Source organism: Peromyscus californicus, unplaced genomic scaffold, assembly GCF_007827085.1.
Source record: "Peromyscus californicus insignis strain IS unplaced genomic scaffold, ASM782708v3 Scaffold_6__1_contigs__length_162567912, whole genome shotgun sequence".
NCBI classification, from domain to species: Eukaryota; Metazoa; Chordata; class Mammalia; order Rodentia; family Cricetidae; genus Peromyscus; species Peromyscus californicus.
This window is the reverse complement of record NW_026294584.1, coordinates 150,205,464-150,349,642: the sequence shown is the minus strand read 5'-3', so window position 1 is coordinate 150,349,642 and position 144,179 is coordinate 150,205,464. Positions and strand designations below refer to the sequence as shown.

Sequence of the window (144,179 nt, the reverse complement as noted above, 5' to 3'; positions counted from 1 at the left end):
TTAAAAAAAAGCCCTCTATATGAACAGTACACACTTGACAATGGTAATATACCTGTAATGTTTTATAATGTCAAGGATTTAATTTAAACTCAGGAAGCAGAAAGTGTCTTTCCAGGGTGAACTCACCCTCTTCAGCTCTGCTGCAACAGTTCTCAGAACACAGGGCGCCTCTGAAACTATTTAAAGATATAAATAAATCTGCCTTATTTAACCCATTGGATACTAGGAGCCCATCTTGCAAATTACTCTAGCCATTAGCACAAAATTTAGAAATGAGAGCAACCGGGGGCAGTTGGTGAGACTTCTTTGGGGTGTTTACTAATATCAGGATGGAGACATGGTTTTCATTATGCCACATCAACATGGCCAGAGCACATGGAGTAAGAGGCAGGTTGCAGAAGAGAGCCTTCCACTTAGAGGTTCTAGTTCCCGGTCCCATCCCCACATTTGGAATGACCAGATAGCCCCTTTTTCTACTTGCCTCAAGCCAGCCTCCTTGCTACAATTATTTCTGGCTCCCACAGAAGGCAGCAGAAAACAATCAATACTGCTGTGAGTTATAAAACACAAAATATTTTCAAATTTGGCTCTGGTAGCTCTCAGTTTCCTCCAGAGGTGTCAGCACCTGGATTCCTCTTCCTTCTGGCAGTGACCCAATGGCAAGCTGACCGACTATACTCCTAACACTACTTAAGAGCCTTCCCTGCAAAGTGCAGTTTTCTACAATTACTTTTGTTTCCATTGACTAAGTGTAGATAATCTTTTCCCGGGGCAATGTGGAGATGCTTCCACACAGTTACATTACAGGGGAGATGGCAGTTGATGAGAGACGCATCAGCAAGACTCAGAGAGGAGCAGCAGTGGGAAAGACACTGGCACATTCCCAGGGGGTCATTTTCCCATGGCTGCCCCTGACTCCTGCAGCCTAGACCTGCCTTCCCACTACATATCATTACGTGGCTCTCTCACCTAATCTTCTCCCATTATCTCTAGAGTTTGTTTGGCTTCTCCCACACAGATTGAAGAACAGGTTAGAGACATGACATGAGTCCTCATCTGTAGGCTAATACTTGTCCCATGCAATAAAAGCAGCCAGCACCAGTGTACATATTTAAGAAGTTCCATCTCCATTTAACTCTATGAGTTTGTCACCATGACACTTGACCCGTGTACCAATTTCCCCCAAGGCTTGGTTCCTAGTCCTAACTCTCCTTTATTACCTAGGATCACACAGTATGCCATGCACTGTTCGTTTCTCACCATAATTCATATGTTCAAACTTTATCCTCAATGTGATTGCATTTGGGGTGGACATAATTAGGTAAAGATGGAATTTGTGCCCACATAAGAAGAGATATAAGACACAATTTCTCAACACACTGTAAAGATCTAGCAAGAAAATACCTGTGAGTGCATGAAGGAGAGGTGCCTAGCCATGAACCCAATCAGCTTGCACCTTCCCCTTGGACTTCCCAACCTCTAAAACTGTGAGAAATAAAGGTCCATTGCCCACATTCCCAAGTCTACATTGGCTATAGTAACCCATACTTGTATCACACCCACACCTAGTTTCTTGACATCAATTTCTGACCACATGACTATACGCCTCTTTAGCTCTCTGGATGTAACATTTATCTTTAACCTTGGGCTACATACTACCTCTTCTCCCCTTTGAATAATCTTCTGATTTCAGATTCCTTTCTATATGCATTCCCTGTTCTCCCAGTGCTGAAGCTGGATTAACGCTCTGTTTATGATGACTTTTCTATATGAATACCTTTGTTCTCCCAGTGCTGAAACTAGATTAATTCTATCTTAGAAGTTCTGAGGGTATCCTGGTCTACTTTTCTGTGTGCCCAAATATAAGATGAATATTTAAAAGAAAATTGAAAAGGTGACTTTACTTTCCTAGGAGTTGTTTAGGGGGCTCAGACTTTTACTGTTCCTCTTCATCACCCATCAGAACTAGATAATGAGCCCTTATTGCTGAAGATACCACACATTAAGATATGGAGAAACCAAGCATGAACTGAATTGGAAGCTTCCTTCCTGCTGGTGGCCTTTTCTAGTGCCAAAATGTACTGTGCAGGCCACTGGAGGAGAAAAAGCATCAACAATTTTACAAAGTTCTATGCCCTATGAACTCAGTGCCAACCTGCTGAGCAAGATGTGACCACTGGTGCAACCATGGCACAATTGTTGTGGAAATAACCAACTGCTCTTCCAGTGAATTTGAGGCTTGCCCCATAGGAAGGAATTCATGCCTTTCAAAACCCATGTCTGGAGAAATCACAGGTCCTGAAAAAAACTTGTTACTGTTTATTTACTTATTTTTAATTATGCACATCTATGTGTGTGAATATGTACACATATGTACACAGAGAAAGGTGCCCTTGGAGGCCAGAGGCATTGAACTCCCCTGGACCTGGAGCTATAGGCAGTTGTGAGCTGCTTGGCATAGTTGCTGGGAGTTGAACTCGGGTCCTCTGCAGCATCAGGAAGTACTCTTAATCGATGAGCCATCTCTCCCGCCCCCCAAGAAGACATTTATACCATCTCTCTAAGGCTTTGGGAACATTGGAGAAAAGATGGCAGAAAGAAGAATGTAAGAGCTGGAAGAAGTAGGGAAGGTTTGAGAAATGTTATCGTTTCAGGGCATGATACAATTATTGCAAATATGATCTTACAGAAGCTGTGATTGGCTGGATTTGGCCTGCACAAGAATGGATTTACCACAGTCAATCATGGATTGGGGAGGAGTTCATCCCCTCCCTGATGAACAACTATTGGCTAATGATGGATTCTGGGGGGAGTGATGGTCATGGTCTTCAGTTGTGTAGATAATGTTGAGCCCACCAGACTCCAATAGAAGATTCCAAACCAGTGGTCCCACAGACAGTCCTGGATAAAATTAGTGGGTCACAAAGCAAAACAAAGACATCTATGTGGGGAAATGTCTTGGCGGGAGGGAGATGAGAAAGTGATAAGAATGCATTTTATACATTATGAACTTGTCAACAAACAAAGTTCAAAAGAATGTTTCAAAACAAAAAGATGAGGTCTGAGGTGTAGCTCTGTGACACAGCACTCACCTGCCATTTCTGCGGTATGGCCTTGGGTTTTATCCCCAGCAATAAAACAAAACATTAAATAATAATAATAATAATAATAAAGTCTACTTTACTATTGTTGAATAACCATCAGGTGTTAGGCACTGTGTTTTCAGTCATTATTCAAATGCTGGGAAGAGAGAAATTATTTTATTTAGCATGGGCTGATAGTAAGTCAATGCACAAAATATCTGAGTTGTGCAAACACTATCACACTTATTCGTTGCTTGGGGAGCCACCACTGATCCAACATTCCAAATGCCCTTCTTCTCACCCCCAGGGTTCAAAGGCTGTCTTCTTGCCCCCACCCTCTTCCTCCCCATGACAAAGGGAATCAAAGCTTGATGCTGGCAGTATGCGGCCAGTATTGATTCTGATTGGTTCCTGGTGTACCACATGGCCTGCCAATTATTCTTCAATGCAAGCCTCAGCCTGTCAGTGTTGTCTCTCATGTACAATCAGATAACTGAAGCTCTGGTGCTGTGGGATGGTCTGTATGTCAAATGTGTTGCTGATTGGTCAATGAATAAATCACTGATTGGCAGTGGCCAGGCAGGAAGTATAGGCGGGACTAACAGAGAGGAGAATTGAGAGAACAGGAAGCTGGGTGGGGGAGACACTGCCAGCCGCCGTTTGGACAAGGAAGATGTAAAGTACCGGTAAGCCACAAGCCACGTGGCAAGGTATAGATTTATAGAAATGGATTAATTTAAGCTGTAAGAACAGTTAGCAAGAAGCCTGCCACGGCCATACAGTTTGAAACCAATATAAGTGTCTGTGTTTACTTGATCGGGTTTGAGCAGCTTGGGACTGGCGGGTGAGAGAGATTTGTCCTGACTGTGGGCCAGGCAGGAAAACTCTAGCTACACTCTGGGATATTTCCTTTTGCAAAGTCACAGTCACATAATCAGTAGATGACAGAGAATCAAAGCCATTTCTCTCTGCCTTCATAGACCATTGTTTGTCCTCACATAGACAAGCCATTAGGAACAGAGGTATTTCCAAACCTTGTCCAATAAGAAAAGAAAGAGTTTGGTCAAAATTACCCATTCCTGTGTCCCTGCCCCTAGAGACTCTGATTCAAGTCCACCTAGTTCATGGCTACAATCACTTCCTTCAAGAAGGTAGGTCCCATGGTTAGACAAGCTTTGGTAACACTACACTGGGATTCCTCTTTTCCAACAACAGTAATTTGAAACACACTAGCAAAGAAACATCTCCATGTTTTAAAAGGACAAGTAAAGACTGTCACAATACTGGGATTAGAGGAAGCATTTTTGAGCAGAAGAGAATATGTGTTTCAGAAGGTAGGCTCCTTGTACCTATTTCAGGGCTACAGGTGCCATCAAAAGTAGAATGGTTCTCTGGTTGGTCTCAAAGCATCATTCATGGCAGAAACCACCAGAATGAAGCATCAGCTTCGGTCATTCACAAAGGGAGAGGACAGACTGGAAGCTAAACTAAGAATAATTCTGTGAAATGGAGGAAGGGGATTCTGCATTGATGGTGGAAAGTCTTCAGACTCTAAAAACTGTGAGTTGACCCAAGTAAGGCTTTAAGGTATGCTTTGCAGGACAATAACCCATAAGAAAAGAACCTAAAAGGAGTTAAGTGTGCAGTATCACCTGGGAGAGGGAACCCCTCCCTGAGCTGCCTACTCCTCCAGTCGCGCTGATCTGTAATGTTCTTTTCTACCCAGGTTTGGCAATTTGGCCTGTCACATGGGTTCTCCCAGCGGCAGCTTCTCCCTCCTGACCTTTCTCTCCCACTTCTGATGTCAGCAAGAGCTAATCATGGAACATTAAAAAATGTGTCCAGGAAAAGGCAAGCATCACTTATTAATTGCACACAGCAGGTTTATGAAGCAATTCTCTTCCACATGAAAGACCTTGGGGAGAAACTAGAGAGGGGAAGTATAAGAAGAAAATAGAAAAGTGATTGTCTTCAGTCTGGTCTTTTAATGGGAACTGATTCATTAAATATTTCTGAGACCATCAGAGTCATCTGACTCAATAGAACCTTCTAGATGTTCCTCCTGACTTGTAAATCATCAATGAGCAGGAGAAAGCTACAGGGAGGGCACTGAGATTTACTACCACAGGACATGGCCCAAGCTGGGTTGATCCTCTTCCAAGTGACAAGCCCTGCCAAAGGCTTAAACACCTGCTACATCTCTCTGCACATGTATTCCCTTAGACAACTGAGAAATGTCTCGCTGGATAAACCAGTAAGTAAAATAAACTGCCAAACACAGCTTCAGCAGAGGCTGATAAAATAAAACATTTAAATGGATTTAGCCGAATACCTCCAAACGGTACATCTGACGATGTAGGAAAGGCATGGCGGCAGGAGCCTTAGAGAGATGAACAATAGAAGGTTCCCCCCGACCCCTCTTATTCCGAGGCCAGAGCCTTCTCCAGTGGCATCCTCACTACCCACGAACAGATGACTTCTTACCCCGAGGTGAAGGAAAATAAAGCAAAATAATAAATAATAACAGCGAAGATAAGCCTTAAAGTCACCTAGAACAACGGACTCAGAATGTGAATTCATTTTTGTGAATGCTGAAGCTTTTCTCCAATTGTTCGCCTGTTTATTTTCGTTTCCTTGCAGTGCTTAACACCTGTATGAAAGTCCCTGACTGAAGAGGTCGGGCTCAGTTAATGAGGTGTGTCAACACAATTGGAAGCCCATTTCTAAATGAAAATTGCCCGACAAGGAGAGCACAATTGAGTCAGACTAAAGAGAGCATTTGGAAGGCAGCAGGGGTGGGAACCAGTGATTTTTCTTTAAGAAGGGGCCTGGAAGGTTAGTGCTGGCTAAGGGAGCAAGGGGCTGGCCTGGAGCTATGGGCTAACATGGTAATTCCCCTCCAAATTAGTCATCTTTCTCCAGGTTACCTTGGTAGATAGCGAGTAACGGCTGATATAATCCCTTTCCTAATTGTAAACCAGCACCAGCCTAATTATATTCCCATTTACCCCAGATACTCTAAAATCATAGGCTTTCTATTTGCTAATTCCTCTTATTCATGGTTTTATGACTCCAGAGGAGGCTTTGGGGAGTATGAATTGAAAACCAGTGCAGTGAGTTCGTTCCGTGTAGGCATTAACTGTGAAAAGGCAATGGCATGGGGGAGGGAGGGGATGGGAAGAAAAGGCTGCCTGTTTATTCTAGGCTGATTTCAGTCTGGACTGGAGGAGTATTAGAAGCCTTGCCTAGCAAGCTCAGGGGTCAAAGTCTGAGTTACAAGTTTACACAGCAGGGGGACAACCACTGGGCCTCTCTTTCCTCTCTAATACTTGGAACTACTCTGCATCAAATCTCTGCCCTTTGTTTTAGGATGTATCTTATCTTTTCCATCATTGATATGTAAGATCTATGCAATCTTTGAGAACTTATACGTCATTTCTCTTTAACGGGGTCTCACTACATAACCCTGTCCTGCCTGGAACTCACTGCATAGCCCAAGTTCGCCTTGAACTCATGACCCTCCTACCTCAGCCTCCTAAGTATTGGAATTACAGGCATGTGCCACCATACCTAGATGATTCTATATCATCTTAAAACTAACACAAGGAGATACCATACACCAAAGCTTATTAGGTAATGCTAAAGGATCTCTGGCATTAAGAGCTAATAAGTAAGCCAAATAATTCAGGTAGAAACAAGTTCATTTAAGTTTTTTTAATCATATTAACTTCGTATTTCTTCCACCCATCCTCACTCCAGACAATGTAAATGACTCTAGTCTGTGACAGGAGAAAGAAAACTTAGAAAAGTAAGGAGTGGTGTATAGAAGAAGGAAGTGTGTGTGTGTGTGTGTGTGTGTGTGTGTGTGTGTGTGTGTGAGAGAGAGAGAGAGAGAGAGAGAGAGAGAGAGAGAGAGAGAGAGAGAGAGACCAGAGTTTGGTTCCCAGCACCTATGTAGGCAGTTCACAACCACCTGGAAGTCCAATTCTAGGAGATTTGATGGCCTCTTCTGGCTTACATGGGTGTCTTTACACATGCTGCATATACACACACTGAGATAGGTAGATGATAGATAGATAGATAGATAGATAGATAGATAGATAGATAGATGATAGATAGATAGATAGATAGATAGATAGATGATAGATAGATAGATAGATAGATAGATAGACAGATAGATAGATAGATGATAGATAGATAGATAGATGACAGATAGATAGATGATAGATAGATAGATAGATAGATAGGTAGATAGATAGATAGATAGATAGATAGATAGATAGATAGATAGAGATACAATTTTTATTACTAAATTCTAGAGGTCAACATTAGGTGACTTTATCATAGGTCAGGCATTCTCAGTCCTTCGGAGACTCACCAAGGTCAGTGCTATCTCACTGGACAGAGAGGTGGGAACCAAGACGAAGGATGCCAAGGAGCGGTGCTCTCCGAGAGTCCATCTCTTCCTGGTGGTCTGCAGAGGACTGGCAAGCGATCGATGGTCAGCTCTTGCTGGTGAGATTTGTGCTCGACCAGAACAAAACTGTTTACCTCAGAACGTTGGACGCAACTGAGAATAGCCGCGTTATTTCACTCACTCTTTTGTGCTACCCTCAGAGCCAGGAAGGGCTCCTGCCCAGCACGGATCCCCATTCGGCATTACTTAAGTCAGCAAAGAAAACAAATTTAACGGTTTCCTATGAAAATGATTGCTTTAAAGCAGTCAGGTTATCTGTATTTTTGTGAGTTTTTTGTTCTGTTTTGTTTTTCCTGATTCCTTATCCAGGTCAGGGAACATTGAGAAATTGAATTTAAATTTGAAGGCTGCTTGGTAAATATGGAATCAGAGAAATGGAAATTGCGTGGCCTCAAGAGAGGCTCCTCTCATGCAGCTGCAAAGCTTGGTGAGTCATTCCTCTTCAGTGAAGGGTTATGTTTGCCAATTTAATCATATATTTGTACTCCCTTGTCAAATGACCCTCTTGCTTTTGAATGCCACTCCTTCTCTGTAAACACATTCATTCATACCCTACTTTTTATTTTTATGGATTAAAAATACTACTTCTCTAATTTATCAGCGAACTCCATATTTGCATTTAATTTCCATGATTATTTCCCTTGCTAATCTCTAGACTATCCTCTCAGCTAACTAGCTGATTTTACTGCTTAGCCTAGAACCTTCCTTTCATCAACTGCCTTGTTCAGATTCTCAGTATCATACTTTAGTATCATACAACTTGGTACACAGTGGTCATAAGGCAAGTGGGTACAGACATGTAAAACATATGGTCAGTACCAAATGAGATCACATACAGAGTGAAAAAAAATTTTGAATGAAAAATATTGTTCTTATTTTCCTCATTGATGAATAAGGCTAATCTGGAGTAGGGTGGAGGGCAGTCACATGCACAGACTCTGAGACAAGACCCTGGGGCTCCTACTCACCCAGAAATTTGCAAGCCATGTGGTCCTAAGCAACAACTTGCTCATCTCCTTGGTGATGAATTCCTCCTGTATGAATTGTGATGTTAGTAATTGCTTCTATTTTGTAGTGTTGTGCTAAGAATCAGATGAACTGATATATTGAAATAATCTTGGGCAACATTGTTTCCACTGTTATTATACACTGCTTATTCAGTTGGTGGGATACATTGGAGCTGGGGATGTAGCTCATTTAGCATCACAAAGTCCTGAGTTCAAGCCCCAGCGCTGTATAAACGAAGTCTGGTGACACATATCTGCAATCCCAGCACTCAGAAGGTGGGAGCAAGAGGATCAGGAGCTGAGGATCATCCTCGGCTACATAGAGAACTTGAGACTAGCCTGAAATACAGGAGACCCAGCCACAAACAAAACAAAATAAAACACCTTTAAAATAAACATATGGGGCTCGAAGAATGTCTCAGTGGTTAAGAGACCTTGCTGATCTATCATGAGGACCAGAGATCAGATTCTAGCACCCATGTCAGGCAACCCTCTGAAACTCCATTTCCAAGGGATCTAATGCCCTCATCTGGCCTCTATAGGTATCTGCTCACACCCTTACATATACATTCACACAGATACACATACATATAAATACTTTTATTGAAAAAGAAAAGTAAATAAACCAACAAGAAGTAGTTTAGATTGACTTTATTCCATTTCCTGGAAGTACGCACAACTTGCATATAGTCCTTATACAGATGATCTTAGTCACCTTACCCTCTGACTATTAATCATGGATAAGTAGATGTACAGTTGTCATTGACTATAATATGCATGCTTATTTATTTATTCCTATTCATTCACTCACTCAATAAACAAATACTCACTGAGTGCCTCCTCTGTGATGGTTCTTTACTACTTGGAATATAAATATAGTAAGATAGAAATATAGTATTTGACATCATGAAGCTTGCAGAAGAGGTAACATACAAATACAACAACAAAATGGTAATTAAAATTATGCTGCCACAAGTAAAGTATCTTTCATTCATTTTCTCATTTCTTCCACACAGCCAATCTGGAGGCATCTGCTGTGTTCCTGCTAGATTTCATATATGTAATAAGATAGAATATTAATGAACTAGATTTTCAAAGACAGTGAAGGCGAACCAGGGAGCACATGGCAGGTCACAAATCAAGTTCAATGGTGAACACAGAACCTGAACGGCAACCACTGCTCAGAAGCTCAGAATATTCTCTCTCTCTCTCTCTCTCTCTCTCTCTCTCTCTCTCTCTCTCTCTCTCTCTCTCTCTTCCCACTCTTCTTTCATCTTTCTCCCTTCTTCTTCCTTCTCTCTCCTTTTTCTCCCTTCTCCTCTCTTTTCCCTGCTTCTGTCTGTGCCCCCCTCCCTTTTCCCACTGTCTGTCACTTCTTGCTTCCCTCTCGGTCCTTTCTCTCTTCTCTCTCCTCTTCCTTTCTCTGCCTTTCACTCCCTCTTTCTCATCCATCACTTTTTTTACTCTGTATCTAGCTTCACTTCTCCCTCTCGTGTTAATGATCCACAGAATTCCGGAGGCACGCATCTTCTACTCAACAACAGAAATGCTCGTTTTGAACACTGAGCTTAGACAAGGCAGTATGGACCATTCAGGACCCAGGGCTGCTGCACTGTTGCTTCTGATGGCATATCACAGCCATGCCTGTGAATAAATGTGGCCTCAGCCAGGAGAGGATAAATGATAGATGATTTGGAAGAAATAAATGACAGGGTTGTTAAAATGTTTTAGGGCAAGGAACATTCAAATAAATGCTACCAGGTGATTTATTCTCTAAAAGGTGTTCTGTTCACTGTTGAAACACACCTATGCGTCTGCCAGAAACATAGCTGTAAACAAGCTGTGTATAAAAAATTTACACAGCAGCAAGCTGACCTAAGCCTTTCATTTACTAATGCCACCACCTCAGCTGCAAGGGCAACTTTGCACATCCTTTCAGTAGTTCAGTGCCTAGACAGCCAGAACTACCCGAATTAGGAAGTACTCAGTGTCTGCAGCCTTCCCTCTGCTGCCCAGTTTGGTCAATCAAATCTCCACTGGCCATCATCTCAGCAGGTGTAGGGATACCCTATGATTGCCTGTCTTATCTTTACTTAGCTCTCTTATTCTGATCCTCCTCAAAATCAAATATGAAAATCTTCTCCCAGAGAATATCATATACCTACCAATCACTTTTTCCTGTCTACATGAGGACTCCCATAGTCAACCTTCAACAAGACTCAACTAGAGTTTAATGTAAAGTGTAAGTTCTAACACCTTGTCGAGAAGAGTGAGTGGGAATAAAATGGAGACAGGGAGGGAAGAATGAAGTATAAGAACATCTGTTACTGAACTGGTCCCAGCTTTGCAAGGAAGCCCAGGTAATGACTCTTATCCACAAGACAAAGTGGACATTCTGCTGGGAAAAAGACAAGAGAAGACTCAGCTCTGATGAAAGTGTCCATTGTCTGTCACTAGTATTGTAAAGCCCACATGTCCATCCTGGTTTCCTCTCCCTGCTCAGTTGCCAATAGAGAAGATGGAGGCTTTACCTACCCACTCAAACCTGCCATCAGCACCAAGCTTCTGTGGCTTCCTATGGAATTCCAGCTCTGAGGTAAAAACTATTCTGATGCCCAGAACTATACTCCTGGGGAAAGCTTAAACAACTAGGAGTGTGAGGAGACAGATGACATGTAGAGGTCAGCATGCAGGAAGCCCTTGCTTGATGCAGGTGGACATGAAAAGTAAGACAAACAGGTGAGCATCGTATGTGGAGGCAGGAGAGACAGGATGGTGTGGGACAACGCATGCACTGAGTCCAATACAGTTTACTCAGTGCCATTCAGATATGTTCATGCCCCCCAATAATAAAAGACATTTTTATATGATTAAGATACCCACACATCTTGCACAGAGGAGAGCTACTTGTCCAGTCTCCCCAACTTAATGAAAAAGGAAGAGAAAACAAGAACTCAGCCCTCTCTGCTTAGTGACAGTAGATGCCATAAGAGCAACTTCCTGATGCTCAGGCTGCATTCCCTCCCCACATAATAAACTGTACCCCTCAACCTGGAGGCTAAAAGGAATCACTCTTGAGTTGCTTTTGTCGGGTATCTTGAAACATCAGCAAGAAAAAGCAGCTAATAAAGTACCAATCACCGTGATGCCTTTTGGGATGCAACATTCCTGCTGACTCACTCTATTATCCAAATGATATGGGTAGATACACACATTTCCACTGAGTCTTTCCTGTCCTAATAGACTTTACCCCACAGGTCATAGAACCAGCAACCGGCCTTTACCAACATTGAAACCTATCTCTATATCTCAGATATGCTTCAGGAGACTTGACAGGTAATCACGGGTTGGCTCCATGAACCCACATGACACTCCGTGAGTCAGCATTTGCCCAGGAAGACTCTTTCTTCCACCTGTCTTCTGTACACCTTCCCTCTGACCTGAATGATTTGCCTTTAACTTCACATACGCTCAGACTTCATATGGGTCGGCAGCCTTTAGTAGTTCCCTTTCACTGTGCTCTGGAGAAGAAGTATATACCCTATATTGGGTTTTTAAAGTGATATTCACTGTGCATCATTGTGGTGAGTTCTTAGTGTCATTCATTGACTTTCTGCCTAATGCAGCTGTAAGAAATGAGAGTCTACTGTTTAGAATCCTCCTGCCTCCGCTGTTTTGTTATAGCAAACTGAGTGGATGAGGACATCTGTTGAATTGAGAGTACTCTTCTTTGACAAAGAAAGAATGGGGCTCTTCTGCCAACTAGGAAAACCAGAAGAACATTGGGACTTTAGATTCTCCAACCTATGTGCTCCAGTGCATGGGGTCCTGCTTTAAACCTATGAGTCATCTAACTGGTGGAGGACACCTGACCCAGCTGAGCAGCTAGTCTTCTCTGCTGGGTTACTCTGTAATGAGATCTTGGCCTGACTTCCGGGACAGTCTTCATGTGACTGAAGGAGATGAGAATCTCCCTTTCCAAACAGCTTGAAAACCAGAGATTTCCCACATATGGTTGGTTCTCACTATGTAGATGTCGGAAAGTTGGGTCCCTGCTCCTGACAAGACTAATCCTACTAGAAGCACTGTTAGACCAGAGGACTGGCTGTGGGAGAAGTTTATGACCAGCTAGGATACTGCTGAGTTTTCTCTGGCCAGGAAGAAAGACAAATAGGTGATAATGGGGTTGGCACAGAACAACTGAAGCAGGCATGGGTTGATACATAACCCTGGCTATTAGAATAACCATCACCACGGAAGCTGTCCTATAGCTTCAAGCCTATTCAGTTGTCAGAGGGTTGGTTGGTTGTTGCCATTTTTCTCTTTAAACCCTTCTTTGTGGTTGAGCAGGAGATAGCTTGATAGATAGATAGATAGATAGATAGATAGATAGATAGATAGATAGATAGATAGACAGACAGAAGATAGATAGATAGATAGATAGATAGATAGATAGATAGATAGATAGATATAGATAGAAAGGTAGGCAGGCAGACAGACAGACAGACACATAGACAGAGACAGAGAGACAGTTATACAGACAAATAGGCAGACAGACAGACAGATAGATAGACAGGCAGGCAGACAGACACACAGAGACAGAAAGACAGGCAGATAGACGGATAGACAAAGACATACAGACAGACAGATAGATTGATAGATACATAGATGCCATGACTTAGGCAGCATGTAATGGGATCTTCATATGGAAGGAATTGGACAGATAAAAGATAATGGGGAAAATAACGTAACTAGATTACATTTTAATTCCATTTTTAATCAAAAAAATCATAGAATACAACAAAGATCTCTTAATCAAAATAACCAAGAGAGACTTAGAACTCAATCAGAACCAGTGGAAAATGTTATGATGGATGGAAAGCACACAGAACCTTGTCCACAACCTCTCTGTAGCCTACATGAAGGAAAGCAACCTGAATGGCATGCAGAATATTTGGTAGAAAGAGAGTGATTGACTGCGGCAAAACCTAAAGATGATGGCAACTTTCAGGCATGGCTTGCTAATCTGTGCCAGTTCAGCATGAACCTGAATAGTGAAATTGGGCTCCTGTAGCTGTGTGAAGATGGAGGAGGAGTAGCAGTCATCATTACTGTTTGGAAATACACAGCAATGGCTGAGTTTAATCTGAAACAAAGCATCATTCACCAGGAGTGAACCTGGAGTCTCTGGAGCAGTTTCTGCCCCTCCACAGAGCCAGAGCTTAAGCAGCTGGTTCTGTCTGCTGGGCTCAAGAGATGTGCTGTGTTCTGCTGCCAAGTACACAGCGTGTTTCATGACCACATATGAACCAGAATCAGAGCTGTGTGAAATGGTCCTAATCAAGGGTCCACAGAATGCATGTATCATGTAACACTGGAAATATCCCTTGCCAGAAAATACATCCCTGCCAGTAGAGCAATCACAGATGGATGATAATAACTCAGAGCTCAAGGCCTTCTGGGCTCTGGCTGGATGACACAGGAGTACCACTGCCCCACTGCAGGAAGAGGTCCTTGGTTTTGCTACAAATGGAGAAAATAGGTAAAGGACTTACTGAACTTCTACAGATGTTGTCTGTAAGGTATCTCTCTGCAGAAGGTAGAACCATCTTCCATCCTTCCTTCCTTCTTTCTTCCTTGTCTCCTTTCTTCTGAGGCTTTTTTTTTCCTGGAAAAGGACTCAAGAATCCCAAGCAGGCCTCAGTCTCACTGTGTATAGGAAAATAACCTTGAATTTCTGATCCCAATCTCAACTTCCAGTTTACTGTGTTTATAGGTCACTGGAACAAGTTATTCTGAGTCTTATATATCATACTCCATGCTATGCAGTTTTGTTCATGCCCCCAACAATAAAAGGCATTTTATATAATTAAGATATCTGCACATCATCCCCAGAAGAGAGCTACTTGTCCAGTCTCCCAAATCCTGCCTGTTTCTTCTTCTGGAACATAGAAAGTGTTTTTATCACTTAGCTGTGGTACCTGGACACCTGAGAAGACAGTCTAAGAGAGGAAAGATACATTTTTAGCTCATAATTTCACAGGGTTCAGATCCAGCTTACCTGGCCTAGAAGCTTCAGCAGAACACCATGACAACAGAAGCATGTAGTGACAGAGGTTCGCACCTTAGAGCAGCCAGAAGGACAGAGCAAGCAAGGATTGGGTGGACACCACTCTGGTGGCCCCTCTCATCCCAGTGGTCCCCACCTCCTAAAGTTTTCATCACCATCATAGTGCCACCAGTTGGGACCAAACAGTGCATGCCCGTGTGTGTGTGTGTGTGTGTGTGTGTGTGTGTGTGTGTGTGTGTGTGTGTGTGTGTGTGTGTATGTGTGTGTGTGTGTGTGCCTTTGGTAGGAATTCCAGGTTCAAAATATTTCAGAGATCCATCTGCGTTAACTGACCCTGTGATCATACTGAAATTTGTATCTCTTTCTTCACTCTCCCATTCTAATTTCCCTGGGCCAAAACCCAACTGAATGGTGTTTTTGCCCTCATGGGATACCTCAGACCAAAGTGGTGGCTAAGGTTGCTTATTTAAGTTGCCACAGCACACCAACGACCAAAGAGTAGACAAAGAATCTCCTTCTTTCAGGACATGCTTCTTTTCCTATTCAGGAACCCGAGTTCCTGAGAGTCTTCTGAGTAACATCCCGCCCCTGCTGCCACATCCTTTAGAGTAACTCCTTCTTGCCTGATGACCTGCTGGTGTAGTAATCCAGTTCTGAATGGCAGCCACAAAGGTTCTTGTAGCCTCTACAGAAGCAGATGCTTCCTTGTGACCTCACACACAAGAAACAAAGGTGTGTTCACTTTGTACCACTCTCAAGCATCTGTCCCAGATGGCCTTTCCTCATTTTTCTACTATTATGCCCTGGTTCCCAGCTTCTGGTGTAGTGTACAAACCCAATGGCTGCTGGCTTGGAGATAGTCTGCATAAGTCACATACATGGGCACTGGGACTTTGAATGTGCAGTGATCCTGTGAGGTCATCTGTCTGCAGAGGGTGGATGGGCAAGCTGAACAGGGCAAGAATGGAAAGCAGTAACCCTATTACCTTTAAGTCTTTATTAAGTTTAATGTGTGTTGTGATTTAAAAAAAATTGTCCACACAAGCTCATAGAGACTGTCACCTGAGAGGCAGAAGGATTTCTGCATTCAAGGCCAGCCTGCTCTATAGAACAAGTTCCAAGATGATCAGGGCTACACAGAGAAACGCATCTGAGTGTCTGGGTCACAATCATCACGGCTGCTTAATTGCTTCTCAGGAACTCAAAGGGAGTTCAAACTGATTTGAAACCACAAACCCACCTCCTGGGTCTGTATAAGTGTCCAGTAACCAACATTTGGATGCTGAAGACCAAAACGTCATCTACAGAATATGCTACCTCAGGGCTTTCAAAGCATGGATATTGTGAAGTGTCACAGAGACCATTCCCAAGGCTGACATCAATTCCTGCTTTCTGTCACTTGTAAGTACCTTTCCCCATGCCTCATCCCACCTTTTTTCTTTATGCCACAAACACCATTAAACCCCATCCTCAGGAAGGTAGAGTGGAGACTTGCCCTCTCATCTGCACATGACTAAGTTCTTTCTCCTCTGCGTGTCTCACTGTTCTGTGATTGGCTTTCTTGGGCAAAACAGACCTGGTGCTGTAACAGCAATCACCCCTGGAAATACTGCATTTCCCTAGACTAATCATGAGATGCCTACTATGTACACCAAGGGACCCAAATGCTTTGGATAGGATGAGGGGTGTGTCAGAATCCAAAAGAAGTGGCTACTGCATTTGCTCATTTGCGTACCCAAATAAAACATTAAAATTGACCTGATGAGGTGATCTTAAATGTCTCTTTAGGCTCATCATTTTCCAAGGCTTGTTATATAATTTCACTTTAGTCTCCAGCTCTTTCAATCAAAAAGTAATAGGCCAAAAACAAACTAAGAATATAAGCAATATTTAGATCACTGTAGAGAGACTTGTCTCCCCTCCCAGTTAATCGACTGAGCCAGGAAACCTAATTAATGCTCCAATCACTTCACACTTAAAAGCGTCCACTGTACATTAGGACAACCTCATGGTAACTAACACTGTGCATTAAACCTACATCTTGTTCACTAGCAAGGAAATCATTTTTAATGGAAAGAATTCCATTTTAATGTTCTGTAAATGAGCCATTTATTGGTATACAAGAGGGTCAGAAGAACTAATTAGGGACTCCTTAATCACGTGTAAGTGATGTGGTTTTCCCAGGTCGGCAATTGTGATCCCTAATCCCCAAGCAGAAAACTAAGATGCAGATGAATACCAGAAACCTGAAAGCCTGTGGGATTATCCAAGTGTCCCTGAGCTCAACTTAAATGCCAGGCTGTGAAAACTGCCTCCAGCAAAGCAAGTGTAGGTCATATTTGTCCTTTTGAGTTTTATGGGATCCCAGCAGCTGAAAGCCTGCTTAGTTTTTCTTAAAAATAAGCTCCCCAGTAGTCTTTATTTACTTTATGAACTTCTATATAAATACCAAAAAGCAGCCAGGCGATGGTGTCACTTGGCTTTAATCCCAGCATTCAGCAGGCAGAGGCAGGTAGATCTCTGTGAGTTCAAGGCCAGCCTGGTCTACAGAGAGAGAGAGTTCCAGGACAGGCTCCAAAGCTACACAAAGAAACCCTGTCTCAAAATACAAAAAACAAAAAAATTCTATATATATATACACCACAAAGCAAAATCTTTCCTCTTTAAAAAACAAACAAGCCAAACTTTATCCAGTCTTCATGGATACTAATTACCCAGAGTGATCAATTGCTGCTTTCTTCTTGTTTATATGTAGCACACTTTATCAAACGTTCCTCAACACAAGACCATCCTAACCATTTATTTTATTCCCTGTCCCCAGTGCTGTGAGAAAAGGGAATAATTCTGGAACCTGAAGATATGAAAGCTAGCTCAACATCACTGTACGATTGCTTCAGGCAAGTAAGATTTACCCCAGCTATGAACATCTGGCATACAACTTTATTTACATAATGAACTCATCCTCAGTATTGACCTCAAGATCCCCCTTCTCTCTCCCTCAGGGAGGTTCCGGAGTGTAGGTGAGCCATGGAAAGCCAATACGAGCCAGATGGTAACCCTTCAACCTTCTGTCACTCTTGGTGCAAATGCTCCTCGAATCAATCTACCATGACTGTCACTTCCATTGTTTCGATCTCAGGTTACTTCTTTCCCACAACGTATAGAGTGTAAACACATATTCTTTAAGGACTATGGTCATGTTCATCACAGACACACCCCCGCTTCTGGCATCATCCTCTGTTTCCCGCTCTGTTGCTGTGATCCGACCCTTGGACCAGAAGCAGCTTAGATGAGAGGAGGGTTTATTCCGCCTTACACTTTCATGTCACAGTCCCTCATCGAGGGAGGTCAAGGCAGGACTCAAGAAAGAACCAAAAGGCAGAAATCATGGAGGAACACGACTGGATGGCTGACTCTCTGGCTCATGCTCAGCTAGCGTTCTTACATAGCCCAGGTCTACCTGTGTAAGAACAGTGCTTCCCACCATGGCCAGGGCCCCTCCCACATCGATTATCAACCAGTACAATTTCTCACAGACTTGTCATCTGGACAGCAGCTTCACTGAGGCTCTCTCTTCCCAGGTGACTCTGGCTTGTGTCAGGTTGACAATCACTAACCAGCACCATGAGCCGAGGTGCTGGTGGAGGTGGAGGAAGAGCTGATGTTCTGCTTTGCTTTAAAAAGAACAGGGCTGAGAACACAGCTCACTTGCCTGGCAGACACCAGGGCCAGGACTGTGGCAAGCGTGAAGCAGGAGCTGGCCTGAGCCTATCGGATGCATTTCATGATCTGTGGATAACAAGACTAGAGAGATGGGCCTGCTCAAGCCCTCTGGAGCTCAGAAAATCAAGAGTGAGTTCGAGATAGTGAACATGAATCTACATAATGTGAATTTACATTGCTTAAGTCTGATTGTTTTCATGCCCTGGTTCTTCTTTTGGAATATGAAAGTATATGTCTTTTTTTTAATTTTATTTTATAGGAGCCCCCAGTTAAGAGACTTCAGAGTTTTTAAAAAGACCTTTGGCTTTTAAAGTGTTATGAATAAAGACTGTGAGACTTTTAAAAGTTGGACTGTATTTTATATGGTAGTATTTACATGAGATCTTAGGACAAGAAAGAAAAGGTTGCAGTTTAATGAGGATGTGTTTATATTTGTCAAGTTGAAAAGAATTGGATAGTGTGGTTAGCTATTGTCAGCCTGACACAACCTAGAGGTGCCTGAGAGAGGAAACCTCAGTTGAGTAATTGTCCAGATCATATTGGATGACCCCCAAGGTCATCTTCTTCTTCAACATGCATACAGATACCCATGGACACACTTGCACCCATACCCACACGAGCCCTACATACACACACACACACACACACACACACACACACACACACACACACACACTCATACACACACTTGTGCACATGCATGCATGTGCACAATGTTGTAAAGAGACTGTGTTATTGGCATTACATAGGAAGAATAATGGACAAAATTTGAACTCTAAAATAATCTCATATAAATAATTTGAAGCAGAAATTAGAGATCAGTGGAAGGGTCATGACAATTCAACCTTGGTCTCCCTGCTCCCTACCCTTCTACTCTGAAGAATATAATTGGGTTATCTACAAGACAATAAATAGGTTTAATACTTAACCCTTATCATATACAAAAAATCAGTTACTGCTTTTAGATTTAAGACAAAAATGAAAGGTCAAATTATCAAAACTGTAGGATAAGATACAGAATGCCTTTAAACCTCAAAGTACAGAAAATTTCCTTAACAATAAAACCCCATAATATGAAGGTGTGTTATCATATTAAATTAAAAACTGACTTTGGCTTCCAGACACAGCAGACTTGATGTACATATGAACTCACAGAGACTGTCAGCACACACAAGACCTGCATAGGTTCAAACCAGATGAAACACCAGCACTAAAAGTGGAAATGGATACAAAATCCCACTCACACTCACATGCTCAAACACATACAACTTTGAAAAGGGGGAAAATATGGACATTTCATAGAGAAGGTGCCACAAGTGACCTAGTTTATGTGAAAAGCTGTCTATCCTTACGGTGATCAGAAAAAGGGATACAAAACACAAATTAAAACCACAGTGAGAAATTAGTTTATAAAAACTTAAATGACAGTACTACAATTCCAGCAAAGCCAAGGTGTTGACCCTTACACCCTGCTGGTAATGGTCTAAAGACATCCAGCCTCCTGATGAGAAGTTAGCTTAATGTTTGTTAGGAAGCAAGACTGTACAGAGATTGGTCCCATGATGCCACAGCTCTGTCCATGACCACCTCCTAAATACCCAAGAGAAAGTCTAGTCTACAAGGGAAATGATCTTATACAAGGTTGCTCCTCACAGCCTTAAAACAAAAAATGACCTCACTGGCCCTTAGCAGAGCAATAAATAAACTGCAATATATGTGTGCTAGCTAGTTTTTTTTTTCATTAAGAGATTTTCTTTTCGTTTTACATACCACCCACAGATTCCCCTGTCCTCCCTCCTACTGCCCCTGAATCTTTCCCCCGAGCCCACCTCCCATTCCCACCTCCTCCAAGGCAAGGTCTCCCATGGGGAGTCAGCAGAGCCTGGTACATTCAGTCGAAGTCCTTCCTCCCTGCACCAAGGATGCGCAAAGAGTCTCACCATAAGCTAGTTTTATGTCAACTTGGCACAAGCCAGGGTCATCTGAGAAGAGCAAATCTCAGTTGAGAAAAGGCCTCCATAATAATGGCCTGTAAGCAACTCTGTGGCATATTTTCTTGATTGATGATTGATGTGGGAGGGTCCAGCCTACTTTGGATGGTGTCGTCCTGGGCTGGTCATCCTGAGTTGTGGAAGAAAGAAGACCGAACAAGCTATGAGGAGCATGTGGAGGCCCATAGAGGCTCCCTAGTAAGACTTTACTCAAGGTCAGAGAATCTGAGCTCACTTTACCCAGCAGGGCTGCAAAATGGGAAGATTTGGCCATGGACGTGGTTAACAGGTGTTCTGAAGGGTCTACACTTGGCTGTACATTGTGCTTTGATATTGAAAGGGGGAGGTCTTTTGCCTCGCCCCTTGGCATTGTATAAAAAGCCCTTTAGAATAAACCTTGAAGCAACTGGGTATCGACCCAGGGCCCTCCCAAACTGTCCTGTGTCTCTTTGTCTTTCTTACAATCTCCTCCTATATTTCTATATAACACTTCCTCATTCCTTTCTCCTCCCCACAAGAACCCTTCAAAAGGTGGGATCTGGTCTCCAACAGGAGCAAGCCAGAAAGCAGCACTCTTCCATGGCTTTAGCTCCTGCCTCCAAGTTCCTGCCTTGGTTATTGCACTGACTTCTTTCAGTGATAGAGTGCTATCAAGACAGGTAAGCTGAAACAAACCCCTTATCCTGTAGGTTGCTTTTGGTCATGGTGTTTATCACAGCAATACAAACCCTAAGACAATGTTCATCTGATTAAAATAAAACATAAGAGTGAAAATTAATTGGTTGCTACTACATAAATCAATACATGCACCTAATGGTATAGATGACTGGGGTGGTACATGAGAGATGCAAGCTAAGTCTTCCATCTGATAAAGATGAGTCTCTCATAACTTGTCACTTCCTACTCTTCCATGGGCTCAGTACTGTTCATTTTTCTTATTCTTCTTTATTCAGATGAGTTTTACTCATTTTGTGTGTTATGTAGTTCTTAATAATCAAATACCTTCTTAAAGAATAAGACCAAACTTTAAAACTCTTGAAAAAAAATCCCAAAAGTCCTCCTCAAAAACCTCGGTCTGAATTGTTTTAATTGGGGTGAACCACTGGAAATCAGTGCCCCTCGGCAGTGTTCTTTCAACCAAAGGTAAGTACAGAATAAAAATAGAAACTGGGCTGGGGAAAGGCTCAGTGGTTAAGTCCTGCCAAGTGTGAGGACAGTAGTTGGAATTCCCAGAATGCATATAAATACCAACTGGGTGAGGCAGCTAGCCTGTAATTCCACCCTCTCAAGGTGAAACTCTGAGACGAGAAATCCCAAGAGGAAGCAGGCTAGTGAAATTAGCTGCATCAGTGAGCCCTGGGTTTGTCTGAGAGATCTTGCCTTCTGTTTGAATATTGTAGGAGGGCAACGGAGAATGATTCTGGCATCAACCTCAGGCCTCCACATATATGTGCACCCACATGCATTCATACCCACACACTGTGTTCCTACACACATGCAAACACACATGCATACCCACCCCACACACATGCATACACACAAACACAAAACACACACACACACACACACACACACACACACACACACACACACACACACACACACATACATGCTGGGAAGGGACACAGAGGCTGCTCATTGGCAAGTTCAGATGCAGGCATTTTAGGAGCAAATGCATGTTCCATCAAGACCACTGCCACATCAGCTTGCTTAACACCATGTCCCTAATTCTTCATGTAGGTTACAGCACATAGTACGTGTAGTCGGAAGATTTCCTGTGTCCCAGCCTGCTGGTGGACGGGACAAATCTCTCCCATTTGCATCCCCCAATTAAACACACAGAGGCTTATATTAATTATAACTACATGGCCATGGCTCAAGCCTTTTGCTAGCAAGCTCTTATATCTTAAATTAGCCCGTAACTATTAATCTATGTATCGCCACATGTTCCGTGGCTTTACCTGGGTCCCATTGCAAGTTGTTCCTTGGGTGGCTAGCTGGCATCTTTTCTCTCCTTCTTCCTGTCTCTCTCTTTGAATTTCTCACCTACCTCTAAACTGCCTTGCCATAGGCCAAATGGCTTTATTTATCAAACAATCAGAACAACACATATTTGCAGCATACAGAATGTACAGCATACATTCCCCCATCCAGTACATATTCAATAAATATTTGCTGAGTGAACTGATGAGAGAGACAAACCATGGGACTATAGACGAAACTCTTAAATTCCATTTAGATAACCTTTGTGGGCTGAGAGTTGGGACTGGACTACCAGCCCTTCATCCATATTCTAGCACATGGGAGAAGGGATAGAGAACTAAAAATAATTTCCTCTAAAAAAAAATAGAGCATTTTAATCACATTACCTTTGCAAAGATTTAGTCATGTGACCATGCATAGCTGCAAGGGAAGCTAGAAAAAAATTACATCTTTAGGTAGCCATGAGTCCTTCTAAATTTCTGTGAAATTTTCTGTTTCTAACAGAGAAAAGCAGTAATATAAAACTGCAAACAAAAATGTCCCCTCTTCCACCCAGTTGCAATCTCCTTACTATCTCCCTAAAGATACTCTATAACACGAATTTGCTATTTAAGGCTTTTCATGAAAAAGTATTAGCTTTAGGTTTTAATCATTCAGTGCATGACATCATTTCGGATTCTGCATCAGTTTAAAGGATTTTTTTCCCATTAAACGTTTCTGAACTTTCTTTTCTCTTGTTAATACACCCATCTACTTCACTTTATTTAACTGCTACTGGACAGTGCTCATCATGTGGGTGTCATGCAAGCTGCTTATTAATTGCTTCCAAGTTTTTTCTGAAATTCTGAGCTCAGAAAACAGAGAAGTCTAGGACAGAGGGAGCCTTTCTCTGAGCTGAGATTTGTAAAGAAACAGCAGATTTGTGAGAAGGGAAACTTACTTTTAAACTCCTTTATAGACATTTCTTCCTATTAAATTTCATTTTCCACCAAAGTGTTTTCCTCCTTGTTTTGCATTTCCTCTCTATGTATTATCATTACTCCAGAGGATGAATGTGTGTGACCAGCCATGGTAGTAGCAATCTGCAATTCAAACCCCTATTTCCCTCACTGCTCACAGTTCCTGTTCCCCCTTCTTCCTTCCACTTTTATTCTTTTTGGTGGCTCTCTTCTCTTACACAACAAACCCCACCAACCACCATTGACTATTCCTATTCCTTGCCTCCACATTGAATTATGAATCTTGTTTTTTAAGATTGGGACATATCTGAAAATATGGCTATAATTTTGAAAAAAAAATTCTCTGGAAGTGTGACTGAGCTCTGTACTTCAAGCCTCTGTGGTTTGCTGCTATCTGTAACAGGGTGCTTTTTGCATGGGGAGTAAGGGTGGGTTTGGGGAGGGATAAACCCAGGAATGGCTGTGTTTCATGTTTGAAATATAAAGAAGTCTATAGCTGACATTCTCCTTTGTGTATGAGGTTCTGAAACTTCCCTGATGCATCTCCTCTAAGCACGGATAAGCACTGATTGACTCACATACTTCATGTTTCAGCCACTTTCATACTTTCCATCTCAAGCTTGAATATAGTTGACAGAGGGAGCACTAATTAGTTAATGATGTTTAATTTTGCATATCTGGAGAAGGGCTTCGTGGATATTGATGCAAATATATGTAAATGTATGTAAAAGTAACCAAATTAATACTGCTGTTGTACTTCTTTCAAAGGGATCAGAGCCTGTTCTGGATAGAAACAAGTTAAAATACCCACCTGCCTGCAGAAACAACCTCCCTCCACCCCAGTTAACTTTGCTCTGTCTTACTGGGCTGGGGCACTCTTGTGATCCTAGCATGTGGGAGACTGAGGCAGTAAGATTGCCATGAGTTTGATGGTACCCTAGGTTACATGGTGACATCCCTGAAAATAATAATAGTTAGTTTTTGATCTTTTATATAGAGCTGTTAAAAGAATTCCATATATGTATAACAATAAGCAAAGAAAAAGAAGCTATAACTTGAGAGTGGGGGTATGGGAGAGGTTAGACAGAGGAGAGGAAAGGAAGAAAGTGATGTAATTCTATTAAATTCAATTAAAACATGTTTTAAAAAAGAGAGTCAGGATATGTTAGAATATGACGCACAATGAAGACACCAAGCCAACAGTATTTTTTATAGAACAGATTAGTGAAGAGGGCAAGTTCCTTACTCAGAATCACAACATGGCTTGGGGCACATCGAGGAGTGAGCTGCAGGACCTCTGTGAAGAAAGCACTTCCTGCCCTGGGTTTCCACAGGGACTTGATCGGTCTGACTTTTTGCAGACCTGAAATACACCAGGTTTTGTGCACTAGACCTTCCTGCCCACACCATATACCCTGTCTAAATCCTAAATCCTCAGACTCTGTTGCCTTTGATGAGTTTCACAACAAAGAGAGATATAAAGCAGTATAAACCAAATAATGAAGCTTCAGAGTTCTCAAAATGCAGCTTGGATAATTTATGATTTGTATGGTAATTTATTTAAACATATCCTTCTTGCTAGACAAATAAATTGTTTTCAGAATGGTTTCTATTACAAAAATAATACAGTGTGCTTATGTAAGCATGTATGTTTATCTAAAAAATATTTTTTTTAAACTGGGAGAAAATATCCTGGGGAATAATGGAAGTTTGAGGAACTGGATGCAGGCAGATGGCATTACACTTTTACAGACTTTTGCTCAGCACTTAACATCCCTTCCACACGCATGCACTTTGCTTGCTCTGAAAACTTAATTAATGTTGTTGATCAATTAATTGCAAGCAGGAGGGGAGGTGAAAGCCTCAAGAAGACCTGTAATATGGCTCTAGTATGCCACATTTACATATTATTCACCCAGCGGGCACAGTTGAGGTGCCTCAAGTAATGTTCAAGAATATAGTTTTGTATATTAGAGGGAAAAAGTTTAAAGGACTTTATAGGTCAAGAGGAGGCTGTTGAAAGGATTTAACAGATTAATAAGCAACAGTATTAGTAGTAGCAGATGTATATTGAACTTATATGGAACTTCTTATTTAATGTCATTTATAGTAATTTATTGAAAATTAAATAAATACAACGTGTACTTTGGCTTCTTATCTCCATGAAAGGCATATTAAATTTGTCTTAGGTGTTCACATACGTTTGCCAGTCTGTCTACATCTACTTGGACAATACAGTAGTCTTCTTGGTAAAAAGAAAAAAGAAATATAAATTGTTTTGGTAGTGCAGTGCACCAAGACATACCACATATTACATTAATTAATCCCCCTGCAACAACCATGTGAGTATCACATTACTGTTTCCCATAAATAAATGAGAAACTGAAGATTTGGAAATGTCAAACATCTTTGATATTTCACAAGTGGAAAGCTGGAGATTGGGTTTTTGAATTATAGTCCAATTGGCTTCAACTTCCAGAAGTCTTCTTTCCTTGCTGCTAAAAATCATCCCCGTTGCATGGTGAATGAACTATGAGAAGGTAAAGTGAGGCAAACAGTTCCTTAGGTTAGGCCTCCAGTACAACTCTGAGGGTTATCTTAATGGAGAATACCAACATCAACCCAGATAGCAATAGCAATCCCTCTAAGTAGCCAGGTAACAACACCCTTTGCTTCCTCCTATGAAATCACTCCCAGGCAAAGCCTTTCACTGGAATGATGCAGATTGCAAATGACTGCCGAATCCAAACAAATATTTTAAGTGTGTTTAATAGATCAACATAGTATACCGTAATTCGCTCCCAGACCCCAGAAATCATTTGTTTGAATCTGATGTCTATATAGTCAGATTGATGTGTACACATGAACTTGGGCAGGAAATCTCTCTCTCTCTCTCTCTCTCTCTCTCTCTCTCTCTCTCTCTCTCTCTCTCTCTCTCTCTCACACACACACACACACACACACACACACACACACACACACACACACGCACACACACACACACACGCACACACACAAAACAACTTGCATTAAAGATGTTAAACCAACTTCGATTGTGTGAGGAAAGGAACAACTCATTCTCCAATCACTATTCCTAACTGGGTTGTTATAAAGGCTACATCTTAAAGGATCTCACAGAGGAAAATAACAATAACCCTTCCCTCCACAGAATACACCCAGTATGTGTAGGCACTTCAGGATTCAGCTAAGCAGGGACTATGAGGAAAACCTAATATAAACTGAAGGAAGACTTTTCCTCTTCTTTTTTTTTCTAAAAATCACTTCTATTTGACAACAAAAGAGTCTCCCAAAGGAAATAGCAGAGAACCTGTTGGTTCTTCATTTAAAGTCAGTGGAGGAAATACCCAAAGGGAACAATTTTGCCCCAGCTCCCAAGAGGAACAGACTCAATGTGAAACCAATAATTATTTTCCATCCCTAACTTTGATGGCACAAAAACCAGAGTTATATACTTATTTGATCCAATGTTGAATAGGATTCTACAGCAACATTTCATACCAACTGAAGTCTGCTAATTATATGTGCTGGGGCAGCAGCCAAGAGTCCATTACTGTGGTCCAAAGGGAATTTTAAAAAAAAAGGAGGTTTTAGCTTGGATCCTCAGGAGCATGGCCTTGGCACTATATGGAAATTTTCATTATACCTGAGGAGTGTGTTGAAGTTCTGAAGTACAAGATTTTCCACTTGAGAAGAGGAAAAAAGAAGGAAGGTGGGTGCGTCTGCTGATGTAATGCTGATCACAGTGAAGCCCTGCCGTCATTCAAGTTCCTGTAATCAACCATTCAAACAAAAGTCCCTTCTTTCATGCTGTCTATCCAGAGAGAAGTAAGGCTAAGGTTGTGTATAAAAAACAGAAGGAAGAGAAAGACACACAAGTAGATCATAACGAAGCACCAAAGACCTCCACCACAGTGTTACCGAAGGACAATCGAGGCACACTTCACCTGCCTCTGACTGGGGCATCCAGACACCTTTTCTGGGAGACAAGACACTGGAAATAAAGAAGTTTTACATTCCAAGATATACAGTAAGCTGGAGAGGGCAGTATTCATGAAGTAGTAGATGGAATAAGGAAAGGAAGGAAACACTGGTGCTCCCACACAGACTCTAAGTTCATATTGCTAGAGCTCAGGACACTGAGAAATAGGGAGAAGACAAATGAGGAGGGCAAGGTGGGTCTTCTCCAGGAGCACAGACTTTGTTATGGAGAGTGGCGTAGTACACAAGAGGCCATGCAACTGACTAGAGAAGGGACCATGACAAGAAAAGGTGGAGCAGATGAGCAGATTTATAACTACAGAAAGATATCAAGTATGGATGAGGCGAGAAGGGTAGAAAAGAGGCCATGGTCTAAAAAATATTTAAGAATAAAATGGATAGGACCTGATGATTGGTTGAGTGTAGAAGATGGTGTGGGAGAGATATCTGAAAATTAAATTAGAAAGACAGAAGGGAATTATAAAAGGTAACCCTTGGCCTTAGAGCTGGGACCTGACTTAAAGGAAACTGGAGCTAAGACAATGACTTAGACTATCAGGTGCTTGCCTTGCTGTGTAAGCATGGGGACTTTAGTTAACTCCCAACACACAAGTGAAATTGCCAGGCATGGTGACACATGCCTGTGATTTCATTACCAGGGCAGTGGGGCAGGAAGATCTCTGAGGCTTATTGCCCAGCCAGCCAGGCAGAATTGCTGAGTTCCAGCTTCAGTGAGGGACCCTGTCTCAGAAAAATATGGTGATGAGTGATTGAGGAAGATACAGGACACACATGCACAACACACACATACACACACACACATGCACACACACACCACAAACACACATGCATACATCATACACACACACCACATACACACGCATACCACAGATGCAACACACACACACCACACCAACACACATACCATACACTAACACACACACACAAACACATACAAAACAACACACACATAGCACATATACACACTCAGACACACACACCATATACACACACACACACAGACACATATACCATACCCACACACACATACACACACATACATACACACATACACCACACACAAACACACAACACAACACACACATACACACCACACACAAACACACTGTACATACCATACACACACACACACCACATATACACACATACCAAAGATGCAACGCACACACAACATGCACATATACAAACACACACACATACAAACACATGCACAACACATATACACACATACACACTACACACACACACACACACATACACACACACACACACACACACACACACACACACACACACACACACACCATACCTACACACACACTTAAAAAATAACCAACAATAAGAAGAATGGACAACATGAAAACACAACTATGATCATGACACACGAGCATGACAAGCGCTATATGATGATTCCAGGTAAATCGCTCAATTTGATGCCATCCAGTAACCTCTCCAGTCTGTTGTATTGCTTCTCTGCTGCTGGCTTTTCCACTAGATAGCTCATACCCGTGTGCTCTAAGGAGAAATGTCTGAGCACAGTTTGGCCAACTGCGTTTCAGTCTCCATCCACAGGTGCTTCCTGGGCTGTGCCTTCTTTAAAGCCAGATGTTACATCAGTCCCATCACACTTTCAGGCCCATCATTTCCTGTTCTTATGTTTCTATCAGTGTCCCCAACAGCTGCAGCAGAACGGAAAGAGCCCGTCCAATCTGATCATCCTGCAGGACACTTCTGATACAAATCAGCATTTTCATTACCTAAATCTCAATTTTCAGTTCAAAGTGCTTGTGTATAAGACATCGCATTTGCTGCCGTTCAGAATCTCCGACTCATGCAGGTTTCCTGTGAGTGTAAGTTGTGAAGATGATAAGGATCAAGACATAATTTTGGTAGCTATTTGGACAGACGGGCAATGTCAACATGGCCTTTCTATTCTCATTTTTACTAATCTGCCCTGACATATAGACTTTTTTTTTTCATTCATTTAACAAATACTCGTTGAGATTTATTTGGGGGCCCTAGGAATGCTGCTATGGGGATAGGGGAATACAGAAGAAAAAAAAGTCTACTGTTGTGGGAAGTAATTCAGTTCAATTAAAGGGGGTGGGCAGATGAGTGGGCGGGTGATAGATAGATAGATAGATAGATAGATAGATAGATAGATAGATGACAGAGTATGAGTGCATATATGGATAGATGGGTAGATAGGTGAATGGATTGATGATAGGTAGAATTGGGACCACTGTGAGACTGTATCCAATGCCATTCATGGGGTGTGGAATTTTCAATATCAAAATAAGAAGAGTCCCAGCAAGTTAGGGCAAATTGGTCACTGTTGAGTAGGAAGTAGGAAAGTGGTCCACTATTTTAAAGAAATTCAGTGTAAAGCCAATTGAGAAAGTGGTCTCTCAATAAAAGCTTGATGGAAACTAAAATGGTAGGCATGTGGATATTTGGGAGCGAAGCATTCTGGAGAGGGAAATTGAAAGGAAAAGACCACAACAGACATGCTGGGCTTGTAGATTCAAGGTGAAGCCATGTACTACAGGTGGACTCTACCTGTAAGGCACAAGGTACAGAGTGATATACGTGCAACCTGCAGAACCATGGTTAGTTAACACAGTTGCCGTTCAACTGTTCATCCAAATCAGTGCCCCTCTGCTTCCCAACTGTCTTTTATGGGGCCTCTACAAACCCCCCATGGACATAGAGACATATGATGAGGAAAAAATTAAAATAAGAGGCTCAAAACAAGAACCAAAGGAGATTAAATAAATTATATTTGTGGTGAAAATCTAGAAAAACAACAGTAAAAGATCACATCAGAACTCAGACTGAAAATTTATTGTGGTTTTCCTTCCATATCCTTTGAGCCATTTCAGCATTGGTAATAATCACAAACCCAACATGAAACCAACCAGCATGGTTTCCCTCATACATAGTTCTGGCACTTACAGGCTTAAAGAAGACTAGAACATTCAATGAAAGCTTGGTATGACCTGAGTAAGTCCTGATTTAATCTGTATCAAGATTAAGTCAGCATTTCTCATGAAAAATAAAAATGAGCGTTTTTCTCATTATTTTCAAACTTGTTGACAGCTATCTGGATAATTCACACCAATGAAAATCTTTAGTCCAAAAAGAAAGGCTCTGTATGAATTAATAGAATTGTTGTTTTAATAAGCTATGCAATCATACCAAATTTCATATTCATTTTACACAATGAAAATAAAATCTACATATTTGGTTGGTGTGAATTCTTTAACTAAAGCTGGACAGGGTCAGGTCTTCTTTTTCTTGGTCATTTTTCTACTCAAGGATACAGTGTGGCCTAACATGCACCAAGTTTCAACAAAAGTCCCTTTTCTCTCTTTCTTTTCTTTTTAAATCCTATCCTAAGCAATTCCTCCAAGGACTTCTTCAGAGTTATCTGTAGATGGGAAAGGCAATTCACAATGCAATAAAATTTATAGCTCATAAAATTATGAATAAGCCGAACGTAAAAAAAGAAAAGTTAAACTAGGTTTAAAATGATTTTTATAATATCAACCACATGAATTGACACAGAAAATGAATCGCAAATGTGAGGAATGCAACAGCCAAATGCTATGTGCTGTCTGCGTGTTAAATGGGGACAGTCAGCACAGCACGGAGAGATGCTTGGGAAATACTCACTGATTTCTCTCAGCAGAAATGGCCAAAGTGAGGTCGGGCTAGTTTGGCTTTTTGTTGTTTTGTTTCTTAATCATATTAACTAGATATGCCTGCAAATATACAAGCAAGCATTCTTTTTAAAAAAGAGGTATCTGTAAACTGGGAGGTGAGATTATATGAGTCAGCCCAATTACTGCTGGCTTCATATCAGAAAAATAACAATACAAGAAATAAAGAATTAGGCATCATATAGGCTGGAGAGATGGGATGTGGTTAAAAGTCCTTGTGATTCTTCTAGAGAACAGAGTTCAATTCCAAACACTCAGGCTTTGGAACCCACAACCTCCTATAACTTGAGCACCAATGGCCCAATACCTTCTTTCCACCTCTGTGGGAGCTCACACAGCATGTGATACTCACACAGATGCATACATACAAGCATACACACACACACACACACACACACACACACACACACACTAAAAACAAACCTTAAAGGGAATTAAACCAAATAATTGAACCTCACTGGCAGGGAATTCACCTAATAGGCTAAGCAGAATGACCAGAAAGCCCTTGTGTCTGCTTGGATTTCAAACTCATGCCACCATACCTGACTTTTCCTTACATGGGTTCTAGGGTCAACTCAGATTCTCTAGCTTATAAGGCAAGCACTTAACCCACGGAGTTATGGCCCTAACCTCATAATGTTCTTTCTTAAAAGAAGTTCTAGTGCTTAGCTATATAGAAGAGCTTCTGGGTTTCCATTTTACTTATGTACTCACACTATGTCTGAATTAGTTAGCTTTCCATCACCATATGACTATATTTTTTAGAAAAACAACCTAAAGAATGGTAATTGTTATTCTTCTGTCCTTATGAAAAAAATACCCCGACAAAAATTAACGTAGAGGAGAAAGGATTTATTAAGCTTACAGTTCCAGAAGGCTAGAGCCTATCACAGTGGGAAGGACATGGCAACAGCCAGAGGACACATGGCAACAGGCACAGGAAGTCACATTTTCATACACACAGAAAGCAGGGATATAAAAGAGGATGTTGGGTGAAGTTATGAGACCATAAAGACCCCCACTGATGTATTTTTTCCAATATGGCTCCACTTCTTAAAGCTTCTATAACCTCTACAAATGCTGCCACCTACTGAGGACAAAGTGGTTAAACACATGTGCCTGTGGGGGACATTTCTCATTCAAACCCACACAACAAGGAAAAGTTTATTTTGTCTCATGATTCAGGTTTCCATCGACAGCTGGTTCCACTGCTTTTGACTAAAATGAAAGAAAACACTGTGGGACTAAGAACATGTGGCATAAGAGGCTGCCAACCTCAGGGCAGGCAAGAGATCCAATAAGAAAGAGGAAAGGGCTAGAGACAAGCTGTACCCTTGAGAGATATGCTTCCTGTGACCCACTTCCTCTAACTAAGCTCCAGCTCCTAAAAATATCTTCCCCTGTGAACATCAGTGGAGTTTGGGAGGTTGGCAGCTATGATCCAATCACATCTCGACACTACCAGCTAGGGGGAAACTCTTCAACACATGACCTTGTGGGGATACTTCATATCCAAACAAAAGAACCATGGAACGGTTAGCCACAGCTCCCTCAGAATATAGAAGGGGGTCTTCGTCAGTGTTCTAGTGCTCTGAAGAGACACTATAACCTCAGCAATTCTTCTAAAGGAAAGCATTTAATTGAGGCTTGCTTACAGTTTCTGAGGATTAGTCCACATTCATTACAGCATGAAGCATGGTGGTGCACAGGCAGACATAAAGCTGGAGAAGTAGCTGAGAATTCTACATCCACAAGCTGCAGGCAAAGAGAGCCACTAGGCCTGGCTTGGGCCTTTGAAAACCTCAAAGCCCACCCCCAGTATACACTTCCTCCAACAAGGCTGTACCTACTCAAACAAGGCCATGCCTCCCACTCCTTTCAAATAGTGCCACTCCCAGGTAACAAAGCATTCAAATATAAGAGCCTAAGGGGCCATTCTTATTCAAACCACCACAAAGGGTAAGGAATATAGATATCCTAGCCAGAACTTTTGATCTCCATGGGGTTTTGTCCTGGGTAACATTCTTGTCTGATTGACTACACATACTTTTTCAAGACGACCTCAATTGTTCCATTGGCTTTAATGATCATCTGTATATTAATGATTCCAAAATGAAGATCATTATCATTCATATTCTTGTGCCCCAGGCCAATATATTTATCATTATCTCATTTTCCCTCTGGAAACTTTGAATAGAACATCCAAATTCAAAGTAAATATTCATCCATAACCTGCTTTTTCTTCTAGATTCTCCAGACCTGTTAAATATCCCTCATACAAATCTATAAGGGCTGAGGGTCAGGCAGCAGGAAAATGAAGTCAACATCTGTAAATCATCTGTTCCCATGCCAATGAACTGACAGATTTAGACACCAGCGCCTATAATATGTCTACTGAGCTTCTGTCATTCTGATTTTAGTATTTCTGGGTCTCAAGTCTGTTGCTGTCATTTCCTCCATTTTCTTCTCTTTGTTTGAACTGTGAACCCTGTTTATGAAGCCCCTTGAAGAAGAAATCAATGGTTAAAGGGACTTCTGGAACCCATTCATTTCTTCTTCACTCTGATCAACAAATACACAGGGAGGAAATCCACAACCTGGAGAAACAGAGGGACTCTATAGTCATTCCCAGTCACAGAGAAAGCCTAGCATCCTATGCTTATTAACTTCTCGGTTTAGTTCTTGATGTCTCTCTGAGTGGGATTCATGGTGTAACCTTTCCCACATGACAGACACTTTCTTTAGGCCCCAAACTGTGTCCTCAGTCTCAGAAGATATCCTTTCCCATTTCTGAGCACTTTGAAAACACCTTCAGCACAGGATTGAATGTCAGGGAAACATTCCCTCATTAAAGATATCAGAACCATGGTTAGGACCAAGTCAAGTCACTACACTTAAGTCTTACCAACTTGAGATATTGACTACTTAGTCCTTTCAAGAAATCCCATCCACAACACTTTCATTTCTCCCACACTCTGAAAGCAACTCTGTTTTCTGTCTTAAACATCAAAATCCTTCAATTTGCCCTTTCTCACACCCCACTGAGTGGCCTCAACCATTCTTAAAGTTCCTTGTACTCTGCATAACAGTAACTGGCTCTGCTTCCCTGGCCCAGCTGCACCTCCTCATCAGAAGTGAGTCGTCAAGGTGTCTCTTTTTGCCCCACTGTTACTCTAAGGCTAGCAGCACAATGCCTCTTCTAAGCCTCTTACATACATTTCCAGAGTGACGGATTACATGAATGTGTCACCACACCTGGTTTATGTGACACTTTGTACATACTAGGTAAGCACTCTACCAAGTGAGCTGCATCCCCCACCCTGAGGTAATCTTATCACGACTATTTGTGCATATATGGCATATCTAAAATATCTGATCCACTTACTGTAGTAAGGGGAAGGTTGGCTTCTTACTATCTGGCAGAGTGCCTGGCAGAGAGCAGATGCTCTGTGTGTGTTGAATTTTGATTGGTTCTAAATGGTCTAAATTGAATGATTTGTTACCTAAGTTTATGGTGTATACATGCCAGCCTTATGCTGTCTTGTCTTATACCAAATTATTGTGTAAGTCACAATCTATTTTATGGAAAACAACTATGAAATGCTTAAATTCTGCATTTTGACCAGTTGTGGATCTCTGTAATAGTCTCTAAGACAGACATAAGCTTACAACTAAGGGTCAGGGCAAACCATGGAAGAGGGATCAGGAAGACTGTAAAAGCCAGAGGCTCAGGAAACTTGTTGCTAGGTAGTGTCTACTTGACAGGGAAGATGCATGATGAAACCTCAACAGCATGGCTGTCTGAACAAGACCAGCATAACAACAATATCAGTTGATATGCTAACATGGACAGAGGAAATTCCACATGTTCCCTCCCCTAGAAGAGGAGCAGCAGGTGGTCAGTGGCAGCTGAGAGGGGGAGAATCAGTTTTCTCCAGGGATGGGTTTCCACACAGGCTGTCCAACCTAGAGTGGTCAGCCCTGCAAACATGTATACACCAACAATGCTAAGTAGACACAGTGGACTGCATATACATGCATTATGGAAGGAGAGGACTCAAAATTCTTTTAGAATTGTATGATCTAAATATACACATAAATGTCTATGCAAACTTGCTATGAGACCCATCATATGGACCAGACAAACAAGAACTTACCAGTCCAATGAAACAGTTCACTATTCCTCTCATGATCCCCCAGTTGCAGAGAAGGCATTGTGCCTATTTGTACATTTTGCTTTCCAGTACAAAAGTCTTTTTCTGAAATCTGTGTCAGGAGCTAGGAAACGAGTTAGCAAGAGACGCCTCACTCTCTGAGATAACTTGTTCTAATTTTCTCATTAGTGAAGACGACATCATCATAAAGAATATCTGCCAACAATCTGATATAAAAATGTACATGTGTCGTGAAAAATAATTGCTCTTCAATTACCACTGAATTATAAAGCCGCTACACAGGTGCAATAATACATGGGCCCTGCAAGTATGAAAAACTGCGAAGCTTAGGTAATTATGTGTATTTCAATGAAGACCCTAGAATAAAATTTTCAGTTTAAAGAAAGAACAAAGCCAGAACCAAAGAGCTATTTATAACCATATATTTTTAAGTTTTCTATTCTTTCTTCTCTCTATATTTTGAAAAGCCAGGGATAATTTTTTTTAACTCTGACCTCCAGAAAGATAGGGAAATAATATCTCGTCCTCTGCTTCCAACTGTACCCACAGGGACAGTATTGAAAAGATAGAAATTTAGACAGAACTATGATAATTGCATTTTTAAAAAATAGGTAAATCTTACTTATGCCCTGTGCTTAGTTTATGAATATGAAGAGTAGAATTTATAGGCAGATGGCTCTATCACGACTGTGGGAAAAGATATATTTCTTATAAATGACTAGTCTTTAGCAAGGGAAATTAGACTCAGACAGCAACAGTCTTAAATACCATCCAGTGCACAGTCTTTACTGCAGGGAAGAGAATACAGCCGTATAAAATGAGCTTCACCACTCTGACTGTAGTTACTGCAGAGCAGTCTACGGCCCTGCAAAATGAGCTTCACCACGCTGTCTGTAGTTACTGCAGAACAGTCTACGGCCCTACAAAATGAGCTTCGCCACTCTGACTGTAGTTACTGCAGAGCAGTTTACAGCTGGATTCCTACAACACTGCAGATTTGAGTAGTTTATGCATGTGGATGTTTAACTATATCTTTTACTTTCTAAGTCAAATGGCAAAGTTCTGTGATGGACTTTTACTCGGTTACTGATGAAATAAAGGCTGTTGAAATAAAATTGGACTCACAGCGAAGGGGCATGTATTTTGTTGTTTTTAAGAAAAGTTATTAATTAGTTCAATTTGTTTAGAGCCACCACTGATGACTGTACCAGTTTTAGTTCTTTCACTGTGACTCAAACCTTTTATCAACAGCAGCTCAGGGAAGGGAAGATTTCTTTTGCTTATACTTCCTGGTTAGTCCATCCTTGAGGGAAATCAGGCTAGGAACTTCCAGCAGAAACTTGATTTTACTTTTTATTTTGAGACAGAGTCTCACTATGTTGCCCATGTTGGCATTCAACTCATTCTGGAGATGGGGCAGAACATATAAACCTCCTGCCTCAGCCTCCTAAGTAGATTAGATTACAGGTTGCAACACCAGGCATAGCAGTATGCTCAATTTTCAAGTGCCTGGTATGTCCCATGAGGCCACCACTGTAAGGCACTGGGCATAGACTAGTAAGACCCGGGCACTATCCAAAGCAGAGGACAAGCAAAGGTAAGTATGAAACTGTCCCAAGAACTCATGGTTAGCAAAAAGAAAAAAAAGGCATGCAGACTAATATACAATAATATACCATTATTGAAACAGAGCTGTGCACAATACCTTAAGAATATGGAAAGGGTCCCCAGTGCCATTAGGACAGGGCAGGTGAAGGACACCCCGCTTGGGGCCACTTGCCCTGGACAGGTAGAAGAAACCATGGGCCTGCCCAGAGCCATTATGGTGAGCAAATATATGGTGGGTATGGGAGACAGAGAGAGGCAGAATGGTTCATGTTCTATGGAAAGAGGCAGAGCTGAAGAGGCCAAGGTGGTGAGGAACTGGCTGATGTGGGTGGCCTACTTGCTACCTGGGACTTTGGTGATGTCCAGGCCTGGGCCATGGGCCATGCCTCCGTGGACCTGCTGCAACCACAATCTGTGTTGATGTCTTTGGTTCCTATTACCACCAAAGGCCATTAGAATAGGGCTGCACAGAGTTGGCTCTGCCCCTCACTGGCTGCAGCCCTCAGGAGAGCAGGCCCTGCACCTCGCCTGGGCAGCACAGCAGAGCTGACCCTGTCAGAGGGTGTTTGAGCTGGCTGTGAGGGCAGGAGAATGGGAGAGACGGCCCCACCCCCTTTCTTTGCATGTGGTGGCATGGCCAAGGGAAAGATATCCTCCCCAGCCCCTCACCACCTATAGTAGGCAGGAGAACTGGCTTCAGGGGCATGAGAGCAGGAGAGCAGGACCTGCCCTCAACAGCTGCAGCACTCTGGAGAACAGGCCTTGCACCTCACCTGGGTAACACAGTAGCATTGACCCTGGTGGTATGGGTATGGGTGAGCTAGCCCTGGTGGTGAGGATAAGAGAGAACTGGCAGGCTCACCAACCCAGCTATCACCCAGGCCCAGAACCAGGGCTATGAGTTGACCCACCCCAATATCCACTCCATCTATGAACTACGAGAGCACATGAAGGGATGGGTCTTGTAGGCACAAAGCTACAGGATCTCCATGACACAGGGCAACAACAGGATATCCAAGAGGAGCCCCAGTGAGAGCCCAGTATTGATAGTGGAGCAGAAGCCAGAGGCCTCGAACCAGACCAATGTCTCATTGCAATGAATGAAAACTTGCAAGTAAAGATGTATGGACTAAAGGGTATGTTGTGTGACTCACTGTGTCACATTCCAGCTTCCATGATGAGATTTTTCTTTTTCTTTTCTTTTAGATTTTATTTTATTTTTTGGTGGGGGGAGTTGCAAGGGTAGAGGGCAGACACAAAGGGATGGAGAGATGAATGGGATTGGGATGCATGATGGGAAATCCACAAGGAATCAATAAAAACTTAAAAAAAAAAAAAGACAAAGGAACATGGAAAGGATAGATTCTTCCTCCTCCAGAAGCTATCAGTTGTCAACAGTTCCTCGGCTAGGGGTGGGACATCGTCGCCCCTCTGCTCTCTTTGCTGGGATCTTGCCTTGCTTTAGTTCATGCCAGTCTTGTGCACGCCGTCACAACTCCCATGAATTCGTATGTACAATTGTCCTGTTGTGTCCAGAAAACACTGCTTCCTTGCAGTCATCCAATACCTCTGGCTCTTAAAATCTTTCTGTGCCCTCTTCTTCAATGATCACTGAGCCTTGGAAAGGAGAGGGTGTGATACAGAGGTCCCATTTAGGGCTGAGCACTCACTCTACAGTATGTGGATCCTGGTGGGTCAACTATGCTACAGTTGGCGGCCACACACCCAAACAGAACTGTACTTGTTGGTGATTTTTGTTTCTGCCCTTAGGAAAAGAAAGAAGGGCAGGGAGAGGGGACACAAGGTTGGGAGGAAAGCAAAGAGAGGTGGAGCTAGAAGATTTGGGAAAGTGGGGGTGAATATGATCAAAACACATTGTCTGAAATTCTCAATAATAAAATAAGTAAAAATTAAAAACATGGATAGGATCTTATGAAAACTCATAGGAACACTGTGATTGTGCACACAGCTGTGAGTATTAATGAAACTATAAAAGACGAACAGTGATTTCATAGCCTTCTTAAAATCTACAAATCCCCACTCTACTTGTTTATTTTTGTGTATATGTGGATGATGGTGTGTGCGGGTGCCCATGCCATGCCACGGATATGGAGGTCAGAGGACAACCTCGGGCATTAGACCTTGCTCTCCACCTTGTGGCTCCTACACAGGCTTCAAAAACCAACACTCAGGTCCCAGGCTTGTGTGGTAAGGGACCTTACACACGGAGCCATGTCTCCAATGTTCAGGAACAGTTTTATTAATAAAAAGGATGACATTGAAAATTTCCTGCTAAGGTCACTCTCAAGAGCACCTGACACTTGCCATTGAGTGTGCTCTGTATTTGTCACTGGGACTTGGTAGAAAGGGCTAGAGAGACAGTTCAGTGGTTAAGAGCACTTTCTGCTCCTGCAGAAGACCCAGGTTTTGTTCCCAGTATCCATAGTGAAACGTCAACCATCTTGAATTCCAGTCCTGGGGGACCTAATGCTCTCTTCTGGACTCCATGGACAATAGAAATGCACGTGGTGCAAATATATGTAGGAAAAATACTCATACACATAAAATAAGCAAACTAATTAATTAATTAATTAGCAGGGTGGTAGGAAAGGAAAAATAAGGTGTTTTCCATTGCTTCATATATATATATGTATATATATATAAAATGTATATGTATAATCCAGCCTTCTGACTTCTCTCTTCTGCACAAACAGGACCTGGAAGATGGCTCTATATTTCCCAAAGATTCACTGCTTCGAGTAGCTGAGAAATACAAATATAAAGGGACAAGCAATAACAGGCATTTTTGTGTGAGATCTGTGACATTTCCTCAGTCGTCTCCACTAAGCTTCCTCTGTGACTTTCTGATACAGGCTTTGTACACAGTTGGTGTACCAGACTCACAGTCGAAGGGAAAGAGCAGGGCTACCACTTGATTCTTCTCCCAATTCAGTGAAATGTCCTTTTACTAATTACCTTGTCCTTATCACAATACTATCGGACTTTCCCTCTGCACCAGAAACTCCAGGAAGCCTCGCTTCACAATAAGTGGTCCTCTCTGCCCTCTTGAGGGTTGCTGAAGCAGGCAACCCCCATAGTTCTCACAGATGAAAATTTTCCAAAGCACAAGTTCCCATGGAAGAATTTAAGCATGCTCAGCAGAGGCCCGTGCCAGGAGCAGGACTACTTTGCTTGAGAAAGGACACCACTGAAAAACCTTCTTGGGAGGCAGATTATATCCACAGTGAATGGCTTCTCACGTGTGGGGCAAACACAAGAGACAAAAGCTCTTGGCTGGTAGTAAAGTTAACTTTCTGTGGTTTTTGTGGTTTATAAAAACCACAGTGGTTTTTTAACTTAATCAAACTAAAGATTGGAAGACCTGAGTCTTTTACAAAAGGCGGAGAACCAGGAGGGACTACGTTTTCACCAGGGCCTCATCGAAGGCCTCTTCTCTGTCCTGTCATCTGGGTGATTCAGATTCCATATGTCATTCTTGGGTCATTCCACCCATGAATTTTAAAACTTTGATGATGATGATGATGATGATGATGATGATGATGATGATGATGATGATTGTGAGTGTGTCTCTGTCTCTCTCTGTCTCTGTCTCTGTCTCTCTCTGTCTCTCTCTGTCTCTCTCTGTCTCTCTGTCTCTCTCTCTCTCTCTCTCTCTCTCTCTCTCTCTCTCTCTCTCTCTCTGTGTGTGTATGTGTGTGTAATGTGAAGCATATGTGTAGTCATTCATGCCAAGGTACACATGTGGAGGTCAGAGGACAACTTTTTGTGAAATCAGCTACTTCCTCCCACTTTTATGTCAGTTCTAGGAATTGAACTCAGGCCCCTAGGCCTGCAAAGCGTCTTCATACTCACTGAGCCATCTCACCAACTGATGGTGTGGGAAACCAGAGAAGTTCACATCATGGAGGCCAGGAAGCATAGAAAGTTAAATACAGGAAGGGACCTGTTTCTTTGGTTTCATACCCCAACATGAAAATAAGTCTTGTTTGTTAAAGTTTTACAAGTTACCCAGTAGTTCCAGCCACTTATCTCCCTGCATCCCAGTAGCTTAATCCCAAAATGGTGAGAAGTTCTCATCCACTGCCGCTTTTGTTAGCCTGATTGGTGCTCTCTTGCTTTCCAAAGTAGAATGCTTGCCTACATTCGCTCGATGGAAGGGTTAGGATACTAGATTCAATATTCCCCGAAGCATGTGTAGGCTGGTTGCTGACTGCTGATTAATAACCAGTGAGCCAAATGGCACCTTTTGATTCTGATTTCCTCGGAGAGACTGTTCTACAAGCAAGGGGTCAACCTAAAGGAAGTGGAGTTTATTTAATATTTTCCCCTTTCATTAGTGAGCTTAAATGACTTCCTTGTAAACTCTGCTCGTTACCTAAATGTACTAGCACTTTTGTTTCCTAATTAACTTTCTTATCAGAATCCCAAGCAAAAATAACAAGAAATGTAATCATGATAAGGTACCCTGCCTCCTCAAAACAGATTTCCTTTTGCACTTTATCTCTTGGCACTGTTCTGGCTTGTTTAATTAAAATATCAGAAATTATTAGACTCAAATTATTTCTTGATCTGGTGCTCAAATTCCCCTGAAAAACTGTTTCTCTTGCCTCCATATTTAAACCTTTATCTGTGTGAGGCAGATGAGCTTCCATATGTATGCAACTGGATTCACGTAATTCAATATAATTTTGGAAGAAGCATCTAATTTAGTCTCTAAGTAATTAAACAAACAAATCAGATTTGGCTATGCTGAGCCTTGGGTGTTTAAATGTTCTGATCTTCTTTCTTGGGCTTGTAGATTGCCAAGAAGAATAGCATTAATGTGCAAAAAACCTGAAGAAATTTTAGCATGGAGCTGTGAAATTCAAGGAAGCCATCTTATTTTTTTTTTTTTTCATTAGAGGAATGGGGTAAAAAAAAAAAAAAAAGCCACCAAGGCCAAGCAATTCACATAAGTAGGGTTCAAGGGAAAGTAGTCATGCCCGTTACAGACTTCATCATCGCTAATGAAGAACTAGCCTTACACGGTGGCCCTGAGCAGCAGAAGACAGTGAGACCTTTTGGGTGTTTCCAAGATGGAGTTTGCTTGCTTCTGGTGGAGCTGTGTGAGAAGTTTGCCTTCTTTGAAGTCGTCTGCAACATGATCCCCTTTTGCACAGTGAAACTTGGCTACTACAACCACCAGGCAGTCATTCTCAACTTGTGCTTTATCGGAGCCTCAGTCCTTACCCCCTTGTTTGTGGGGTGGCTTGCTGATAACTACTTCGGGAGGAACAAAACTGGTGTACATATCCTTATTGCTACATTTTCTAGGTGAGTGTCCCCTGCTAACTGGATTTATTTTTTTAAATCACAGAGCTTAATGTTTTTGTTAGAACTTTTAGGTTGTTTTATTCCCACCCTGCTCTTAGTATAAAATATAATAAATGAAGTATGTTGTTTCAATTTATTTCACTCTGTATATTATTTAGGCTTAGTAGATGTCTGTATGTTGTGTTTTCCAGGATTTTGAATACCTAGAGCATTCTGATTACTACATTTTTGCTAATTATATCTTTGCACGTCAATCTGCTGTACACCTTTGAATGCCCTTGCTTCCCTCTTTGTGCTCCAACTGAAATTTGTGACAGATCCTATATGAAATATGAAATTCATTTGCTTCACAACTAGATGAAATATGCTAAAAAGGTCATGGAAGTTCATGTAGAATAACTAAGAAGTGTTTGGATTTTATAATTAATCATATAGTAATTAGATTTCATATAAATGTATTCAGCTACAGTAATATGATTTAAAGATAAGTGAATTCATTCAGGGCATTATGATTGTTTACATAAAGAAAAATAAACATACTCCAGAAGGTTGGGAATATTTAATAAGGCATAAAGAGCAAGCTGGTGATAGTCTACAAGTGTGGGAGGTGTGGGGGGTCAGAGGACAACTTTTGGGAGTAGGTTTTTACTTTCCATCCTGTTTGAGGCAGAGTCTCCTTGTGTCTGCTGGAGAGACATGTCTGCCAGAGTAGCTGGCCTGTGAGCTTCCAGTCAGTTCTCCCACCTCTGTCCCCTAGCTTGACACAGGAGCACAGAGATTAAAGATGTGTGCTGTCGCATCCAGCATTTCCCATGGGTTCAGGGATGCGAGGTTGCGTGGCTAGCCCTTTTACCCCCTGGCCCGTCTTCCTGGCCCTGGCTCACAACCCTGCATTGAATCATTCAGTGATTCTTCCTGGAAAAGCAGGAGGAGGCGAGGATGGACACAGCAGCTGTGAAATGGTTTCCTTCCACAAACAGCACACACAGCCACACACAGGAGGCTGATTAAATGGAGACTCAGAAAGTCTCAGCATGGTGGTCTAAGCAAGAGTGAGGCACAAGACATGAGACCCTGGCGGCCATTCCCCAAACGGCATGAATGTGGTGATGAAGGACCTGAGACAGTCTCCCAGGTTCTGAGCTGAAGACTTGGCAGGTGGTATACCACTGATGGGGAGTGAGGAGGGCAGTCAAAGTGGACAGTGGCTGGCAGCTGGTGAGGAAACATGGTAGACGGCAGGTGCTAGAAGCCCTGGATTTCGAGCAGGAGTAAACAGTCATTCAGGAGACTGATGACAGTGTGGCTTGGACTTGTGTTCATCACTACTCAAGTTATGTGAAATAAAGACTGATCTAGGTGACAAGTATTCCTCCAAGCTTCAAGAAACGTCTCTTGCTACCTCCTCTGTGGCCATGTGTTGTTCTGAGGTCTGGGAAGCAAGCAAATGGGAAACAATGAATTCCTTCTGACCTTGACTTTCAAGTGAGGAAAGAGAGAGAATCTCCTGGTGAAGAGGTTCTCTGTCAGTGTGAGAAGAGTAGAAGACCTGGGTGAGGGGACAGTGGCGGGCCTGCTATTGTGTATCAGGGAATGCTTTCTGTTAGGTAGGTAAGCCAAGGTGGGAAAGACGAATTCTTGACTGAACAGCACACCACACCACAAGCGTTCAGTCACTTTCTTGTCTAATGTTATTTTGATCAGTCTGGACTCCTGTGTAAGTCTCCACACTAGGACAGCAAAGGGAGATCTTAACTTTGGAATTTTCCAAGCAAAAAGAACTAGATTAACTCCCTATGTGCTATTGCTGTTGTTTGGTTATTTTTCCTCTCTCTCTCTCTCTCTCTCTCTCTCTCTCTCTCTCTCTCTCTCTCTCTCTCTCTCTCTCTCCCTCTCTCTCTCTCTCTCCCTCCCTCCTTCTCCCATATTGGGTATGGAAGCCAGGATTCACACATGCTCAGCAAGCGCTCCACCAATGAGCTACATCCCCATCCCTTTTTACCTTTTTATTTTGAGACAGGGTCTCTCTAAGTTGCCCGGATAGTCTTAGAAAACACTGTGCAGCTCTATCGGGTCTTGGAACTAGTCCTCCTGCCTTAGCCTCCCAGGAAGATGGATTACGAGCCTGTGGTGCTGAGCTTGGCTTTGCTTTCTTCTATAAGTTATGTCCCAAAGTTTTCCACTCACAGCTGCCAGGACATGATAACCTGTTACTAAATAGTAAGGATTCTAACCAAAGTATGGCCTCTTTCTGAAGTGATATCAATTTAGATAAAAAATGCAGCCTTCTCCTTGACCATAGACTATCTACTGAGCTACCAGTAATCTGTCCAATTCCAACTCACATATCATTTTATCAATATGACTTCCTGAAAAAGAATGAATTCATATAGTTTCTATTGTCTAAAAAATAAACTCAAAATTTAGTTTATCAGACCTTTATAATTTATATGAAATTTAATCCCCTGCAACGATCTATGCTAGCTTCCAATGACATTGAGATCCTTGCTACATCCCCACTTTTCTCTCTTCCATTCATTTTCCTCTCTGTCTGAAAGAGTTAACTTCCTCAAGTTTTCATTCTGTACCTGAAATTTTGAAAACTCTTGCTCTTTTGTCAAGACCCATGTTTATTGTTGCCCTCTCCATGTTTAACTATGCTGTTATCAAATATAGAGGATTGCATGGGTTGGAGAGACTGATAGCTCAGTTAGTAAGAGCTTACCTGCAAGCGTGGAGACCCCAGTTTGTCCTAGAACCAAAGTCCAAATGCATGATGTGGTGGTTCCCACATCACAATCAAAGTAATAATTACATCAAAATTCAATTCGGTGAACTAGTGCGTCTTTATTTGTGGTTACTAATAGGATTATAGGTGCAAGGTGATTAATAGGAGCAGGAATGACTCAAACGTAGGGGCACCATCAGCATACAGCCCACTCCAACCTGTGTGATGACATGAAATACACATCCCTAGGGCTCTTTACATGACTTAGACAGTTCCTGGGTCAGGGACTCTCCTCTCTGCATCTCATCCTGCTCCCCAAGCACTTGTTCGCTGCCTCTATGTCTCTGGAGAGGGGACTTGGTGAATCTTGCAAATTTCATCTTTCCCTGGACATGTGAATTTAGTTTACCTCCTGGGTCTCCTGACCTCCCCTTTCTCTCTCTCTCCTAGAAAGAATGTTTCAATTCAGAGGAAACCATTACACACCACTAGCCTACTTGGCAAGCACTGAGATGCCCCCATCTCCAAAAGCAAAGCAGGTGGTTCCTGAAGGATAACACCCCCCACAAATCCCCTGGCTTCCACAAACATTTACACACATGTGCCAAGGCACATCCATGCACAATCTATATGACTTCACTCATACTTCTGCCATGCACCTGTTCTCTGCATATCTGCTTTTTCTGATGTACCCACTCACTCCTGAATTGCTCCCCACCACCTCACATAAAATATGACAGCACTTTTCACAGGGCTTACAGATATAGGCAGATGACTTATGCAGGACACAATGGCACACATCAAAGAGAGAAATTCTTATCAAACATATCACAGATTTATATTTTTATCACATCAGTTTTACTGAAGATGAAAATGAAGTCTTGATCTAATGAAATCAGAGTGTTGTGACATCTTCTCAAAGGACAGAAATAGAGCATTTTTTGGCTTACACAGAAGTATCATATGGTCTAGAAGTAGATTGTCCTTAAATAGGTGGTCACTGCATGGACCAGCTGAACTGAACATGCTGCTGGATAGCCCTTGGTACTGCCAAACTTCACATCACACTTCTGGAGAAGAAGATTAAGTAGTAGAGAAACATGTTGCTTCACATCTGGCTGACCTTGAAAGAAAACACTACTTCAAACTTTGAGGGTCCACTCTTAAGGTAAATTAGCCCATTGGCTCAATGACAATCAAATGCATGTATTCTCCACATGGTAAAGACACGTAGAAAAGATGTTAAATGCTGTTCCCAACTTATATTTCTTTATAAACTTCAGAACCACTTTATAAAAATTCATACTAAAAATGGTAATGTCAAAATAGTTGAACAGAAAACAAAAAGTAATCAAATGGACAAAGTAACATCAACAGTGCTCGGAATGTAGCCCAGCAACAGAGTGAATGCCTAACGTGTGTGAGAGTTTGGAGTCCAGCCCTGGTACCACAGGAAAGGAAGAAGGAAGGAGGGAGAGAGGGAGGAAGGGAGGGAAGAAGGGATAGAGGGAGGAGGGAAGGGAAGAAGGGAGAGGGAGGAGGGAAGACGGGGATGAGAAGGGGTCAGTACAGGAAGGGAGCTCTAACAACTGACATCTCATGTTGGGTTCAAGAGTAAACAACCTAGCATCCGAAAATGCTTGACAGGGAAGGGACAGGTTAGCAAACGGTGGGCTACACAGTGACTTCCATTTGATGAGTAGAATCATCAAGTGAGGGCCCACAAGGTGAAAGTGGCAAGGATGCTCAAGCTTCTCTTATCACTCTGTCTCCTACCTCCTCCTGACTGGTCTACATGGTCCAGGACACATTCCTGTACCCCTGCTCCAGCTTCTCACCTCTCTGTGTATGCCAGGAAGGCTCCATGAAGCTGTGTAAGAAATGAGAGAAACAAGGACATACATGGCCAAAGGATGACCTTAAACTCCTGACCTTTCCACCTCCACCTCCTGAGAACTAGGACCACAAGAATATTCTGCCAGACACAGCAAATGTCTTGTTTCCCATGATATAGTTCTGAGTCATTTTAGTGTTGTCAAAAATTATCATCATTTGTTCATACATTCATAGAGAAAAGATGGTTTAAGCTAGAAGAGAAAAAAATAGAACCTTGGATTAGTTAAAACACACAAAGAGAACTTTCTTTTTTATATAATTTCTTTATATGTATCAACTATAAGTGAATGAAAATTTTATGTTATTTTGTTATTTTTAATTATGTGTGTGAGAGAGTGGAGGATGTGCATGTAAGTGCATCCCACGAAGGACAGAGGGGCGTCTGATACCTAAACCGCATAGAACTGAACTCGGTCCTCAGCAAGAGCAGTACAAGCTCTTAACCACTGAGCCATCTCTCCAGCCACAGAATCTTCACACTCAGGAAATCCAAGCCATCCCTGAAATTGCAATGATCAGCGTACATATGCGAGTAAGGCACTCACACAAGCATGAACCTTTCAGAGGAAAACGCTTACTTAGGACGTGCTCCGGTGAGTCTGCAGGTCTGTGCCATTCACACCCTCCTTCCCTCTCTGCCAACAGGCACCACTTTGTTATCCGTGCTGGCTTTTCCCTTGGAAGATTTCTACGGAGGCTCTTACCCTGTGGTTCACAACGTGCCCGTGGAGGAGCGGGCTGGGCTGTTTCACACAGCACTGCTGACCCTCTGCCTGGGCACAGGAGGAGTAAGAGCTATCATTCGTCCACTGGATGCTTATAGCCTTCAGGAACATGAATCGAAGAAGCCGATGTCTTTTTTTAACTGGTAAGTGACACTGATTAGGAGAAAAAACAGAATTATAGTATTCTCTCCTTGTTTGGGTTTTCTCATCGTGTGGCCTTTCTCATTAGTGGGGCTGGGTAAGTGAAAGTGTGGTGACATCTGTGACAATGGTTCGGTCAACAGTCATGGTCAAGGCTGGACATGTGGCTCAACAGCTAAGAACACTGAATGCTCTTCCACAGGACACCTGTTTGGTTCCCAGCACCCAAGTCGAGTGATTCACAGATGCCTATAACTCCAGCTCCAGGGAATCCAGTGCGGTCTTCTGGCCTCTGCAGGCACACACACACACACACACACACACACACACACACACACACACACACACACATAGGCATACCGACACATACACAAATACATAAATAGAGAGTAAAATAAATCCGAAAAAATAATAATGATCAGATATAAAATAAATCAGAACCAGCAACTTCTCAAGAAAAACTGATTAATTTATCCTCCACTTAAAAAGACATACATACAGTGGTTTGTCACAATGAACAAAATGTAGCCGCTGAGCCACAGGCCAAGTGCAAGTCTCACCTCTACTTACCACAAGCAACTGCCCATTTCTCTCTGGCATATTCACATCTGAAGACAGCACTAGAACTTTCTCAGACGTAACTGCTGCAGACAGAGAACTTGGTGCGTGGTTGCAGATACCCCCCCATAAAAACCAGGAGGGGTCGCGGTAGTAGTTACGTCGACTTGCAGCTGAGGAGACTGTCAAGGCTGGTAAGTCCACAGGTCAGGGTGAAGAGGGGATACAGTGAAAAGGAGTATTTCAGAACACGTTGAACATCTGCCAGTATCCTTGTTTCTCATCAACATCACCCCAACACCTGGAGGACCTGATGTGTTATGACAACCCAACTATCATTCTCTGATTCTTTGCACCTGGCCTGGGGAATACGAGGGTATGTGCCCACAAGTATGTGTGTGTGCAGGTGTGCACATGCACATGTGTCCCTACGGGGACCAGAAGTTAGGCTCTGGTGTCATTCCTCAGAAGCTGTCAAGTTTTTTGGAGAAAGGGTCTCTCAATGGCCCTCTGGAGCTTTCCAATCAGGCTAAGATGGAGGGCCAGTAAGTTCCAGGGACCCGCCTGTCTTCACATCCTTAGAGCTGTGATTATAAGTGTGCATCGCCACACCTGGTTTTTTACATGGGTGCTGGGAACTGAACTCAGGTCCTCATGATCACACAGTAGGCACCTTACCTCCTGAACCACACTGCCCCAGGCTCCGTATGTTTTTAAAGGAACCAGTGTATATATTGTGAAATAGAAATTCTAGAAAACAATTGAGATTTTGAAGTTAATGAAGTGTTGTTGGTTGTTTTTGCTCTTTTGGCGGGGGGGGGGGGGGGGGGGGGGGCATCCAGCTCCCAAATAAATCACACACAGAGGTTTATTCTTAATTATGAATGCCCAGCCTTAGCTTGGCTTAGTTTCTAACCAGCTTTCCTTAACTTATCCCATCTACTTCTTGCCTCTGGGCTTTTCCCGTTCTCTTACTCCGTCAATCTCACTCTTACTCCCTCCTGGCTTGCTGAGTGGCTGGGTGACTGGCCCCTGGAGTCCTTCTCCTTCTCTAGCCGATTGATCTTTCCTCCCAGATTTCTCCTTCTATATAGTCTCTCTGCCTGCCAGCCCCGCCTATCCTTTGTCCTGCCATGCTATTGGCCAGTTCTTTATTAGACCATCAAGTGTTTTACACAGGCACAGTAACACAGCTTCACAGAGTTAAACAGATGCAACATAAACAAAAGTAACACACCTTAAAATAATATTCCCCAACAATGAAGAGTGACAGTCCCTAGCTTAGTGTGGTATTTCTTTTAGGTGCTCTCTACTCATTAGTGGGTATCAAGCAGGTATGAGCCACTGTTAAAGTCTACATGACATTCGTTTCACACTTTATAGATTAGTTACTGTTTCAGGGAAGTTCTATTTAGATCCAAAATGTCTCCCCAAAGGCCCATGTGCTGAAGGGTTAGTCCCTGGCCTATGGTACCACCGAGAGGTTGTAGGACCTCTGCATAGTGCAGTCTCATAAAAACACAAGTTAGGGTTTTGAAGGAGATGCTGGAATTCTGGTCCTTTCCTCTTGTTCTGCTTGCTTCTTGGTTCTTCACAACGAGGTGAGCATCTGATCATTTGGCTCGAGCCACAGCCACAAGGTACTGCATTGTCACAGACTCCCCAGCAATGTGCAGCCCACCAAGGACTCAGTGAAATCTCAGGAACTGTGACATCACATTTTCCTGCTTTTAGGCTGATTGCTGCGTCCATGTTTGTCATAACGGCTGAAAGCTTAACCGGGAAGCATCGCTTCCACACTGGCTTTGGTTGTCTGTTGGGGTTTTTGTTTTGTTGTTGCTTTATTTGGGGTTTTTCTTTGGTTTGGTTTGGTTTGGTTTGGTTTGGTTTGGTTTGGCTTGTTCTTTTGGTGTGTCTGGGTGTTCCTGTGTGTGTGTGTGTGTGTGTGTGTGTGTGTGTGTGTGTGTGTGTGTGTGGTGTGTAAAATAGGTTCCCAACATTGTCTAGAATAGCTATATCTCAACCACTGTTATCTCTGGATAAATCCAGGCAGACAGCACCAGACAAAAATGTTGAAAAAAATTGATCTTGAAAACATTAAATGAGAGCTGGAGAGATGCTCAGTAGTTAAAAGTACCTGCTGCTCCTCAGAGGACCCAGGTTCAGTTGTTACTAACACCTACCTGTGACCAAAAGCCACCAATAACTCCAGTTCCAGGGCATCTGACACCCTCTTCTGTCCAAGGAAGAAACAGGCAGGCACCTGGTTTGCATACACATGTGGAGGCAAAGCATTCCCACCCACTTAAAAATTTTAAAAATGCATTAAGTGAAAAATGTTTAGAGTCAATGTTATCTATTATATGCAGCAAATCCTCCTCTTCCTCATTCTTCTTTCCTCGCCCCTCTGTCTCATATTAATATTACAAAACACTCAAGCCTATTTTGGATTAAGTCCTAATGTAAGGGAAGGATGCTGTCTATCAAAGGGAAAAGGGATGTTGACTTCCTCGTGGCAAATTCTGCCTCCGTGGCCTGCCCAAAGGAGAAGGAGATCCTTCTTTTTCATTCTAGGCGGAGGTTCTAATCCTTAATTAGCAACATCATTTTGATTAAATAAGACTCTGGAGGATTCCGGCTGGAGAACCATCAGTTGTTCTGAAAGATAGCTCCAGGGACTTTATTGGACTGTGGGTTTAGTCATTCAGAGTTGTGTTTAATCAAAGTGACATTTCTCGGTGTTGATTACAAAAGGGACGTTGTATGAATGAACTTTTTCCTTTGGGAAACAGAAAGGACTCTCCGTGGGTTTGTACTTTAGGGATTTGGGTAGGATGATGGGAAGTGGAGCACAATGAATTGGAGGAGCTGGGAGAAGCCAGGCCAAATTCTGGAGGAACACAGTTAGCAAATACTTTTTATTATTGTCTAATTTCATAATTTTAAAATCTCTGCTGAGAATAATCATGTGGTGTCTTTGAAACCTGACAATATAAGTGTCTAGAAAAGTAGACGAAGAACCACAGCATTATTCTTTTTGGTTTGCTTGATTTCTTGGTTTCAACACTAACCTACAGAACAAATTTTATCAGCATCTACTTACTAAAGTTGGTAGAAATAAATGACATGAATGAAATACCTGTTCTAGAACATTCTGAATGGGTTGGCAGCAAGATTGACAGAGGCTCCACTGCCAGTCAGGTAACCAGCTGGCAGAATCTTGTATTGGTCACTGGAGAGGGCTATGACTTCCAGCAAGGTCGGTAGCTTGCAAAAATCTTGGTTTACCAGTCACAATGGGGGAATTCCTCAGACGGATGTATTGCTGCTTATTCAGAGTATCCTACCATACCACAGGCATTTGAATTTTAATAGCTGTTATTATTATTGAACAATGAGCAAGTCATAGCTAAAAATCTTTATCTTATTGCAGGGAAAGAGAAAACCCGTTTAATAGGCAGCCATCTTTAAAATTGGCTGTCCGTTAACACAATTGTTTTCTCAAAGTCCAAAAACCCCCTAATGGGCTGAGGTTATAGTTCAGTGGTAGAATGGTTGCCTCGCGTTCATGAGGCCCCAGGTTCAATTACCAGTGCCACAAAAGAAAAATAAAATCCTAAAAGTTGCAAGCGCGGAAAATGTAATTGATTTCAGCAGTACCTCTCAAATGACAGCACACCACTTAAATCAACTGAAGTCTGCGTTTAGCCCTGCTTTCGGCGCAGATGTCGGATGTGCGTAGCTGCGAGACCTTTAATGAGATGTGTCGTTGCCTCTATTCCACCCAAAGCTTTCCAGCGATCCTGTTGAGCAGTGTAGACTGGAAGTTTTAGGAATTGAAAACATCGATTCTGAGTAAGGTTGCCAAATGGAGAAGAGACAGCCACTGCTAGCCAACAGTGCCATCTGGAACGGAGTCTCCGCTGCTGTGGACCTCATGGGAAGCGTAAAGTTAAAGCTCTCTGAAAAGGAGCTCTCTGCCAACAGCCTGGTTGGTGTACATACCCAGATCTGAACCCCGCTCTTTCAGGGATTTCCAGGTTCTTGGGCGTGCAGTTATGAGCCACCACACTGGAGATAATGGAAGTAAGCACACCTGAGCAGGTTCTTTCCTGGAAGCCAAAGGATGGTGGAAAATTAAATCTGTCCATGGCCATGATTTTAAAGCCTACCACCGTCAGTTTCAAATTGCTCTTTGCATTTTTTTCTACTTACTTTACCTGATAATTTACATTCTATCTCTATTTCACAGTGTGCTGCATTAGGCAGAATCGAAGTCCCAAGTAAAATATTGACTAGATTCTTGAAAGAGGCAGAAGATGAATTTATTCCATCCCCCGCATTTCAGATATGTGTACCTAAATTGATCCTGTGCTATGTCTGTCACATACAAAAATGCTCTCTGTTGAATACTGTGGAGGTTTGAAAGAAAATGACCCCCAAAGGGAGTAGCACTATTAGGAGGTGTGGTCTTGTTGGAGTAGGTGTGGTCTTTATAGCAATGGAAACCCTAACTAAGACAAATATGTACTCAAATGTAGAGTATTTTAGGGAAACACTGGCATGAAAAAGTGACTGTTCCACCAGTTTTCCTGGAAGCTGAACCCAGAGGACAATGAGTTTCAACTCCAGATGCACACTAAAGCTATCAAAGCAGCCTCTACAAATAGACCAATTCCTGGACCCCAAGAGTCTTGGTTACTTTGGTTTGACATAGGACACAGGGAAGAGAAATTGTTTTCTGCATTTTTTGAGCTGACAGAATAAGTTAAAAACCACTGTTCTCAAATAGTGTTACTCGACTTTAATATTCTACAAAGCAAGTAGGGTGCTTGTGAGATAGATATCCAGGAGTCCAAGGCACTCCTCAGCTACATGACAAGTTTGAGGCCAGCTTGGGCATATAGAGATCTTGTCTCAAAGAAAGCAATAAATAAATAAGTAAAACTCAAGTTTTATCTGTATTGTTTGGGGGAACTATGTACATTTTATGGTAGAGAAAAATGATGATTTACAAATGAATTAAATATACACATATGCATATATAATATAATAATATAAATATAATATACATATACAATATAATATACATATATTGAAGAAGAGGCAGAAGGGCCAGGAGTTCAAGGACTGCCTTGGCTATGTACCAAGTGTGAGGTGATTCTGGGCTACACCTACAACCTTGCTGTGGTCTCCTACTACCCCTTAAAAACATTAATTCTCAAATATGACCCCAAACATCATTCATTAGAAATTACTGAAAGGAGTCCTTAGTATTGGGAAAAGAAGGTAGAAAGAGTGGGAAACTGGCTGTGAGAAAATAGAGAGTAGCATCAGTATCTGGGGAAGGAGGGGGAAGCAGCTGTTGGTCAATTAAAACTACAACTCCTCCTTGGCCCCTGATGTCGACTCATGAAGATTAGCAATCATTCGTCAGCATCTTGGCTGGGAAAAACAATTTCAGAAACAAGGAAGAACTATAGCATTTCTGTTTGCTCCTTGCCTCTCCAAATGCACCCTTGCCAGAATATTCTTTCAAATATTTCAGTAGACTCATGGTCATACTAGGAGAATGGTGGCGCCTACCATGAAATCAGTGTTCCTGTTTCAGTGGCCCTTCTAAATGTCTCTGTTCTACTCAACAGTCACAAATCTGCTAAATATCGTTGCATCTTTCAGGGCAGAATAAAATATTCTCTCCTGAGGGTCCCTAAGTTGTCCACTCACATTAGCAAGACTAGAAACTTCCAGAATTTGCCTTCCCTTGGGCATATCTTCTCAGGTTAGTCAAGAACTCCTCTAGTTATTTCTGTTAAAAAAAAAAATCACTTAAAATAAATCTGGTCATCTAGGAAATAACAAAGTAATGATGTGACTTTCAAGTTATCACTAAATAAATTAAGCAAATATTTAAAACAAAGTCAAAATGACGGCTGAGATTGGTGAGAAATCCCGGGGATCATACAATTTTTAAAATTGCCTTCACGGGTCCAGTTGTTTGCAGTTTCATGCCCACACTTAAAAGAAGACTAAATTGTGTTCCTACGGCTGCTTTCAATTTCCCTTAATCACTGGTATTTGTTTTGCTTTAGTGCTTTGCTCTCTGACTTTCTGTGTGAGAGGTGTTTTATACGTACAATTTACTGGTGAACTCTGAGATGAAAGGAGTCTTAATGGTAAGCTCTAAGACTGTGGGTTTTTCTTTTCTTTATTTATTTTTTTGCAGATAATACATCCATAATTTCACCCTTAATTATCTGTGGCTTGTCCTGCCCATAGAACAGCAAAGACGAATGTAGAGTGTGTCTGTGCTAAGTAATTCTTTCAGAAAATTACACAATGAAATAGGTGGGATGGCATTTGTTAAACTACATTTAGTGCTTTATGTGAAATTCGCGCCTGCACATAGATAATTCAGCACTGCAGTTCTTTGGGTTTCAAACTAGCTTTCCCAAGATTTAAATGGTGGAGTATTTTTCATTTTCCTTGACCTTCTTTGGAGCAAGTTCGGGGTGTATCACCTTGTGGTACACTGAAGAGTCACAGAGGGTCTTCTTGTATTTTCTCGATACTGCTTGCTTATCATCGAGAGAGGAGAAGGAATTCTACAGAGTGAAAGTAATGCAATATTGCTTTTGGTTCCCACCTCTCAGTTGCTACAGCCATGGTTCAAGAGGACAGTTTGCCATAGCATGAAAGGTTAAGCCCAGGCTGAGCCTCAGAACTCTACCTGGTTATGCTAGAAAATTCTAATGGGGTACCCCACCTGTACAAATAAATTCTTTTTCATGGGTTATAACAAATCAATTTGTTTATCATGATCTTATTTGGCTTTCTGTTAGCCCCCACCCCAGCCCCATGTTAATAATTAAGAACCTTTAATGGCCTATGTGTTTCTTATAATATGTCATATCCTTAATCATTTTGTCATATACTGTCCATTCACTGTGGCTCTAGTTCTGTGCTAGGTCCATGAGGATAGAGAAGTAGAGATGCAGAGTAAGATGATGCTGGTGAGAAGTTTGACCATCTACACACAAGAAGTTCACCTGACAAAGATGAACTCACTGTTTCCTTTAAAAGTTCAGTGTGAGAATGACAGAATATTTCAGAGTACTGAAGAAGAGACCTGATGTGAACTTTGAAAGCGAGACATGGCAAGCCGAGGGAGATAAAAAGTCACAGAGACAAAAATGAGTGGGTATGTTTCAGAGACAGTGCCATCCAGTGGCATACCCCTTTCCACACATACCTCTCACACATGTCACTTTACCCCTTTCTTATGGCACCCCTGGCCAGCTCTCTCTCACCCTTGATCCAGACCATCACAGTGGTTATGACTCCATGCCAGGCTTTGCCTATAATCACAGAGCTACTATGATCACTTCATTCTTTTTCACTTGAAGTCAGATTTGATCAGTCCCATGTTCTCTTTCCTTCCACAGACCCCTCAGTTATCTAAGATTAAAACCCCATCCCTTTACCTTGGCCAACCAAGCCCCGCATGATGCGCACACCAAACATATGTTTGATCTCCAAACACTGCACCCCTTTTCCTCAGCTTCATGTCACGGTTCTTGGTTCCTAAGTCAGGATTGGAGGGAAAAATGCAACAGAGACATTTGCTTAGCACCACACAGCTAACATCTAGTTTTCTTTGTCTGGAAGGTATGATCTCTATTTTAAAAATTACACTGAATTCCAGAGAATGGCAGGTCAGGGAGGGCATGGATGATTGTAAGAGTTTAGCTCCAATTCATGTCTTCTGACCACCAATTCAAAGAGGAAGGACAATATTTATAGTTAATGATAGATGAAACACGTTGATCAAATGTCAAAGCCCGGATGAATAAGGAAATAATGGTGTCATAAAACTGATAACTGCAGAGTCCAGGAAAGAGGCACAAAAAAGATCGCCGAGCCTTCGGCTCTGCTTGTAGGCTGTGTGGTGACAAATGGCTCTGGCTTATGGGCCTGCAGCACAGCTAGATCAAACCAGATGAGTCACCTCAATTCTCCAAGTCTCAGATTCTTTTCCTGAAGAAAAAGTGGGAGGAAAGTTCTATGAGCTTGTGTTTGGCAAAGAATTCTTAGAAACCGCACTGAAAGCCTACAAAAAGAAAATAAACCTGGTAAGTGGATGCCATCAATACCTCGTTAAGATAATTAAAATACAAGTCCCAGGCTGAAAGGGAAGACCTGTAAAACTACGTAATTGATAATGCACTCATTTATAGACATATAAAGATTTTTAAATTAAATATTAAGGAAACAAGCAACATTTTAATGTGTGTGTGTGTTGTGTGTGTGTGTGCAGGTGCACACACTCATGCACACACACATGTGGAAATGAGGGGTCAATGTTGGCTGTCTTCCTCTATCATTCTCCACATTACTCTTATTGAACATGGCATCTAACAATCGGCTAGATGAGCTAGCCGGTCAACTCCTTGGATCCTCCCGTCATGGCCTCCCAGTACTGGAATTACAGGGATTGCTGTGCCTGGCTTTTTCTGTGGGTGCTGTGACTCAGTCCTCAGGTCTGCAGGGCAAGCGCTTCACCTGCTGAATATCTTCCCAGCACTAACTTTCTTTTAAAGTGGGAGACATATTTACCTGAAAGCTTTCTCAAAGAAGATAGAGAAAACCCAAACTCATTAGAGGAAGCTGGATATAATTAGTACTCAGGGAAATGCAAAAGCCAACAACAATGAGACATTGATACAAATCTACCATCCGCAGTGCTGACCATGGTAAATGGTTTAGAGCATTCACAGACGTGCAATCACAATGCAAAATGTCACAAAATGTTAAGGTCTCAAAAAACATTTGTAAATTTCGTATAATATTAGATGTATGCATATCATAAACCCAAGCCATTTCACTTCTAGACTTTTACCTATAGAAAGTGAATGCCCATATCTGTACAAATACTTGAACACTAATGTTTGTATTAGCTATGAGCTAGAAAAAGTCTATTGACAGGGAAAATGAATGAATAAATAGTAAATGTTTATATAATGGACCCTACTTGGTAGTAAGAAGGAACGTCCTGATGGGGCAGGATGTGGATGGGAATGAATGGGGAGGGGATGATGGTAGATGGGGAGTGAATGGGTGTGAATAGAGGGTGGATGGAAAGTGGATTAGAGAAGTGAGGGGAACTGAATAGGAGGGGCATGGCAACAGTGGTTGGATAAGAATTTGGTACAGTGTCGATGAGGATGTACTGGGAGTGTGCTGTGGATATAGATAAGATATGTAAGGACCGGGTGAGAAGTGATGGGGGTAAATGAGGTCAGATAGAAGTTGGAAAAAGGTAGCAGAGACGTACGAGTATGGATGTGGTAATGGATACGGCTGGATGGGAAGCAGATGTAAGGTTGGATGGAGGTGGATGAAGGTATATAGGGGAGTGGATGGGAGGTAGATGGGGAGTGGCTGCTGGTGGATAGTGTATGAATGGGGTGGATGGAAGCTGGATGGATGGTGGATATCAGTGAATGGTGATAGATTGGTATGAATGAAGATGTATAGGGAATGGATAAGGGCAAGTGAAGTTGGATAAGGTGTGGATTATGGCCAGTTTAGGTGGATAAGGATGGATGGGCTACATGAAGAATTGGCAGACAGAGGATAGATGGAATTTTAAAGGGGTGGATGCAGGTGGATGATGGGTGGATGTGGGTTTGATAAGGCATGGTTGCATGGGGTAAATGGGATATTGGGGTGTGTTGGTGGTGGATAGACAGTGGAGTGGGGTGTGTGGAAGGGAGTGTAGATGTCGGTGTGGAGGGGTACTGAGGGATATACAAGACAGATGGGGGAGTGTAGTGGGTAGCCATTCCAGCTTTGATCTGGAAGTTCCACCCACCCCCAATTGAGGCTTCAGTAACTGTCACGCCTACAAGGCGGAACCAAGAGAGAGCAGCACATCTGGATCTCGGGTCTTCAGGGCCCTCTGGATAATGATGGATAGTGAAAGAGAAACTGAAGGTGTGTGTGTGTGTGTGTGTGTGTGTGTGTGTGGTGTGGGCCAGAGTCAGGAGGGTGTGGAGGGGCAGTGGATGGAGAGAGTGGAAGCACAGTGGATTGGCAGGTGAAGAGTGGAGGAGCTGTGGAGTGGGGTAGAGGAGGGAGGTGTGGATGAATGTGATGGAGAGTATGGAGGAGTGTGGGTGGGAGAATATGGAAGAGGCTGGCTGGTAAGTGAATGGTAGAGCAGTATATGCATAGGGGTTATGGAGGGGCAGTAGATGAAGTGGGTTGAGGGAGTGGCATATGGGAGGTTAGAAGAACTGTGGGTATAGGATATGGATGGAGTCAACAGGGGTTTGCGAAGGAGAATGATGGGAGTATGAAATGTGTAGAGGGAGTGAGCAGGGAGGGTAGAGAAGGCAGTGGATAGCAGGTTGACGGGCTGGTGGTTTGCTGATAGGAGTGACAGGGTATGGGAGTGGTGGAGAAGGGCTGTAGGATCTATTAGAAAGTGGTAGTAGATAACAGATGGAAGGTGAAGGGAGGCCTTGGAGCGGAGGTGAACCAGGTTGTTGGGGGGGGTGACAGGAAGGTGATAGGAAGGGTGCAGGTAGGAGATGGTGAAAGTGCTGGATGTGTGTGGTTGAGGAGCTATGGTGGAAAAGGGGAGTCAATGGGTGATGAGGGTGGTAGAGGGTGTATGAAGAACATGTTGTGTAAGGGAGTGTGGTGGGAGGGGTATAGAAGGAAGTAGCAGGGGTCTATAGAGGGAAATGGGTGGGGATTCGTGAAGAGGGGGGAGGAGTCCGCCGCTCACAGAGAGAAGCGGAGGTGTAGAAATGGAAGATAAAGGAAAGAGAGTTGTGAAGAGATATAGGGGTAGTGCAAAGGAGGAAAATGAGGGAAAGGGAGGAAAGGAGGGATGGGGAAGAGGGGAGAAAGAGAGGGACAGGAAGGGAAAAGGGGATGGGGAAATAGAGGAAGGATAGAGGGGGGAATATGAAGAGAGGAGCCAGGGATGGATGGAAAGTGGGCAGGGGAGGTAGAGGAAGGGAGAGGCAGAGGGAAAAGAAGAGCAGAAGGGGAGGAGAGGAAAGGAAGGGAGGGAGGGAGGGAGAGAAAGGTCGTTGGAAGTCGTGGTAGGTATGCCATGAGGAACTCCCGTGGACTGACCACACTTCTGCATAGACACATCCCACTGAGCACAGGAACAACCTATGACTTTCACAAAGATGAGAGGCCATAGCTCGCCTAACTAGACCATAGAGCAAAGGGAAAGGATTCTGCAGAGTTCACTGGAGTCCCTAACCAAGAGGGAATTTAGTCAGATAAACCCTTTAAACTTCTACTCACAAAGCAAGTATATGAAAACATAATTCTATTAGAATTTGCACAACCAAAATATAAATACTCACATAACAAAACTTCATATACACGGAGAGCATCTGTGCTTAAATGAGTAAACTGTATCGTATCGTGTCATGTTGTGTTGTGTTGCGTTACATTGCATTGTATTGTATTGTATTGTATTGTACTGTATTGTATTGTACTGTATTGTATTATATCGTTCTGTATTGTATTGTACTGTATTGTATTATATTGTACTGTATTGTATTATATTGTACTGTATTGTATTGTACTGTATTGCATTATATTGTACTGTATTGTATTGTATTGAACCTCAACAACAGATTTTTAACTTGACATGGTAGGATTATGCCACTGAATTCTCAGCCAGTATGTTCTGATGCTAAATGCAGATCCAGTGAAAGGTTGGGAGGTGAGCGTATCTCCTCAGAAATAATTTGCATACTAGACTCTAGGGTCGGTAGCTTTTTCACGATGCTGGTCATTAGAAAGGGAGAAGGTTTTGTTTAAACCTTACCCATTCCTTTGGCTTAATGCCTAACCTGAGGTGTAACTGGGTGATCCTGAGGTTTCTGTGTTTATCTGTACTTTGGGATATTTTGTTCTTAAATGACAGACATTTTCCAGGTTCACGGGGTGGGGGTGGGGGCAGACCCCTGCTTAGGTATAGTCCTCAGCTTCACCTTCTTCAGTTGCTGCTGAAAAAAAAATATGCTGAACCTGCCTAGCCTGACCTTTATTACATAAAGCTCCTAACAGAAAACGCATGTTGACCTGTTAAGGTAAAAGAATCTTCTCTCACTGAACCTATGCTAAGCAGAACAAGGACAGGAAAGTAATAAGGTGGTGGTGTTCCTACACTTAAGAGGAAACACTATTGTAAAGTCTGGATCGGGTACCTGGCACCTGTTCTTAATCCATATATGAAATAAAACACCCACAACTCGAGACTTATGTAAAATAACTGCTGGGAATTTTCTTGTTTCTCTCTGTGTTTACTCCAGGGCCTCCTGGTCCATGAACCTGAATGCAGCTGCTGTCTTTCTGGGAATCTCATGCATCCAGCACTCAGGAGCCGGGGCCATTGTGGTCCTGCTTCCTTCTCTGTCTGTGTTCATGGCCCTAGTAGTTCTTTACATGAGGCACTGCGACATGATCTATCAGCCAGAGAAACGTGAGTCACACCTTACCTTAGGTTTGGTGGGGAGAGGAGGGTGGTTTCTTACTTCCTTCTTAAATTGCCTACAGTGTCTCTGAACTCACAGAACTGCATGAGTCTGCAGCGGGAAAATGTCCAAGTCTGCCTTTACCTCCCTCCCCTGTGCAGACCCAGCTCCAGCTCTCAGACACTCTGTCCCACTCCGGGAGCCACTAAACACAACTGCTCTAGAATCTCATTCATCTGTGTCATGAGAAACATTGACATGCATAATACACACACACACACACACACACACACACACACACACACAATATTGCATACATAATACACATTACACACTGTGTGAATACTTATGTTAAACACTTTTTTAAAAACATGTTCTCAGTGTCAGCATTGTTCACCAGTAGAGACAAGTGTTTTTAGAGAGAAAGTGAATTGCTTCATCTTAATTTAAATTTGTTTCTTTTTGCTTTGTTTTTTGAGACAAGATCTCATTGTGGATAGCAATTTTGGCCTTGAATTCTCCCTGTGTTTCACCCTGGTCTTAAACTCAAGATCCTCATGCCTCTACCTCCTGAGAGTTGGACCTGCAGGTACGTGTCACTGTGCCTGAATCCTAAATTTATTTATTTTTAAAAATCTTTTAAATATATGTATATTTTTATATTTTTAAATTATATATGTATATTCAATTTTTTTAAAAATGGCAGCATGTAAGTGCAGTAGCCCAAAGAGACCAGAAGAGGGCATCAGCTATCAGATCACATGGAGGCTGGGTACTGAACTCTGATTCCCTGTGAAAGCAGCAAGTGCTCTTAATCTCTAAACTATCTCTCGGCTTCTAAATTTACTTTTAATGGATACATAAAAACATAAGACATGCATATTGTTGAGGTATTATGTGATGTTTCAATATAAATATACATATGTCTTCTATAATGTTTAAATTAGATTAAACACATCATTTCATTATGGTAAAACATTCAAAATATTTTTTCCTATTTTTTCAAATACATGGACTTTGACTGGACTGGTGGTACATACTTGTAATTTTGTCATTTAAGAGGTGTAGGCAGAATCAAGAGTTCAAGACCAGCCTCACCTCAGTCACTTTCGCAAGTCTGAGGCCAGAGGTACATGAGATCCTATCACCATAAAATAAAACAAAATAAATAAAACAGACAGCACACTGCCGTTATCTGTAGCCACCCTTGTAGCTAGAGCTTTCCTGCCTGGCCCACAGTCAGGACAAATCTCTTTCACCTGCCAGTCCCACAGAGTCTCAGACCTGACCAAGTAAACACAGAGACTTATATTGGTTTCAAACTGTATGGCTGTGGCAGGCTTCTTGCTAACTGTTCTTACAGCTTAAATTAATCCATTTCTATTAATCTATACCTTGCCACATGGCTCGTGGCTTACCGGCATCTTCACATGCTGTTTCTCATCATGGCGGCTGGCAGTGTCTCTCTGACTCAGCCTTCCACTTCCCAGCTTTATTCTCCTCCTTGTCCCGCCTACACTTCCTGCCTAGCCAATGGCCAATCAGTGTTTTATTTATCAACTAATCAGCAACACATTTGCCATACAGAACATCCCACAGCACTTCCCCCCCCCCCCTTTTTTTTTCAAAACGGAAGGTTTTAACCTTAACAAAGTAAAATTACATATAATTTGGGAATTTGGGCGTAGCTTCTCTTACTACTTCCTGCTGGAGGGGGGCGCTGTATCTTATGGGGACACAAAGAAAATTTTAGGATCGTGGAGTAGTCCGTGAGGCTGTATCATCTGAGCCAGTTGCCTTGAAACCATTCTGGATGTTGAATCATCTTGGCCATGGTGTCATCGGAGACCTTTCAGGGGGTCTTGGCTGGTCAAACCTGATGTATCTTAATCTGGAACAAATCCATAGCCTCTGGCTTTCTGTGGGAACAAAAGCAGAGTCTCCTTTCCAAAGCAACACATCCTTACATCCAAATTTTGAAGTTAAGGTATCTTTAAAGTATACATATTGGTTTAACTCAGCTTCCTTTGCAATCAAATATCTCTCTGCAGTTAAGAATCCCAAAGACAACACAATCCAGATTCTCTGTGTAATATTCATCTTTACGTGGCTTATTTTTTATATTAATTTTAATGTCTCTTTAAAGACTTTATTTTTTAAAACTATATTTGTTTCTATAACTGTATATATCACCTTTTTTGTCTCTTTCAAGCCTACGTATCTTTTACACACATTGTAAACTATTACATCTGAATCTGTCTTATTGTGAATCTCTTGCTTTAAACTGCAGCAGCTGTGGCTGCTGGCTCTGCCCACCTCAGCTTCCCAACATGGCATTTTCCACCAGCTCTGGGAGCTATCGTGGGTCTATGCTTTTATCCAAGCAGCGTGTAGCCCAAAAACCTCTTTTTTTGTTTTGTACCTGCAAAGGCTAAATCCACCATGCAGCTTAATGTGCCACTTGCAGAGGCCTCATTCCCGCCATACTGCGGCAGGTCGAGTGCACACTGTAGGAACCCGCCAGTAGCTCAAACCAGCAGCTGCCGCTCATTTGAGAGAGACAATTAGGAAGCTGCTTTTAGCTCTGTTTTAGAATCTTTTCTCAGTTTTTGGGTGGAAACTCTTGCCACCACGTTGGGCGCCATATGTAGATGTATCCAACCTTCTTATTAAATAATAAACACAGAACCAATGCAAAGAAGAAAGCCAAGAGGTCAGAGCTATTAGCAAGCCATAGGAAAGCAGGGCAGTGGTAGCGTACGCTTGTAATTCCAGCACTTGGTAGGCAGAGCTGGGTAAGTCTCTGTGTGTTCAGGGATACAGCCATTATTGGATACACATGCTTTTAATCTTAATACCAATCATGGAAAACCTGGAGGCCTATACAGACAGGCCGTGAGGAGGCGGTCATGTGGTTGGGTTTACAACCAATGAGAAGGCAGGACAGGAACTCTATATAAAGACTTTAACACAGGGGTAGCTCTGGTTTGGAGAGGTAGGACCACCGCAGGAGGAAGGGTAAGGTTTTAGCTCTTAGCTCTGACCTCTTGGCTTTCTTCTTTGCATTGGTTCTGTGTTTATTATTTAATAAGAAGGTTGGATACATCTACACACCCTGCATTACAAAAGCACACCAGAACTTCCAGAATGTGTCTAACTGTAATTCAGCACCCACAGACCAGTCTTCCCCATCCTTCCTCTGTTAATCAAATTCTCCAAAGGAACAGAATTGATGGACTATGATACTTACTTCAATTAAGAAGTGTAATGTCTTGGCTTTTGTAGTCACAGTATCTACTGATTTCTTTTACATACATCTAATATTCCCCACTAAGGGTAAAAAATTAGGTCTGTCCTATGTTCAGATACATCCTTCATGCCACATTCCTGAACAATATAGCAAAGCAGATTTCCATACTACTTTTTCTTCTCAAAATATGCTTCTGTATTCACTGCCTGCTAATTCCTCCATTGTTCCTCAAAGATGCAGGATCTGGCTTTCTACTTTCGGTTTCGTTTCTGGGTCTTAATTTACTTATTAGTGTTTTTATGTGGTTTTATAAGTTTAATGTAAACCTATATCTTTATTTTTTTAATTTTGTTACCTGTGGTTTGGTATCACATCAATGTACAGTATTTGCCTCTTTATGAATTAGTCCCTTTAAACAGATCCCCTCGAGTGTCACACATGTGGTAGAATGAAAGCATTTTTCTTCATTTTCAAAACTGCATAATGCTCCAGAGTGTCTAACATATCCTTGTTTTAGACAGATGACACTGGCTTAGAACTCACCATGTACTCAAAGATGATCTTGAACTACTGATCCTGAATCACCCAAATGTTTGTGGCTCAACCCAAACCACATTTTTTTATCCACTCATCTGTTACTGGACAGTTAAACAGCATACATCTCTTACCTAATGCAAATACTGCTGTTATGAACATATGTGTGCAGACAGCTCTAGAGTCCAACCTCTTGGAATCAGATGCCCAGATGCAGATCTCATCCTCTTTTAATGTCAGGGGGCACTTCCTCTGCTTTCCTCAACACCTGCATGTCCTCCGCTCTCATCCTCAGTACCCGGGAATTCCTCACACACTCTCCATATTTTATCAGCACTAATTTTCTTCTTTTACTTTTGATTGTGGCCAAGTTGATGGAAGTGAAGTGATGTCTCGTCATGATTTTGATCGGCATTTCCAAATGATGAATGACACAATCTTGTCAATGTTTATCAGCCACTTTTATATACTGTTTGATAAATTATCTATTCAAGTCCTCTGTTCATTTTTAAAACTGGGATCATTTGCTTCTGGTTTGTTCTCTCTCTCTCTCTCTCTCTCTCTCTCTCTCTCTCTCTCTCTCTCTCTCTCCCTCTCTCTCTCTCTCCCTCTCATGAGCTGTGATTTGGATGTCTTATCCAAAAGTGCAAAGCCACAAAGACTTTTCTTGTTTTTTCTGAGGGTTTGATGGTTTTAGGTCTTTAATCTATTTTAGGTTAACGTCTTGCCTATAGTATGAAGTGAAGTCCAGCCTCATTCTTTTGCATATGGACATTCATTTTCCTCATCTCACTTTCCCTCTGTGGAATATCTGTACCTTGTTGAAGATCACTTAGTGACCTTCATCATCCAGATTCTTTATTTGGTTCCAGGAACATATATTTCTGTCTTTGTACCAGAGTTACACATTTTCTTTTCTTACTTACCTTCTTTCTTTCTTTCGTCTGTCTGGGTTTTTTTTCTGTTTGTTTTTTGTTTTTCTGAGAGCAGGTTTCTCTGTGTAATAGCCCTAGTTGTCCTGGGACTCACTTTGTAGACCAGGTTGGCCTTAAACTCACAGAGATCCTCATGCCTCTGCCTCCCAAGTGTTGAGATAAAGAAAGACATGCTCCATCATACCTGGCGTTGAGAACTACATATTTTCTATCACCATTGTTTTGTAATGTGCTTTGAAATCAGAGAATATTAGGCATTCAAATTTGATTTCCTTTTTCCAGATTATTTTGACTATTCTAGGGAACTTGAGATCCCATACAAGTTTAAGGACTTTTTTCCTGTTCTGCATACACACACACACACACACACACACACACACACACACACACACACACACACGAAGTGTTGCTATGATCTCTTTGACTTGAGTTAACGTTTTAACACATATACTCACACTGATACTGCCTCAATTTTTTTTTGAAGAACAATCATTGTGAGGATCGAAGTTCACAATCAGGTTTTGATCATTAGTTCTGCTTTCTTATTTATTTAATTTTATTATTTATTTATGTTTGTACCATTGTGAGTGTATGTGCAATTGTGTGCAGACACCAACAGAGGTCAGTAGAGGGCACTGAACCCTCTAAAGCTGGAGTTAGAGGTGGTACAGACATGGAGGCTCACAACAGAACCCAGCTCCTCCATGAGAGCAGCAAGCACTCTCAACTGCTGAGTCATCTCTTCATCCCTGTCGGGCCTGCCGACAGTCAGCTGGGTAGCTGGGTAGAGGCGTGCAGATTGAAGAGACAACGAAAAAGACAGAAAAGAGTCGAGAGGTCTGCTGGTCAATGCTGGACAGCCCTGAGTTTATTTCACAGCCAGCTTATATACAGTTTTGAAGGACAGAGGTAGAACAATGCACAGCACAGGCATTCAACCACTATCTATCCTGCCTTGCGTCAAGGAGCAGGGAGTTTCATTTTCTATCTCAATGTACCTGTGGCTGGCATCAGCAGCCTACATCTAGCTAGATAATGTGTTCCTTCTTGTGGGCTAATCAGGACTTTCTTATAGCCCTTCAAGGAGCTCTGTAGGCTAATCAGGACTTTCTCACAGCCTTGGAGCAAACAAGCTTGAACTCTATTGACTCAGAATAGACTTCAGATTCAAACTGGGAAACTGAGTCAGTTGTGGGCTCCCACACAGCCCCATCATTTTGAATCCTGGAATTTTGCTAAATTTACTAATTAATTCTCACAGGTGGGTGTCTGGCTGGCTGGCTGGCTATCTGTCTGTCTGTCTGTCTGTGTCTGTGTCTGTATGTGTTATTGGTGCATTTAGGACCTTTTTATCTGAGAATAGTGATATTTTTACTTGTTTCCTGAAATTCTGGCTGGCTTTCTTTCTCTCTCTCTCTCTCTCTCTCTCTCTCTCTCTCTCTCTCTCTCTCTCTCTCTTTCTTTCTTTCTTCTTTGTCCAATGGCTCAAAGCTAGAGTTTCTCCACTCTGTTCAGTAATAATGGCAATATGTGCATCTTTACCCTGTTTCTGACCTAAGGAAGAGTCTTCACTCTTTCTCATTGATGCCTAACTGTAGGTTTTTGACATATAGTTTTTATTATGTTGTGGTTATTTTCTGCTATTCCAAGATTTTCAAGTGTTTTTAATCATTCAAGAGCATTGCATTTTGTCAAAAGCTTTTCTGTATCATCAAAATGGTCATTGACATGACCAAGTCTTTCCTTCATTCCTTTCTTTTTCCCTTTTCTTTCTTCCTTTTATTTATTTATTTATTTATTTATTTATTTATTTATTTATTTATTTAGTCCTTCATCTTGTTAAAGCAATGTGCAGATTTTTGGATGCTGAACCATCCTTGCATTATAGATATGAATTTCCTTTGTTGTGGTATACAGTCCTCTTATTATGTTCTTCAGTTTGGCTTCTTGTTATTTTTCTTAGGTTTTTGCATCAATATTCAACAGTAGTTTGGTTTTCTTATTGCACCTTTACATGGTTTTAGTATCAGGTTAGCTTGGCACCTCACAGAACATTTTGACATTCTCTCTCCTTTAAATTCCTCTATCGAGTTCGTAAAGATTGATGTTAATTTCCTATTAATTCTTCTTCAAGTGCTTGGTAGAGCCTCCAGTCCTGGGTTTTTCTTTACTGTGAGATTTCTGATTCAGCCTCAAACTCCTCCCTAGTTACAGGACGTTCCAGGTTTATCTCTTTATGATTCGGTCCTAACAGCTTGTGTGTTTCTAAGAACTTGAGCCATTTCTTCTTGGTTATACAACCTGTTGTCACTAGTTGCTTACGGCATTCTCTATCTTATTTCTGTGACATCCGTTTCAGTATGGTTTTACTCTGTCTTTCACTTCCAACTTTGGCTGTCACTATTTTCTCTCCCACCCCTTCATGATGCATAAAGATTTGTCAATTTTTCTGCTTTTTACAGAAGCAAAACTTAGTTTCCTTGGTTTTTGTTTGGTTGGTGGGGGTTTGTTTTGTTTTGTTGTCTCATTTTTCTGTTCTATTGTCTCTGCTTCCTTCCTTCACCTGACATTAGGTTTAATTTGTTCTTATTTCTCAAGATCCTTGAAGTGCCAGCTCAGGTTATGATGTGAGAGATTTCTTCCTTTTCGGTGGCCATGGGCTTTATCCTCAGCTCTCTGTTGGTTGCCATTTGTCTTCAAACATTTTTTACGTTCTTTTATTTCTTTTCTAACTGGTTGCTTAAGAGAGGCTAGTCTTGCAGGCCCTCTTCATCATTGTTAAGAGTTTAATCTGTAGTACATATATTCACCCATTATCTATGACAAAAATTCTACATATTATTTCTAATACACAGTATGTATTTTAATCTAGGTTCATGTGTTATTTTCTATGCACAGGTTTTTGTTTTCCTTAACATGGTTGTATTATCTTTTCTTGGATTTAATGTTTATATCAAATTTATCTACCCTTTCCTTTGTTTCTTGTAGATTCTGAGCTATGGTGGAATAGTTTTACTTTGGATTGTAAAATCTATCCATGTTTTCTTTTAGTTTTTATATTTTTTTTATTCTATACCTCTGATCCACTGGAAATTATATTCAGATAGATTTTAAGAATAAACACATTACTGTCAAGTTATTCCAATCTCACTTATTAGAAAGTCCCTGTCTTCGACCTTGATTTGATATGTGATCTTCATTGCATCTTGAATTGTGGGAATTTGTGGTGACATATTGTGTACCCTGATAAAATTTGCCTGAAGATCAGATGACAGAACAAGCCACTAGATTAAACATAGAAGCCGGGTGGTGGTGGCACACACCTTTAATCCTAGCACTTGGGAGGCAGAGATCTGTCTGGATCTCTGTGAGTTCAAAGTCACCCTGAATTACATGAGATTGACTCAGTCTAGGAGAGAAACAGAGCCAGGTTCTGGTGGCACACACCTTTAATCTCAGTACTTGGGAATCACATTCCTTTAATCCTAGCACCTCACACCTTTAATCCCAGTATTTGGGAGGCACACACTGCCATTAATCCCAGCACTAGGAAGGAAGTGATGGCTGGGCCGAGAAAGGTATATAAGGCATAAGAAGACAGGAACTAGAGTTTTTTAAGGCTGAGGAGTCCCAGAGGTAAAACATGGCAGTGGCTTGTTCCTTTGTCTCTCTGCTCTTTCAGCATTTACCCCAATATCTGGCTCCGGGTTTTTTTTATTAAAAGACCATTTTATAATTTGTGTTACAGGAATTTCTTTTTTTTCTTTTTCTTTTTTTCTTTTTCTTTCTATTTTTTTTTTAGGTTTTTTGAGACAAGGTTTCTCTGTGTAGCTTTGCGCCTTTCCTGGATCTTGCTCTGTAGACCAGGCTGGACTCGAACTCACAGAGATCTGCCTGCCTATGCCTCCCAAGTGCTGGGATTAAAGGTGTGTACCTGTTGTTCCCTTGATCAGTTTTCTATTCATGTTGCTTAACTGTGCCTTCTTTCTGACATGTTTCCTGCCTCTCCTGTTCAACTCCATGGTCATTAGCAACAGAAACATCATGAATTGTACTACTTCCTAATGTCACTCACCAGCGTCACTCAGCCATGTCACTTTACTTCTACCATGTGCCTGTGAGGCAGGTGGGAAAGACAACATTACCGCTTTGCAGACTAGGCTCCATGCACTGCATCTCTGCTCCTGGCATACCCTAAGCTTAAAATTTTCATTGTACTTACCAACTTGTTCATACTGTCCTTTCAGGGCCATAATTATATGGAAAAGGCTCAGTATCTGTTATTCAACATCGTACAGAACAAAGATCCAGAAGGCGGAGATGACTTTCTTATGACTAAAACCCCACAGAGGTTAGCAGAAGTGAGGCCAGAGCCCTGTGCCTCAGAACTCTGGAGTCTGTGGTCAATCACTTCATGTACATGCCCTCTTGGTAACAGATAATGGAGTCCATACTCAAAAAAAAGTCACTGTTGATCCCAAATACCAACAAAAGAAAGAACACAAAGGAGGGGCTTTTGATTTGGAAACTATCGTGGCATTTTCTGGAATGTCTAATTACCAATCAATCTCATGGTTTTTATTGATATGCACATACACACAAACACATACATAGGGGGAGGGGCTATCTTGGTGGAATTTCTAATTGCCTAAAATATACAAAGCCCTGGGTTCAATTCTCAAGCACTATGAGAGAGACAGAGACAGAGAGAGAGAGAGAAAGAGAGAGAGAGAGAGCGCACTAATATGGGATATTTATACAATATCAAGATTTCAAATTCTAGGCTAGCCTGGTTACAGGATGATACTCTGTCTTAAACACACAAACAAGAAAAATGTGAAAATTAAGTACACATATATCTAACACTGCATTTTCACACTTTTCAAAGAACAGTTCAACAAATGTCCATTTACTTCTCAGTACCCTATTTGAAAATTTATCTGAATAAAGAAATACATTCCTTCAAGCCATATATATCCATACAATCAGCTGCTATTCTTGCCTACATAGTGGAGTCCACAAATTGCATATTTTATCATATGTTAAGATGATTCTTTTTCTTTGCTTATTAATAAAAAAAAAAACAATTTCGTATGTTGCAAGAATACAATTAGCCTAGAAGATACTCCTCAGTGGCTTATTCTCAAAAGTCTCTCTACACAATGACTTTGTGGGAGTGGATGCTTTTGTTTTTCCTTTGATGGTTTTGTTTGTGGTTTCTGCTTTGCTGGATCACCCAACGACTGTGAAGTAAAACTCCATCTTTCCCCAGCAAAGGATATAATCCTTATTTTGGCTTCTTCCTCTCTGATGACTAAATTGGAAATCTCTCCAAGCTATAATTCAAAGCCATAGGTGACCTTAAAGAAATGATTTTTTTCTATGCTACCTTTTATCTTAAGGTAACTTTTCAAATGTAGACCATGCATTCCATTATGTTTAGCTGTCAAGCAGGCCCTTCATTTGCATTTCTTCCCACTGCTATAATTTTGAGAACTGGCAGGTGACCAAAGGAGAAAAAATATGCCTCTACCATGGAGAGTGCAATGTAGGCGGTTTTTTTTATTATAATTAAGTACCATAGATATTCATGATTAGATCAAGGTCAGAGGAGCAGAACGTAAGAGCCAAGGACTTAAAGGTACAAAGAATAGGAAAATGGCTTCCTAAAAGTTTTTTTTTTAAATAGTAATAGCTGTAATCCCTGGGTTTTTCAATAAAACATTGAAAATGGCTCATCTGTTTTATTTTAGAATGTGCACACCTGCTGTGTGTGTCCTGGGCATTTAAGCCAGAACTTCACATCTCAGCTGAATTTTCATTCCAGACTGAGGTTTTTGCTGTTGTTGATTTTTTTGTTCTGTTTTTTGTTTTGTTTTTGTTTTTTTTTTCTTCACTTCCCCTTTCTTCTCTGGGTGTGCAAAGACAATCTGAGAATTACAATGTCAATGGAATTTTCTTAAAGGCTGAATCTCCATGACACTCACAATTGTTTGGATAACACATGTGAGCTTTCTATTAAGCCTACTGGATTAATCCATAGAGTTGATGCAGCATGTATGTGTAGGTTATTTCAACAGTGGGAACTCCAGTGATGGCGGCAGTTGCCACACCCCAGCAGACTCACTGTCTACCAACTTCTTTCTCAGAACGACTTCTTGAGACAACCCAGCTGATCAGGTTCCCTCTCGCTGTACTCCTTCCCTCTTTGACCGACAGTACAGCCCTGTCTTTGGCGCTCCTCTTCAATCCTCCCACCCATTTCCCTGCTTTGATGGCCTGATGATGACTGAGGTCCAGGATTCTTCTCAGGAACCATGACTCTTCTCTATCCATGCCTTTCTCTTCCAGTGTCCCCCAGCCCAAGCCTTTAGTGGTACCTCCAGGCCTCCACATCCGCCTCTCTTCCAGCCTTGAAAAGCTCATCTTCACTTTTGATTTGACTTTTAGACTTAGTTGTTATCTAGCAATGTCTCAAATGTGACCCCAACACAACTCCTAGTTCACCCAGCTGCAGATATACCATTCTCTCCCTCCTTCTCTGTCTCTTCCTCTGTCTCTCTGTCTCTGTCTCTGCCTCTGTCTCTGTCTTTTTCTTTCTCTCTCATCTTACTATGTAGCCCTGGTTGGCCTAGAACTCACTATGTAGACCAGTGTGCCCTTGAACTCACACAGATTCGCCTCCCTTTGCTTTCCAAGTGCTGGAATTAAAGGTGTGAACCCTCATGTCCAGCTCATGCAAAGCTCTTGTATCCTTCATGATATCTTCATGATATGTCACTGACACCCAGCTGTTTAAGGGAACATGTGGCCATCTACTCATTTCTCCAGCTTCCTTACCTTCAGACCTCAGAAGATTCTGTTGATTGCTGAAAACATAGTCCATTCTATTGGTCTCTTCCCTGCCACTACTGTTCTGGCTACATCACCGCTATCTCCTGTCTGGCTTCTGCTTTCCAGTCTCATCCCTGGAAATCTATCAGGCATCAGGTTCGAGAGTTTCTTTTACTATTTATTTTTCAGTTCTAAGAACCAAGCTCAAATCCTCATACATGTTAGGTGAGTCTTCTATGAATGAGTCACAAACCAGGCCCCAGGGTAGCTTTCTTTTTAATTAATTCATTTAAAAATACATAACAAAATAAAATATAATAAGATAAAACAAAAACTATTACATTGACATTGGACAAGATAAAGAAAAAAACAAAAACTCCCAAAGAAGACAAAAGGATCAGAGACCCACTCATTCACAGCACACTCAGGGATCCCATAAAACATTAAACTAGAAGCCATAATATACATGCAGAGGAGCTGCTGCAGACCTGTGCAGGCCCTGTGCATGCTGCCTCAGTCTCTGTGACTTCATACGAGCTTTGCTCAGTTGATTCTGAGGGCTTGTTCTCCCAGTGTCCTCCATCGCCTCTGGCTCTTACACTCTTTCTGCCTCCTCTTCCACTGGGTTCCCTGAGCTCTAAGGAGAGGGATTTGATGGAGACGTCCCATTTAGAGCAGAGTGTTGCAAGGTTCCAGGGTAGCTTTTTAAAAATGTGAACTATATGCTGTCTCTCTTCTACTTACAACCCCTTCGTGGTTTCCAACACTTCTGAGGGTGGACTGCACATTCCTCCCACCATCTGTGTAGTCTCCTCTAACAAGCATTGGACTTTGCCTTCTCACGATGTTCTTCTCATCAGATCCTCCTACCTCAGAGCCTTCACTGCTGCTCACATTGTCCCAGCACACTTCCACTTCATCATCTGCCCGGTCTGTTTCCTCCAGGTGATGCTGTTCACTCCCAGTCCTCAGTCTTCAGTTCATCCATCAACACCTTAGGAAACCTCTGCGTGCTATCCCTTAGTAGGTGTCTCATATCTATCCATTGCATTTCCATCATAGACATGCAAGGATTTTCCTACTTACAATGTCGTTGGGACCACAAAGAAGACTTGTGGATTTGTGAGCCTTGCTCACTGCCATAATGCCAGAGATGGAGACAGCCCCTGGTTCACAGTAAATTAGCTGACTAAATCAATGATTTTATCCTCACTTCATGAGCATACATTGGGTATTTTTCTGTGCCACCAGGAATTTTAGAAATTACCATCATTTATTCATTCCCTGGTTTTTGGCCACTTTGGTTTTTTTGTTTTGTTTTATTTTGTCTCATTGTATCAGATACAATTTTCTTTCACTGAATTTATTTTCCAAAGAACTATTATAACCTGGTCCTGCCTCACAGAGCAGAGCTGCTGGCCTGAGATTCATCACTGCTATGAAATAATAGAAATACAGTGGAAGATTCATAGATATGCTTGTGAAAAGTTACATTTGATGTCTGATAGATTAAGCAATATGCTATCAGGGCATATCTTCTTATGTCTTTTTTATATTTAATTTTTTAGTGTATTTCCCAAATATACTAGCAATCAGACTTGAGATCTTCCTTTGTTTTCTATGTTAGGGTCTCATAATCCTTCTGCTTCCACCTTCCAAGTAAAGGGATGGCAGCCATCTGGGAGAATCTTTTTAACTGATTTATTTTGCAAAGATTAGTTTATTTTTAGTTTTGTCTATATATGTGGGGGATAGGGTTTGTGCACATGAGTGCAGGTGCCCTTGGAGGCCAGAAAAAGGCATCAGATCCCCTGGAGCTGGAGTAACAGGCAGTTCTGAGTCACCTGGGGGTACTGAGGACATAACTTGGGTCCTCTGGAAGAACAGTAAATGCTGTTAACCACAGAGACATCTCTCCACCTCCAAAACCGATTTTTAACCAAGTTTAATAAGCACCAATCTATCTTTCTTTAGAAACAATATGATAGTAATATTTAATTGTTTAAGGAGGTTTCAGGTATCTATATATCATATATTAGAAGTAAATTCAATTTTTATCTCACAATAAAGTATGCATGCTTTATAATAAAGTCATGGTGCATTTAAACACATATTCAACACAAGACCCTGGATTTTTAAACTTGGGAGAAAAGTAAAGAAAATATCTTTAGGAGAAAAGAAAAACAATAATGACTTGTCTCCTACAAATAATTACCACTTAATGATAAAGACTGTCTGAAAACCTAGAGTCACTTGGATCAAAGGGAATCATCATAACCGGCTGTCTACACAGCAATATTTTTTTCAAGAATTGATCAGTATTTTAGTTACTGTTCCTATTTCTGTGAGAAAACACCATGACCAAAAGCAAATTGGGGAAGCAAGGGTTTATATCAGCTTACACATCCCCATAACACTCTGTCACTAAGAGAATTCAGGGCAGGAGTCTGGAAGCAGGAACTGAAGCAGAGACAATGGAAGAATGCTGCTTGCTACATTGCTCCTGATGGTTTCCCCAGGCTGCTTTCTTACAGCACTCAGGATCACAAGCACCGGGGTGACACCACCCACAGTGAACTATGCTCTCCTACATCAATCATCACCCCACAGTGACCTGGGCTCTCCCCCCACCTCAATCATCAATCAAGAAAATGCTCCATAGGTCAGTCTAGTGGGGGAATTATCTCAGTTGAGGTTCCCTCTTCCCAAAGGACTCTAGTTTGTGTCAGGTTGACATAAAACTAACCAGCACAGCCTGATAGAGTATGAATTGAGGAACAACACAAGCAAAGCTGTAAGAAAACGTCAAGGTTAAGTCACTTAGACCAGGCCTGCCCATGTCCAACCTCTAGACTTCACCATCACACACCCAGTTCTCATTTTCCTTAAACCTTAAGTAAACTCACTGAAATGGCTACGAACTCCTCATGGTGGAGCAGTTCATGCGGTGACAATGAAGCACTTTCCTTATTACTTCTTCTCTCAGGAACACAAGTCTAGCAACACCTAGATGCTTCTGTCTCCTTAGGCCAATCCTGAGCTTTCCTCTGTGCTTGGAAACAGTGGTCAGGAAGAGGTGACAAGGACCATGGAGCTGAGCGACTCTCCTGTCAGCAATTATCCCGACGCTCTTCCATGTGACCTAAAGATACTTCACAGAGGCCACCAGAGAGCCACAAGTATAATCATTCTTGGTCACTACCAATTTGGGTGGATTTGATTCAGTGACTTGAGGGGAAAGGGTGCATATTCAATTACCAGGCCCCCAGCTCCTCAATTAATCAAAGGCTGACATAATCAGCCTATTACAAGTCTTACAGAAAAGATCAGATGGAATCAATATAGCCAGCTTTATAGCCATAAAAATAAATGTTGATAGATATTCCTTATTTAAATATTACAGCCAATACTTTGTGGCATCTAAATGAATCTGGCTAGAATTCATCTTATGAAGGATTTTCTTATGGGAAATTTGGACACAATCTGATGACACTCAAACTGAACGTTGAGTGCCTCTGGCTGTTTTGCTGAGAGAAACTCAGATGTTTTTGTGTGTATTGTACCATTTCTCCTGTGACCAAAATTTGGTGTCTATAATTTGTGGAAGGATTTGTCTGGGAAAGTGAGTATTATGGGGAAAAAAATGTCACAATCAAGATTTTCCTTGTCATGGTAGCAGGAAGTTCTAAGTGAGAGAAAGAAAGTATACATTCTAAAAATCATAAAAGAAGCAACAATGAGGTTCAAATGCCTGGGACTAGGTAAGTGCTAACAGCTGAGGCAATGCAACATTTCTGATGCTAAGGCATCCTCCATACCAATTTGGAGGAAAATCCTGGAAAAGCCAAATAATACAGCCTGTTTTTGGGTTTTTTTTTTAAGTAACATTGTCAACACTCATAAAGGCATTTAAAGAGTTCAACATTGAATTTTATGTCTGAAATTCAAGAGTAAAGTCAAAGAAAAGAATACATTTGCCTTCATCTCTGTGTCGGAATAGAAAAGCCAACCGCTACCTGCCAAGTAAAATGAGGATTATTTATATTTTACAAAATAGTCCTGGTTCCTGAGTAAAAGATGTGAAAGAAAGCCCGGGTTCTCTTATTCATTAATGAGCAGAGTTAGAGACTTCTTAGAGACTCTGAAATTCTGTTCTCCGCCATTGTAGTTTGTCACTCCTTTTCTAATGTGTCCCCATTGATCTTCCCTTCTTCATTTTATACATCGGCTGTCAGGCACCACCCTGGGCTGGCCATCAGGAAGCTATCCTGTCAGCAGCATCTTTGAATCCAATCCTGGCGTGTGGAAACCTTCTATGCCATTTTACCACCTTTTGTCCTTGGGAGTGGCAGTTCTTGATTCATGTCTGAGAGGGCTGAAGGGCCGTCTCTGGGCTAACACATGCTATCTCCAATGCTTTGCAGATTGCTCACTTCTGACCGTCTCTGGTGTGATTGTTAAGGCCCTGAAAAAATGCTGCCTGCCATACTGCCACCTTGAGCGAGATGGAACAAGTTGGTCAGACCATGCCATGGAAAAACGCTGTGGACATCACAGTAAACTCCAGGAGGAAGGCACAGAAATTGTCTTCTCCACCCTCTTGCCTCTCTCCAGTTTCCAGCTCGTACACAGAATGTGCCTGATGCAGGTAAGGAGGACAGCCAACACACATCAGCGACAACAAAGCAACACCGTGTATTTTCATCCTGCATTTGTCACTTATTTTTCATTGCTGTGACAAAAACAACTGGGCTCAGTTTGAGGGGACACTGTCTGTTGCAGTGGGGAAAGACCAAGGGCATTGGGCCGTCACAGTCCCCAGACAGGAAGTGAGGCTGGCTCTAGGAAACCACGAAGCCTCCTTCCAAGACCCACTTCCTCCTGGCTGCAAGACTCCACCTCCTAAAGTTTCCATAATCTTCCCAAACAGCACCACCATCTGGAGACCAAGGGTTCAAACACATGAGACTTTAGGGGAGACATCCCACATTGAAACCACAACACCCCAGCAGGCACTTTCAAACTCTTCCTGAGCCTCTGTCTTACTTTCTGAACAACGGTTTTAAGAGCTCAGCAGGATCAAGCTGAAACTCAGTTGAAATGTCCTTGGGTGGGATTATCTCTGTAGGGATTGTCCATGTCTGGCCAAAGGTGCAGACAGTATCTCAGAGTGCACAGCCCTGAGGTTTAGAATCTCAAGACCCAGAGGCAATTTCTGAACTCCCTTTAACCAAAGATTTCAGCCCCCTCTTCTCATCCAACCTTTAGAAAGCATCCTGAAGGAGCTGACTGACTTCCACCGTCACTAACTCTTACTAAGGAGTAAACAGCTCTCTCCCCACTCGCATATTACTCTTCAGGGAACCAGTCCTTATGCTGGGAGGTAATCAAAACACTAAGCCCAAGGTGTCTTTTGTAGATATATGTAATTTTAAACAAATTAATGTTAACTGTGGTCAAAGACCAAGTTATAAATGGAGCAGAAGGAAATGACTACAAAAGTCTTTGAACAGGCTCAGGACTTTCTTGATGGCTTCCCCAACTCCAACCCCAACTTAGAGCTTAGAAAGTCAATGCCTGAGTTGTATGTAGCAATCACAAAATGATAGAGATGGGGGCGGACAGTTTGCCTAACTCCAGCTCCATTTGCTAAAGAGATCTGCACAGAGAAAGTTAAGCAATTCGATGTTGAGAGATAGCCTGTCTCAACAGCAGTGAAGGAGAAAAAACGTGAAGGAGTCAGTGACTCTCAGAACAGCCAGTGTGTAGCTGGGCTACACCTGTGCCTGCTCCTATAATCCCAGGATGAAGCTTTCAATGTGAAAAGTCCCCCATAGGCTTGTGTGTTTGAACATTTGGCCCCTGAATGGCTGACAGTGTTTGAGGAGGCAGAGCCTTGCTGGGGGAATTCCATCACTTGGGGCGGACTCTGAGAGTTCATAGCCTCGCTCCATTTTCTGGTCTTTCTCCATTTCTGGTGTGTAGGTCAAACTGTGGTCGGCCAGCTTCCTGCTCCTGCCACCATGCCCAGAGTCTTCCTCACTGTTCACAGGCACTCCCTCCGGAGCCCTGAGTTAAAATAAACCTTCTCTTTCTAAAGTAGCTTTTGGTTGTAATGTTTTATCCCAGCACAGAAACAGTAAAGAATACACCTAGCAAACTAGTGCTGCCAAGCTAAACTCAGTGCATGAGCTGTTCTTACAATACTTATCATTATTACATGAGCCTAGGTGCATGGGGTGGAAACGGATGCAAACATGGCTTGGGGCTCATATAGAGGGCAGAGGACAACAGAAGTTGGTTTTCTTCTTCCACCTTTATGTGGGTTCTGGGGATTGAACTCAGATCACCAGATCTGTGTAGCAAGGGCCTCTGTCCTTGGAGCCATCTCTTGGTTCTCGTTTTCATTTTTTGTATATAGTGAAAGTTATGATGGCTTTAATATTTTACATCATTGGGAAAAAAATCAAAAGAGTAGTCTGTGGTGCTTAAAAATTATATGGAAGCTCCATTTCACTGTCTACAAATAAAGTTTTATCAGAACACTGCCATGCTCGTTGGTTTGTTAGACCTGTGGCTGCTCATGTCCGAAGGTGGCAGAGCTGAAAAGCTGCCAAAGAACACCTGTGTGGACATCGTCATCATCTGATCCCTCACAGAAAGCTTTGCTAACCCCTGGCCCAAACAGTGCACGGGAGCGATGCAGATTGGGAGAGTCCTCCTGATTGTATAAGTAGTAGCAGGTATCAAAACAAGACACAGCAGAAGCCCGCTCCACTTACATGGGCATTGCTAGAAAGGCCTGAGAAAATAATGATGAGTACCGAACTGCTAAGCGACCCATAGCTAGCCGTAAAGCCTTCTGTGCCAAGAGCACAAATTACTAACTCCTTGTCTTCCTGGGAAAGCAGCAACTTATATTTCTCTCCACTCAGTTTGAGGCTTTTCTATGAAAGGTTCTGTATTCTGTATTTTGATGTAAGTACAATACATTCTGGTAAATTTGGTTTTAGTCCCTCCCACACGTCTCTTCCCATCTAGTGCCCATCTACTTTTCTCTCTGCTCTTTCTCTCTCTGTGTGTACACACACACCAGTGAACTATCTTTTTCATGGGTGAGGTGCTATTTACAGGAACATGGGTGGGCTGTACATGTAAAGAAAAAGTTGGTAAACTAAATTTTAAGGAAATAAATGCTCAGTTAACTGAAGAAAAATTGCATGTATTTATTGATCATTTATTATTCAGCACAGCTTCTTAAAGATGGCTTCCAAATATTTGCATTTACTTGATGGGGGAGGTGTATGCCTGCCGTGGCCTGTGGGGGGTTGGGAGTCAAAGACAACATGCAGAAGTTAGTTCTCACCTGTTACCTTGTAGGTTACTGAGATCAAACTCAGATTGTTGGGCTCAATGGCATGTGCCCTGACCAGCTGAGCCATCTCACCACCTTGACTTCTGAATGACTAATTTTATCCTCACAGAAAGTCTACACAACCACTGTGATTATCACACATCAGAGACTTAGCAGCTAGTGTAATGACTTATGTGGCTAACCACTCTGCATTAAGGAGGCTGAAACAGGAGGATTGCTGTGGGATATCTTAGCCTGGAATACATAGTGAGTTCAAGGCTAGCCTGCATACCCGGCTGTACATTGAGACCTTGTCTTTAAAAATAAATAAATGTATAAGGTTCCAGTGAATAGAAAGATTAAGTAGCCTTGAACTTGTTAGCATATGTCAGGATGGTTACCCTAACTCAAGGCTGATATCAAAGCCTATTATTATTACCCACAACTGTTGTTGGGATTATTTGGCTCTTTTGGGGGGCCTGCCACACAGCTCCCAAATAAATCACACATGGAAGCTTAGTCTTACTTATGAATGCCAGCCTTAGCCTGGCTTAGTTTCTAGCCAGCTTTCCTTAACTTAAATTGTCCCATCTACCCTTTGCCTCTTGGTTTTTCCTTTTCTATTCCTGTATACCTTCCTTTGTTTCTTACTCCGTGGCTGGCTGTGTAGCTGGGTGACTGGCCCTTGTAGTCCTCCTCCTTCTCTGGCTACTTCTCTCGTTCCCAGATTTCTTCCTCTGTATATTCTCTCTGCCTGCCAGCCCCACCTATGCATTCTCCTGCCTTGCCATTGGCCAGTTCTTTATTAGACCGTCAGGTGTTTTACACGGGCACAGTAACACAGCTTCACAGAATTAAACAAATGCAACATAAACAAAAGGAACACACCTTAAGATAATATTCCCCAACACATAACACCTCTCTGATGCTTCACTAAATTCCCCTGATACAAACTATATAGGTACCAACATTGTATAGAGTGATGTTTTGCTAGAAATTGAAAGAAAATGTTAGAGCATCCTTCTCCAGGTTGGAACTTCCATCAGGACAGGTTAAGACTAGATTTTTGCCTCCAGATAAAATAATCACTGGCACAAAGGCAATCAAAGTACCAGGAATAAAACATCTCAGAATTCCATATTTTAAATTTAGTAGCAATTATTGACCTTCAGGTCCAAGACATATATTTAAAATATGTTGATATTAAGGCCGACAAGGCTGCCATTTGACATTAGGGCCACTCAAAGGTGAAAATGAATCTCTATTGACAGCAATTACTTCTGAATACTCAGAGGCCTGTGTGGAATAAAAGTATTTAAAATTTTAAAAGGGGGAGGATTTCAGAACTTGAGGCAGAAGCAGAAATGATTTCAAGCTTTCAAGACACTACAGCCTTTTTCTTGGATTAGGCAATATATTAATATCGCTTCACTAAAGATTAATGACACATTTGCAACATTATTAAGTTAACAGGTTTCAGTGTCTGTGATTCATGCCGATAATAACTTTATTCCTATTAACAATAATTCTCATTTGAAATCAGTAACAGAAACTTGCTCTGAAGCTAGGAGCCACTCAGTCTTCAACTTATTCAGTTGCCAACACTTTTTAAACCTCACATCCATCGCTCGTGTTCCTCAGACTGGGGTATGTGTGTGTCATAATTTTATGAAAGCAGAGCAGAAATAGCTAACACACCCTTCACTCTTGCCGTCTGGCCCCAACCAAAGCAACCCCTGTTTATTATCCCAAATATCAAAGACTGCGAGATAAACTATCACCAGCATGTGTTTTATGCAGACAGGGGGAAACTGTATGGAAATGTGGTCCAGCCCTGGGCACAGCAAGAGTTACCTTTTATCATTGGTCAGTTTGTTAACAGCGGCACTGACTGTTGGCACTGTTTACAAACCCCAGTTTGTACACCTGACTAGGGAGAAGGGTCAGTGAGGAATTCAGTGAGACTCTATGATGTGGAGGTTTGAGCAGAGTGGATCTCCTGGGGTGAGGGGAAGGCAGGACTCTCCCTTCGGTTCTCGTACTGTCTAAGAAGCCGTTTGTCACAGCCGTTCCTCGAGGAAGAGGCATGCAGGCCTTTCCTCTGCGCCTCTCAGTGGCTTTGTGTGATGCTGGAGATCAAAGACATCTTATGTGCCACTAATGACTCTTAGAAAGTGTGAAGCAATGCCCATGTCATGTGTCATGTGTCTTGTTTCTGTTATCGTGACTCCTCAGAGCTTGGCATATAGGAGGAGACCAGAAGCTGGTGTTATGGATTAGTTTGCACAGGGGTTTCCAGGTAGCATGAGGGTTTCCTTAAATATGAAAAAGGTTTTGTGGTCAGTTGAGACTATGAAGTGCAGCAAAGTAAATTTAAAGATTCTGTCATCTTTTGTATTAATACACAGACCTGTTCCGCACAGCTTCTGTCAAGGTTGGCTAGTGTATCAGTCACCTTTCTTTCTTCCTTTCATTCTCTTTCTTTCTTTCTTTCCTTTTTTTTAAAGATTCACTTATTTATTTCATGTGCATTCGTGTAACCATGTGGGATGCTGGGAATTGACCCTGGGTCCTCTGGAAGGGCAGTCAGTGCTCTTAACCGCTGAGCCATCTCTCCAGCCCCTCAGTCACCTTTCGTTTTGCTGTGATAGAATTCCTGACATAACTCAATGGAGGAAGGGCTCGTGTTGGCTCCCAGTTCAAGAGGGGCCACAGAGCTATGACAAGGAAGACATGAAACAGTTGGCCACATTGCGTGTGCAGTCCGAAAACTTAGACCAGACAGGAAGTGGAGACAGAGTATCGAACCTCAAAGCCCGTCCCATGTTGTGCACTCTCACCTATTAGGGTTCCACTCTTCAGGGTGTCACAACCTCCCAAAATAGCGCCTTGCTCTGGGGACCAACCGTCCAAGCACATATTCCTTTGGAGGACTGGGCATTTCACATGGAAACCGCAACAATTCGCATACCAGAATCGTTTTCGAAGTGAGTGAGAGTGCTGAAGAGAGATGGACCAGACATAAAGAACATTTGTTCCTCTTGCAGAGGACCTAGGTTCGACTTTGCACCTCACAATCTTCTGTAATTCCAGTTGCAGAGGGATCCAGTGCCCTCTCTGGCCTCTGTCGGTACTGCATGTACATGGTACACAGACAAACGCGTAGGCAAAGAGCCCATACACATAAAATAAAGCGTTATAAACTAATAAACAAATACATAAATAAATAAAATAAAGCATTAAATAAAAACAATTAAAAGGAATCCACAAGCACAGAAAAGTTGGTCTTATTTTCCTTCTTGTTGCTTGGCTGAGGCTAGAAGCAAAGCCCTTCTGGGAAGCTCACGGAGATAGTACACAGTGAGCAATGTGCCTCCTCACTGTCCCCGCTCGGAAAATATCGTTAATTAAATGCTAACTATTTTGCTGCTAACCTAGATGTCATTTAGAAATTCTATTCTAGGCCCTCCTGTTTGTTTCATCAGACACCCTTCTCACTTCTGGCGGTTTTGCTTTAATGTTCATGAAAACTTAGTCAGTTTGAGTTTGTGTGGTGATATTGTGCACCCCAATATATTGTGTACCCTAATAGTGTACCCTAATAAACTTTTCTGGGGATCAAAGGACAGAGCCAGCCACTAGATTAAACATAGAGGCCAGACAGTGGTGGCACACATGCCTTTAATCCTATCACTCAGGAAGCAGAGATCTGTCTGGATCTATGTGAGTTCAAGGCCACACTGGGAACAGAGCCAGGCATGATGACACACACCTTTAATCCCAGTACTTCAGATCTCATGTCCTTGCTTGGGAAGAACACACACCTTTAGTCCTAGGAAGTGATGGCAGGAAGCAGAAAGGTATGTAAGACTTGAGGAAACAGGAACTAGAGGCTTTTTAGCAACAGTTCAGCTGAGATCCATTCAGGTGAGGACTCAGAGGCTTTCAGTCTGAGGAAACAAGATACCTGAGGAGTTGGTGAGGTGAGGCTGGCTGTGACTTGTTCTGTTTCTCTGATCTTTCAGATTTCACCCTAATATCTGGCTCTGATTTTTTTTTTTTTTTTTACTAATAAGACTGTTTAACAATTCGTCTTACAAGTTTGAAGGATTTGTGTGACTTGATTCCTTACTTGTGGCCTTGACAGCAAAGTTATGAAAGTGAACTAAATGACAAAACAAAGTTCTCGGAATCAGTGACAATGCCACTGGACTGAACATGGCCTCTGGGATCACAGATCTTTCATCAGCTCATTACTGGGTCTTGAAAAACTAAGGGACATCCATGTCTCTTGTCACAGAGTATGCATGAGGGGGAGACGTCTGACAGAGTACCCTCCCTTCAAAGGAAAGCCACTGGCTAACTCGTATCTTCCTCGAATGCAGATTCCTTCAGGATACTATCTTCAGACCATGAATTCCAACCGGGACTTGGGGGGATTCCCTCTGCCCATTGCACTAATGAATGCCATCAGCATCCTGCCATTATTAATTCTGGCTCCCTTTATGGATTGCTGCAGCAACCATCTACTTTCCTCTAAGAGAGACGGACCGCTCCTGTCAGCATACATTAGTAAGTACAACATAGGATTCTGAGAAAATTGTTTGCAATTTAGAAATAAAAAAGACCCTAGCTACATGCTCTTGAATAGACACACAGCTTTCAGAAATTTCAAAAATTAATCAATAAATTTATGAGTGGTAACATCCAGGTCCCTGAATCCTTACCCAGACGTAACATCTTCAATCCATCCTTTTATGCTTCCTCGGAAGTTACAACCGATATAAGAGACAGTGAAACCCTGAACACCACTAAATGGACTTTCCTTCAGTACACCATCCTCAATCCTAAGTTAGTCCCTAATGTGTTCTTAAAAAGAGAAGGTGCTTAGTGAATCTCAAAAAAATTAATAGTTTTAATTTCTGAACCAGTAACAAAGTTTATTACAAATTAGTACTGTGAGCATGGAGATATGGCTCTAACATGCTTGCCTAACATGAATAAAGCCACACGTTCCGTCTCTAGTCCCAAAAGAGAAAATTAATTCCCTGATTCACAGCCTCTATATAGGCATTCTTCAGATAGTAAGGGGTATAGCAATGATTTTCAAAGGGTTTTCAAAGTAGAACAATTTAAGATAGCTTCCCTAGGACACATATATAAGCTGTAAAATAAAATTCATCTGGTTAATGGAGAGAAACCACAGAATCCATTCTGATGGATATGTCCTTCCAGCCATGTTCAGTAAGGCATTGTCAGGGAGCCACAGGGCAAGGGGACAGTGAAGGAACACCTAACCTCTCCTGTCTGCACTTGGCTTGTTTTGGATTTTTGGAGGGGCACAACCTACATAAACCGTGGGTCACTTTGTTCTGTGAGACTTGGAAGCACTCAGCACGCCATGGGTGCCCAGAACACAGCCCTGATACTCAGCAGAGATGTTACAAACATTGGTGATTATGGGCCACCATTTGCAGGGGACACATTTGTCCTTTGATAGGAAAAAAAGAAAAGCCAAACTGCAAACTCCTGGGAAACATCACACAGGGCAAACGAATGTGGTAGTCGATCGCTGAGACATGATTCCTTTGCAAGAGTCAAGGACAGACTGCAGATTTCTTCTTCCGGCTAGATGACCTGTTCTGTCTCTCCTTAAAGACCAGAGGCCATGGTCTTCTGGCCACCCACACTTCCTGCTGTTTCTCTGTGCAGGAGTCACAGTTTCGTGTGTGTTTCCTGTATTCCTCAAACCCATGAGTATGATTCTGCCAATCAGAGCACAGGGTGTTTGGTTTTGGTTAGAACTCAAGGTGACTAAAATCATCATAGTAACTATGGTCATCCACACAGAGATCTTTAGCACACAAATTTCCAGAATTTACTTCTCACCAGGTAGGCCTGTCATTATTGTAAATAGCATTTAGCAAAATATAAATCTTAATTTTTTTTTACAATCTCTGAGTTTTAAATACACTTTTTATGTCTGCTAATGAAGAAATCCAAGAAAACAGTATTATTTAGAGAAGACCCAGGATTCTTTCCTGAACTTTGAAGACACAAATGAAAGTAGATAGAATCTTGTATGTTTGACTTCTGTGAACTCACTATTGAAACAAAATAGAAGGAGAGTACGGCAAGGGAAGAGTCCATTGATATTACAAAATGTCGAAGAACTTGGCAGTCTTACACAAGTATCATGAAACTTACAGGCAGAGCTACCAAATTTATGCATGAAAATTTTAAATCTGGCCCACTTTAAGGAAACAGACCAACAACACAGCTACAAGAGCTTAATTAGAAATCCTCCTTAGAATAAAGCATCTTAAGTTCAGTTTAAATTTGATCAACTTTCTCTATGACATATTTGAAATCATGGCTATTCTGCTAGATATGCTCTCATGAATAAAGGTGGCAGAATTATCTAGTACATCATTTGATGTTGTTGATGAACTAAATTATCTCCCACGAAAATCGGCAACAAGACCTGTTGGGCAGGAGACAAGAAAGCCAGACTCACTTCAAAAGAAATGAAGCTTTGCTCCGCTGGGTATGCAATAGTGAATTCAGTTGTTTCTAAGCCAGACTCCATTCATTCATTCATTTGCATACATGTTCATTCATTTGCATACTTGTTCATTTATTTGCATAATGTTTTGCTATGGGAATATAAAAGTATGATGATATGCGTCTTTTAAACTAGATATTTGGGTAGGTTTTCCATATTCTGGTTATGATTATGGAAGATTAACAAGTTTCACCAGGACATGAAAGCCAAACCAAGGGTACTTTCTGATACCAATTTACATAATTGAGTGAGTTCAATACTAAAATTTCCTTCCACTTTGAACTCAAATGCCTGAAAATATGAGTGAGGCATATAGGTATATAAATTATGGATGGGCATATATTTATGAGTTCCTAGTTTGAACATGGGCATCATCATGTATATATTATTTTTAGATGCATGATAAACCATAATTTAATATACTAAAGCTCATCAAGATAGTGTCATTTAAATTCAGGTTCTTCATTTTGTGGCCATTATACCATTATTATTATTGTTATCATTAGAATTATTAGTATTATTCCATTATTCAACTATATGTGGCTATTAGAGTATAGAAGTTAAATTATCAACATTAACCTAAAATCTTTACTGCTGATTTCAGTTAGCAGTGGAAAGTAAATTAAGTCCCCCTCCACTGGCTACTTTCCTTGAAGGTGTGACTGAGTACCTGATGGCAGCAGCTCATAAAATGAAAGGCCTATTTTGGCTCATGCCTTGAGGGGATGCAGTCCATTATTATGGGGAAAGGTACCATGAGAGGAGAATGAGGCATCGGGTCACATTGTATCACAAAGAAGCAGGGAGAGGGAATGTTAACAGTCAGCTCAATTTCTTCTTACTCAGCCTGGGACTTCAGCCCATGGACTGGTGTTGCCCACATTAGGGGTGTGTCCCAGTTAGCTTCAACCACCATCTTGGCACAGCCTAGAGCTGAGAGAAGAAGACTCCCTTGAGAAATTACCTGATCATATTTGGCTTCTGGCGTGTCTATAGGGGATTGTCTCGACTACTAATTGGTGTAGGAGGGCTTAGTCCCCTGTGGACAAAAGCATCCTTTGATAGGTGGTCCTGAATTATATAAAAAAGCCAGCAAGTGGGAGCCTTGAGTGAGTCAGCAAGCAACATTTCCCTTGGTTTCTGCTTCAAGTTCCTGCTCCAGTTTCCCACAGTAATAAACTGGGACATGGAGTATCAGCCAAACAAATCCTTTCCTCCCCCCACCCCCAGTTGCTTTTGGTTACATTGCTTGTCACAGCAAAACAATGAAACTAGAATAGGGTGAGTCTAGAATATCCCCCACAGACATGCCCAGAGATTTGTTTCCAGTAAGATTCTAGGTATTGGAGAGCTGACAGAGAACATTGTCCAACAGCTCCTCTTGTTGCTATAGGAAGCAGCTATATCATGCATTGTCCCACTCCTAACGATATCCAGTTGCTCTCCCTTCGGGAACCGTCATATTCCAGTGAAGTGGATGATGACGACAATGATAGTGTTTGAGAGGCAGAATCACAGTCCAGACTCCTGGGAGACGGAGAAATCTCACCTAGTTGGTCAAACTTGGAATTTAATAAATCATTTAATTTACCTAGCTCATAATCAATGCAATGAGAAGGATTTCTCATTCACCATATAAACTGCTGAGTTCATCACTAAATAAAACCATGAAGTACGTCAGTCATTAAGAGCATCTCTGGAGGCTAGGGCTATGGTTCAGTCGGGAGAGGGCTTGTCTAGCATGCTTTGATCCTCAGCACATCATAAACCAGGCATGTGGATGCCTGCCTGCAATCCTAGCACTCAAAAGGTGAAGGCAAAAAAAAGGAGTTCAAGGTCATCCTCAGCTACAGAGAGAGTTTGAGGCCAGCCTGGGATACATGAGAGACCATCAAAAAAGAAAAATAAACCTCTACACATTCCAAACCTATGCCAGGCAAAGGCTTGATGTGCTGATAGTATTTATCAAGATTACATCCCCTCATAAAAAAGGTCAACCTTAATTTACCAAAATTCTGAAGTTGCTAATATCATTGTGATTCATCCTGTCATAACTAGCCATACTTTGTTTCAGACTTTTATAGTGCAAAATTGTTTACACCATGAGTATTTCATTCCTTAGCACTGATTACAGTCATGCAATGTGGTATTCAGTAGTGCATGCTGACATAGGCTAGTATTAACCTGACTAAAATGAGCCCAATTAAGATTACTAATAAGTGCCATACAAAGCCTGAGAATACAATTCTCCTGGCTTTGAAGTACCTTTTAAATCGAAATGCAGCCAAAATATATTCAAATCCCTGTAAGATCTACTTTACAGTAACCTGAAAATTCTGATTGTGACAGAAAGCCTGTTGTAATACATTTCAAGCAAAGTGTTGGCCCCCTTTATGCATAACCAGTACCTTCTCCTGCTTCACATAATTGGCTGTCACAGGAAGTTCCCGTTTGGGTTGGAAAGGAAGTGATGGCTAGCCTAAAACCAAAGCCCTGGCTCAGTCCCATTGACTGAAAGTAGGGTTCACCCTTTTTTCTCTTCTCTCTCTTCTACTTTCTGATAGCTTCATGCTATTACAGTCCTGGACCACCTTGAGCTTGCAACTACAGTAGCTTCCCTGTCTCAACCACCACAGCACTGGGATTATAGGCATGTGAGGCTATGCCTGATTGCAATTACTATTTTCTGTGAGGTTTACAAGTTGATGAATTTTCCCAAGAAATGTGCTATATGCCCATTGTAAAATATTTAATTGAAAGAACTGTGTAAACAAGTAAAAGAGTCACTTTTATAGATATCAACTGCAGTAAGTAAGCTTTCTTTTTTTAAATAAGAAATTTTTTATTCATTTTATATACCAATAACAGATCCCTCTCTTTCTTCCTTCCTCCTGTCCTCCTCCAGCCTCCCCTCCCCATACACACACACACACACAATCCATCTTCCAGTCCCTCCTCTGAAAAGGTAAGGCCTCCCATGGGGAGTCAGCAAAGCCTGGTACATTCAGTTGAGGCAGGTCCAGGCCAGTTCAAGTACCAGGGATAGATCCTATTCCCACTGCCAGCAGTCCCTTAAACAGACCAAGCTACACAACTGTCTTGCTTATGCAGAGGGTCTAGTCCAATCCCATGCAAGCTCTACAGCTGGTCTAAAGTTCATGAGTTCCCACTAGCTTGGTTTGGTTTCTCTCTAGGTTTCCCCATCATAATCTTGATGCCTCTTGCTCATGGAATCCCTCTTCCCTCTCTTTGACTGTACTCCTGAAGCTTGGCCTAGTGCATGGATTTGGATCTCTGCATCTGCTTCCATCAGTTACTAGATGAAGGCTCTATGATGACAGTTAGGGTATTCATCAATCTGATTACTGGGTAAGCCAGCTCAGGCACCCTCTCCACTATTGCTAGTAGTCTAAGCTAGGTTCATCCTTGTGGATTCCTGGGAACTTCCCTAGCACCAGGTTTCTCCCTATCCCCATGATGTCTCCCTCTATTATGGTATCTCTTTCATTGCTCTCCCACTGTGTCCCTCCCCCAACTCAACCATCCCATTCCCTCACGTTCTCATCCCCCATCCCTTACCCTCTATTGCCCCCTCACCCCAGTTTACTCAGGAGATCTCCTCTGTTTCCCCTTCCCAGGGCAATCCATGCATCCTCTCAGGGTCCTCCTTGTTTCTTAGCTTCTCTGGAGCTGTGGGTTGTTGTATGATTATCCTTTGCTTTACATCTACTATCCACTGATGAGTGAGTACATGCCATGTTTGTCTTTCTGAGTCTGGGTCACCTCATAAGTTTTCTTCTTAGTTGTTCATTTATTTAACAAAGGCACATTGATATCCTTAGGACTTTGAGTTAACATAAAATTGGAATTAAGTTTGGAGTGAAGTAGATGGATCTAGTGAACCATCTGAAGCAGTATTTGATGCCTTACAGAGAGCAATACTTGGATTTGATTGTGTCAAATGAATGATCTGCTCCACATTCAAAAACTGAGAGAGACTGAGTCCCATCTCCTGAAATGAGATCAGTGGTCCAAAGAGAGACAATACAGAGATGGAGTGTAGTTCACCCAAACACAGAAGCATGCAACTAAGAACAAAACCAATTAAAATATGTTAAAACACAGGGCAGTTTTTGAGAGTTTATTTTTACTTTATGTGCATGGGTATTTTATTTTATCTGCATTTATGTCTGTGCACCACCTGCATGCAGCACCCTTGGAGGCCAGAAGAAGGTATTAGATGCCTAGAACAGACAGTTATGAGTTGCCATGTTGGTGCTGGGAATCACATCCCAACCATCTGCAGATCAGTGAGCTCTAGCCTGACACACTCCATTTCTATAGTGGGAAGTATCTTCCCCAAAGGCAGCAAACACATGGTAATAAAGTCACTGCCAAGTTCATTTTCTGTTCTGGAAAGCTGCTAAAGGAAGGATCGAAGGAAAATGTCCTAACCCCTCAGGAGAAGTTCATAGCTATGGCAGCACACTGACACACTGGACTCCATACATCAAACTATCCATGAAAAGTCTATAGTCATCCTAATGGATAAGCTTACCTTATTATATACTTTATACTTATGATTACATAACAGTAAAGGAAGGGTTAATTCTAGAACAAATTCCAATTTCTCTTATTTCATTGTGCTCTAATTTTGAAAAGTATTACATAGAGTATAATAATATACATTATGAGAGCTTCGAGACTTTTACGGGCTTGTCTGCAGTCACGTAGCAAATATTAAAGCATATATTATTTGATATCTCCTCTGGAACCATTGTGCTCCATCTTATTAATACAGATCTACAGGAACTTAAAATTTGTGCATTCTGATCAATGGCACTCTGCTTTGGGTATGCTGTGATCTCACCTCAGTTAAATTGTTTTAATGGAGTAGATTAAATTTAGATTGGAATCAATTTCACTGGCCTAAGTTTGCAGTAGCAAACAGGCATTTAGATCCTTCTTATACAATAAACTCTGCCCCAGATCATCTAAGTAATGTGTGCTGTAATTTAAATGATCTCATCTTCTCTGAAAGTCACATTGAAATTTAATGTCCAATGGGACAGTAGTGGGATGTTTGGACTGCAAGAGGTGCCTGAGCCGTGAATGGGATTCCATGCTCTTAAAAAGGGGCTTGATGGAAGAAGTATGTTCTTTTTGCCCTCTGACTCCACTCTGTGAGGTCACAGCATTCATCTTCTTTGGAGGCACCAGCATAGACCAAACATCGGCCTGCACCAAGCAAGTGAAGTTGCTGAGCCCTGATCATGGACTTCCCAACCTGTAAAACTGAGAAAATAAATCCTTGTTCTTTATAAATGATCCTATTTCAGGTGTTGGTTTCAGCAATGTAAGAGGACCTTTTGAAACAATTAATTAAATGTGTGCTTTGTCCGAATTTGTGCGGAGAGGGACCCTTGGTATTGAGCTAGATCAGATTGGATGAACTTTTGTTTGGATTGAGCTAGATCAGGTTGAATATTCTATGATAATGCAGAGCTTCTCAGAGTTTGACATGGATAGGAACCATCTGAGGATGTAGTTCAGTGCAGGTTCTGATTCTGTTTTTGGGTGTATGCCTGAGAGTCTCCACAGCTAACAAGTTCCCAATGACAGCAACAGTGCTGGCTGGTCACACGGGGGAATGTCAAGAACAGAGGGGGCCTAGGACAGCTGTGGAAGAGTCCATGACGATGTATAGAACGGTAGCAGTGGCCCAGAAAAAAGCCACAGTTTGTTATCAAGCCAAAAATAAAATTAAAAACAAACAGCAAATGCTGATTACTAAACAAATGCCTCACTATAGCTCTGGACCAAATCTGGTCCCAGATATGTCTGTGGATGTATAAACTATGAGATACTTGTACAGATGAATGTTTCCAGTTATTTAATCATAAGAAATGTTAACTTTGAGCCCCAGCTGAGTGAAATTACACAACTCCCTCACAGGTTGTCATTTTGAATGTGAATCATTAAAAGCTGGTTTAAAAAAAATTCCTGTTACACACATACTTGCATTTTCTTTTTTACCTTTTTCCTTTTGCCTACAGGAACTGTATTTATTACTGACCATTTATAGAAAACCCAAACCACAGACTCTAGTCTAACAAATCAGTAGACCTATTATAAACTTTCTCAGACAGATTGTAAACCTTCTGACCTACAGACCATCACTTGATGGTCTCCCATCCAAGCACTAACAACCCCTGCTTGACCTCTGAGAGGAGGAGAGGTCAGATGAGATGGGATGGGATGGTCATAGACCAAGTGATGTCAATACTCCAAGTGTGTGTAGTCTTTGTCTAGTTACATAACATGAAAGGCATCTCAGAAGACACTCCTAGAAGTCAAACTCTAAATTAGGTACCTTTCTGTGGTGGGGTTGAACCAGGACCTCACACACACCAAGCAAATATTCTACCACCGGAAAGCTGTGTCTTCACGATGCAAATTACAATGAGAAATCCTAAGAAATCAACTTGACACTCATTCCTGGTTTTATGACTTGTCATCCTAATAAGGAAGGCTTTCTAAGACGTTTAAAACTACGTTATTACATGTTGGTAAACAACCTTTCAACCAACGTGAAGTCGATCTGTGTAAATTCTTTCAATCATGAAAAAAATCTATTATATCTTCTTTTTTTTGCCTCTTATTGAAGATAGACTTTTTTTTTCTCACATATTATTTCCTGATTATGGTTCCCCTCCCTCTGTTCCTCCCAGTTTCTCTCCACCTCCCCTCCCATCTGGATACACTCACTTTCTGATTCTCATTAGAAAACAAACAGGCTTCAAAGGGATAATAAAAAAATAATGGGTTCAGTTCTCAGCTCCAGAAAAAACAAATAAATAAAAAAAAATACAAAAAAAGCATGATAAGATAAAACAAAAACTATCACAACCGAGTTGGATAAGACAAACAAACAGAAGGAAAAGGGCAGGGGTGTCTGCTCTCTGTGCATCAGAAGGATGTTCCAGAAGCATTCCCCAAGTCAAGGAATAAGGAACCTTGCGACTTGTTAGCATGCTTCCCAGCTCGCTTTTCCTTTGTTTTCTCCTGCAGTTGCTGGTAACGGTTGTGCCGCCTTGTCTGTGGCAATAGCTGGCTTCCTAGAAATACACAGAAAACTCACCCAGGAGCAGTCTCCTCCAGGCAAAGGTTTCTCCGCTTCCTCCCTGGCCTATGGCTCTCTGGTTCCTCAGTATGTGTTGCTTGGAGTGTCTGAAGCCCTGGTCAACCCAGCGGGTAAGTAACGCTGTGGGTGCTTTGAGAGGAGCATGCCCCCATGGCCTGCATGCCCAGCGATGCTTCTAGCAAGCCTGTTTTCACCCTCATTTGAAACAACGTCTTGATTTTCCTCACTCTGCTATCTATAACCAACTATTAATTCTATTAGGGTATAGATAAAGGGACTCGCTAACCTGATTAGAGCCAAGACCATTTGGTCAGGCAGAAATAAACCTGGAAGACAATGTACTGCAGCGCACTGAGTTAACATCCATCCTCCACCCTCTGACTTCCCTCCCTCTGACTCAGAGGCACTCACACCCGCACCCTCCCAAAAGTGGGGCATGGACTTACAGAGTATATAAACATGCAAATGAGATGAAAATTTGATGCAATTTACCTAATAACTCAATGTCTTCAAATTAAATTACCCTAGATTAAGTGTAATCACCAGTATTTCATAAGACATGTTCAAATTATGTTTATTAAATATCAGAATTTTCTAGATTATCTCGATTGCTTATATTGATTAGACTAGCCACTTTATACTTTACCACAAAATTTCGAGAACTTCCTGCAATGTGTGTGTTTGTGTGTATACACACTTATCAAAATAACCTAGCAAGCATATCTTGGGTTTTGACCCTCCTCATGGTTCCCTGAAATGTGACTACACGTAACTCAACCCATATTACACACTTTAGTGAGAATATTTTACATAATTAACTAAAGAAATATGTATTTATTGCTATTTTCCACGTATGAGTATTTTGCCTGCATGTATTGTGTATGCAGTGCCTTTGGAGACCAGAAGAGTGTATCTGATCCCCTAGAACTGGAGTTAGAAATATGGCTGTGAGCCACGATGTGGGTGAGGGAATCTAACCTGGGTCTTCTAGAAAAACAGCTAGAGCTGTTAACCATTGAGTCGTCCTCCAGTCCCATTAACTGTGTCATATATCCAATGTCCCCTCTTTTCCACAACTTTTGCATAATCATCTTAAATGAAAATTCTAATCATTTCATTTGTGTCTAAAAATCTCTAATGAGTCTATTATAGTCTGATTTATTTCAAACTTCTTTATGTCTATATTTAATAAATTTATGTCCACACATACAATGTGCACATATATAAAACTGGAGGAATTAATTTAAAAAGTTGAAATAAATTAATAGAATTTTCCTAATGATAGTCACAGACATATTCACATTTCTTCTTGTTCTGTTAAAACATGTCGTTTATATGTTCCATATGAATCAGTTACTAGATTCTGTGATGGGAAGGCCATTGTGTATCACAGCAAAGAGTAAATAAGAAGTGTGAACAAATGCTGCCACAGTGGCATTTGCGATTAGCCCCTTGTTGTTTGTAGGAACTTCTTGAAAATAGGTAAAATTCTTTGGGTTTCCTGTAGAAGAATGATTACATGGAGGAAATTCCTAACCTGCTGAGCAAAGTGATTTCAACATTTAGAAGCCAAAGAGATCATTAAAACCATGAACTATTAAAAACAATGGCTCATGTAATGTAATCACTAATCTAACCTTTTAGAATACCTATCAGGAAACTGAGTTCCACTAAGTAAGCTTTTATCTACAATACGGTCTGTAGACCAGAGACCAGAGACTTTGGTTTTGTGCCCAGCCTTCTACTTGCTACATGAGGGTCTTTGGGACTCATTTAATCTCTAAGCTTCAACTTTCTGATCTTAAAAATAGAAAGAGTAATCATTATTCTTATATCATAGCATTAGGGGGAATGGGAATGGGAGGTCATTCTTTGAAAACCAACTGGTATAAAGCTTGAATGGGAATGTTGATCTGTAAAATCAAGTAATACCAGGGAAGCAGTGCAGCATGACCATTCAGCTTTCTGATCTTAAACTTGGACTGACCTGAGTTCACATCCTGTTCTGCCACTGACTACCAGTGCCAAGCAACGCTGGGCTTCTCTCATCATCTAGAGGAGTTACCCTAAGAACCGAGGGAAGCATTTTGTGCAAAGCAAAATGCCGACTGTTTTGTACATAGACAGTGCTTTGCAGTCAACAGCATTGCATGAGTTTATTTTCCTCACTGCGGTTTGCGTGAAATTAGTAGTGCCATACTCGAGACTCAGAACAGCTCTGTGAGTCACAGACAGATTAAACACCTCATGAAGTGAGTAGAACTGCCTTTCTCCCACGAGCCACCTAGGATCCCTCTCTCTTCCTTCCTTACATGTTGCCTGCAACCCAACAGCAAGAATTAGAATGTTTGGAAATATGACCTAGCTCTGGCCACAACTGTTCCATCCAGAGTCTCTGAATTTATACCCCCTCCTTCTCCTGCCACATTAGCCTATTCTTTCTCTCCCTTTTCGATTTCTTTAAATTATTGTTATTTTATTTTATGTGCATGATTGTCTGCCTTCGTGTATGTCTGGGCATTATAATATATATCTGGTGTCCCTGGAAGCCAGAAGAGGGCATGAGAATCAGATCTCCTTGGACTTAAAAACTGTTGTGAGCTGCCACGTGGGTACTAGAATTCTACCTAGTTCCTCTGGAAGAGCAGTCAGTGTCCTTAACCAGTGAGCCATCTCTCTGGCTCCAAGTCCATTCTCTTGAGAGCAGCTATGGTAGCCTTTCCTAGACATCCATCCCAGCATCCTGGGCTAACCATTTCCAGTAGACATAGCGGTAAACAGTCTCACCCCCCTTGCCCTGACTTGGGATCGGTGTAGTGTCCCCACCAAATGTTATAATATCCTGACCCTTCACCCCTCACTACAAGTCTGCGTGTTTCTAGGTCATCCAGTGTGATCCTGTTTCCAAGGCCTGTGCGCTGACTTTGTGTTCATAGTACCTTTTCCTTTGTTTTGAATTAATGGCTTCTCTTCACTGAGTTTTCTCAAAAGTCATCCACTCATCTTATTACTCTTATTTGTTACTTCCCATCCTATCTCTATAATAACCTCCCTCCTCCTACTCCACCTCACACATACACACTGCTTTAAAAAAAAAAAAAAACACTTACAAAAATCTTGAATTGTCTTCTATACTGTCTGCCTCTTGGCAGAAGAATACATGTTCCCTAAAGCAAGAGCTTTTGTGCCTGCAGTTTATCCTCATAGTCCTCTGAGTTCAGTCTTCCATAAATGAGTATATACACACTATGCTATAAACAAATGTGTTCTTTTTTTATGATCTGTACTCATTTATTTATTTATTTATTTATTTATTTATTTTTTATTTTGCAATACAATTCAGTTCTACGTATCAGCCATGGATTCCCTTGTTCTCCCCCCTCCCGCCCCCTCACCTTCCCCCCAGCCCACCCCCCATTCCCACCTCCTCCAAGGCAAAGCCTTCCCTGCAAACTGAGATCAACCTGGTAGACTCAGTCCAGGCAGGTCCAGTCCCCTCCTCCCAGGCCGAGCCAAGCGACCCCACATAGGCCCCAGGTTTCAAACAGCCAACTCATGCACTGAGCACAGGACCCGGTCCCACTGCCTGGATGCCTCCCAAACAGATCAAGCCAATCAGCTGTCTCACCCATTCAGAGGGCCTGATCCAGTTGGGGACCCCTCAGCCATTGGGATACAGAGATCCATGGCTAGGCCCTGGATGGAGCTCTGGGAGTCCAATTAGCGAGAAAGAGGAAGGTTTATATGAGCGAGAATTATTGAGACCAAGGTTGGATAAAGCACAGGGACAAATAGCCAAACGAATGGAAACACATGAACTATGGACAAATGTGTTCTTAATTGAGTAAACACATGAATGAGCCGGGCTGTGGTAGAACACACCTTTAATCCCGGTACTTGGGAGGCAGAGCCAAGCGGATCTCTGTGAGTTCGAGGCCAGCCTGGCCTACAGAGTGATATCTAGGACAGGCACCAAAACTACACAGAGAAACCCTGTCTCAGAAAAAAAAAAATGCATGAGTGAGGGAAATCAGCTATTTTTATGTCCTACGTTGACGACAGGGAACAAGGAGGCATAGTGGCTCACTCCAAAGATATCCGGGGATGTCTTCTGCCCTACAATGACATGTGCTACACTGGAGATGTGCTACCAGTCCAAGTGGGGAAACGAAGACTTTCAAACCAGGCTTAATTGCAGCAGTATCTTATCCAGCTGTTTAGAGACCTCGAAGCTTTGGACTTAACCCCCAATAACAAAAACACAAGAAAAAGTCAAGACGAAAATACATCAAAACTGTGTCTTTGGGCAACTTACAGCTTTGTAGGAAACAAAGTAGGAAAGACAGAAGGTGAGAGGGGGGCACAGAGGCAATCAGAGCACAGAGAGAGGCACTTACTAAGTCAGGCCAAGGTTAGTTTTATAAAGCAGCCAATAAGAGATAAACTGTGTAGTTCCGTCTCTATTTCAGTTGTTTAACTATGGCACTGTGGTACAAACCAAGCTGTAGACAATGTATAATGCAGGGTATGGCCATGCTCTAGTATGACTTCATGCACAAGGGTTCTGGCCTTGTCACTTTCCCACCACAGCTGCCTTATCTCTAGGTGAGTAAAAGATATAGTGACTACAGGTGTAAATGGATTGAAAATAAAGGTAGCATGGAAGACATCAGAGGTAAATGGACAGAGATACCAAGACTTGGTTGAATGTAAGGATGGGCTATACGATATTAAAGGTGAGCAAAGCTAACCCGAGTGACTCTGTAGACCGAGAGTGTGAGAAGAATTTGTCAATTTTGAGAATAGTGAACATGATCGGCAGATGACAATATACAAGAGAAGTAGTGGATAATGTGATACCATGAGATTCCAGGCTGTCTTCAGGGATAGGACAGAACGGTGCTCTCCAGGTCCAATGGTGGAAGCTCCATTTCTGGGATTACGCTCCTTTCCGTGTTCTAAACTGCTTCTCGTCAAAACGCATTTTCAACTGTTCAAGAACAACTGGAATGAAAAAGAATTCCAGCAATGAATTCCCCATCACAGGTGCCTTAGGAAGGTGGTTATGTCTCCATATGCTACAGACTCGGCACATGCTGCAAATGGCATCCTCACAAACCGTAGCCTGCTGCTCTCTGGGGGCACATTTTCAGCTCTCGTTGGCAAGAAGACCAGTTTTCATAGACACTTTGAAATTTTTTTTGTACTGAGTCTCTATAGTATAGTGGTTATTTTAGAGTAGTGACTGACTTGTTGGTAATATCTGCGCCATAATGGGCTACAGGAAGCATCTTGGAACCTGAATGCACAAGTTGATGATCACTAAAGTTGAACAGGATCAGAACATGCAATTAGGCCCCCGAGATTTGGAGATCTGAAGGCTTGAAAAGCTAAGTCCTATAAAAGGGAACTGGAGGCTTTCAAAAAATGACTAGAATGACACCAAAGAAAGATTAACCAGCAGGCAGATAGCTGGCAAAGTGTTTTCATGAATTATACACTGCACCAGAAGTTCTAGCAAGAGAAAAGCATGGGGTTAATAATTAAGGAGCAGAGTAATCATGGTCTCATGCATTGTGCTTCTTCCCAGGGAAAGGAATCAGCCCACTTAGTCTTCCTGTCCATTATTTGTCTTACCATGTTTATGGTGAGCAGGACTCATAAGCCAAATCCATTGTAACTGGAATCAATTCTTCCCAGAGCCTCTTACATGCATGTGAACCTTCCTGAAACTACTGGAAGGCTTGACCTCGGGATTCTGTTGGAGATTTCTACTACGCAGAAGAGCTGTAGAACCTGGCCACCAACATTAGATGCTTTTCTTTGCAGTATGTTATTTACTGCTGTCATTGTCCTCATGCACAGCCAGTGTTTATTCAGCTGAGAACCTGTGTAGCATTGTGCACTCCTCTGTCAGCCCTTCCAGAGTCTAAAATCAGAGAAGGAAAGAACACCTCTACCCATCTCCAGCCCAGCTCTCAACAGCTTTCCTGGAGCATAGACAGGGAGGCCCTAAGTAAAGACAAGTGGAGGACACACAGAAATATAAACCAGAAATGTTGTACAGTTACAGGAAAGAGCATTAATATATATTTGTATTGTGTATTAGTAAGTTCATTTGAAGCGCTTGTCATTTAAAGTAAGTACATTTAAAGTTAGAATTTCTGTTGCTGTGAAGAGACACTATGACCACAGCAATTCTTATAAAGGAAAACATTTCATTGAGGTGGCTGGCTTACAGTTTCAGAGGTTTAGTCCATTATCATCATGGCAGGGAACATGGCACCTGGGAGTATGGTGGTGTGCAGGCAGACATAGTGCTGGAGAATTCTACATCTTGATCCAAAGGCAACAGGAAGTGAACTGAGACACTGAGTGTGACTCGAGCATATATGAGACTTCAGAGCCTGCCTCCACAGTGACACACTTCCTCCAACAAGGCCACATTCACTCCAACAAAGCCACACCTCCTAAAAGTGCCACTCCTTTGGGAGGGCCATTTTCTTTTAAACCACCACAGTGCTAGACGAGAGCTGGCAAGATGGCTCTGTGATGAACATGTTTGTCCTCAAGCCTGATGACCAGAGTTCAGTCTTTGGGGCTCTGGGGTAGAAGGAAAGAACTGACCCCAGAAAGCTGTCCTCTGACCTCCACACACATGCTATGACCCCTGCGACCCACACAAACACATTAATAATAATAACAGAGTTGGGGGACTATGTGGACAGATGCAGAGGTTTTCTAGGAGAAATACAAGTAAGCCAAGTGTGACCAATTCCCAAGAAGCAAGAGAGGCAATAAAAACATGCCTTTATTCTTATAGACAAGACAAGGAAATGTTTAGTGTTTCAAGTTCATCTGTTTTCTATTATCTTTTCTTTTTAAAAATGAGTCTTCATATTAATTTACAATCTCATTGTGGAAATTTTTCAAAGCACAAAAGAAGAAGAAATTAGAAACGAAATAATTCAACCACTCAGAATTAAAGTGGTTCATGGTATTTTAAGTACTTATTTATTTGCTAAATAAAAACAATAGACATTAGTGAGATGAACTCCATGCATCCATCTTTCAGTGGCAGCCAAGTGTAATTCAGGGTAAAATGTGTCATATCTGGTCTCATTTCCATCCTTCTCCCCCTCTGGTATGTAATTTTGAAGCAACTCTCAGATAACATTCTACAATAAATATCAAATGTTTTAACAAGAATAGTTTAAAACAGCTATGCTAGTGTAACATAAATAAACATAATCCCGTATACTTACTCTAATCCATTTCTAATTCCAGAAAAGATTACTTCTAGCTAATTTTTCAAGTTTCTTCATGGCTGTGTCTTACCTCATTGCCACCATCATGACCAGGGAAAAAAGAGTTAATTGTTTCAGATGGCCAGTGCTTAAGCTATTCCCTCTTTCTGAATACCTCCCCTTTAATTTGGTGTTCTAGTTTCCTTTCAGTTGCTGTGATGAAACACTCTGATCAAAACTAACTTAGGGGATAAAAAGATACCTTTTGGCTTACAGTCCATCCTGAGGGCAATCAGAGCAATAACTCAAGGCAAGTAAGTAAAAGGACAGGAACCATAGAGGAATGTTGTCTGCCAGCTCATTCCCTAGCTGGCTTATGCTCATCAGCTTTCTTACACAGCCTAGAACCACCTGTTAGGGATGGTCCCACCCACAGTGTGCCGAGTCCTTCTATAACAATTAATAGTCAAGTGTTTCCCACCCACCAATCTGGTTTAGGGAATTCTTCGGTTGAGGCTCCTCCTCTAAGATGACTTTAGCCTGTGCTAAGTTGACAGTTTAGGCTAACCAGAACATGGGCAATGTATACAAAGGGTTTTGTACAATGCCTTGCACAGACAGAATAAATACTGTCTAAATTGGCTAACCTTAACACAAAAACTCACAGTTGGTCAAAGTGAAGAGAACAACAGCAATCAGTCATCTGCTCAGCCACAAATGAGACATCTATACCACACCCATCCCAGAGACCGTTGCTGAAGCAGACGTGGAAAGATTATAAGAGCCAGAAGTTGGGTAGGACCAGAAGGAAAGTGTCTTCTAAACATGACAGGACCACTGCACTCATGAAGTCACTGCAGCTGGGGTTGCCTGCACAAGACCAAGCCCGTCGACATTACCGCATTGAGTGGGAAGGAATTCATGAGTCTAAGTCCCCACCCCTAACTGAGAATGGCTTCTAGGGGATGGAGCCTTAATCTTCTTTAAAGGTATGGTTCCTGGTGGGTCAACCATGCTCCAAGGGATGGCTCCACATGCAGAGATGCGGGTCACACAAACTGGAGTCCATGAGTTACTCAAAAGCAAACCAAAAAGAAGCTAGAATGTTGCAGGGGTGGGTGGCTAAGTAAGTGGGTTAGATCTGGAAGAAGTTATGGGGAGAACTTGAGGGTGAATATGATCAAAATACATTATATGAAATTTTCACAGAGTTAATAAAAATATTAAAAAGAAAAAAATAATTAAATAAAAGTAGCTAGACTTACTTAATACATGCAAATCAGCATTATACTTAGCAGTTTATAGGTAGTACATCAGGTATCACTGTATCTCTCTGTATGTGAGTAATGATAATATTCCCATTTCAAACAGCAAGATGTTGAAACTTAGATTAATAAACTCACATATGGTCACAGGGTCAATAAATGAATGTCGTGAGATTTTAGAGCATTCTTGTTTAACTCCAAAATCCCTGTGCAAATTTTCTATGATAAATTCAAGCTTTCCATAGGCCATGGAACCACAGGCAGAGTTCTCATGACAGAAGTGATATCCCGAACAGCTTACACTTTGATACAAATGCATCAGAAATATTAAAAAATGGGTGAAATTTGGTGAAGATATTACAGCACTCAATTGCCTGCCGAGCAATCAGTTCCTCCTGGCAGCTGTCTAAGGCTGCATGCTGTCATATTTTATTCCTTCAAGTTATCTGTAAATTGCATCATAGTCTACCTGTGCACTAACTTTAACCAAGTTCAACCCATACATTTTGCTCATTGCTAAATTTGATGCATGATCAGCCTTCATCAGGTTGTGGTTTGTGAAAGTGATTTAGGTGAAGTCCTAAATTCTGGCCTCTTCTTGTTTTCCCAGTCTCCATGGTGATACACAGATTCATTCCAAGCACCTTCAGAGGAACTTCCATGAATTTTTTGACACTGTTCCATGGGTTCGCCTGTTTCTCAGGGGCGCTGCTGGTGGAGTTGGTTTATCTCATCTCAGAAGGTAAGAATTCACTCATCATATGCTTATATACATTGAACCGATGACTAGGGAGCTGGGAGACAGAACCATAAGAGAGGGTCTTTGCAAGCATAGTCTTTTTTTTTAATTGATCCACTTTTGCAATTAAGATAGAATTAAGATAGGAAGTAGACTCTTGCTGTATTCATTAATTTCTGGGAATTGTTTTTCTTTTGATAGGAGGAGGTAATTACAGAATGTCACTTCCCATGAGACAGTGTAGACTGTCTTTTGAAAGTGCATTTCAAAGAGAACTGGTCATCATATTCGCATTAGGTCTTGTGATGAGGCTGTGTTCAATAATGGCTGGTAGCTATTGACGACAATGCAGAAGAGTTAGCACGTGCAGACATGTAAGATTGCAGGGCACCCTGTGGCCTACTTTGCTCTCGATTGGCCCCCAAATGTTGTCTATACAATCAAAGACAAATCCTAAGGTAACTAACAAATGATCTGAAAATTTTTCCCAGTAGAAATTTTGGACAGAGAAATAAGAAATATGAAAACTTGAGATGCAAATGTTAAAATATAATCTTAAGTTGGCTTATGAGTGGAAAAGGCAGGAAGCATGGAAGTCATAATTAATGGCTACAGGGACATGTCTTTGACTGTATTTTTAAATCGACCTATCTTAAAATATTATTTTTAAATGTCATTGTACCTTAAATTTTATTTAAAATTTAAAGAAAATACTATAGACTTGTTCTCTACTTTCAAAAATATTTGTGGTTGTACACTTAAAATAATGTAAAGAAGGGGATGATTTGTATTCTCTTAAACAAACAGCTTCAGTTTATTTGCTTTCAGACTATGAAGAAAATAGCCCCTCAGAGACAAATTCAACCCAAAGTTCAAAAAGTACTTATCAAGAACCCACTGTGTTCTTGGCACTGTATGGGGTATTGTCGTGCCAGGACTAGCAAAATAAACACTCCCCAAACCCCTAGGAGATTCCCAGGGATTCGGGGAAGCACTAACATGGTTAACATAACTGGTTTGGTTAAATCTGCCAATTTTAATTGGCTGGGTGACAAGGACAAACCTTCCCTTTAAGTATCTGAGAAAGTTAAGCAAAAGCATGTGTGGGGCACTCGCTCATTGTGTCTCAAGACCCATGCCACACAGAATGGTGTGCAATATAGTTGTGATTCTAGAGAACTCAAATCCAAATTGACAACATTAGGTCCAGAACTTAGAGTGTTGGACCTCTGATGGCTAGTTTAACTGTAATAAAGTATTCCTTTCAAGATTTTATAAATGACCTGAAGAAGTCTCACTTAAACTTGCATCTAAACACTTCACATGCTAAACATGTTTCCTCATTTCATATTGCTTAATGAAAATAATCCTGAAATTCATTGGCTTTAAAAGATTTCTACAAGGCTAGTACAATGGTTCAGTGGGTGAAGGGGCTTGCTGCCAATGCTGACGATCTGAATGCCATCCTTGGAACACACATGGCAGAAGGTAAGAATGGGACAGACTCAATAAGGGCACTAAGAGAGATACAGAATAAATAATATACAGATAGATGTACAAAGAGCGTTTCTACAATCAAATCTCATCTGATACACACCAGAAGAACTGCAAAGTCAAATATTATTAAATATTAGCAGCTTGTGTCTTACATAAATTGAAGCTGACTTACTGTCTTAAGCATCTTGCCCAGAGCAAGATCAACCTTCCTCAATTCTCCTCCCAATTCTTGCATGTTATTCACCAGCCACAACTTGATGCCAGCTATCACTGAACCCAAGTTCATTCAATTACTACTACTCAAAGGGGGCTCAGTGAACAGGAGCAATGGGAAAAACTGTCTCCACAGGCCAGGAAAACGGAGCCTAATGGAGCAGCACCTCCAAAGACTGCCTTAACAGAGAGCTGAATTCCATAGGAGCTGATGACCGTTCAGATGCAGCCACACTATTGTTGCCTTTCGCTAGGAGAAGCCTGCCTCAGCCTCCTGTGTGCTGGGATGACAGACAGGCACCACCACCACACCCAATTTAGGCACTGCTGTGGATTGAACCCAGGGCTTTCTGTCCACCAGGCAAGTCCTCTGCCAACTACTGCATCCTCAGGCCTGTACTTTAAGTTTTCTTGTGCATTGATTTTGTATTTGTGCATATGTATGAGGATGAGGTTGTGTGCCATAGTATAAGTGTTATGGTTAGAGGAACGCCCACAGGAGTCAGTTCTCTCTCTACCACGTGGATTCTGAAAATCAAACTTGAGTCTTGGACTTAGTGGCGAGTGCCTTTACCCACTGAGCCCTCTCACAGGCCCCCACCTTCAGCCTTTTTGATTACTGCTTTGTTATAAAAGAAGATGCATTCAAATGTACCATAAGGAGAAGCACAAAGTACAAGCCTGAGATGCCCTACAACTGAAGATATTTCATTTAAAAGGACCCAGTACCTGCCCAGCCCATCAGTGCATCATCAGATGAAAAATTCTCCCAGCCCCAAAACTTACTAGACCAAATTCTCACCATTTTTACCGGGGCTTTGTTAGGCAGACAAGGTTGACCAAAGCATTGTTAGATATCGTCGCCTTTCTCCTTCCCTTCACCCCAATTTGGACATCTAAAACGTGGCTCCAAGTCTGTGATTCATGTTTTTGGTTAGTCAGTTCCATTCTGAGTCATTTCGTTCACACAAACTGTAACACCTGCCCCCCCTCCATCAAGAGTCATCTGTTACCATAAATTAATATGTAGGATATGAGTCACCCACCATGAAAAACAAAGATTCTCTACTCTCTCAAGAAATTTAGAAACAAAAATGTCTCCCAGGAAGCAGAGCTGTCAAAATCTTTGACATTATTGTTCCTGCAAACATTTATAGTGTGTGTGTGTGTGTGTGTGTGTGTGTGTGTGTGTGTGTGTAGTATTAATTAAAAAAAGAAAACCTCCTGAATAGATATTGTGTATTACATATACACTCCCATCCCTGTTGCCCCTACACTGCCTTTTCTTACCCCTCCCCCTTCCCTTTTGTGCATTCACAAGAAGTTTGCTTAATGAGCTTGATTTGCTTAATATGATCATCTTCAGCCACAAACAATCCCCAGCAGATGATTCTATGCTTCTTTATGGCTGGCAAGCATCCCTCTGTGTACATACACCACATTTTCTTCATCTATTCTCCTGTTGTACACCTAGCTTGTTTACATAACTTGGCTGTTGTGAGCCTGCAACAAACATTGATGTGCAAGTGTCTCTGTGGTGTGCTGATTTGGAGTCCTTTGGGTGAATACTTGGGAGTGATAGACCTAGGTCACACGGTTGATCTATTTTCAGGTTTTTGAGAAACTTCCATACTGGTTTCCATTGAGAGCAGACTCATCTATCTTCCCACTAGTAATGTACAGGATTTCCTGTTTCCCACTGTGGTGGTTTGAATAAGAATGCCCCCGTATTTGAATGATTAGTCATCAGAGAATGGCACTGTTTGAGAAGTATTGGGAGGTGTGGCTTTGTTGGAGGAAGAGTGTCACTGGGGGTGAGCTTTGAGGTTTCAAAAGCCTACACCAGGCCAGCCTCTCTCTCTCAGCCTTTAGATTAGTATGTAGCTCTTAGCTACTGCTCCAGCACCATGTGTGCCACCATGCTTCCCACCGTGATAATACTGGATATGGTGGTTTGAATAGGAATGGCCCTCACAGCCTCAAAAGTGTTTGAGTGCTTGGCCCATAGGGAGTGGCACTATTAAGAGGTATGGCCTTGTTGGGGAGGTATGGTCTTGTTGGAGAAAGTGTGTCACTATGGAGGCAGTCTTTGAGGTCTCATATACACTCAAGCTACGTCCAGTGTGGCACATAGTTGTTTCTGCTGCCTGTGAGTCAAGATGTAAAGCTTTCAGCTCCTTCTCCAGCACCATGTCTGCCTGAAGGCTGCCAAGAAGACAATGAACTAAACCTCTGAAACTATAAGTCAGCCCCAATTAAATGTTTTCCTTTATAAGCATAGTGTCTCTTCACAGCAATAGAAACCCTAATCCTAAGAAAATAGACTAAACCTCTGAAACTTTCAGCAAGTTCCCAATTAAATACTTTCTTGTAAAAGAGCTGCTTGGTCAGAGTGTTGATTCACAGCAACAGAACAGTGACTGAGACACCCACATCCTCAGTTACAGTGTGTGTTGTTAGTTCTCAGTGACTGACATTCTGAATCTCAACAAAGTTTATATTTATACTTCTTCAGCAGCTAGTGAGGTTAAATGTTTCTTCCTTATGTTTCTCAGTTGCTTGGAGTTCATCTTTGCAAACTGTCTGTTTATTTCATTAGTCCATTTTGATTGGATTATTTGTTTTCTTGTTTATTTTTTTTTAATTCTTTGCAAATTCTGGATATCAATCTTCTGTCAGATGTATAGCTGCCAAAGACACCCTCTCTCACTTTATAGGCTGCCTCTTAACACATTAAACTGCATCCTTTCTGTAGAAAGATTTCATTGACAATCAAAATTGTCATTGATAATTTGCATTGCATAGTAGATTTTACTTTTTTATATATTTCTAAAAGATTTATTTATTTATTTTAGTCTTCTCTCATATATTACATCCTGACTGCCGTTTTCTCTCCCTCCTCTCCTTCTAGTCCCTCTGCCCATTCCCCTCTGTTCCCACACCCCTAATCCACTCATCTTTTTCTGTTTAAGAAAGGGTAGGTATCCCATGAGTATCAACAAAACATGGCATGCATATCAAGTTGCAATAAGACTAAGCACCTCCCGATGTATTAAAGCTGGGTAAAGCAACCCAGTGTGAGGAGCAGGGTCCCAAAAGCCAGTAAAAGAGTTGGAGGCAGCCCCTATTCCACAGTTAGGAGTCCCACAAGAGAACAAAGCTACACAACTGTAACATATATGTAGAGGGCCTAGGTCAGTCCTGTGCAGGCTCCCTGGTTGTCAGTTCAGTCTCTTCAAGCCCCTATGAGCCCAGGTTAGTTGATTCTGTGAGTTTTATTGTGATGTTCTAGACCCCTCTTGTAGTTGTATGGGGGTTTTTGTTTGTTTTGTTTTGTTTACTCTTTTCTCTTTTGGAGGCCTGCCATCCAGCTCCCAGATAAATACACAGAGATTTATTCTTTCTTATACATGCCTGGCCTTAGCTTGGCTTGTTTCTAGCCAGATTGTCTTAATTTAAATTATTCCATCTACCTTTTGCCTTTGAGCTTTTCTCTTTCTGTATATCTTTTCTTTCCTTCTTATTCTGTGTCTGGCTGTGTGGCTGTGTGGCTGTGTGGCTGACCCCCGGCATCCTCTCCTTCTCCTTTTCTTGCTCCTCCATCTTCTTTTTTTCTCCTTCTATGTATTCTCTCTGCCTGGCAGCCCTGCCTATCTCTCTCCTGCCTATCTATTGGCCATTCCACTCTTTATTAGACCAATCAGATGTTTTAGACAGGCAACACAGCTTCACAGAGTTAAACAAATGCAACATAAAAGAATGCAACACATCTGTGCATCATTAAACAAATATTCCACAGCATAAACAAATGTAACACATTTTAAAATAATAGTCCACAACACCCTCTGGCTCCTACAATCCTTTCTACCCCTCTTTGCTGGATTTCCCAAACTCTGCCTAATGTTTGGCTATGGGGCTGCATCTGCTTCCATCAGTTACTGGATGAAGCCTCTCTTCATTGGGGTAGGCACCAATGGCAATTGGGCTAGGCACCGACCGATCTGGTGACAGGAAATGGCCATTTGCCATTGCTAGGAGTCTTAGCTGAGGTAGATGCTTTTACTTTCATTGTTAGCTTTATTATAAAACTTGCTGAAGGTCATAGCATTATCTTTGTTTTTTAACGGCATAATTAAGGTAGAAAAAAATAACAAAGTGCTCTGTGCATTTCAGCTTGTGTCTGAAAGAGATCTGATTCCCCCAGCATGCCCAAATTATTTAACATACCAAGCAATGTAGAAGTGCCCAAGCATGAGGACTTTCTAAAGACATATTTAATTCTTACTGTGTAACCTCTCTCTGCCAGTGTCCACATGAGGTAATATTGATCCTATTCTAGACAGAGTAGAAAATGGAGAAACACAGTTTATATAATGGGCAAAGTTTTGATGACCTTAAAAGAAAGGTTACCAAAGACACTTACCAAATTGGATTGTGAGGTCAGACATTCTAAACATGTACTGACGTTACCACCATTTAAACTGGCAATTAATTAACTTCCTTTCTTCTTTTCAAGGCTCTTATTTTCTGTTCATAATAAAACTGAGTAACATCAAGTCATATCTCAAGAAATTAGAATCTTTCATTTGGATAGTGCCTCACATCACATCGAATCTAACCTTGTGCCAGAAATAGAAGCTGAGTCACCCCTTAGCATACAGAAAATGTCTCTGCTTGGCAATGGACTCTGACTGCCTTCTGTTGATAAGTGTATTACATGGAATAAACCTGACTTCTTACCACACGTGTTGGCAAATATGCAGAGAAATAGCGTGTTATACGTTCTTGGGTCAGGCCACCTTAGTCTGAATCAAGACAGTCTCCCTTCATGTTCTGTGTCCACGTTCATCATCACCATAATTAATAATACGCTCCATTGTTCTGAGAATTAAGTAATTAATACCCACAGCTACTGCTCAGTAACAATTGCCGTCACAGCCCCTTGTTTTGTAGACGAGCCACCTTTCTTTCTCTCCATTCACACAGTTCCTGCTCTTGCCCTGCCACTCTGCATCCACTAAACAACCATTTGTCAACATCTTCCAAACATGGCTTCCAAATGCAAGCACACTGCTCAAAATAGACACATACAGGCTGTTTGTCGGCCTGCTCTGTCTGCCTTCCTCTCATCCCCACCCCTGCACGGAGACTGTGTTCAGTTGCTCAGTACTGACATCATGCTTGTGGTCAATTAAAACCTAAAACTCCCTCTCCTTGTTTTGGCAGTTGCTCCCGCATTAAGCTGCACTCATCCGGTGTTTTTCCTAATTAAATATAGGATGTTATCCTTCTCCTTAGTAAGTGTCAACCCATCATGCTGAAAAATAGACATTTTTGGAACTTGATTCTGTCACCCAGTGAATTGCTGATCTTTCTTGTGTTGTCTGTAGGTTCAGTAAGCAAGCCCCTCGACTTCTCCCAGGTAATTGACACAGTTGTTGAATTGGACAGACCTGAAAATAGAGTCATGGAAAATTCCCACAGACCTCACGGCAAGTTAATGACAACCAACTTAATCCTCCCCTTGTGGGTCTAATCAGTTCCCAGTTCACCTAATTACTCTCATTCCACCCAAACACTTCCTCTTCCCTCCCTAAATGACATCACAGGAGGTTTTGTCATGCTTTCCTGGGAGTGGGCTTTTTCTGTGTTTGTGACAACCCCCTTACCCATTAGAACATAATTCAAGAAAGGAAATGAGTTTCATTTAAATGATCTGTTCTTGTGATCCTATGCTGGCTTTCAGTGACTAATTAGTGTCCCCTAAAGAGAATGGGCCTTTGACTACAAACATCACTTTGGGTAAGTCATTATCCCTCTAAGACTATTTTCTCTTAATTAAAAACGGGGCAATGCTTTTCATTTTCCCCAGAGATGATTAGAGGATAAAATTAAATAAAGCCTTTCAAAATTCCAATGCCAGAGTTTAGTTTTAAATATAAAACTGTCACACATTATAATGGTGCAGTCTCCTGAAAATCAGGTACGCCGAGTCAGTCACATGACCAGATGACTGTGGAACAGGATTGACCAGAATAAAACCAACTTTGGAATGGGTTTTAGGTACTTGACAGCCCCCCTCCAGGGTTCCAAGCAGCATTTATGGTATTTTCAGCCTTTAAGAATCCATGTCAGCAGTGTGTGTGTGTGTGTGTGTGTGTGTGTGTGTGTGTGTGTGTGTGTGCGTGTGCGTGTGCGTGTGCGTGTGCGTGTGTATGGGGGTTGGCAATCAGCTATCACAGTCTCACTGGCTCCAAGCTACATTAGTCATTTTTAGCACAGTGAGAGAGAAATGGTGTGAATGCGGTAAATTCAAAGGATTTCTCAAAACTCAACTGTGCACGAGATAACTGTTAGAGTGACATTTTCAGTACAAGTGAGAAATCTGATCCTTCTGGGATCGCTCACTCGGAGCGTTCTAAAGGGGAAGACACGAGACTAAACCCGTCCTCCTACACTAATCACTTCAGGAATGGTTTCTCTAAAAGTGGCGATGCTAATATAAGGCAGCCGAGAAGCAGTCAAACCGCCGGTGCCGACTCTATCCCATTAGGAGCAAGATCAATTTCCTCACACTCGTGACTCCAAACTCACCTTTTGACAAAAATAACAAAATAGAAATTCAGGAAGAAATGACATCTCAGTTACAGACTTGCAGGTGATGGAAATGCCTGAAGGAAAGGGGAAAATTGGTCAGAGGGAAGGGGTCAAGCTTTGTGTCCCCTGTCCCCTCGGTCTCACCTACTCCAGTTTCAAGGAAAAGTACAAAGAATTTAGCTGTTTAATTCAAATCAAGATCATTTTAAATTAAAAATGAGATCTTTTAAAATTCTCATTTAAATATCTACAGGAATTGAGGGCACTGACAGCCATGTCAGCGTGAATCACAGAGCTGCTCTTCAAACAGGAATTTGCAGTTACAGGGAACTTGAAAGGGGAAAATACTTTCTCTGTGTGGAAAAGTAGTCAACTGAATTTCATAGGTCTGTGTCTTTTTTCTAAATGTGTTTCTTCCAATCCACATCTGTGACTGGGCTTTTAATTACGTATGTGTTTTAAGATAGTGGAGTCATAGACCTTGAGGTGGGAAAACAGTACCCTACTGCCCCCTCAGCCAGCTGGGGTCAGCACCATGTCTGAGTGGACAGGCCCTCTGCAGCCTCTAGAGGTAAACTCTGCTCATGCGTCTCAGTCAAATTAGATACAGGGTCCCCCTGATATGACGTGTTATAAATCCCAGATACAGTTTTTCCTATATCCTCAACCTTTGCCCCCCCAAAAATCTGTCTTACTACCCAGGAATATTTAAGTTGATAAAAGTACCAAGAAAGAACCCAAATTGCCCATTAGGCTTTAGGCAGTCATTAACCATTGCTATTGGCTCACAAAATGTGGAAAAGGGTATATAATATCCTATTTTTTTTTTTTTTTTTGGTTTTTTTCCGAGACAGGGTTTCTCTGTGTAGCTTTGCGCCTTTCCTGGAACTCGCTTTGGAGACCAGGCTGGCCTCGAACTCACAGAGATCCGCCTGGCTCTGCCTCCCGAGTGCTGGGATTAAAGGCGTGCGCCACCACCACCCAGCTATTTTTTAAATTTTGTGACACGGTGTGTGTGTGTGTGTGTGTGTGTGTGTGTGTGTGTGTGTGTGTGTGTATGTGTATGTATGTGTGTGTATGTGTGTGCGTGTATATGTGTGTGTATGTATATGTGTGTGTATGTATGTGTGTGTGTATGTGTGTGTGTGTATGTATGTGTGTGTGTGTGTGTGTATGTATGTGTGTGTATGTGTGTGCGTGTGTATGTGTGTGTATGTATATGTGTGTGTATGTATGTGTGTGTGTATGTGTGTGTGTGTATGTATGTGTGTGTGTGTGTGTGTATGTATGTGTGTGTATGTGTGTGCGTGTGTATGTGTGTGTATGTATATGTGTGTGTATGTATGTGTGTGTATGTGTGTGTGTGTATGTGTGTGTGTGTGTATGTGTGTGTGTGTATGTGTGTGTGTGTATGTGTGTGTGTGTATGTATATGTGTGTGTATGTATGTGTGTGTGTATGTGTGTGTGTGTATGTATGTGTGTGTGTGTATGTGTGTGTATGTATGTGTGTGTGTATGTGTGTGTATGTATATGTGTGTATGTATGTGTGTGTGTATGTGTGTGTGTGTATGTATGTGTGTGTGTGTGTATGTATGTGTGTGTGTATTGTGTGTGTGTGTGTATGTATGTGTGTGTGTGTATGTATGTGTGTGTGTGTATGTATGTGTGTGTGTATGTATGTGCGTGTGTGTGTGTGTGTGTGTGTGTGTGTGTGTGTGTGTGTGTGCAGAAGTCAGAGGACAGCCTCAGGGATTGGTCCTTATCATCAACCTTGTTTGAGGTAGGGTCTCTTTGTTGTTAAACACTATGTTTGCCATGCCAGCTTCCTGCAATTCTGTCTCCAAGTCCCATCACCCCACAGGTGCCCTGGGGATACAGATGAGCTCTGCAGTGCCTAGACTTTATATGTGTTCTTGGGATTTGAACTCAGGTCCTCACACTTGCACAACAAGTTCTTATCCACTGAACCATCTCCATAGCCTTAAGTTTTGTTTTTCATTTTTTTCTGAGCTTGAGTGATTCCTCTACAATGGCTTTATAATAACTTTCCTTCCAAGACTTTTATAAGAACTATAGGGAATAAAGTAGAATGGCTTACAAGATAATACACACACAGTGTAGATAAGCAAAGATAATGACTTGTGTCGTTAAGGTTGCTATAATTTGAATGAGGTTCCAATGTCTTCCAGGTCAGTGAGGTGTATGTTAGATGTGGTTGGCTGTAGTATTTCAATAATTCTTTAGGAAAGAAAACATCCATGAGGCAAAATTTTGTTCTCATAGTCTACCTCTGTCTCAGACCCAGCTCTAAATAAGGTCACATAAAACAGTGCCTGGGGATCTTCTTGGCTTCATGGATTTATATCATGAATGACACCTTTTCTTTATGGCCAATGTATAGAGTGAGATAGAGTCAGAGACATGGGCATCTTCGTGCAAAGAGTATCTGGAAATTATACTGAAGCCAAGACTAGAAGGTCACGTGCTTTCCTACATGGTGAGCCTATCCCTGACCTACTAAAGAGTTCCCATGACAGGGCCTAGAAGTAGAGAATCATTAGTTGTATGAAAGGAGCCCATAAAATGCTAGTAAGCTAAAAATACACAGCAACAAAGAGACTGGCATTACATTGTGGAGTTATACAGGGGTAAAATAATATGGGACCTTTGACTTAGAGTGAGTCATTAAGACATTGCAGTAAATCATAAAGACACTGGGTGAGTGATGCTTTCTGTCGGTATTTAAAGGTAGGTTTCTGTGGATATAGTATGATTTGGAAGAGAGAAAAAAGGGGGGAGAACACAAAAATAATACAGGCAGATGAAGGGACGAATGAGGCAGAGGAAAAGGGAGGGGAGGAGACGTAGACGACATAGCTCTGCCTCAGAGGTGGCGCCAACACGGCTTTGGGATGGTTTTGAAAATCAGTAGGTGCAGGAGGGAGGAGGTAGAGTTACAGAAACACCAGCTGCCTAAGAACGTTCTGGGTAGGAAAAGATTCTGTTTACGAAATGAAAAAGACTTGGAAGGAGAATACGCTGCGACACTTAACACATTAAGTTTGCCATACTGGAAAGTCATCTAGATAGAAACACCCAAAGCTTAAAAAAGGAAGACTTTGACTAGGTAGAGAAATACAAAAATATTTGGCACAAAAATAACATTTGAAGCCATAAGACTGAATGAAATTACCAAGTGTGAACACTAAAAATGAAGAGAAAAAAATCCCTGGGCTCAAAGTTTAGATTTGAGTGTTCAAGAAGATGATGAGATAGGAAAGTCTGCTGAAGAAAGCTGAAGAAAGATAGCCTTCACCAGGGTGTTTGGGGGAGTACGGTGTGTGTGTGTGTGTGTGTGTGTGTGTGTGTGTGTGTGTGTGTGTGTGTGTGATGTGTATTATATTATATTATATATATGGTAGATAGAGAGAGAGATAGATAGATAGACAGACAGACAGACAGATAGATAGATAGATAGATAGATATACACACACCTAAGTATGTATGTGTACATGTATGGATTGTATAGATACATATGTAGTGAATGTGTACATGTGTATATATGTGTGCATTTTTTTCACTAAACCTAAGAGGTTGTTTCAAGTGTATTAGGGCATCAAATGCTACTGTGAAAGCAAACAGGATGAAGAAGGAACTCATAGCATCCATAGGAGCCATCTCCATGTTGAAGCGGGAGTGGGGACTAGATTGAAGTGGGCTGCAGAGTAACTAGGTAAGCAAGGAAATAATGGGGCTCCTTTGAAGAATTTTGGACTGAGAAGATTTGAGAGATAAGTGGCATCTGGAAGGGGATGTGGGTGAAGTTGTTAGATTTAGCAAATCAAAATACTGTGTATGCAGTTAAATTTTAATTTCAGATACAAAGTGAATGAATTATTCAGTATTTTAATATGTCCCATACACTACTGGAGACATAAATATGCAAAGAATGACCTGTGCAATACTGAAGACATACTTACCCTAAAATAAAAGACTCACTGTCCCAAAACTCAACCGAGAAGTCTGAGTTTATCAGGGAACCTCAGGTACACACTCAAGCTACTTTTATTCTATGTTTGAGTGTACTCGAATGATGAGCACACCCAGTGGAGGTAGAGAAGGAACATGTTGCCAGACAAAGGAGGGAATGTGGGGACTGACGGAGCTGAAGCATTGATGAAGAGGGAATGGAGGCTCAGCCAGGGGCCAACACGCAGAGCTGAACTTCTGGAAGGAAGGCTCAGAAGAGAGTCGAGAAGCCAGGCATGAATGAAAGCGGGTGTGCCGCCTCCTTTGGGGCACCACCCTATTTTCTTTATGAAGCACACAGCGAGCCTCCTACAGCGGACTCAGGCTGAAAAGGCCTCCACACTCCAATTAATGTGGAGGAAATTATCTTTCCCTCTAAATATGCCAAAGAAGAGAAAGTCTCTCTTCTAAAATTTAAAATTTGTAGACTCTACTCTCAGTTGAATGGTGGCCACGCCTTTAATTCCAGCACTTGAGAGGCAGAGCCAGGCGGATCTCTGTGAGTTCGAGGCCAGCCTGGGCTACCAAGTGAGTCCCAGGAAAGGCGCAAAGCTACACAGAGAAACCCTGTCTCGAAGAAAAAAAAAAGAAGCTGCTGGACAAAAGAAACACTCCTGGAGTGGGGACATGGATGAATGGTTAAGAGCATGCACTGCTCTTGCAGAGGACCAAGTTTCAATCCCAACGGTGAAGTCAGGTTACTCACACCTGGCTGTAACTCTAGTCTTAGTTGTCTGATGGTGTGCACTCATGTGCACTTACCCACACATAGACACATAATTAAAAATAGTACAAATAAATCTTTACAAGTTCTTGTTGTACCCATGAAAGTACTAGAATTTAGCATTTTGTTATTTTTAGTAACTCCACTTAAGGACTGATTTATTAATTCAGTCCACAAATACATATTGGGTGCCTACTGTGTGCAAAGACTGGATAGATGGTGAATTAATAATGCCCAGGCTGATGTTTAATTAACAAGAAGAACCTTACAGAAATATTTGACACTCAAATTAATATCAGATATATTCATTTGACTAATGCTATTACAATTACAGTTCATAGCTAATGGCATTATCGGGCTATTATCACAAAGCATTACCTCTCTTCTGAAACTCATTTCCATGATAATTCATTGAAATCATCAAGAGAACACACTGTCTTGATGGGTTTTCCCTCCCAACGCTGTTCAAAAGAATGAGCTCACCCTGACAAGAAAGTCTGTTGTGTCAAATACCATCCAGGCCCTTCTCCCCGCCTGTTCAGGTGAACAATGCCTTGTGATTTCTCGAACAATTCTGAAAGACACGGTGTCCCTTCCTGGAAACAGCAACTCGACTTCATTTTTATCCGCAATTCCCAAGAACTGGAAATGCAAATTGAAGTGGAAATGCAGAAGATGTAGAGAGCAGGGTTGAGCTGTGCGTGGATCTGAGGCCGATTTCAGTTCATCTGTTCACTCAACAAATATTGATTCTGTCTCCTTTATTTGACTTTAGGCAAACAGCTCAGCCCTTCTGTGCCTCTGTTTCCTTGTCAGTAAATTAAAGGAAATAATAATTTGAGCTTTTTATTAGATAACTATGAAAAAATGATAGAAAAGTCAAAGTTAGAATACAGTTGTTAGGTATTATTTCCTTCAGGTATCATGAAAATTAATGTGTTTTAAAAATTAACTCAGGTAGGCGAGCTATGAATCTCAAATGAAGCATTTAAATCAGGTTACTGAAAGGAGAAAGGAAAGAAATTAGCATTTATTAAGTGTCAGTTATGTGCAGGCCTTGCTGTACGCATTCCACAAAGATATTATTTCACTAAATCTTCACAGGCCTTTGGAGGCAGATATTTGTAGCCCAACATATATAAGAAGAAAATGAGCTCAGAAAACATATGAGTTACCATGATCATATAGCCATGGGGGATTTCCGGTTCCAATGCTCTCCTCTCTGCCCTGGCTTTATTTCCCAGAGTGCAGAAGCTGGTCCACCCTGGAGAATAGCTAGTACGTCTCTTTAATTGTGCATTTCTTAAAATCACACACACACACACACAGAGGGAACATTGTACCTCAAATATAGCAGAGTATACAATCCATTTAATTTTATCTCCACAGTCTTAGACACCTGCTAGGTTACCAGTTCTACTAAATAACTTTTAAAAAGTAATAATGATGTCTAAGAAAAATAGTTGCTCAGGATCCAGCCGCCTTCCAAAGGCATTCCAAAATGTGAATACCAAGAGTTTTCAGTTCCTTTGCATTCCAAATGAACCAGTAGCTAATAAAAGGGGGATCACAATATCATCCCCCAGAAAGGACAGAGATCCATTTAAAATCAAAAGGAATGGGAGGGAGCATGTAGAATAACACCATGCATGTCTGAGGTATCTAAAAAGTTTCTGTGGAGTGCTACCTCACTGGAGGTAGGCCTTGGGACCATCTCATTCTCCTTATCATGGTACTGGGATTCTGTACCAATATCTCAGGGAAATTTTGTAATTAACATGTGCCTTCTAAGGTGCAATTTCAAGGCTGCTAATGACCAGCTCATGGAGAGGTGTGGATGGTAAAAACCCAGCACTGGATCATTTTATAATCAGTCACAAGATTTTTCCAGTCTTTTGCTGTAAAAGTAGTATATGTATAAATAAATCCTGTTATAAAGAGGTAGGAGTTGAGTTTGAAAAGATGGTGGACAACAGGGCTGGAGGGAAGGCTCAGCAGTTAACAACACTTGCTACTCTTCCAGAGGACCTGAATTTAGTTCTCAGCACCCATGTCACAACTGCCTATGTCCAACTCCAAGGAATCTGCTGCCCTCTCTGATCCCTGTGAATACTGCACACACACACACACACACACACACACACACACACACACACACACACACACACACACACACACAGAAAAGTATTTTACAAATAAAGTTGATAGACAAATGATATGGATAAATTTTCTTCCAATAGTTTTCTATTTGTGCACATGAGTAGTTATTAAAGTTTATGTTTGTGTAGATAGTCAGAAAATAGGGTTATAGAAACTCTGTTCATGGCCAAATCAACACACATATGTCAAGTCCTATCTTCTCTTCCCCATAAATAATATTATGAGTGTCTGTGTCATTTGCAGTCACAATTGCAAAAATGAAAGAAAAATTTAAAAACCCACGTTTAACCACTAGGTGGACAGGATATTCTATAGTGTGTCTGATATGCATGCATACCTTTTCTTTCTTACAGAATGCTTAGACTGGCTCCCGATTTTCAGGGTTCCAGATATTACTGAGGTGAACCTGTTTGTGTGTTGCTTGAGAACATCTCTTATTATCTCCTAAGAATGGAATCCTAGAAATGAGATTGTTCATCAGTGAAGCCAAAGGTCTTAGACTTCTCAGAAATAAGACTGTCTCCGATGGCTCCGTGGATTGGTTGTGATGATGTTTGATGATACCTTTGGTCAGCCGGGGACACATGATTTTGTAAAGCTCCTCTACTGACTTCTCTTTGCAGATTCTTGCTCTCTCCACCTTCCTAGCTGATTCCCCAGCCGGGCCCCAAGCTAACAGATTCCTTTACTCACTTCTCCTAGGAATCAGTCATCCCAAGCACAAGCAGGTCCTAGGGACCAGCTGTCAATCACATGGCATAAACTTTCTGCTTCCGGTAAAATGTATAGAAAAGGACACCTCCTCTAACCTGTGGACCTGATCCCTCCTCAGAGCTCTTGTCATGTTGCTGTCTGTCTGTCCCTGTATGACACTAATAAGTCTTTTAATAAATCTCTTACCCAAATAGCAATCTACCTCAGTGTCCCGGTAAAACCTCAAACCTGAAACCCTTTCCTCTATTCATTTCACATAGCCATATTTTGATCTTTGCCAACCCAATTGGCAAAAACTAACTTCCATTGTTACTTTATATTATTGGGGTTGTGAAATTGAGGCTTTTAGTATTCTTAGAACATTAATATTGTGTTTCTTTGACACAAAGTTTTTAGTCATGCCCCTTGTTCATTTTTCTAGTTTCATTTTTACTGCTTTCCTTAAGTAACTATAAAGGCCAATTTTTTATACTCTTTATATTATCATTTAGTCATATTCATCCCTAAGATTTTCCTAGTTTTGACTGAATATTTTGCTTTTAGAGATGAATTTGTTTAACTTGTCTACTGACCTACATAGTCAAATCCATCGAGCAGTTTCCATGGTGATTATTAGTATTGCATTCATCTTCGGTTGTGGAGTTTTCATAGCTGAACTTTTTTTTTCTTTTTTTTGTTTTTTGCTTTATTTTGTTTTAGTGTATGTGTGCACATGTGGAGACCAGCAGCCTTCTAGAATCTCTTCTCACCTTCCACCTGTGAGCAGAGTGTCTCTCTGCCCTACTGAACACTCTAGATGGCCTACAAGCTTCCAGGAGACTCTCTTGCCTCTGCCTCCCTTCTCACCTGTATTAATGGCGGGATTATGGTGGCATGTTGCCACACCAAGCTTTTTTATTTGGGGTTCTTGGTTGGAACTCTAGCATCCTGATTGCTAGACTTGAATAACAGACACACTTACCTTCTGCACTGTCTCCCCACTCCCGTGGCTGAACATTGCTGTTAATTTTCTCATCCACCTGAATTTCATTTTGATTTTAAAGGAAGTACATAATCTTCTTCAAAGAACCAACATTTACAGTGTTATTAGATATACGTTAGGTTAAATAATCCCACAGGTCTGGGATAAAGCAAATTAACCTATCTGGGACACATTTGTGTGGGTGTTCAGCCTTAGTTGACATTAGAAGCTACTCCAGGCTGTCTATCTTTCCTGTTCCTTCTAGCTCTCTTTCTGTCTTAGCTTCTTATCACTTTCCTTTTAGTTGTTGTGATTTTTGTGATATAGATTACATGTCTGATATTTCTAATAATCTTTGGCTTGTGATTATTCTTTATTTGTTGATTCTGTACTCTTTGTGATTTGTATTTAAAGGTGAATTTTAAAATTGTTTTTATCAGTTTTTTCCCAATTACCTTTTCTTGATCTTTTACCTAATCCTTTTCATTTTAAGAAAATAAGTAAAATTCCTAAGTTAAACTTTAGGAAAATTTTTTTCCATTGACAAGGAATAAAGTGGCTTCTAAAAAAATCTGTTGGTCACCAAGAACCAAACTTAGGGTCTGATAGCATGCTAGGCAGGCACTGTACTACTAAAATGCACCCTGGCTCTTAGCACTTTTTAATCTGTTCAGTATTGGTTAACTCCCTTTAGCAATATTTTATTTATTTTATATGTGTACTAAATGTTTCTTGTTAGATATGCTATAAGAATGTCTTTTTTTCCTTTTGTCATGAACTGACTCACTCTTTCTCATTACAATGTGCTGAGACTTCAGCTCATCTATAGTACGATGCATTTTGCTTGCATCTGCTCAAAATTTCTCAAACTGTCTTAGTAAATGTAAGGGTATTTCATTTGATCCCTAATTAACTTTTCAGCAAGATAATCCCATCATCAAATAAATGTGACATTTTACCTTTTTAACCTTAGCATGCAGTGGAAAAAGAGAGACAAAGAGTGAGCAAGCACAGATGCATGGAGCATGGTGCATGGAGCATGGTGCGTGGAGCATGGTGCCTGGAGCCTGTGGAGGTCAAAAGACAGCTTCCCAGAGTTGTTCACACCTTCCACCTTGTAGAGACAGGGTCTATTGTTATTTCCCACTGCTGTGCAGCATGCATACTCCAGGAACCCAGCCTGGGAGCTTCCTTCCAGCTGATTCTCCTGTCTCTGTAGGAATGCTGGAATAACCGGCCTGCACCACCATATTCATCCTTTCACCTGGTCCATAAGGATTCCATAGCATTTGCTTTTTTACCTACAGCCATGTCCCCAGCCCCTGGATAAATACAAGGTTTGTCCTTATTTCCAGTTTTTACTTATTTCTGGACATCATTTTTCCAGAGCCATAGTGATGCCTAAAGACTTCCACATTTTGTCTTGCTATAAATGTGGATCTGTCATAATTTCTCTTAAGTATATTTGTGAGTTTATAAAGTTGTAAGCTTTATCATGAGTAATGTTTCTTTCAGCATTTAAACAAATTACATTGCATTGTGCTGAATAATTCCTAAGCAGCTCTTGAGAACACCTTATGATTTTCCCATGACCCACCACTGTTGTATATTTAATTAATAAATCTTTCAGGATGAAATCACATTTGTCTTAGGGTTACTATTGCCATAAAGAGACACGACAACCATGGCAACCCTTATAAAGAAAATATTTAATTGAGGAGGCTTGCTTCCAGTTTCAGAGGTTCAGAGGTTATCATCATGGTTGGGAACATGTCAGTATGCAGACAGACACGTGCTGGAATAGCTGAGAGTCCTACATCTTGCAGGCAACAGGAAGTTGACTGACAGTCACAGTGAGGAAAGCTTGAGCAAAAGAGACCTCAAAGCCCACCCACACAGTGACTCACTTTCTCCTTCAAGGCCACAGCTCCTAATAGTACCACTCCCTTCAGGGGTCATTTTCTTTCAAACCACCACAACATATATACAACATGGAAGAAACAGTGCTTGACATCATGATGACTGTCCTGCTGTGTTCTGGATGAATCCAGAGAAATGCTCCAGTTCTTTCATGACAATTTGGAAGTTCAATCAGAACCCTACTGCTTCCACATCTTATTTTTGATTGGCAGTGAATAATGTGGAGTATGATGAGTATTACACGCCAACATGACAGGATGTTTAAGACAAGTTCATCAACATGCCCAACCCCTCATGTACTTATATCTTTGTGGCAGAACACTGGAAATCCACACATTTAACAATTTTGAACTATATAACTCAGTATTACCAGGTACAGTATTATGTTATGCAATCCATCTCTGACTGATCCTTCCAAACTGAAATTCTTCCTTCTTGACCAACATCTTCCCTTTCTCTGCCTTTCTTCCCCCACCAAAACATTTGGTAATCATGCTATTCCCTACCTCAACAACTTGATTTTTTTGTGGGAGGTTTCCATATATAAGTAAGGTTGTGAAATATATATCTCTCTGTTCTTGATGTATTTTACTTAGTACAATACCCTTTAGATTCATCCCTATTGTTGCAAATAACAGAACTATTTTTCCTTTTTAAAGGTTGAATAGCATTTCATTGTGAACCCATTTTCAAATTCTTTCATTCATTATGGGTACTTTGGTGGATTTTATGTCTTGGAAATCATGAATAGTACTGCAATGATCAGGACAGTGTAAATGTCACTTCAACATACTAATTTCAGTTGCTAGGATACATACCCAAGTGAAATCAACACATGGGAATCCTGTTGTTAGTGTTTTAATGAACTTCATATGCTGTCCGTAACAGTTGTACTAGTTCACATTCCCACCAACAATATACAAGTCCCCATTCCTCAGAGCATCACCAACATGTGTGATTGTCCCTCTTTTTCATGCAGCTGTTCTCACAGAAGAGAAGTAATATCCAATTTTGTGTTTAATTTTCATTTTCCTGGTCATTAGTAATTTAAGGTATTTTTTTCAAATATCTGTTGGCCATTATATCTTCTTTTGGGAAAAAAATGTTTAAATCCTTTGTCCATTTTCAAACAAGTTGTTTCCTCTTTAGTCAGTGCTTTTATTCCTTATATATTCTGAATATCAATTCCTTATCTGATATATTGTTTGGGGAATTTCCCTTCTAGTTTGAAGATTTTCACTTCATTTTGGTTATTATTTTTGTTGTTTTGATGTTTTTAAGTGTTTCATGGACTTTTTCTCTTATAGTCTCTTTTATTCATTTTATAACTTGAGGATTACTGTTTAATTCCTTGACTTCTTTTTACCTGATTTTATATACAGCATAATTTAAGTCTAACTTCATTCTTCTGTGTTATGTTGTTTAGTTTCTTGGAATGCATTGATTCCATTTCCTGTTACTATGTTAACACCTTTATCGAAAATCAGTTGATTATAAATGTGTAAATTTATTTCTGCCTCTCTATTTTTCCCACTGGTCTTACATTGTATGTATCTACTTACATGACAGTACCGTTCTGTTTTGGTTACTTAGTTACATACAGTATAACAAAATTAACTTTAAATTTGTATCAATAAACCAAAATACATACCAATATAAAATATTTTCAAATTAATAGTTTTTTGGATTAACATAGATTTAATAATCTACCCTTTTATTTCACCATTTCTAAATTTTATCCATCTTTTTTTCCTTTAGAAAGAGATTTTTGAATTTAACTCTTTTGCTTAGTCTTTTTTGTTTGTTTGTTTTACTAACACCAATAACAATTTATAACCAACCCCTCTTAAATGATAGTAAACATCCATAACCCATCTTTTGGGAATATGAGCATTGTTCTCTAGACTACTTCCTGTTGGCATCTTTGAGAAAACCTTGAGAAAATCAGCATAATTGTGTTGCTGGAGTAATCTGTGAGGCTGGATCATCTCAGTCTTCAGCCTTGAAGCTGTTCTGGATGCTGGATCACCTGGGCCTTCCATTTTTATTGGTGTCTGATCCATTTGCTCTGAAAATACATAAATATTTAACAGTAAGTACATGTCTATATCAACACAAGTATAGGCTGTGCATTGTAAACAAGTCAGCCAAAGATGCCTTTTTGTTTTATGTTTGAGCAGGTAAAGTACACATCATGTGTATTGTAGTTGTTCTAGGTTTATTTCTTTATGTTTGTAGTCAGGGTTTTCAGGGGTTTTTCCTCAATCAAACCTGATCATCTTTAACTTTGAACAAATCCACAGCCTTTCATTTCCTGTAGAAATAAAAGCATAACCTCTTCTCCAAAATAACATATCTTTTGACTTCCATTTTGAAGTCAAGACATTTTTTAAATATATAGGTTGGTTTAATCCAGCAGTTTTCATAAAACAATGTGTCTTAGAAGCTGTTATTTCTTTATTAGCAATCAGAAAATCTTTAGATTTTCTTTAGACAACACAGTAACATGCAGAATGAAGACTCTCTGTGTATTTTCCATCTTTACACAGCTTATTATATTACTCTTTTTTAAGGACTTTATTATTTCTAAACTATTTTTTAATCTGTGATTGTCTCTACCCTTTCTCTCCCAAGCCTATGCACATTTTTTTTTTGTTTTTTTTTTTTTTGTTTTTTGGTTTTTCAAGACAGGGTTTCTCTGTGTAGCTTTGCGCCTTTTCCTGGAACTCACTTGGTAGCCCAGGCTGGCCTCGAACTCACAGAGATCCGCCTGCCTCTGCCTCCCGAGTGCTGGGATTAAAGGCGTGCGCCACCACCGCCCGGCCACATTTTTAAACACACTATAACCCGTTCAGAGTTTTTTTTCAGTCTGAATCTGTCTTTATTGCCTATCTGTAATCTTTTTCTGACCACATGAGCCTTTAACCTGCTAAATGGCATGGCTAGGACCTCTTCCTCTGTTTTGGTAGCTGACTTCACCCCACTTGGTTCCCCGAGAGCCTAGCTTCATGGTGGAGATACTAGCGTGAGGGCCACATGTACTGCCCCAACTCTAGGAGTTTTGGGGTCCAAGCTGCCACCAAGTAGTGCACCACATGTTGCTAATAAACCCAATTAAGTGTTCAGTAGGAGGGACTCTTAAAAGAGCCATGCCCTTTTTTTGCCATTAGCACTAAGTCAGGAAGCCAAGACTCTGCTTGCTGCTAGCAAACAGAAAAGGCATTCACCAATAAGCCATGCTTGACTTCGTTTTTGTGTATTTAGAATCCCTTTTTACTGCTCTCTCACTCCATCCCTCCCCCAGCTCGACTAACTCTTACATTTAAATAAACTCATATTTCTCATCTATGCTTTGTCACATGGCTTGGTACCTTTTCTCAGTACAGTATGCCCATCTTGCTTCTCTCTGTGTCTGCACTCTACTCCCCTGACTCCACCCTTCTTCTTCCCAGCATTCTCTGTTTTGCTCTCCTTCTTACCTTATCCTGACCAGCTATTGGCCAGTCAGCCTCTTTATTAAACCAATCACAGTGCCATATATTCACACAGTGTAAATTAATATTCCACAAAATATTCATGGGGATTCTGGTGTGTCTCTCGAATACTGTTCTTCATAGCCTTGTCTCAATGCTGTTGGCCATTAACAATTTCTCCTTGATTCAATTTTGGCAAAAAAGATTTTCTAAAGTCACCATCCCATCTCCACAAGAGTTCTGATATCAGCAGAGCACACTTGGGTGCCACTAACCTCCCTGTGCTCTCTACATCCCTGTTACAGATCCTGACATGGTGCCAGTCTTCCCTATCCTGATACACTTTCTCTCATGTGTCATCAGCCTTTAGAAATATTAAACTCAACATTTTTCTGCTGCATTGATTTCTTGCTCTCATCTTCATCTAACCCCTTCTAGTTTCCTTGCATTGTTCTACCCATTCTCCAATTTTAATCTTGCATGGTTAGTTCATTTATTTTTCTTTTTTACATTAAAAATGAAAACATGTATGACTTTTAAAGCGTCATCCCAGATTTCATATCCATATCCCTAAATTTATAGATGTATTGTTCTATACTTTCTTTTAATGTTCTGTGGTTGTAGGTTTGATTTGCCTGAATCTGTTGGCTATTTGAGAGCAGTATCTTGAGTTTCTAGGTATGCTTTGTAATTATTTTTTGGTTAAATCACTATAAATGGTATATTCCTTGAGCCAAACACATTAAAATATTTATTAAGCATTATCAAGGCAGGGCCTCCAATCCTCCATCAAGGCAGGGCCTCCAGTCCTCCACTCTGTGCACAAGGACAGATGGCCACAGCTTCTGGGGCTTCTTCTGTCTCCACTTCTCCTCTCACTGTAGGAGTTAGAGGGCATGATGTCCACAACTGCAGCCAGGTTTACATGGGTGATGCGCACTGGAATTCGGGTGCTTGCAATCCAAGCACTTCTCCCACTGAGTCATCTCCCGGCCCACCACCGCCCGGCTCGCATTGGGGTTCTTATCAGTGCAAAAAGTCCTCCCAAGTCCCTCTGGATGATTTTCACTGTCGGTTCGTGTTTGCCTCCAATCAATGTTTCTTTTTTTATTTCCATCTGAAGACTTCCTCTTTATTTACATTATTTTCATTTTAAGCTATTACATTCTGGCCCTTGTAAACAACAGTCATAATACTTATTGTAGCCACATTTCTTTTCCATATTGAGTCTCCTTTTTTCTATTTACTCATCTTCAAAAGCAGAGATTCACAGAGACAGATGGTTTTCCAGTTGAGAGTATATGAGAACATTTTTATTAGTGTCTACAGTTAAAGCACCTCCATTGAAACCCTAGTTACTGCAAAAATCTGGCTGCTGGGCTGAAGGGAGATCCTTATGTGCACTGCTCTTGAGCTTACAGATCCCATCCTTATCAGAAGGGATGGTCATAGCCTGTAGATTGAAATATACATGGTGATCTGGGCCACAAAGAACCCGTACTTCAGGGGATGGCACTTCCTGGATACCATGTACCCTTCATGTGTCCATCTCATTGCTTCTTGTTCTATTGGTCATGGGTTTGCTCTTCCAGTGTAGCTCAGAAGCAGACAACTTAGTACTGAATAGCACTGTTGTGGAATATCCACCAGGGCCCCTTGTCTTTCCAAGAATGAGAGGGGATGGGGGTGGGGGAGAAAAGAAGGGTCTTAGTTTGCTTCATTGTTTCTGTGATAAAAACATGACCAGAAAGCTTGGGAAAGGAAAGTTTATTTCAGCTTTCAGGTCACATCCATCAGTGAGAGAAGCCAGTGCAAGAACATGGAGGCAGGAACTGAAGTAAAGACCATGAAAGAACAATGGGTACCCACTTGTTCGGTTGCTTTTCTTATGTAGTGCAGACCATGTAGCCCAGAGATGGCACTACCTGCAGTGGGCTTAGCTTTCTTACATCAATTAGCAATTAAGAGAATCCCTCACAGCAGAGCCCACAGGAGATGAATCCTCAGTTGACTTCCTCTCTTGCCAGGTGACCAGTTTGCATCAAGTTGATAGAAACTAACCAGCACACAAAGAAAGGGAGGGAGGGAGGGAGGGAGGAGGAGAGGGAGGGAAGGATGGAGGAAGGGAGGGAGGGAAGAAAGGAAAGAGAGAAGAGAGGAAGGAAAGATGAAGGAAAGGAGGGAGGAACGGATGGTGGGAGGGAGGAAGGGATGGTGGGAGGGATGGAGGGAAGGAGGGAGAGAGGGGTACCAATAATCCAATACTTATGTGAGATTGTAACATATTCTGTCTCAAAGTGACCTTGTTCTCTGCGGTGACAGCTCATTCTGCTTCTTTCTACTTGTCCCATTGATGAGGAAGACTTCCCACTCTTCCCCAAATAGAAGATGACGGCTAAAAACAAGCACTTGACACTGTGCCTACAGTAATGGCAGCAGTTTTCAGTCTCATGTACTCAGAACATGGGAGAGGAGGACACAGCTTCCCAGACTCAGCTCGCCATGCAAGGCCGTGTGGGGCTGGGGTTGTGCTCAGAAATAGCTTGAATCAGCTAGGCCTTTGGGTACAGGCTAGTAGTAGCAAAGAGGTACCCCTGGTTTCTGAAGGGGGAGATGGCTGGTTTCTTGATGTCATCTTTTTTTCTTTTATTCTTCTCTCATACATGACATCCTGACAGCAGTTTCTCCTCCTTCCAAATCTCCCAGCCCCTCCACCTCCTCTTTCCCCCAAATCCATTCCTTCTCCATTTTCCTTCAAAAAATAAATAAAGAAAAAAGCAGGCTGCCCAGGGACATCAATCGAACATGGCATAACAAGTTACAATAAGGCCAGGCACAAATCCTCATATCAAGGCTGAAAGAGGCAACCCAGTAGAAGGAAAAGGGTCACAAATGCAGGCAAAAGAGATCCTCTCCTCCCACTGTTGGGAGCCCCACAAGAACACCAAGCTACACAAACATAACATATATGCAGAGGACTTAGCTCAGACCCACACAGGGTCAGTGTTTGTCACTTTAGTCTCTGTGAGTCCCTGTGACCCCTGCTTAGTTGATTCTGTGGGCCATGTTCTTGTGGTGCCTTCTATCCCTCTGGCTCCTACAGTCCTGCCTCCCCCTCTTCCGTGGGTTCCTCTGGCTCTGCCTTGTGTTTGGCTGTGAGTCTCTGCATCTGCTCCCATCCGTTGCTGGATGACACCCCTCTGATGACCCTCGGGTGAGACATTGATCTATGAGTATAGCAATATATCATTAGGAGTCATTCCGTTGACTCTTTTTTTCCAGTTGTGTCTGGTTCTCTCCCAGGTCTCTGGCTGTCCTGTCTCTGGCTCCTGGCCATTGTGGCAGTGTCAGGCATGGGCTCCCTCCTCAAGCTGGACCAGTTATGGGTTGGCCACTCGCACAGGTTCTGCACCACCATTACCTCAGCACATTTTCAGGCAGGACAGTCCATAGGTCAAAGATTTTGTGGCTGGGTTGATATCCCAGTGCCACTGTTAGGAGTCTTGACTGGGTATAAAAGATGGCCAGTCTGGGACCCCCATGTCCCCCATTACTAGGAGACTTTGCTAGTGTCACTCTTGTAGATTCCAGAAGGTTTCCACTGCATTAGGTTTCTATAACACTCCCCAAATGCCCGCCCCCGGTTCCAGTCATCTCTCCAAGTACTCTCTCCCTCTGTCCCTCCCATTACTCACCTGACCCTTCCTATTCCCATACCCACCTACCCCCAGTCCACCTACAAAAGCTATTCTATTTCCCCTTCCCAGTGAGATCCATGCATCCCCCCTTAAGCCTTCCTTGTTACTTAATCTCTCCGGGTCTGTGGATTGTAGCATGGTTATCCTTTACTTAATACTAATGTCCACTTATAAGTGAGTACATACCATGTTTGTCTTTCTGGGTCTGGGTTGTTGTTTGAATTTCTAATGGTCTTATAATAAAAAAACAAGGTACCAGATATTGGGGTAAAAGCTGAAAGATTCGAGAAGCAGAGCAAGCCACAGCCAACCTCACCTCAACAACTCCTCAGTCAATTCTGTTTCCTCAGACTGAAAACCTGAGTCCTCACCAGAAAGGGTCTCAGCTGAACTGCATTAGTTCTTGTTTCCTCAGGCCTTATATACCTTTCTTTGCCCAGATATTACTTCCTGGGATTAAATGTGTGTGTGCTTCCCAGTACTGGAATTAAGGGCATGTGCCACCACTGCCTGGCTCTGTTTCCAATGTGGCCTTGAACTCACAGAGATCCAGATGGATCTCTGCCTCCTGAATGATAGGATTAAGGGTGTGTCACCACTGCCTAACCTGTATGTCTCATATAGTGGCTGGCTCTGTTCTCTGATCCTCAGGCAAGTTTATTAGGGTACACAATATATCACTACATTGGTTACCTCACTCAGGATGATCTTTTCTAGTTCCATTCACTTACCTGAAAATTTTATGATGTCATCATATTTAACAGCTGAGTAATAATCCATTATGTAAATACACCACATTTTTCTTAGCCTTTCTTCAGTTGAGGGACACCTAGGTTATTTCCAGTTTCTGGCTATTATGACTAAAGTTGCAATGAACATGGTTGAGCAAATGTCCTTGTGGTATAGTGGAGCATCCTTTGAGCATAAGCCCAATCATGGTATAGCTGGGTCTCGAGGTAGATGGATTCCCACTTTTCTGAGGAATCATCGTATTGATTTCCATAGTGACTGTACTAGTGTGCGCTCCCACCAGCAATGGAGGAGTGTTCGCCTTGCTCCACATCCTCCCCAGCATGAGCTGTCACTTGTGGTTTTTATCTTAGCCATTCTGATAGGTGTTGATTTGCATTTTCATGATGGCTAAGAATGTTGAATATTTTTTTGTTTCTCAGCCATTTGAGATTCCTTTATTGAGAATTCTCTGTTTAGATCTATACCACACTTTTTAATTAGGTTATTTGGTTTGTTCATGTCTAGTTTCTTGAGTTCTTTATATATTTTGGTTATTACCCCTCTGTTGGATGTGGAGTTGGATGAAAATCTTTCCCCATTCCATAGGCTGCTGTTTTGTCCTATTGACAGTGTACTTTGCCTTACAGGAGCATTTTAGTTTCATGAGGGCCTTTTATTGGTTGTTGTTCTTAGTGCCTGGGCTATCAGGGTTCTGTTCAAGACGTTGTCTCCTGTGTCAATGAATTCAAGGCTATTCCTCTACTTTCTTTTCTATCAGTTTCAGTGTAACTGTATTTATGTTGAGGTCTTTGATCCACTTGGACTGGAGTTTTGTTCAGGGTGATAGATATGGATCTACCTGTATTCTTCTACATGCTGACATCTAGTTACACCAGCACCATTTGCTGTAGATGCTTTCTTTTTCATTGTGTATTTCTGGCTTCTTTATCAAAAATCAGGTGTCCATAGTGTGTAGATTTATTTCTGGGTCTTCAATTTCATTCCATTGATCAACCTATCTGTTTTTATGCCAATACCATGCAGTTTTTATAGCTCTGAGTACAGCTTGAAATAAGGGATGGAGATACTTCTGGAAGTTCTTTTATTGTACAGGATTGTTTTAGCTATTCTGGGTTTTCTATTTTTTCATATAAAGTTGAGTATTGTCCTTTCAAGGTCTGTAAAGAATTGTGTTGGGATTTTGATGGGGATTTCATTGAATCTATAGATTGCTTTTGGTAAGATGGCCACTTTTACTATCTCAATCCTACCAATCCATGAATATGGGAGATCTTTCCATCTTCTGATATCTTCTTCAAAGTCTTGACGCTTTTGACATACAACTGTTTCACTTGCTTTGTTAGAGTTACTCCAAGATATTTTATATTATATTATTTGTGGCTCTTGTGAAAAATGTTGTTTCCCTGATTTCTTTCTCAGCCCATTTGTCATTTGTATATAGGAGGGCTACTGATTTTTTTTTAGTTAATCTTGTATCCTGCCATTTTACTAAAGGTGTTTATTAGCTGGAGTTTTCTGGTAGAATTTTTGGGGTCTCTTATGTATACTATCATATCATCTGCAAATAATAATACTTTGACTTCTTCCTTTCCAATTTGTATCCCCTTGATCCCTTGGAGTCATCTTGACCATTGGCAAGAAAGTGAAATCTGTTAGGCAAGGCTGAGGCAGAAGGTAGCAAGGTAGCAAGTTCATCTAGTCAGAGAGCCTGTCGTGTGAGCATTTATGCTTTCCCTGCAGGTGGAGAACATGTCTAACAAGAACCAGAAAATGCACAGGTCAGCCTCTGGGGCCCTGTGAAGCCAAAAGACAAGGCAAAACATGAAATTTTGGTTCTTATGATACAGAGCCTATGATTGGAGAGGAATAAATGTATTTTTTCTGTCTTATTAGAAGTCTTGCTGTTTGGAGTGCGAAGTGTGTCACCCTATATGTTTCTCATTCAGGTTTCAAAGCTTTATATTTTGCTGAAAATTATTCCTAGAACCTCATGTTGCCTTGAGAATGAGTCTCAGTAACTGGGTAGGGTCCTTGTATGAATAATGTGTTTGGGGAGGAATATGAATCAAGTTATTTCAGACAGCTACCCAGAAGCTTTTCAAGTTATCAGTTGAATAATAATGGTAGTAGTGAATTTGGCATCAACAAGGGACCATCAGCACATGCTCAGGTAAGAATGGAACAGGAGCTTTCTGCTCAGTGGTGCCTCGCTTTTCCGCCCAGGGTCTCCACACTCCGATCTATAGCATAGAGGAACCGTCTACAGGAGTCTACAGTCCTTTGTCTCTGAAATGGCCATGATAACTTCTGGTGAACAGAGACATTTTAATGAGTGTGTATAAAGTCCAATACTCCAGAATAACGGCCATTTGCACTTTTCCTCACTAATTTAGAAACTTCTTTTACGCAACTTGGAGTGACCACTTCTTGGTACCCAAAAGTTTCTTTAAAATCAGTTTCAATGAATAAATAAATTGAAGTTAGTAAGTGCCCTCTATGGAAATGCTGAACATTGCTAAATATTCCAAAGGTTTCTTACCTCAGCAGTGTAACAGTCTCTGTTAACCAGCTTGATGTATCACTGAAGCAAGTACCTAGGGTTTCCTGTGAGGGTTTACAAATACCATGCAATAAAGGGGCTGTCAGTGGCAGTCCTCCTCCTGCTAACTTCCTGCTCTCCTGCGCTGAGTTCTGGGGAAGTTTCCTTGGCCTCCTTCTCGACCTAAAGTCTTCACTTTGTCTCCTTTTGCAAGGATGTTCCCAACTTCAATCAGCTCCTAGAAATGTCAGATGAAAAATGGCCCAAATGTGAATTACGACAATAAAAGTTTATAAGCTACTAAAATAAAGTTATAGCACTAAGAGCTGAGTCAACCGACGATGTTAAATGGAACATTTTACAACCGGTCCTGAGATAATGATAAAAAAAAAAAAATGACGCACAGACCATGAAGAAATAACTGACAGGAAACAAGCCCCAAGTCAAGTCCAGGGTACCTGACTGCTGTGTGAGCTCTCTCTCAAGGGGGCGGGGAAGGTGATGGCCTGATGTTTATGGAAGGCCTTTTTGTGCCCAACCTTTCCCAACCATTATTTCTTTGATTTCTAGAAGAGTGCAGAGAGGAAGGTATTACTGTCATTGTTCTCAAGTGGAGAAACTGAGGCTGAAGCCATCTAGTTATTTGCTCAAAAGCAAAAGGTATTCAATAATAGAGATGAGAGTTGACTTTGAAAGTCTGCCTCATGCCCAGGTACTTTGGATGCCTCCCTACACCCAATGTGCCTTCTGCTATTGAAAGCAACTATTAAATAAAGCAACCTTTTGGTTTTATGAAGACTCTGTCTAACCTGAGGCTTGATTTTTGTCCTGAGCTCTCAGTCCAAGCAAGGGTTCTGTTTACCGTGGCTCTCAACACAAAAGCAAGCTTTATCCAGAAAGTTAAATCAGAATGCATTGAAAATCTGTGGGGCTTATGTGAAGATCAGCATTATTTTAAAAAGCCAGGTGCTCAAAACATTTAAGAAGGAATACAGAGCAAGGCCTAGGGATGTAAGTCTCCAAGGCCAGTTACCCACAAAGGGCAAGGCAGGAGGACTGAGCATTCAAGGACTGTGAGGGCCACACAGCAGATTCAAGGCTAGCCCAGAAATTTGTCAGAACCAGAAACTCAAAATAAAAGTAAATTAATTAAAAAAAATAGGAAAAAACAGTTACTGGTAGAGAACTTGCTTAGCATGTGCAAGGTCCTAAGTTCAATCCCCAGAACCAGATGATAGATAGATAGATAGATAGATAGATAGATAGATAGATAGATAATTAGGAATTAGAGTGTGGCAATTTGGTACTTTATTTTTTAAGTAACCCCACTTACAAAATGTTTAAGGAGGAGCTTGACAAAAGTTGATATTTCCACTTACTTCCTCTAACTTCCTGGGACAGTGTCCTCCCATCTGGTTCTTCCACATTCCTGTATACCAAGGCACAGTGATTTTTATCATGCCCGCTGTGTCCCCAGTGACAGATGGAAGCATGCTGCCATGCCCAGGGGACTTGGTACTGCTTCCTGAAAGGCTAGTATTTGCTGTAATTGCAAAATCTCTTAGAAATATGATGTTTTACCTCCAAAGATATTTTAGAATTTATATTCTTCTCCCTCATTTGACTTTGTTATAATATAAAGATAGTCTTTTCAATTACTTATTACAGACTGAAATTCATGCTCCAAGAAGAATTAATGTCATGTTAATTCTCAGGCTTCACGTGCTCCTTGCAAACCTCTTACCCCAACCAGAGTAACACGATGATAAAAAATGGTATAATCCACACGACACATGAAGTGCTGAAGTGAAATGGAAAGGAAAGAAATATGACTGGGATATTAATTCAAGAGAAAAAGAAAATAGCACCATTTGAATGGGTTGAGTGGGGTAGCTTAGCTCTTTCTGAAAATAAGAGAGATGTTTGCTCACCTTTCCTTGACCTACACTCCAGCTCCCTCACTCAAGTACAGCTTTAGTCACTAAGCATGCATGGGGGGCAAGGGACAGAGGGACAGACACAGACACAGAAATGCAGAGAAAGAAGAAAAAGAGAAACAGGGCTACAATTTTCATTCACAGACGTACAGGAAGATGCTCAGTGCAACCAGTCATCTAAACACTAGATGAAGGCATCATCATGTCACTATAGCAACAGAATCAGGCATTTCCTTTACAATGGTACACAAATTAATAACATGGAGAAAGGCTGGAGAGAGGGCTCAGTGGGTAAGAGCACTGGCTGCTCTTCCAGAGGATCTGGGTTTGATTCCCAGAGGCATATAGCAGCTCCCAACTGTTTGTAACTCCAGTCCCAGGGGATACAATGCTCTCCTCTGGCATTCTAGAGTACTGAATGCACATAGCACGTACACACACACACACACACACACACACACACACACACACACACACACACACACATATGGGCAAAATACCCATACACACACAATCTAAATAATAATGATTAACTAATTAATTAAATGTGGTAGTATAACCTACAAAACAGCCCTAAACTGAATTCTTTTCTTTTAAGATAGCACTGAGGCCCAGACTGGCCTCAGACTCCTGGTAAGCCTGCTGCCTCAGCCCCATAAACCTGGGATTTCAGGTGTGTGCCATTTCAGCATCAGCTTTGTTTATGGGGTTCAAGAAGGTAACGGACACTTGACAGTTTCATGGTTGAGACACAAATATGTCCCTCTGGGAAGTGAAATGACCGCAACTTTTGTTTTCTAACAGTTTTATTAGTGATCAAACCTCTTTGTGATGGTTAATCTTTTAAAATGTATTTTGATTAATTCTTTGAGAATTCCATACAATGTATTTTGAGCATTTTCGTCTCCCATTCCTTCTCCCAACTCCCCTCAGATCCATCCTTGCCTCCCCAGCTCTCAACTACACGTTCTTTTCTTTTCTTTTCCTTTTATTTTGGTTTGGTCTGTTTTTCAACAAACTGAGATCACTACAGAAAACTGCAGCTGGTCAGAATGCAGAGATCAAATGACTATTCGGAGCCCGATTCCAATTCATACATTTACAACATAACGTGTGCACCTGAGACTCAGGAAACACCGTGAAAGAGAGGGCAGACAGGATTGTAAGAGCCAAAGGACCAAGACGTTTGTTGTTAGATATTCTCTTTTAGGAAGGAGAGAGCGAGAGAGCAAGAGCAAAGAGGAGAGGGAGGGAGGGAGAGGGGGAGAGAGGGAGAGAGAGAGAGGGAGAGGGAGAGGGAGAGAGAGAGAGAGAGAGAGAGAGAGAGTAAACAGGAAGTGGCACACTCAATCACAGCTGTCTTACTTAGGCTATTAACTTAGCAGAACATGTAATCCAAATCCGACTTGAAAGTGTATACTTCCCAGGAAGAGGCCAAGAGAGACCTTCTAGTTCAGAAGCATCCTATAGTATGTGCAAAGCGCAGCACTGAAGGTCAAGGCCTTCGGCACAGAGACAAGTTACTATAGTCCCAGACCCCCTTCACTAACAGCTTAGAAGCTGTGGCTCTAAGGGGATAGAGGACTCAGACACTGGCATTGGAACCTTCAAAGAGGATGGACTCCTATTCACAGTGTCAAACTGTTTCAGTAATTCTAGTCACTCAGAACTGCAGTTGGACCTTTCCTGTAAAGATAGATTCTCCTTTTCCACAATGCTGGGCCATATTGCTAGTTTTAGAGTATTGACTAAAATTGGGTATTATGTTTATGACATGTATGCTGTATTTTATGTAGTATGTTGAATAGCAAGTATACATCAAAATCCATTGAGGAAGCTGGGGAGACAGCTCAGGTGGTGAAGCACTTGCCTACAGGGGTGAGGACCTGGGTTCAGGGCTCTAGAACCTACACAAAAAGTCAGACATGGTGCTGGTGCATGCCTATCCTCCCAGAAGTGGTGAGATGATAAGCAGACACACAGACTCCAGTGTCCAGGCCCAATATCAGCACAGAGGGGGATGTACCCATTATCTCCTTTCTAAAGGGACAAGTGGCATGTAGCATTAGCGTTCTCATATGCCAGTTGCTTAACAATAAGTATTCCTGCCTCTCCATCAGCCATAAGACAATTGACCACCTGTAAGAGATGAGACAAGCAACAAAATCCTGATATGGCTCATCAGGCCCCTGTCTAATTTTAGAAAGTTCCTGTCTCTTTTCCAAAATCCCGTAATTTATGCATGTGTCCTCACTCCCAGAAAACAAAGGTGCTCCCTTCCAGAAAGGGGAGGGGGTTAGACGGCCAGGGGCGCTCATCCTTGAGCCTTGAGTGGAACTGATATTTTACTTTCAGTTTTGCTCACTTTGCTCACTTGGTCCCTTCTGACCTTGTGCTAGAAAAAGTCCCCTTTTAGCTTGGAAGACTTTTTTCTTGTGTTTACATGAGCTCATACTCATGTACAGAATCTGTCATGGTATTTTCTAAATCCTTTGTCTCGTCCCCACTCGCTCTTTGTGTCATGATGTGGATGAATGTCCAAGTTACCCAGAAGTGCACTGGACTACTTTCTGCTTGTCTGTGGGTTTTCATTGTAGTTCATTAACTTGACCCCATACTCCAGAATCTAGAGTGCCCTCTTCAAGAAACCAAGGATTATATTCTGTTATTAGATCCCAACATTGGTACGGCTGGGCTTTAGTCATTGAAGCCCCACTCTTACTTAAGAAATGATGTATCAACTCAGTATATGATGCTGGTTTCCCTATTTTAGGCCCATATTAATCCCTCCTTGCCTTCTGCTGCAGGGGTCCTCAGGTCCTCTCTTAGCTTTTCATGCAGGTCCCTGATTCTGGTGCCACTTGTCAACGTTTGCCAACCTATGCAGATCTGTGACTGTGAGACCCAGGATCCTTCATCTGAAAGATGAAGGGTGGGAGACACTACAGTATAATAATTCCGAGACACCCTTACTTCAGTTTCAGTGGACTTTTATACACAAATGTAACCAAAAAAAAGCAATTATCCAAGGAAGGTTGTTTGACTTCAGAAAAACATATAAATAAGTATCAGTAAGCACATACTAGATATTAACAGAGCAGCCTTTCCCAGAACCTTCTCAGGACAGACCAGTTTAAACACAATTGCCTGGCACATAGTTAGATTATATCTGGGAAAGCATGGAAGCAAGGCAGAGGGCATATCCAGATTCAGAGTACACTGACCAGATTGGATTCTATAGCTACGTTCTGACATCTAACAAAAATAAACACGTCTTATAAATGAATGTGTTGTCACAGGAGGCACAGAATAACATCCAAGAACAATCCAGGGAACACAATGCACTTGAGATAAGAGGCCCTCGGCCTTTTCCCCTGAAGCTTCTCTCACAGTTCTCCAAGGCATTGTTCACCATGCATCACTCTTTTGACTGTGTTTTGACACTGGAAGCTCTTGGGCTAGCCTGGCCTACATGGCAGAGTTCCAGGCCAATAAGACCCTGTTTTGAACAAAAACTGGAAGAAGCCTAGAGACTGGTATTCATTACACATACTCTACATGTATGTATCTGCACCCAACACACAAGAACATGCACATATATACATGCATGCAGAAAGCGTACATTGAATAAAGATTGATTCAGATTTAGAAAGAGGAAAAAAATCATAGCAAAGACCAAAATCAAAAGTTAAAACTTAAGAACAAATTAATTACCTTGAATCCTGAGTGATATCATAAATACTCAGTTTGATGCTATAATGAAGTGAAGATTCTTTGTTGCATTTTTTTAACTAGAATATTTATTGATCAGGTCCAAAGAAATCTCTGCATCAATCTGAGTTCATGTTTTCTGCCCAACACATGCAGTGACTTCACCATAAGAGAACCCTGGATTCACTCTGTTTGTTAAAATGTGTGACATCCATCATCTACATGTGTCATGTGACTGGTCTTACAATTAGATATGCAGAAGACAATCTGATCATAGAAAAGAGTTTTCATTCATTCAATATGTATTTATTCCATATGTTAGGCACAGCACTAAACAAAGAGATCCCAGGATAAATGAGACAGGATAGACGACAGATTAATTTTAATATCGTAATCAAGATTACCCTTACCACTCAGAGAAAGGTGCTGCTGCCTTTTAAACCTGACATGTTGGGGTGTGCTGCTTATCATTTTTCTATTAATTCCAGAATTAAATGAATTTTGGCAATGAAGTTTCAGATGAGCTTTCTTATTTTGGCAATATTACTGAGGCGAACAACACTCTATGAATCGCAGGATAATAAAATATTCACAGAAACTTGCAACTCTGCAACTGAATAACAATTACACATTTGCTCCAAACAGGCAATTGGTTTCCAAACACATTAAACAAAGGCAATTTAGAAGGCTTCTTCTTCATGCTGGCATCCTTGACGCTGCTGAACGTCCTGGGATTCTGGAGGGCTTCACGGAGGTAAGTGTGTGGGAAGAGGAACGATTTCTGACTCCGTGAAATATTGGTCTGAGACTCAGGAGTGAGCCAATGGGATCCCATATGCCATGACAAGACAAATTAGCATCCTGCAGAAATTTAATGGATTATTCTGAGCAAAACCTTCACTTTAGCCTTCCTTTATCCACCAGTTCTCATAATAAATTCTCACCATTCTAAAGCATGCTATGACGCCAATGTGGTTTTCTTTATCCACTGTGGTACTATTTCAGAGTTACAGGTGGTCATATGGATAAGTCATTACTATTGAAAAAAATATCATTAAACAAACAGCTAAGAATTTAATGACCCTAGAGATTTGGGTTCCATTCAAGCCTTAAATCAACAGTGGCCATTTCAAGGTCAATAGGTGAAAATCCATTAGACCAGTGGCTCTCAACCTTGCTAACATTGCGACCCTTTAATACAGTTCCACATGTTGTGGTGACCCCCAACCATAAAATTATTTCACTGCTACTTCATAACTGTAATTTTGTTACTGTTATGAATTGTAATATAAATATCTAATACACAGGATATCTGATATGTGTCCCCCAAGGGGTCATGACCCACAAGTTGAGAACCACGGTTTTAGAGACTCACCTAAGTTGTCAAAATAATGTGATATTATCATCCTTGTGCACAATCTTATTGTCTTACAATTAACATGTGCAAAATACCATCTAATCACAGAAATATTTTTCATCCATTCAATGCCTATTTGCCAAAGAACCTCCATGAATCAGGCAGCTGTATATCATCTGCTATTCATTGTTGGAGCCCATTGTTACGTTTCCCAGTGGCTTTACCCAGCAGGTCTACATGGAGAGGATGATTGGACTATGGTCCTGAGTACAGGTGTCTTGAGATGGTCTGCACTTGGCTGTGCCTGGGGGGGGGGGGGGTCTTTTGCTCTACTCCTTGGCATTCCTTTAAATACCCTAGGGCAGAGACAGTTGAGGCCCGATGGATTAGAATCTAAACCCTCCCAAGGCTATCCTGTATTTTCTATCTGTTTCTCTCTCCTCTATCCTTCCTTCTAACTAATATTTCCTGCTGCTTCTACTCAAGAGTACTCTGGGGAAATGTGGGGGTGAGGGATGGTCCGCCCCACAATCCATCTATCTATTGATTGCCCCACCTCTCTCTCTCCCTCTATCTTTCTGACATATTCTAGCTGTGTTCAGGGAGCAAGTTGTCTACCCTGTTGGAGCCTTTATACATGTACATTACGTCAATATATAGACTGCTGGTTTTTAGGGAGAGAACTCTGTAAAGAGCTAAGTTCCATGTGTAACATCGCAGGAGCTAAAGTTTCATTGTCCTCACTTGCCTCCATTTATCTATTGTAGACATTTCCCCACAAATCTTCCCACTTGTCGCTACCTCTTCCTTGCCCAAATCAGTCTTTTATTCTTCTACTAAATGTCTTTTGGATCAGCATCCAGGTGACAGATGGGTGCAGCAAACCAGAAGTTTGCCGAGTCAAAAGTCAACAGATGCTCAGTGTCATCTACAGCCCTGATCTCCCTGCGCTGATGGTCCATTATGGGAGACATTGAAACCCTACAAGGAGGGGTAGGAACCAGACCTAAAATTGAATAGCCCTATTAGTATGAGTACTTCTTGCCGTCCAAAGCACACAAGCTCCACCTCTCTCCCCCAGTATGGAATTTTTCTAAATGCCAGGCTCTTAGATTGCAAATGAAATTAGAAAATCAGAGTTTCACAGGAAACTCCAAAAAGGGTTTGTAGCTATGTAGGAAAACAGATTCTGTTGTGAAAACAGAAGCTGAAGACACGTGCTTTTCCCCTTCAGCCGCTGTCTCCATCTGCCAGTGTACAGTCCAATACCACCTCTCCATTTTTTTTTATTTCATAGTCTTTTTGTAAGAATTTTCCTTTGGCCAGGCAGTGGTGGCTCACACCTTTAATCCCAGTACTTGGGAGGCAGTGGCAGGTGGATTTCTGTGTTAGAAGCCAGCCTGGACTATAAAGTGAATTCCAGTACAGCCAGAGCTACACAGAGAAATCCTGTCTCCAAAAACAAAAACAACAAACAATCAAACAAACAAAAACTGTTGTTGGTTGTTTTTGCTCTTTCGAAGGGCCTGCCACTGAGCTCCCAAATAAATCACACGTGGAGATTTATTCTTAATTATAAATGCCAGGCCTTAGCTTGGCTTGTTGCTAGCCAGCTTTACTTAACTTATCCCATCTAGCTTTTGCCTTTGAGCTTTTACCATCCTCTGTTTCTGTATGCCTTTCATTATTTCTTTCTCAGTGGCTGGCTGTGTAGCTGGATGTCTGTCCCCTGATGTCCTCCTCCTTCTCTGGCTACTCTTCTTTCCCAGATTTCTCCTTCTTTATCTTCTCTCTGCCTGGCAGCCCCACCTTCCTTTCGCCTGCCTCACTATTGGCCTTTCAGCTCTTTATTAGACCATCAGGTGTTTTACACAGGCAAAGTAGCACAGCTTCACAGAGTTAAACAAATGTGACATAAACAAAAGTAACACACCTTAAAATAATATTCCCCAACAACAACAACAACAACAAAAAGAATTTGCCTTTGTCTTTCATAGAAGCAGCCTCTAGAGTCAGAGATGTCAAGGTCTGTTCCACAGTGTATGAGCAATATAAACACCAACACACTCCTTAACCTGGCTGGGCCTTGGTTTCTCCACCTCTTACTGTGTCTCAGGGTTGAAGTTGAGTAAACACTCAAAAATATTAGCAATACTAAAGTGCCTACCAATTTGGCCTTATACATCCCCTTTCTTCTGCTTTATTCTATTCAATCTTATGCTAAGATATGGTTTAGTTGACCATGAGTATGATTGCATTCAAATAAGTCTTACTTGTGAATACAAATTTATCAGCTCTTCGTGCATGCATGCATTCAGTCAACCTGTAAAGCACTGTCCCAGGCACTAAAGAGACAACGTTGAACCAAGGGCATGCCGTTAGTACAAAGGGGATGAGATTGGTGTCCAATCTAAAACATTCAAATTTCTGCGGTTATCGAGTGAGAGCTTGAGGTGGATGAAAAGACAGGTAAGAATGAAAATGTCCAACACCAGGGATTAGAACAAGCAAAGATAAGGGTATGCACTAAAGCAGATTTGGTTCAGAAATGAGTCTAATTCTGTCCAAGTCTTATGTAAACATAAGGAAGCTGTTTTACACTTGAACTTTAGTTTTCTAGTGTATTAAATGGGAACAATCCCTCCTTCCCAGAATAGTATTGTCGGAGAAGATATTCGGGAAAGGTAAGTTTCTCTGATGTCAGGGTGGACAGTGGATGTTTTTAAAATGTGGTCACATACTCCTTCTTTGACAATGGTCTCAGCACCAAATTCATGGTACAATTTACAGCATATCTGATGAGCCGTTAGAGTCCAAGCAGCCATGAAATCCACTGCCAATAAAATTTCCAGGTTTCTCTCCCTGACAGTACAGAAGATACTCACAGATGGTTGTAAAAGAACACCATCCTGCTGGTCATGATGGTGTGTGATACCCTATAATCCCAGCATTTAAGAAGCTAAGGCAAGAGGATTGCCCCAGTTCCAACAAGCCTAGATGTCATAGCAAGTCCCAAGAGAGCTTAGGCTACATGGCAATACCTTGTCTCAATATTAAGAGAGTGCTATCTAAAGGTCCTTATGGGAGCCTTACTATGTACTAAATAGAACTCTCCTGTCCCTGTACAAAGACTGCCTCTTAAATAATGAGCCCTGCGGTGCCAACATAAAGGTAGGCAATCGCGGGAGGGAGGCTGATGATTTATCAAGTGATCTACATTTGCTCCTAAGGAAAGCTTTCTTTCTTTTTCTTTTTTTTTCTTTTTTTTTTTTTTAGATATTGTAATCTAAATCATTTTAATGCCCAGAGCATCAGTGGAAGAAATCGTGAAGAAACTCTTCTTTGTGAAAAGTCTCTGAAGTTTTATGGCAGTATACATGAAACATCGTCAAGTATTGATCTTTGGGAGACAGCCCTGTGAAACTGGATCTGACTCTGTCTTGTGAGCACCACTATCCATTATTTTCTTCTTCAGTCGAACACTTTATGCATTTTACTGGGAAAGTCAACATGAAGGAAAGTGACTATGAATGTTATCTATGTACTTTATTTACAAAGAGCAGTTATGATCCTCTAATAAACTATTATACTTTAGTATTGATATATTATGCTCTTGAACTAATTAAGTGATTTCAAAGTCTTGGTGATTACTTTCTGATCAGAAAATTATCATTCTCTGTGTTAACATGTCAATCACGTTGTATAACCTTTACAATGGTTCATTAATTGAAAGTGATGTACAATATTTACTTACAATTTTAATGTCATTAGAAGCTAAGAAACATTATGTTTTTATTTTTTCTTCCTGTACATTTACTAAGCATTCTAGGTAGTATGACCATAGATAATGTAAGTCTAGATAGATAATAAACGTATCTATAATTCTGCTATATTGACCTTGTTATTGCACCAAAACAGATCAAAAATATTGGTTTGGTTTCATTTGGTCTTGTTAGGTTTGAGACAAAGTCTCATGCAGCCCAGGCTGGCCTCAAACTTAACTGTGTAGCTGAGGATGACCAATGAACTGAAATTACAGGCCAGGTGCCTCCATTTCAGTCTTCTTTTATTATTACTATTAATTATTATTTCTATGAATGAAATTAATGCCCTGTCCCTTTGTTGAAGTTTGTCTCAGTATCTGACAAAATTTGATTTTGAGTCTTCTGCTTCAGGTGACTCTTTCTTGCCCCCACACTGCCTATCTTGATGAGCCTAATGTGAATTCTTCCATACTGGTACCCAGACACTGAAGGTTCTCACCAGCGCCTCCCATCTGCTTCCCCTCTGGGACTATGCTGGAATGGGCAAGAGCATTTACAGGTTCATTGTTCACTGTGGCTGAGCACCCCTCTTGCTGATGCAGCCAATGCTTAAAGCTGTGGAATAAAAGATGTAGCCAACTTGACTGGGTTTCAATATGCATTTTTAAATGCTCTTACAGCTGTAAAACACCAGGTGTTTTTCTTATTCCAGCTATTTGCTATTTGCTTGTTTGTTTGGAAGACATGCTAAAAAGACTAGCTCTTACAGGCAACACTTCCTCCCCACAACTTTTTCAAATCCTTTGTTTTGCATAAATCCCTGGCAAAGCAGTGGGGTAGAGCCTGATACTCTCACAACTTTCCTTGCTGTGAAAGGTTAAATGCCAAGCTTGCAATTTTGGGCTTAATGAACACCCCAAAGGAGCCTCGTTAGTGCAGTATCTAGTGCATTGGTCTCGTAATGAACACCCTGAAGATCAAGAAAGCTCCAAACGCCTCATCTTGGTGTAAATGAAAAGCCATAGCCCACTCTTGCTGCTAGAAAAAGGCCTGTAGTGGCTTTGGCCCTTCCCCAACTTTCCCTTCATCTCCTTCATTTCTACATTGTAACAGGAAAAAGAGGATGTTCTTTGCGTTTTCACTCTTCCTTTGAGATGAAAGATCTGCAGAAATTAGAAAATTGACCCAAGCAAGCTGCAGAAGAGCTGAGAACTCGCACGTTGGCGTTGACACTTGTGATTAGCTAAATTGCAATAACTACACGCGCTTCCATTCGGAACAGGGTGCATTCACACGGCAGTTTCTTCTCTAGTGCCTGGCGACATTATCGCTGAGCACCTGGAATAGTTTAGGCATTAAGTGTAATTGGTTTTGCTTTACATAAATCTGGAGCTTTGTAAATAAGCGGAGCGTTTCAGCTTCTATATAACACCAATTAACTTAAAGGGATGCCTTGTTTGCAGAAGCCTGCTGTGTTCCGTACTGTATTTCTCCCATAATGTGCTCAATGGCAGCAAAGTCCTGTGTCTGTGCAGTGTTCCATGGGCTCCAG

At 41.5% G+C, this 144,179-nt stretch overlaps 1 protein-coding gene across 1 annotated transcript; it reads left to right on the top strand.

Moving 5' to 3' along the window:
* Positions 1 to 41,817: 41,817 nt before the first annotated feature.
* On the top strand, positions 41,818 to 142,352 carry Slc15a5 (solute carrier family 15 member 5). The gene is given in 10 exon segments (XM_052721486.1): positions 41,818 to 42,114; positions 42,116 to 42,152; positions 47,422 to 47,644; positions 60,551 to 60,720; positions 76,690 to 76,913; positions 84,005 to 84,191; positions 93,256 to 93,438; positions 102,451 to 102,582; positions 138,152 to 138,260; positions 142,140 to 142,352. Coding segments are annotated over 10 exon segments (1,707 nt in total). The 3' UTR covers positions 142,285 to 142,352.
* The last annotated feature ends 1,827 nt before the right edge of the window (positions 142,353 to 144,179 follow it).